This window comes from Eptesicus fuscus, chromosome 3 (assembly GCF_027574615.1).
Source record: "Eptesicus fuscus isolate TK198812 chromosome 3, DD_ASM_mEF_20220401, whole genome shotgun sequence".
In the NCBI taxonomy this organism is placed as follows: domain Eukaryota; kingdom Metazoa; phylum Chordata; class Mammalia; order Chiroptera; family Vespertilionidae; genus Eptesicus; species Eptesicus fuscus.
Window position 1 is genome coordinate 45,130,453 of NC_072475.1, and position 144,179 is coordinate 45,274,631.

Below are 144,179 nucleotides of genomic sequence, written 5' to 3' on the forward strand. Positions count from 1 at the left end.
AGGTTTGCTTACTTTGCTTTTTCAATAAAGGTGCATACTTTAATAAGTTAGTTTTTCACAATATAATCAAGGTCTCATATAAACTCATTTATATGAGAAGCCAATATTTTATGAATAATTGGATCTAGTAAAGTCCAAAGTAACATTTGCATACATATGCAAATAAGCACTAGCCAAAAGGAATGCTATTTGAAAGTAAATTTAAGCTTAATAAAAGGGAGAAATTTTAAAATCTCTTCCACTACTATTTACAAAGTAAACTAAAAATTATTATGCAAGCATTCAATCTAATCATTAATGAGACACCATTAAACATAAAAAGAAAGTTACTTTAACTTGAAATGTATGCATTGCAGTACTGCCAGCATGTCTCTCTCTTACATGTTTTTCTGATAGGCAACCAAATTGGTTGTTCTGTTTAAAAGAAAGTAAAAGTCTTTAATATAGTGATTTATGGTAAGCCCACAGGAAAAGCAGACTTTAAAGTGCTTATCCAATTAGAAAAGAAAATCCCTAAATGTGGCTTAGAGATTGCTCTGGGAGGAAATACAGAGGGCAATGCCCTTCAAATATCTAGGAACTGTAATTAAAATCCAATGTATTAGGCCTTAAAAGGAGAAATATGAAAGAATGGCATTAAAACCTGAAATGACTTTCAAAAATTATTAGAGAACATTAATTAAGACTTATCTAAAAATCTCTATAGGAAAAATGACAAATTTATTCAATATACTTAGGGGTGACTCTAGTCTTTCCTCACCCTAAACATTAACAGATGAATCTAGGAAGGAGTTACTAAGAATGGAGCAGGCAATCTCCTCTGCCCAAGTAGCATGGGTACAGCCTTAATTGCCTTTATTAGGACAGATTGATCCTACTGCAAATAGTCAGACTGGAGTCATCTTCCAAAATAAAAACTCTCCTACTATTATTGAGTGGGTCCACCTAGGGCATCAATCCTCTAAATCTGTGGTTACATATATAGAACTCATGGCTCAATTAATATCTCAACTCAGAAAGCGTTGCAGGCAACTTAGAGGAGAAGAACCCCACTGCATCTATCTTCCCCTCACAGGGAAGAAATTAGAAATGTTATTTCAGACTGACTTGAATAGGCAAATTGAAGTAAGTGAATATTCAGGGGAACTTGGTTGTCACATATTAAAAAACAAGTTACTACAATTTTTATATTACTCCCCTAATATTTATACTAAAAAAAAAAAAATACTAGGCAGGAACCTATTCCTGGATCATTAACTGTTTTTACTGATGGTTCATCTAATGGTAAAGCTGCTTATTATGCAATGAATTCAGACCAAGTCATTCAGACCAGTCATACTTCTGTGCAAAGAATTGAATTACAAGCTATCAAGGCTGCATTGCAGTATATCCAAGAGCCTATTAATATTATTTCTGATTCTGCCTATACTATTGGCCTGGCAAACAGAACTGAGACTGCTCAATTAAGATGGCTCATTGACCAAAGTCTTTTTATACTATTTAAACAGGTATAGCAAATTGTACAGCAAAAGCAATACCTCTTTCATATTACTCATATCAGGGCTCATACCACCCTGCCTGGTCTTTTAACAAAAGGAAATGCATATGCTGATCAATTGGTTGCTTTATTGAAACAGGCCACAGAACCTCATCAGCTTTTACATCAGCCTGTCAAAATGTTGTCTAAACAATTTTCAATCATTTGACAGCAAGCAAAACAGATTATCAAGGAATGTCCCACTTGCATGTTACATCTGCCTCAAGGGCCTAATACAGAAATTAACCCTCGAGGATTGATAAGGGACTCTATCTGGCAAATGGATGTAACACACTATACTCCTTTTGGATGCCTTGGGGCATTGCATGTCTCTGTAGACACTTTTTCAAAGGTCCTATGGGCCACTGCATCTACAGGGGAAATGGCAAAACAGGTCATTAATTATTGCCTAGCAGCTTTTGTCATCATGGGAATTCCAAAAATTATTAAAACTGATAATGGACCTGCATACACAAGCTGTCATTTCTAGCATATTAGTAAAAAGTGGAAAATTCAGCACAATACGGGAATACCATACAATTCCCAAGGACTGGCAATTATAGAACGCCAACATCAGTGGCTAAAATCCCAACTTGAAAAACAAAAAGGGGGAATAGTGGTGAAATCTCCTGTAAGTAGACTACACCAAGCCTTAATTACTTTAAAATTTTTTCACTTGTAACGCTGATGGCAAGACACCTATGGAATTACACTGGTGTCAGAATAAGCCAAAGGAAAATGGTCTGGTTAAATGGGAAGATCCTGAGTCTGGTTTATGGAAGGGTCCCTTTGTTAAACTTTGGTCGAGGATAAGCTTGTATATTTCCAGAAAACTCTTCCAAGCCCAAGTGGATTCCTGCAGGGAATATTAAACTTCAACATAGATCCCAGAGAGAAACTGACCAGACTAATGAGGACCTTGCACCTGGATACTCATCCTGTACCTGTGGCTGCAGACAATCGACTACTCCAGCCACAGATAGAAGTACCCCCAAGTAACACACTGAAGTTAAGGAATGGGAGGAGAATGAGACAGAGGAGAAACAGTCCAAAGATGACATGTGAGATGGTAAAGAAGCCTTGCCATGCTCGCAGTCATCAGTTGTGCGACAGTGCAGGTTGCCCTGGACAAAGCCAGAGAATTTCGGACCTGCACTGTCATTGCCCACCTTTTCTCCACCATTCAGGACTTGAATATAATTACTGTCAGGTCACAGGGGACAGTGATTGAGGAGGGGACCCATAAAGAACTAATGGTCCAGAAAGAAGCCTACTACAAACTAGTTCCTTAGATGCCTGGCAGCATTTTAAAAAGGACATAAAAGAACTCAATCCTTTTCATTGGATCTCCTTACATTTGCCTCTTAGCATAACCACTATTGTCTGTCTCATTTTTGTACTTATATGTTTATTTCTAGTCTGCAGATGTGTAATGAAGAGTCTTAAAGGACTCAAGCCCTACAGATGGCATACACTTTTCAAGATTTATTAAGAAAACCAAAAGAGGGAGGTGCCGAAAGCCACCGCTTTCCTAATACTGTCATAAGTGTGAACCAAGGAATGCGGAAGGCCGATGGACCTTGTGCATTAGCCTTGTTGAAATAGCGGCGGCTCAAATCAATTTCCTGACCTAATGGCCTCAAAGTTAATGTTTACTGGACCTTACAGACCTTTACTGATCTTTATTGACCTTAGACACAGTCTGTCTGCTACCTGTTTGCTGTGCTTTACTGAGGGCAAGATGTGTATCTAAAATTGAATAAAAATAGGACAAGGTCAGGTATCAGTGTGTTGCTCCAAGAGAGAAGTCTTGACCTGGCCCTCCATGACTTCTAAATTCGTATTTCTTGTATAGTATTTTCATTTGTGCATCGATCCCTTCTTCAGATCCTAAACTCCTGCCGTAAAAGGTTGTGGCAGTGAACATTCAGTTTACACAACAAAGACATGTAAAGATTGATTAATCAATAGTGTGTGTGTTTGTGTGTGTGTGTGTTTAAAAAGTCTGTATAAAATTCTCTGCTGTGGTATACCATAGCAAGGGATGGTTTTCCTGTTTGAACAAAATGAAGACATTCACTGCAGCTCTACTTTCCATCCTTTGGATAACACTTAGATATTCCTACGCTGTGAGTCCCATATTGCAATGCTACTGAGCCCCTGTCTGGGAAAGCTCTAGACCTGATCAATAAAGGACGTTCAAATGGCTACCTTTTCCAGTTGCTGAGGGTCGCTGATGCTCACTTGAACAAAGGGGTAAAGAATTGCGAATGGCAGAGCTAAGTTGGGAAACCATGCACCAGGGGCAAGTGTGACTCTAGCCACTAAGCCTACTGCTTTGCACAATGGAATGGCCATGGTCAGGGTTTTCTGTTTGGTTTCTGCTGCTGCTCTAGAATGTACTTTTTTTTTTTTTCAAACTAAATTCACTTATTAGTATTCCTTAACTATGAATCAATCTGTGAATACTTATAAGCACTGATGCTGAGTCCAATCAAATCTAAGTGCTATAGACAAAACTTAAGGAAGTAAGAATCAGCTAACACATTCACACACACACACACACACACACAGTGTAAGGTAGGATATATTTAAATGACTGAGTAAGTATTATAGATGCTGGACAATCTAATGAAAAGAGATCTATTACCATTGAATGAGAGGATGCTTCGTTTGGAAAATCGAAATGAAGCAGGATTTGAACAGGAAGTTGGGCTGGGTTAAAGGCACTTCAGGGAAATTCCAGGAATACTACCTCTCTGTGGGTAAGAAATGACACAGGAGAGTATTAGGGAGTAATTAGACACAAGAAGGGCAATTCCAGAAGTTCTATGTGTTTGGTACACCAAGCAGGGTGGAAAAAAAGAATGTAGGCTTATCTTGATGCAAAGCAAGCCTTCTATCTTCACTTTGATCAGTAATTTTTAACCGGTGTGCCACAGGAATTTTTAAAACATGCAATACTTGACTATTTAGTCAGGGGCACTTACCTCTTCTCCCTTAGATTTTCAAATGAAGAAAGGTCAACAGCCAACACACCCAAAGCCATTCAATGTGAATGAATCAAAATTATACTTTTTTTTGTCAGATCAGCAAAAAAATATATTTGTGTGTGTGCCACAGAATTTTAGTAATTAGTTTATATATGCCATGAGATGAAAATATTGAAAAGCACTGACATAGATTATATACTTATTTGGAATAGATTTGAGGGCTTGATAGAGATGAAGCAGGGAGACCTCTCTTCCCCACTCCCCAAAATAACGTACCCTTTGGAGGAACCACTAAATTCAGGGAGGTCAGACAGTAGAGCATCACAGAGGACAGCAGATAACTTGATGCTTGTCAAAGTATTAGATGTGGAGGCTCTACAGGTTGCAGAGAATGAGTGCAGGGACTTGGGATTCAACCATCAACTTAGTGACTACTAGTCCCAGTCCAAGATCTCTCCCACATTATAGGACACAGGATGAATTGGCCCCGGGCTACTTCTGAGTGGGGGCAGGGAGCACAGTTTACCTGGGGAGATGGATGCAGGTGGCAGGGGCTTGAACTAGAAAGCTATATTATGTGTTCAGGAATGAGGAAATGAAGACAGACCAAGGTGGTGGGATTTATGGCAATGAGAATGAAGAAAAGACATGAGACATTTCAAAGAAAGACCATTCAAGACCTGGTGATTGGATAGCAAAAACAAAGAAAGAAATCAAAGCTGATGTCACATTTTTTAAAGCCAAAGACTACGGCAAGAAATAATTAATAGTGTCATTGACAAAAGGCAAGATAAATTGAGAGAGGTAGCTAGTTTGTAAGAGAAGAGCTGATTTTGGGCAAGTTGAAATTAAGTCAAGAAGTCCAAGTTCAGGAAAGAGCTGGGTGAGAGGGCACAATTGTGCATACAGATTGGAGCTTGTGATGTGGCTGTCATCACTTCTAATTTCTAGGTTTATATCTTGAACATCTCCGCCCAAACAAATGGTGCAATTTAGTGATTGTTTTTTAAAGCTCATGAATAGAAGCAACGCTATGACCACTTAAAAAAAAAACATTTGGAAGTAACTTTTTCAAGCTATTTATTCAAATAAATAAATCAAATTACACAAAAGTAAACATCTGCAATGGTTTGGGAAGGAACAGAAATTCTTTTTAAGAAATCAAGAGATTGTTTCTAATGAAAACATACTGGGCTCCCACATGCTCCTCACCTGTTGTTTTCTTGAAATTTTTCAGGAATCCACAGATGTCTATTATTTAGTCTTAGATGTGAAAGAATCTGACTGTCCAGTCCAATCCAGGAAACACTGGGATGACTGTGAGCCAAATATTTCTAGATATCCATCTGATATAGTAAGTAAACATGGTACCATTCTTCTCTTTTTATTATTCTTGACTTCTGTCTACTCTGTTTTCCCAGGGTAGCTGTATGCCACAGCAAAAGAGGAAGACCAGTTTCTGTCTTTAGACTCATGAAGATTATGTTGACCTTGAGTAATATTCTCTTGAGAGCCATACCTAGGAACCCAGTTCAAAATATGTCAGTGGGGCTTGTTATAGCATGACCAGCTATAACCTTGTGCAAATTGCCTAATGTTGCTAGATTTCTGTCTCTTCAGCTGTAAAATAAGAGGAGGAGGTTGGAGTAGATAAACTCTAAGGTCCTATCTGGCTCTGACAGTCTTTGGGTGTAGAACTTATGAACTTGTAATTGTGTCCTATGAGGACTGGTTCCATGAGCAGGAGTGACCAAAGGGGATTAATTGCAATTATCATGAGGAATGGGATCTTGTGCTGCTTTGCACATGGGTAATCAGGTCCCAGGCTGTCTGCCACAGGAGAAGAACCCAAAGATGAAAAAGCACAAATCTAAGATTTTAGTTCCAGAAAATAAGACACTTACATACCTAGAAATTTTAGCATTTTTTTCTTCTTGAAAATGTTTGAGATATGGCCATGATCTGTTTAAACCATTTATTTGTGGTTCTTATGAGGGTTTTGGATGCCTATGACATCTAACTCACAGAAACAGATTAAGAAAATACAGGTTTGAAAGAGGATTTATTGAGAAACAACAAATAAATTTTAAAGGATAATAAGGTATGTAGCATCACTTTTTTTGTATCTTCATATTCAACCTGAAGAAAGCAGTACAAAATGATAAACTCTTCTTTCTTACAGGCGATTGGACAGTGTAAGGTAATAGCTACAATATGTTTGTGGAATTTCAGAATCTTAGAGTGAATGACTTCAACTGCACCACAAGCTGTGGTATGATAATCTGTTAAAATGCTACTTAATTCTAGATTGATATAGAATTCTATAATTCAGTGGTATTTAACATATAATACTGTGATGTACATATCAAAAATGGTCCCTACCTATGCTCATGGACTTGATTATTATTCTGTCTCCTGAAAAGAGTTTCAAAAAGGTTTCCCCCTGTTATTGATACACTTCTCATAAAATTAAATATATAAAAATAGAACGCTATATAAGGCAGTAGAGCATTATTATAGAGAACATGGGCTCTGTCTGGCATCAGATTTGCTTGAATTTGAATCCCAATCTCATAATTTACCAGTTGCATTGTCTTGAGGGAAAGTTACTTAATCTCTAAGGATTCCTCATGTGTAAAACAAAGCTAATAATAGTATTAGCTCTTTGCGTCTTTGTTAGAATTAAATAAGATGCTCTGTGTAGTACACTTCCAAAGTAGTTAGCAATATGTTTACTTCAACATCTAAAACTTATGTATTAATACTACAGTTTACACAGAAGTCTCATTTAATCTCATAACAAGACTATGAATATTATGAGACTTAAAGTTAAAAGAGGTTCAGGAAGAGAAACCAAGATGGTGGCATAGGTAAACACCTAAACTGCAGCCTTGCACAACAATTCCAAAAATACAACTAAGACAAAACGAACATCATCCAGAACCACAGGAAAGCTGACTGACTGGAATTTCTACAAATAGAAGGGAAGAGAAACCACAAGGAAAATCAGAGGAGCTGTAAAAGCCTGAGGTACGCAGACACGGGCGCAGGCGTGTGGAGAGGACGGAGCCGGAGAGGATGTGGCGGCTGAGTGCCTGGCTGGCGTTCTCTAGCAGGAAGGAGATAAAAGCTCCGGACTGCACTGAACCCCAGTTCCGACTGCACTGAACCTCAGTTCCGGGCCAGACCCAGGGGACGCAGGCTCATACTGTGGGAATCTGGGCTGTAAGGTGGAAACTCAGGGGAAAGGCAGAGCTCCGGAGGCGCGCACGTGAATGCGCGCAGAGGACGGATTGTTGACTGTGCTGCTGGATTGCCCTAGTGGGAAGGAGACAAAAGTTCCAGACTGTGCTGAACCCCAGTTCCGACTGCACTGAACCCCAGTTCTGGGCAAGAATCTGGGAATCCAGATTCATTGGGGGAGAGACTAGACTGTTTGGCAGTGGGCGAAACTCCAGGGCACCTTTCTCCTCTCAGAGGTGCTTGCAGCTAGTACTGAGGGACACTAAGACCCAGGAACCTCATAGGGCAGGGCTGACGGGAAGCCAAGGCTATAGGCTCCACCCTGAAACTCCGCCCCATCCAAGCTGAGCACAGAGGATTTTACAATTTTGCAAGTCTAGTCGAATAAGGCTGTCTCCCGGCATAGACACAGCTGATCCTCACAGCCAATTGGCCTGGAGGTCAACTCCTCCCACTGATACCAACAACAATCAAGACTTAACTACAACAAGGCTGAACACACAGTTCACAAAGGGGTGCACCAAGAGTGTCCACTTCAGGTAACTGCTGGGAGGCTGAGCCACTGGCCCATATAGAACAACTAGCACACAAAGCTACCCTACCAACTCAGGGAAGCAGCGAAAATGGGGAGACAAAGAAATAGATAAAAAACCAAAGAAATGGAGGAAAACAAACGACTGGAGATAGAGTTCAAAACCATGGTTATAAGGTTTTTCAAGAATTTCCTAGAAAAGGCCAATAAATTTAGCGAGACCCTTGAGGGTATGAGAGTGACCCTTGAGGATATGGAAAAGGACCAACTAGGAATTAAACATACACTGACTGAAATAAAAACTATTATACAGACACCCAACAGCAAACTAGAGGAATGCAAGAATCAAGACAAAGATTTGAAATACAAAGAAGCAAAAATCACTCAACTGGAAAAGCTAAAAGAAAAAAGAATCCAAAAATTTGAAGATAGTGTTAAGATGCCTCTGGGACAACTTCAAGTGTACCAACATCAGAATTATAGGGGTGCCAGAAGAAGAGATTGAGCAAGATACTGAAAACCTATTTGAAGAAATAATAACTGAAAACTGCCCCCACCTGGTGAAAGAAATAGACTTACAAGTCCAGGAAGCACACAGAACCCCAAACAAAAGGAATCCAAAGAGGACCACACCAAGACACATCATAATTAAAATGCCAAGAGCAAAAGACAAAGAGAGAATATTAAAAGCAGCAAGAGAAAAACAGTTCATTACCTACAAGGGAACACCCATATGATTGTCAGCTGATTTCTCAACAGAAACTATGCAGGCCAGACGGGAGTGGCAAGAAATAGCCAAAGTGATGAATAGCAAGAACCTACAACCAAGGGTACTCTGACCAGCCAAGCTGACATTCAGAATTGAAGGTCAGCTAAAGAGCTTCACAGATAAGAAAAAGCTAAAGGAGTTCATCAACACCAAACCAGTATTATATGAAATGCTGAAAGGTATTCTCTAAGAAGAGGAAGAAGAAGAAAAAGGTAAAGATAAAAATTATGAACAACAAATACATATCTATCAACAAGTGAATCTGAAAATCAAGTGAATTAAAAATTTGATGTACAGAATAAACTGGTGAATATAATAGAATCAGGGGCATAGAAAAGGAGTGAACTGACAACTCTCAGGGGTAAAGAGGTGTGGGGGGTGCGGGAAGAGACTGGACAAAACAATCGTTCACCTATGGATGAGGACAGTGCGGGGGAAGGAAGGGAAGAGGGTGGGATGGGAACCAGGTGGAGGGGAGCAATGGGGGGGAAAAAGAGGAACAACTGTAATAATCTGAACAATAAATATTTATTAAATTTAAATAAAAATAAAATACTTTTAAAAAATAAATAAATAAAGTTAAAAGAGGTTCATAGAGATTAAATTGCTTGGCCTCATAAAATAGCCAAAATGTGGTGAATCTTAACCTACCCCCTCAGTTGACTCTAAAGTCCATGTTCTTTTTATTTTTTTTTCAAGAGAATTATTACAGATTTCCTTTAAAAATAGCAAATTTCAGCATAATTCAATATACAAAAATTCAGCAGCCAAGCAACTCCTACAGGAGTTTGCCTTAAAGAAGACTGAGCTGTACCTTCTCTCTCTGGGCAAAACTTCATTTTAATAATGCTCTCCCTCCTTAGCAGAGATAGGGAGAGTTCCTTAAAATATTCACACTTTATAAATGATGGAGTTTGGGCATCTGAATAGGGTAACAACTGAGACTTGAGCATCAGAAGGATCTGGCTTTAAGTTTAGCTCTTCTGCTGATTAGCTGATTTGCTGGAACAAGTTTCTTAGCCTCTCCAACCCTCAATTCACACGTCTGTAATGCAGGAGCTATTGTTATTGTTTCCACCATGCCTAAATGTATTAAGTCACAGCATTGACAATGCTGTTTAGCCACAAATCTACCATCTTCTTTCTCCAGTCTTTTCTGCATTGGCCAATACTAAAGACAGCCCTGTTCTCTTGGATTTCTTTGAGGAGACTGAGATCTACAGAAAACAAGCAGAGAAAGTCCTTGGGATGTACGAAAAGGAGAATGGTGACTTTGCCTCTTTCAGAGTGGACCAAGTGGAGAGAGTTGGCAGAGGCGTGAGTTTCCACTAATGTCCAGCTGGAGTCTGAGGGCCCAGGCTCCAACCTCGCAGGCACAAATTAAGTTGCATTGACCCTCTCCCCACTGGCCTCCTTGGGCCAGATGATTTTTATTATTATAATTTTTAACTTATAGTTAACATTCAATATAATATTAGTTCCAAGTGTATACAAATTCAAAAAGAGACATGCATCCTTAAATTCATTGCAGCATTATTTACAGTAGACAACATATGGAAGCAACCTAATTGCCTGTCAATAGATGATTAGATAAAGAATATATATCATATATTTATAATAAAATATTATTAAGCATAAAAAAAATAAAATCTTACCATTTGTGACAATGTAGAGGGTATGATGCTAAGTAAAATAAGCCAGACAGGGAAAGACAAAAACCAGCTGCTTTGTTTTTTTTTAAATATATATTTTATTGATTTTTACAGAGAGGAAGGGAGAGGGGTAGAGAGTTAGAAACATCAATGAGAGAGCCTCTTGCACACCCACTACTGGGGATGTGCCCGCAACCAAGGTACATGCCCTTGACCGGAATCAAACCTGGGACCTTTCAGTCCGCAGGCCGACGCTCTATCCACTGAGCCAAACCAGTTAGGGCTGCTTTGTTTTTTTGTTTGTTTTAATACAATAGCAACTTTACTGAGGTGTGATTGACATTCAATAAACAGCACATATTTAGTGAGAATATACCATTTGATAATTCTAACATATGTATATACTAATGAATATACCACACTTAAGATAGTGAACATATCCATCACCCCCAATAATTTCTTAGAACACTTTGTTATGCTTCCTTCTTGATGAACCCATCTTGCCTCCTCCCCTAAGCTGCTGGTGCCAGCCACCAGCTGCTTTTTAAAAATATATATATATATTTTATTGATTTTCTACAGAGAAGAAGGGAGAGGTATCTGGGTATCTCTACAGAGGTATCTCTACAGAGAAGATAGAGAGTTAGAAACATCTATGAGAGAGAAACATCAATCAGCTGCCTCTTGCACACCCCCTACTGGGGATGTGCCCACAACCAAGGTACATGCTCTTGACTGGAATCGAACCTGGGACCCTTCAGTCTGCAGGCCAATGCTCTATCCACTGAGCCACCAGCTTTTTTTTAAGTTGAGATCCCTGTTGCAATTTCAAGAGACAGGCAGCAGATAACATAGAACTGCCCTCCTGCAATTTTTTTTTAAATATTTGGAGTTGTGGGGAGTTTGATATTAACAAAGAGGGTGGAAATCCAAACAAAAAAGAGCAAATTGATGAAAAGCATAGTAGCGTTATGAGTCATTAAAATAATCTAGAACTAACCTCCTTGTATTACGATGGAAAACTGAGGCTCAGAGCAACTACCTCACCACAACCAGTGGTATGGCTAGAGCCAGGCAGTCCTTCCCCATCCAGAGACTCAAGTGCCTCCCACCCATAGCAGTCTTATAGAACAGCTAGTTTATGTTGTCTTGTATTTTGAAAACACAAAGTGAAATAGATTATGGTGCATACAAGCAATGGGATAAATACAATGCAATTATGTACTAAAAAGAATGTTTTGGACCTATATGTTTTAGAAAGAGTTTCAAGATATATTGCCAAGGGAAAAAAGCAAGTTACAGAACAATACTTAGACTATGATCCCCTTTATATTAAACAAGTAGATATGTGTGTATATACACAACATATTTAGCAAAAGGTTAGAAGAAAAACACATCAAATGGATGATGGTGGTACCTCTGAGAGAAAGAGGCTGGGGTACAGGAAGAATGACTTTTCACACTAATGCTTGATTATGTCTGTATTATCTGTGCCTTTTCAATCAAATAATATTCATCTTATCACTTGATAAATTTTAAAAAGACACCAATAATAAGAATGTCACCTATTGGTGGATCCTGATAGTGCCTTTACAGTATATTGGATAGTAGGTATCTACTGGCTTTTTTGAAATGTTCCTGAAACTGCTTTGATCCAATTTGTTCTGGAGAGGAGGGAGAAGAACCAATTACTATATTGACTTCTCTGTGAGGAACTGCTCCAGTCACCATTTTCGCAGGCACCATAATGTGAGTATTATAGATAAGTGTGAAATACTAGTAACATTTGGAGAGTACTTACTATGTGCCAGATACCCTTGTAAGGACTTCACACATATATTAGCCTATTATCCCCACCACCACCCTATGAACTAGAGAACATTTTTATCCCAGATTTACCTATGGGGAAACGGAGTCATGGTGATAAAATTGAGAGTATCCTACCTAATAAAAGAGTAATATGCAAATTGTCCCTAACTCCGCTGCACCCACAAGCCATGCCCACCAGCCACGCCCACCAGCCAATCAGGAGCAAATATGCAAATAAACCCAACCAACATGGCTACAGCCACAGAGAGCAGGAGGGAGGCTTGGGTTTCCCTGGTAACAAAGGAAGCCAAGATTTCTGCCTGCCTTTGCTGGCCTAAGCCTCCACTCAAGGCTACAAAGTTTCAATTATAGAAGTAAACAAATCCAAACAGAAGTTACGGCAGCCACTGAGCTGGAAAGAGCAGGAGGCAAGGGTTGCCCCCGGCAATGGAGGAAGCAAAGCTTCTGCAGCCCTGGCTGGCCTAGGCCTCCACTCCAGGCTACAAAGTTTCAATTATAGAAGATACACAAACCCCAAAAGAAATGGCTGCTGGCCATGGAGCTAGCAGGAGACTTGGCTCCACTCCAGGCTACAAAGTTTCAATTGCAGAAGATACATAAATCCCAGATACCAGGGCCTCTGCTTGGGTCACCAGGGGGCGTGGCTGGCCTGCAAACCACCACAGGCCCTTCACCCAGGCCTCCCCACACCCCAAGGGAACACCCAACCTGATCCGGGATACCCTTCAGGGCAAACCAGCTGGCCCCCTCCCATGTACCAGGCCTCTATCCTATCTAATAAAAGAGTAATATGCAGATTGACCATCACTCCAACACACAAGATGGCTGCCCCTATGTGGTCAAAGTTCCTGCCCCCATGTGGACACAGATGGCCGGCACAAGATGGCCAGCAGGGGAGGGCAGCTGGGAGGGACCAGGCCTGCAAAGGAGGACAGTTGGGGGCAATCAAGCCTGCAAGGGAGGGTAGTTAGGGGTGACCAGGCCAGCACAGGAGGGAAGTTGGGGGTAACCGGGCCTGCAGGGAAGGGCAGTTGTGTGGGACCCAGGCCTGCAGGGGAGAGCAGAAGGGGGACACCAGGCCTGCAGGTGAGGGCAGTTAGGGGCAAAAATGCTTGCAGGGGAGCAGTTATGCATTAATCAGGCTGGCAACGGAGTGGTTAGGGGGTGATCAGGCTGGCAGACAGAAGCGGTTAGGGGCAATCAGGAAGGCAGGCAGGCGAGCAGTTGGGAACCGGCAGTCCTGGATTGTGAGAGGGCAGTCGGACATCCCTCGATGGGTCCCCGATTGAAGAGGGTGCAGGCTGGCCTGAGGGACACCCCCTCCCATGCATGAATTTCATGCACCGGGCCTCTAGTTATTTTATAAATGTACATGATATATACCTAAACTTAACACTGAGGTGTTGTTGTTTTTTTAACTCATTAGGATTAAAGATTAGCTAAAACTAATAACTAAAATGTATTAAGAACCTATACTCATGGGTACTTTCATTCACTTCATCTCATTCACTCCTCACAGTGATCATATTTGACAAATGGGAAGGTAATGGGCTCAGTAAAGTAAGGGTCTTGCCTAATGTTCACAACAAAGATGCCCAGTCACCTGGGATTTTCCCCCATTCATGTATATGCTGATACTCCTGTGCCTGCAGGAAGTGTTATGAATGATATGCAGCATTTGTATAGCAACCTATAGTCTACAAACCACTACCAAAATATTATTACTTTGTTGGATCCCCATGACCATCCCATTGACCCCAACAAACCCTTAACTATCTTGGTGTGGGGAATACAAACTCAGTGCAGAAACATGGAGGCTGGAGAAGAGGAGCTCAATGCTAAATGTTCTATAGCATTATCTCATTTAATTAAGCCCTTGCACAACCTGTACTCATTTTAGAAATTTCAGAAATTTTATGCAACTTACCTAAATCTCATAGCACTAGTACATGATGAAGCCAGGATTAACATGGGTCTGTCTGACTCCAAAACTGTACTCAAAATCTTTTCTTGTTGTTTTTTCTTAATCCTTGCCCAAGGATATTTTTCCTTTGATTTTTAGGGAAAATGGAAGAGAGAGGGAAAGACAGAGAGAGACATCAATGTGAGACAAACACATCAATTGGTTGCCTCCTGCACAAGCCCTGACCAGGGCACAAGGCCAGGGAGGAGTCTGCAACCAAGATAGCACTCTGGACCAGAATTGAACCTGGGACCCTTTGGTCTCCAGGTCGATTGAACCAAACTGGATAGGGCTGTACTCAAAATCTTACTGCTTAACAGTCTGCTCAAAAAATGAGTTTTCTACTTGTAACTTTGACAGCTGGGTTTAGGGATCTCTGGGGAAGAGGGGTGCCAGCCAGGTGTAGCCTCTGAATTTAGGGTAGGGCCACATGACAGTCTCTTTGACAGGGTCTGTGAAAACCCATTTTTATAATGGCTCCCTTCTTTCCAAAACTTTCCTCCAAGGTACTTGGTTAAAGTTGTACAAATCTCCCATCTACACCACTCTTCTTTTTCTCTAGGCACAGGCAACTCAGGACTTCAGTGCAGAAGAGTTGGTCTAGCATCAAGGCATCAGTGGCATAATATTCCCAACTACCACCCATGGGGAAGGCCAGTGCTAGTGACCAGTCATGGAAGAGAACCACAGCAGTAATGAAAATCTTTGGAACCTGAACTTTTCCCAAAGTGTTGACTAGGAAATATTGTTAAATAACTGGTGGAGATATTTGATGATATTAACTTGATTTTTCTAGAGCTCTCCTTCCTTACCAGAATGTCTGGAAGTTCACAACTCTAGCTGGGCATCTTCATACCACCTGCACACATACTCAAATACACATACACTAACAGGTTTCTTTCTTATTTATAGGTCTTTGGATTCTGCAAATCAATTTTGTCCTATAATGTAGGGGCCTCTGACATGGAAACATCAATAGAGATTGACATAAACTGTGAAGTCTTCGACCTTAAGGTGCGTTGCCTAAGCAACTTTTGTCATGAGCAGTGCCAGACTAAGTAATGTTTTCACACACATAGTGTATATTTTTCTTATTGCTGTGTGTGTGTGTGTGTGAGAGAGAGAGAGAGAGAGAGAGAGAGAGAGAGAGAGAGAGAGAGAGAAGAGCAGAGCGGAAGATCAGATCAGGAGGAGGGAGAGAAACAGAGAAAATAACCCCTGGACAATTCCTGGTAAGACACCAAAAGTGTGACACTTTTTCCAAGAATTGGGAAAATATAAGATTTGGCATAAAAGTAAAATCATAACCAATTTAACCAATCTTTAATGAATTTGAAAATGGTTCTTATAGCTAAGACTCCATTGCTGAATTAATAATCTAGTTTTATTATTAGGCACAGAATCTAAGGGGAATTAATTAGTGTCAAATTTATTATATAAAGATATGTAAAATAAAATACAAAACAGTATTTTACGAGAATATCAGTGTGTAGAAACTTTTGTTCTACACAAAATATTCTTCACAGTTATTTTTATATCAGAAAAAAATAATTCAAACATCCATGTGACAAACCAAAAGGAGGGGCAGGTTTTTCACCATGGGCATGGCTGCACAGATTTCTTTAAATATTAAAACATGAATAAGGATAGTGAAAAGGTGAAGTGCTCACCTTTTAGGAGTAAGAGATACTTATACTATAGAGTCCAGAACTCTGCTGAGAGCCTGAATTATAAGGCACTAGTTTTCCAAATGTTGGTCTACAGATGAGTATCATTCTATAATATAATTTTATCACTTTATATGGAAATGAGAAACATAAAGATAATAAGAATATTGTTTGTCAAGAGGAGAGGCGGGGAATTGAAAAGATGGCGACCGGCAGGAAGGTAGGGAGAGAGTGTGAGTGAGGAACCCATAGAGAAGAGTGTAGACGTGTGTGGTGTGTGTGTGTATAAGCTAGGGTCAGTTAGATTCTGCACGTCTTCCAAGGGGCTGCCTAACCAGGCAGTCCTAGACAGCGGAGCCCCGCGCACAAAGCGGACACATCTCCGTGGCTGTTGCGGACATGGAGACCACGCCATCTTGAGAAACAGAGCTGCCTGAGACTCGGATCCTGGCTTCTGACACAAACCAGGACCCTGCAGCCACTGGGGACAGAGAACTGCTATCACAGCTTCAGACCAACAAACAACAAGAATCCAGACGTCCCGGCAGAATTCCGTGAGTCAAAGAGCCTACCCCCTCCCCGCAGGCGCGCAGACAGCGCCATTTTAACTGATAGATCCGCCTCTCGCACAAGCCGCAGAGCTTTGCGCAGGGACCCGCTCCCCCTCAGGGAATTTGGCGCGCGCGCGCGAGCGCACAGGAGAGAATCAGCTCCCTGTTGGGGAAATCTGTCAGTGCGCGCAGAGGGCTCCCCTTCGGAGAATTTGGGGGAATTTGGCTTGCAGGTCACAGCTCTCCCTTCAGGGAATCTTAGTGCTTGCACAGAGGGGCTTTCCCTTTGGGGAATTTGGCACGCAGGACAGACTCCGCCCCCCTTCCGGGACTCCGGTAGAGTGCACAGAGCCAGCTCACCTTCAGGAAATCAAGAGTGTGCGCCCTAGCCGGTTTGGCTCAGTAGAGAGAGCACACACAGGTCGCAGCTCCACTTCAGGGAATTTGGCACGCCGGACACAGCTGCCTGGGATCCCTGACTCACAGCGCATTCACACTAAGAGCCAGCGACCCCAATTGTTGGTGCATGCACACATAGGGACCCTGAGTCTCAACGAGAAACCGCACAAGGCAACAGAGACTCTGACACTCTAGTCTTGGTGCAGACGCAGGGAAACTCTGACTCCTGGCACATGCTAAGGATCTCATTTTCGGCACATACCAACAGTGTGGTGCAGACAGGGCCCCTGAATCTAAGTGTGCACACGAGACCACACGGAACACTGGGGACACTGACCCTGGGCAAGTCTGGTTCCCACCAACCAAAGGCAGCCACACGTCCTAGTGTCAGAGCACTTCAGTGAAACTCGGGTGGAGTGAAGTCCCCACAGCACACGGCCCAGGTCCACGCAAACGGAAGCTTGAGCTTTCTGGTGATAGCCAGAATGGGGAAACGAAATAACTCACAGAGGAAAGAAAATGTGGAGTCGCCAAGAAAGGAAATCAGTGAAACTGAAGCTTGCAACATGACCGAAAAGGAGTTTAGAGTAATGGTCGTGGAATTTATACATCAGATGGATGAGAAAATAAACAACTTATGCAAGAATCAGGAAGAAATGAAAAGTGATATAGCTACAATCAAAAACACCATGGAAAGTTTCAACAGTAGACTACAAGAAGCAGAGGACCGAATTAGTGAGTTAGAAGATCAGGTACAGAAACAAGCTCAATCTCAACAGCAATTGGAGAAAAAAATTAAAAAGCAGGAGGAAAGCCTAAGGGAGCTTCGGGACAACATGAAACGAAGTAACATGCGTATAATAGGGCTGCCAGAAGGACAAGAAGAGCAGCAGGGATTAGAAAATCTATTTGAAGAAATAATGACAGAAAACTTCCCGGATATGGGAAAGATAAAAGTTACGCAAGTACAGAGAGTCCCAAGCAGGATCAACCCCAAAAGACCCACACCAAGACATGTCATAATTTCAATGGCAAATATAAATGATAAAGAGAGAATCTTAAAGGCGGCAAGAGAGAGACAGAGAGTTACCTACAAAGGAATACCCATCAGATTGTCAAATGATTACTCAACAGAAACACAACAAGCTAGAAGTGAATGGACGGAGGTATACAAAGTGTTGCAAAGCAAAGGACTGAATCCAAGATTACTATATCCAGCAAGACTATCAATCAAAATTGAAGGGGAAATCAGGAGCTTTGCAGATAAAAAAAGGCTTAAGGAGTTTATCACCACCAAACCAGCAATGCAAGAATTGCTAAAGGGAATACTGTAAAAAGAAGAAATAAACAGGTAAGAAGGAATATAGACACAAAAATAGATATGACCACAAACAAATACCTTTCAGTAATATCTTTAAATGTAAATGGACTAAATGCTCCAATCAAAAGATATCGAGTAGCTGAATGGATAAAAAAACACGACCCATATATATGCTGTCTACAAGAAACCCACCTTAGAACAAGAGACTCACACAGATTGAAAGTGAAGGGATGGAAAAATATCTTTCAGGCAAATGGAAATGAAAAAAAAGCTGGGGTAGCAATACTTATATCTGACAAAATAGACCTCAAAGTAAATGCCATAACCAGAGATAAAGAAGGCCACTTCATAATACTAAAGGGAGAAATCCAACAAGAAGAAATAATTCTGGTAAACATATACGCTCCCAATATAGGAGCACCCAAATACATAAAAAAACTCCTGGAAGATTTCAAGGGAGAGATTAATAGCAATACAATCATAGTAGGAGACTTTAATACCCCACTATCACCACTGGACAAATCCTCTAAACAAAAAATCAGCAAAGAAACAGCAATCCTAAATGAATCACTAGACCAGATGGAATTAATTGACATCTTTAGAACATTTCACCCCAAAGCCACAGAATATACATTCTTCTCAAGTGCACATGGGTCATTTTCAAAGATAGACCATATGCTGGGTCACAGGCAAAGTCTCTTCAAATTCAAGAAGATAGAAATTATATCAAGCGTCTTCTCAGATCACAGTGGCATAAAACTGGAAATCAACTACAATAAATACAATCCAAAGAAATCAAACACTTGGAGACTAAACAGCATGCTATTAAACCATGACTGGGTCACCAGAGAGATCAAGGAAGAAATAAAAAACATCATGGCAACAAATGACAATGAAAACACAACAATCCAAAATCTATGGGACACAGTGAAAGCAGTCTTGAGAGGGAAGTTCATAGCTCTACAAGCCTATTGCAAAAAACAAGAATCAATGGTAATAAATTACTTAACCCTACAACTCAAAGAGCTAGAAAAAGAGCAGCAAGAAAAGCCCAGTGTAACCAGAAGGAAGGAAATAACAAAGATCAGAGCGGAGATAAATGACATAGAGACCAAAGAAACAATACAAAAGATCAACAAAACCAAGAGCTGGTTCTTTGAAAGGATAAACAAGATTGATGGACCTCTAGCCAGGCTCACCAAGAAGCAAAGAGAGAGGACCCAAATAAACAAAATCAGAAATGAAAGAGGTGAAATAACAACAGACCCCGCTGAGATACAAAGGATTGTTACAAAATACTACGAACAACTCTATTCCAACAAACTGGACAACCTGGAGGAAATGGACATATTCCTAGAAAAATATAACCTTCCAAAAATCAATCAAGAAGAATCTAAAGAGCTCAATAGGCCAATAACTATGGACGAAATTGAAGCAGTCATCAAGAAGCTTCCGGCAAACAAAAGCCCGGGGCCTGATGGCTTCACAGGAGAGTTTTACCAAACATTCAAGGAAGAACTAAAACCTATCCTCCTCAGACTATTCCAAAAAATTCAAGAGGAAGGAACACTTCCAAGCTCCTTCTATGAAGCCAGCATCACCCTAATACCAAAACCAGATAAAAACAACACAATGAAAGAGAATTACAGACCAATATCCCTCATGAACATAGATGCCAAAATCCTCAACAAAATTCTAGCAAATCGGCTCCAGCAGTACATCAGAAAGATCATACACCATGACCAAGTAGGATTTATCCCAGGAATGCAAGGATGGTATAATATCCGCAAATCAATAAACGTGATACATCACATAAACAAATTGAGAGATAAAAATCACATAGTCATATCAATTGATGCAGAAAAAGCATTTGACAAAATCCAACACCCTTTCTTGATAAAAACTCTCAACAAGGTGGGAATAGAAGGCTCATACCTCAACATAATAAAAGCTATATATGATAAACCCACAGCAAACATCATACTCAATGGACAAAAACTAAAAACATTTCACCTAAGAACAGGAACAAGACAGGGATGCCCACTCTCACCACTCCTGTTTGACATAGTACTGGAAGTATTAGCCATTGCAATTAGACAAGAAGAAGAAATAAAAGGCATCCAAATTGGAAAAGAACAAGTAAAGCTGTCTTTATTTGCAGACGACATGATATTGTACATAAAAAATCCGAAAGACTCCGTCAAAAAACTAATAGACTTAATAAATGAATTCGGCAATGTAGCAGGATACAAAATTAACGCCAAGAAATCTATGGCCTTTCTATACACCAATAGTGAACTTACAGACAGAGAGACTAAAAAGGCAATTCCATTTACCATCGCACCAAAAAAATTAAGATACCTAGGAATAAACTTAACTAAGGAGGTAAAAGACCTATACACGGAAAACTACAGGACACTGAAAAAAGAGATAGAGGAAGACGTAAACAGATGGAAGAACATACCATGTTCATGGATTGGTAGAAACAACATCATTAAAATGTCCATACTACCCAAAGCAATCTATAGATTCAATGCACTCCCCATTAAAATACCAATGGCATATTTCACCGACCTTGAAAGAACTCTCCAAAAATTCATCTGGAATAAAAAAAGACCCCGAATAGCCACACCAATCCTGCGAAAGAAGAATAAAGTAGGAGGGATCTCAATACCAGATTTCAAGCTGTATTACAAAGCCACTGTTCTCAAAACAGCATGGTACTGGCACAAGAACAGACATATAGATCAGTGGAACAGAATAGAGAATCCAGATATTGACCCAAACCACTATGCTCAATTAATATTTGACAAAGGAGGCATGAACATACAATGGAGTCAAGACAGTCTCTTCAATAAATGGTGTTGGGAAAACTGGACAGATACATGCAAAAAAATGAAACTAGATCACCAACTTACACCATACACAAAAATAAACTCAAAATGGATACAGGACTTAAACATAAGATGGGAAACCATAAAAATACTAGAGGAATCCACAGGCAACAAAATCTCAGACATATGCCAAAAGAAATTCTTCACTGACACTGCCCCTAGGGCAATGGAAGCTAAAGAGAAAATTAACAAATGGGACTACATCAAAATAAAAAGCTTTTTCACAGCAAAAGAAACCATTAACAAAACAACAAGAAGGCCTACTGCATGGGAGAACATATTTGCAAATGGCATCACTGATAAAGGTTTGATCTCCAACATCTACATGCAGCTTATACAACTTAATAAAAGGAAGATAAATGATCCAATAAAGAAATGGGCAACAGACCTAAATAGAAGCTTTTCAAAAGAAGACAGAAGGAAGGCCAAGAGACACATGAAAACATGCTCAACGTCACTAATTATCCGAGAGATGCAAATCAAAACAACAATGCGGTACCATCTCACACCTGTCAGAATGGCTATCATCAACAAATCAACAAACGACAAGTGTTGGCGAGGATGCGGAGAAAAAGGAACCCTCGTGCACTGCTGGTGGGAATGCAGACTGGTGCAGCCACTGTGGAGAACAGTATGGAGTTTCCTCAAAAAACTGAAAATGGAACTCCCATTTGACCCAGTAATCCCACTCCTGGGAATATATCCGAAGAAACTAGAAACACCAATCAGAAAGGATATATGCACCCCTATGTTCATAGCAGCACAATTCACCATAGCTAAGATTTGGAAACAGCCTAGGTGCCCGTCAGCAGATGACTGGATCAGAAAACTGTGGTACATCTACACAATGGAATACTATGCTGCCATAAAAAAGAAGGAATTCTCATCATTTGCAGCAACCTGGATGGAATTGGAGAACATTATGTTAAGTGAAATAAGTCAGTCAATGAAAGAAAAATATCACATGATCTCACTCATTTATGGGTAATAAAGAACATTATAAACTTGAACAAAAAGATAGATACAGAGACAGTAAAGCATCAAACGGACTGTCAAATTACAGGGGGAAAGTTAGGGAGAGGTGGGGGAGATAAGAGATCAATCAAAGGACTTGTATGCATGCATATAAGCATAACCAATGGATGCAAAACTCTGGGGGGTGAGGGCATATATGGGAGTGGGGTGGGGGGTGGCAATGGTAAAATATGTACACATATAATACCTTAATAAAAAAATTGGAAAAAAAAAGAATATTGTTTGTGGTATAACTTATCCTATCTAATAATAGACAAATATGCAAATTGACCATACCTCCGACACACCACAAGCCACGCCCACAAGCCACACCCACCATCCATTCAGAGCGAGTATGCAAATTAACCCAAACCAAGATGGCTACAGCCACAGAGAGCAAGTTTTCCTAGGTAACAGAGGTAGCCAAGCTTTCTGCCAGCCGTTGCAGGCCTAAGCCTCCACTCAAGCTACAAAGTTTCAATTATAGAAGGTAAACAAATTCAAACAGATGGCGGCAGAATGGAGCTTGAGAGAGCAGGCCAGGGTTGCCAGCGGCAACAGGGGAAGCAAAGCTTTCCGGGCCCACCTGCTTAAGGCAACAAAGTTTCAATTATAACCCCAACACAAATGGCTTCGGGCCTTGGAGGGAGCCCCAAGCTTGGCTCTGCTCCAGGCTACAAAGTTTCAATTGTAGAAGGAAAATAAATTCCAGATACCAGGGCCTCCGCTTTCATTGCCAGGGGGTGTGGCCCACCTGCAAACCACCACAGGCCCCTCGCTCAAGCCACCCCACGCCCCAAGGGAACCCCACCCTGATCAGGGACACCCTTCAGGGCAAACCAGCTGGCCCCCACCCCTGTACCAGGCCTCTATCCTATCTAATAAAAGAGTACTATGCAGATTGATCACCACTGCAACACACAATATAGCTGCCCCCATGTGGTCAAAGATCCTGCCCCCATGTGGACACAAGATGGCCAGCAGGAGAGGGCAGTTGGCAGGCACCCAGCCTGCAAGGGAGGGCAGTTGAGAAGGACCAGGCCTGCAAGGGAGGGCAGTTGGAGGTGATCAACCCTGCAGGAGAGGGCAGTTAGGGGTAACCAGGCCAGCAGAGGAGGGAAGTTGGGGGCAAACAGGCTGGCAGCAGAGTGGTTAGGAGGTGATCAGGCTGGCAGGCAGAAGAGGTTAGGGGCAATCAGGAAGGCAGGCAGGCAAGCAGTTGGGAGCCAGCAGTCCTGGATTGTGAGAGGGATGTCCGACTGCCCGTTTAGGCCCGATCCCAGAGGGATGTCCGACTACCCGTTTAGGCCCGATCCCAGGGATCGGGCCTAAACGGGAAGTCGGACATCCCTTGAGGGGGTCCCAGATTGGAGAGGGTACAGGCTGGGCTGAGGGACAACCCCCCTCCGTGCACGAATTTCGTGCACCTGGCCTCTAGTTACATATAAAAGAACCATACTTTACTCTGGGATTATCTTTCTGACTGCTGTTATAAAATATTATTGCTATTGTGAAATGATGGTGGTAGATGATAATTTTGGTTTGTATTTTAAATGCCAACTCGCCTAGATATAAATTTGAGAATCCTTTTTTGATATCCTACTTTTAAAATTTATTTCCGAAATCCAAAAGTATGAATTTAGTTGAATTAAATCAAGTTAAACATCTAATTTCTTCTTTACATGATGATACTCACTTTTCTGTGTCCTTCACCAGGAACATAGGAACATCAGTAATTTACAACCCCAGTTGGACCATCCCCTCCACTCTGGAGGCCATGGGCATTCCTTTGCTGACAAGCCTCTATTTACACACTGTATATCCAGAGATAACCTCCATCATCACACATCACATAAATCTGGATGCCCACCTGCTCTACACGACAAAAATCAGACAGACCACCACTTCAAGCAGGAGCTCCTTCACGATTGTCCCCTTCAAGATGTCATCACCTCCATTTTGGCACCAATGGCACAAATGCATCCCCTCATAATCATTCAGTGAACACCATTCCAATAGACACCATCCAGTGAACACCATTCCAATAGACACCATCCCCATAGACATCATCCCCAAGGACACTACCCCCATGGACAGCATCCTGACCGCCCTGGTTTTCATGACCATGGACCCTGTGACCAATCACCCCATTGGCAAGGTCCCCAAGATCACCATCACCTGGGCCATGACCCACCTCCTATGCCCTCAGAAGAAAGAGGTCCAGGTACTTTCCCTTAACATGGAGACAAGTTGGATATATTTACCGACTCCCTCCATTAAAGAAATGTGGAGTTCTTCCTCTTCCTGAAGCCAATTTTCCCAGCTTCTCATTGCCAAACCACAACCATCCTCTAAAGCCAGAAATTCAGGCCTTCCCTCAATCAGCCTCTGAATTATGTCCAGGGATGTTCAAGAGTGAATTTTACAAGTTTCAAAGTTTTTTTTTTAAGGGACTTTAAAAAAAAAATCTGAGTTCCTTGAAAAATGAGTAATATTCTGAATTAGAATCATAAATAAAATGTAACCAATAATAAATGCAACATTACAAGTTATTATAATCTTAACTTCCATATTCAGAATAGGACAAAATGTGGGTAGGGGAGGAGATGATGTGAGAAGAACAACAAAAATGGAGAGGAGAGGAAAAAATCTGTGTCCCAAGTCAAAAGTTCATTCTCTCACTGGTTACTACACCACTCAAGACAAATCTCTGATCCTCAGAATTTCTTTACTTCCTGGGTTCAACTCCTTTAATTCTAGCATCATTCCTCTTTTAGTTCTTATGCTGTAGCTGAGCATGCCAAGAAGTATGTATTGTCATATAAAGGATTGTTCTTATAAAAGTGATCTAAATTCTCTCCTACTTTTTATTTCTAATTCTCTAAATTCCCTTTATTTTGAAGAAATAAGTTCTAAATTTAATTATAAAGCAGACAAAGTTCAGGATAAAATTTTCAGAGAAGTTCATAGGCATGAATCATGACCATAAATTCAAGTGCCCCAGAAATATCACTTTACTTTCAGAACATTAATTTATATTTCAAGTTGCCATCCTATTGGGATAACAGAAAACCTCAGTCCTTCTTCGAATTTCCCCACCCTGCTGCTTCCCACACAAAGTTATGCCACAGTTCAAGAGTCTCACATAGTCCCATGTGTTTGGGTAGTGGGCATGAGAAGAAGGTCTGATTCTTCCTCACTGGTTCACCAGGTCGCCCTGCTAAGGAATGCTTACTACCCTGGTCGCATCACTCTTTGGGTCTAGTGTATCTGCTTCTTCTGAATCAAAATGAGGTTGCAGGAGTCTCTCTACGACTACTGATGAACATGACTGCCAAGAATACCATATTCATCTCCCTCTGGGATCTTGCTGTCTTTCAGACTACATGTCCAGAAAGCACGGCAGAGTGTCCTTGCTTCCAGACCCCTAGACTCCTCTGTTCTTCTCATACCTTCTCCCATGTTAGAGGCTTTTCTAGTCTCAGAAAGTTTTCTTTATTCATTTTTGAGGCCAGGGGACTCTTTTTTCACATTTGAATTTTTTTTTTCCTGCTTCCCAAACTTGATTCAAGCATTTAGACCCAAGCTTTAGATTCTCTCTATCTTATTTATTGAAGCATTTCAGGTGTGTGGTGGTGGCAGCAGGTAGATTCTAATGAGCGAAGGGAGAGAAAGAAAAAAAAAAAAAACTAAGGGTAAAAGAGACTTGGGTAAGATATTGGGCTGGGAAGAAAGAGGGACCCACAAGATGCAGAAGCTGAGGGTGGGAGATGACTGATGTGCATGTCCCAGGAGGAGTGGAAAGGAGCCCAAGGCGATCACAGAGGGTGCTTCAAGTGAAGAGTCAGGAACAGGACTTGGGTGGGGGCATGCGTGGGGAGGGGTGTGGGATGGGAATGGGGGGATGAGGACAAATATGTGATACCTTAATCAATAAAGAAATTTAAAAAAAAAAAAAGAAAGAAAAAACAGGACTTGGAGGAAGGTGATCAAAAGATGCAAACTTCCAGTTTTAAGAGAAGTGAGGACTAAGGTGAAATTTTCAGAATGGTGACTATAGTTAACCCTGCTGTGTGATATATAGGAAAGATGCTCAGAGAGTAGATCCTAAGAGTTCTCATCACAAGAAGAAATCTTTTCTTTTTATTATATCTACATGAGACGATTAATGTTAACTAAACCTATTGTAATCATTTCAAAAGATATGTAAATCAGAACATCATGTGGAACACCTTAAACTTACAAAGGGATATATGTCAATTATCCTATATATAAAAAGCCTGTGGTGGTGATGCCCTCATGCCATAAGGACCAATCACCAGGAGGGTGCTTGCGCGACAGGCGGGTGGATGGGGCTATGTGCACTGCTAGGCGTGAAAGGTTGGGCAGGGACATGACACTGTGTCCTCGTGGGCACCAGCCAGATTCTGACAGGATGGAGAAGGGAGCCAGATACCCACACCCAGGACTTGACTCTGGGTATCGCAGCGCCAGCAGGGTCTTGATGTTGTGTCCCTGCTGGCACTGGCCCAGACTCTGACAGGATGGAGGAGGGAGCCGGATACCTGCACCCGAGACCCAGACAGCAGGCTGGAGGGAGCTCCATTTCTCAAGGAATCCACTGAATCAATGATGCTTTTATATCATGTGTTTGTTGTTGTTATATCATGTTGTTATTGTTTATTTATCTTAAAAAATTATATATTACTTTCATATACATTTTTCTAATTTTCTTTAATCTCTGACACTTCTATTATAGAGAAAGGGCAAATGGTGATATTAAAATATTTCTTCTAATTAAATCCCTTTCAATGTGCACAAATTCATGCACCAGGCCACTAGTTTATTAATAAAACTAGAACGTGGCAATGGATACAGGCAGTACAATAAATAGAAAAGCATGCAACTTTAAAGAAGGCCCATCTGGGTTCTAATCCCAGTCCTACAATTTATTGATTATAAGATCTTAAGAAAGTCATTAAACCTCCTTGGGCCCCATTTTCCTTTTGTAAAAAATGGTGATGGTGGCAGCCCATTTCTATTTTCTCCCTATAGTACAGCTAGATGTTACTTCATGAAACCACATGATGATACCCAAAATATTTAATAATATTCAATAACCAAAATGACATCAGCGCTGACCAACAGAGTAGATACAACAGCCAGTCAGAACTGTTGCCGACTATAAACAATCAGGGAGGCTCCAGCCAAATGTCTGCTCTGCAGAATCACATTCCTCCAGAGGCATGAACACAGGGATAGCTGCATAAATAAAGATTAAAGAAAGGTGAAATCCAAGAAGACCCAAAAAATGCATACCTCAATAACTCACAGGAGCATTTCAGTAGCATTTTCTAATTTATAAAGTACTTTCACAAATATTGTTTGAGTTATTGAAATTGGTATCTGGAAAACATGGGATTGAATGTTCTCAATTCATGTCCATTGAATGCATTTATAATGTGCAAACACAGTTGCTGCAGCTGAATAATGGGGTAAGAAACAATCCCTACTCTAGGGAGCTTACATTGTACTAGAGATTTCGACAAGATACCATTGATTGCTCCTTTTCCAGATTTATTACACAATAGCTAAAACGTGTTTCTTATAGTTAGTAAATTGGGCTTGAGATTAGAACCCAGATCAGCCTCCTCCAAAGTCACATGCTTTCCTGTTTATTATGCCGCCTGTATACACTGGCAAGTCCTGTTTCTGAATCTTCACTTGAAACACCCACCCTGATCAGCCCTGTGCTCCTTTCCAACTCCTCCTGGACCCTACACATTAGTCATCTTCTCCCTCTCCCAACCTCAGCTTCTCCATCTTTGTGGGTCTCTCTTTCAAGTCTAAGAACTTTCCCGAGTCTTTTTCATCCTTAGTTTCATTTCCTACATCTCCCACCACCCCCTGGCCCTGCCACACACACAATAGAATCTACCTTCTGCCATCATCACACACCTGAAACTGCTTCAGTAAGTCAGGGATACTTAACCAACTAGCCCTAATATTAGATATAATTTATATGAACTAATTACCAGGCTCTGCACATATATTATCTGATTTCTCCTCAGAAAACTTCATAACATATTATGATATTTAACTTTTCAGATGAGGAAATGGAAGCACAGAAAGGCTATGACCCTGATTTGCTCAGGATCACATAGCAGTTAAGCAGCAGAGCTGGATGGGAATCAAGGTTGGGCTTACTGCCAAGCTGATATTCCTGCCACTCTATTACAAGGCCATCATTCAGCTCCCATGGATCCCTCTTTTACAGAGGCTCTCAGGAAGATTGGTTTGCCAAGCTAGCCAATCACCAAAAAAGAAGCCAAACATCTTTGTGGGGGGAAGAGGGTAAGACTTGAAGGCAAACATCTATTAGCCCATATCTTTAAGCCGGGGTTCTTTTCCCAGCCTTACAAAGAAATCAGCATTCTGGAGAAAGGGGCTGATGTGTAGATGATTAAAGAGTCCAGAGATGAAAGATAATTTTGAAAGGCATTGGGGGGTCAGAGGATCTTCAGCTAAAGGAAGTTAAGGCTCACCTTGTCTAAGGACCCTGAGCTATTTATTTAACACAATTTGTCCTAAGGCAAAGTGGAGATAATACACCTCAAAGGGTAGGATTTCAAAGGGTACAGAAGCATTGTCAGTTTGGGGAATAGCCTATAGCTGTTCAGGTGTTTGGCCAACAGGAGGTAATAAAATGCCCTGAGCTGTCTGGCAGCAGACAATCCTATTCAGGTTTGGGGAAAATGCCATTTAGCCCAGGGGTCCTCAAACTACATTTAGGTGTTTTTGCCACCTCTGCCTGTCCTGCTTAGCAGCCGATTTAGCAGTGTGCATAGGAATTTGTTCATAGTTGTTTTTTTTTAAACTATAATCCGGTCCTCCAACAGTCTGAGGGACAGTGAACTGGCCCCCTGTTTAAAAAGTTTGAGGACCCCTGAAGCTGTTCCAACAGGTAAACTACATATGTGGCTCAGCCATTGTTGAGCCGCCCAAGCTTCACCAACCTTTTAGTGAAGCTCCTGTAATTACATGCTGGAATTGGTTCCCAGCATCTTTAACCTACCTTTAGACCTCCTCTCCCTGAATAATCTAACTTGATCTAAAAGGTTACTCGGGCTTGGTTAATGAAAGACCCCTATAAAGTCCACCAAACCAGAAACAAGAAGGAAGGACAGGGTAAGCAGGCTTCATTCAAACCATCTCTCCTTAAGTTTATCCCTTGTCTCCTCCACCCTGGGGAAAATTATCCTTTCTACAACAGATCCAGTTGAGTGGAGAGAGGCTGGCTTGGACAGAGAACAGATAGGATGCCCATTTTTTATTTCCAGTCATGCCAGTGTCTTGATGTGAGACTCCCTGCACTCACTATGTCCCTGTGCATGTCCTCTACAGGAGTGCAAAGAAATTTTATTGAAAGGTATCTGCTCATGGTTGCATTGTTGTCACATGTAGTGACTTCATAAATAGCTTTGGGAAAGTCATTTGGGAAACGGAATAACAGGTGGTTGATTTTTTTTTCTCCTCCTTTATTGGATTGTACTCTGAGTTGCTATACAAAGTTGTACACTTTCCCAGAAATGTGCTCATACATGCCTCCCAAATACAAACAAGCAGGTCAACGACCCAGTGTTGTAATGTACCAGACTGAGATCTGCTTGGATAACGCAGGAGAACCATTTGTCCTTTTGTAATAGGGCAAATAGTGGAGGGCAGCAGGAAGCCAAGCAGAATGCTAAAGTGCTAAGGCAGAGAGAGGAGATACAGAAGATATAAGAGGCTGAAGAGGGTTCACATCAGTTTCCAAGATAGCTTCCAATTCTTGGTGAAACTCCCAGAGGGAGACTGATAAATCATGAAGTTAATTGCCATTCTTTTCCTTTGTTCCAGGCTGCTAACAAGTTTCGCCCAAGAGGACCAACAGCAAGAAATTGATTGCAATAATGAGGATTTATTTAAGGCTGTGGATGCAGCTCTGAAGAAATACAATGATGGAAGCAAAAGTGGCAACCAGTTTGTATTGTACCGCATAACTGAAGTCATCAAGATGGTGAGTGAGTTGTGTTTAACCTTGAGGTCATTTGGGATTTGTGCTATCACTTGAATCCAGGACACACACACACACACACACACACACACACCACAAAAACTGATAATTAAAGGTAGAGGCTTACAGCTCTTAGAAAAGACCAACCCCATTCTCTGGGCTGGGACTTAGACAGGGTATGACTAGTCCTCAAGCCTCCAAGGTTGGTCTCCTGGGTCATCAGAGGACAGGTATCCTAGGCTGAAATTAAAGAAAGGTAGATGGAGTCATTTGAAAGGGACTATGTAGAGTGGGAAAATCCAGGAACTCAGGCCACAGCAAGAGCATTTACTGGGTGACTGGCCTTAAAGTAAAATATAAAGACCTCCAGACCTTGAAGAGGAGGAAATGTTTAAGGGGGTATGTCTAACACATACTGTATAATTTCACACATAAATGCAATCTAAAAAAGTCAAACTTAACAGAAGCAGAAAGTAGAATGGTGGTTGCCAAGGACTGTGGGAAGGGAGAGATGGGGAGGTGTTTGTCAAGGGTACAAACTTTCAGTTATAAGATGAGCCTGGTCACTTAGCTTAATGGTTGAGCATCAACCTATGAACCAGGAGGTAGTGATTCAATTCTCGGCCAGGGCACATGCCCGGGTTGCAGGCTTGATCCCCAGTGTGGGATGTGCAGGAGGTAGCCAATCAGTGATTCTCTCTCATCATTGATGTTTCTATTTCTCTCTCCTTTTCCCTTCCTCTTTAAAATCAATAAAAATATATTTTTTAAAAATAAGATGAGTAGGTCTTGGGGGTCTAATGTACAGCATGGTGAATAGAATTAATAATACTGTATTTGCCGGAAGCCAATTCCAGCGTGTCAGCAGGGCTGAATCATCTAGTATAGCTAAACAGCATTTCCCCAGAACCTGAATAGGATTGCTTGCTGCCAGACACCTCAGAGCATCTTAAATCTGCATGATATTGCCTCTTGTTGGCCAAACACCTGAACAGCTGTAGTCTATTCCCCAAACTGACAATGCTTCTGTAAACCCTACACTTTGAACTATTTTATCTCCACCTTGCCTTAGGACAAGTTGTGTTAATAAATAGCACGGGTCCTTAGACAAGGGGTAGTCTTTAGTTCCTTTAGCTGAAGCTCCTCTGACCCCCAATGCCTTTCAAAATTATCTTTTGTCTTTGGACTCCTTCTTAATCTATGCATCAGCTCCTTTCTCCAGTTTGCTAAACCCTTTGTAAGCCTGGGACAAGAACCCTAGCAGTATTGTATACTTGAAATCTGCTAAAGGGCTAGATTTTAAGAGTTCTCACCACACACACAAAACAGGTAATTATGTGAGGTGACAATGTGTTAATTAACTTATTTGTGGAAATCATTTCACAATGTATGCATATAGCAATCATCTTCTTGTATATCTTAAACATATGAAATTTATTTATACCTCAATAAATATAACTCAATAAATTATACCTCAATAAAATTAGGATAAATGAGGGACAGTGGGGTATGTCAAAAGGAGTCAGAAAAGAAGTTAATACAGTTCTACTATATTAGATAAAATACCTACCATGAAGTCTTGATGGCTGGATGCATCAAGGGTAACAGCAATGCTCTAGTTGATTTTGAATATTTTTTATCACTGATGGATACACTCAGGTTGAAGATAAATCCTGACAGGATGTGTGATTCCAAGAAATACAACTGTATGCATCAAAACTATTAGGTTGGGGAGGGAGCAGAAAGGAGGGTTTAGTTGTGATTATTTTTTTGTTGTTTATATGAAAGCATTCAGAATGATGCAACTGAAAGGGAAAAAAAATCAAAATCAAACAACCTTTAGCTTTATTTCTCTTTAAAGTCAATCATCATCTCTTAATAAAGGAAACATTAAGCAAACCAGGCTCAGCGGATCACTCTTCTCTCCAAGGACACCCCAGGAAGAGTTTGCCTGGGTGGCTTTGAAAACAAGCAAATCAGATACAACACAAGAATACTTAAAGAATGTATATGGTATCATGTAGCTCTGTGGTGTTTCTTTCCATAGGACGAATGCATATTTGACACATTGCCTTATTGCATAACTGACCTATTTATTATCAGATATAGATGTCTTAATACCGTTGAAGGAGTGACACCACAGGACATTATAAATACGTGGTCCCATGGATGCTCTTTTTTGCACTGTCCATGACATCCCAAGCCCAATAACCTTACTCGTATACCATGCCTCTCTCCACCAACTTTTTCCAACTCCTTTAATTCATTGAAGTCTGTGTTTTCCACCTTTTGTTGTTCCAGTTCAAACAATTAACTAGGACAGTGGTCGGCAAACTCATTAGTCAACAGAGCCAAATATCAACAGTACAACGATTGAAATTTATTTTGAGAGTCAAATTTTTTTAACTTAAACTTCTTCTAACACAACTTCTTCAAAATAGACTTGCCCAAGCCGTGGTATTTTGTGGAAGAGCCACACTCAAGGGGCCAAAGAGCCATACCTGGCTTGCGAGCCGCAGTTTGCCGACCACGGAACTAGGGGGACTAAATAACTACCCTGATTTTCTTTTTTGTGGTCTTTATCCTGAACATTGGGGCCCAGTCCAGATAATGATCTTGGACACTGTAGAAAAAGCATCAAATAGGATCATATGACTTGCTGTCTAGCCTTAGTCAATAAAACTGTGGGACTTTTAAATAAAAGTCTCATGTAAACATCCTGCATCCAGCATTGTTGAGCTGTCATCAACGTTCTTGTGTCTGTTTTACTGTTACAATATTAGATAAATATGGAAGCAAAGCCATTACACAGAGTCACTTTTAAAATCTGAATTCTGGTTCTGTTTTTTAAAGAAATGTAGAAATTCTTAATTTGTATCTATTTATAGTTTCAGCTTTCTTCAGCTACCAGTGTATTATCCATCTTTAGCATAAAAAACCTGGCATAAGAGATTTTTGTTTGTTCACATATGATACTCTTAGACCCCTTCATATTTAGAAAATTAACATCTTTCTTTGGGGGAAATTCTTGGTTATTCTGCCATAACAGAATATGTATTAACTTGTAGATTCAGTGGTTGGATACCTGTTTAATCACATGCTGATATTCCAGAAGGATTTCTTGCACTGGTGAAAATAAAGATGGGACACAGGGGGAATATTTTTATTTGAGATGTACCCTGTTTAGAAACTAGAAGTCTTGTATCATACAAAAGAAAACAAATTATTATTAAAGGGGAAAAAAAGCAAAGTTAAAAAAAATAAGCTTTCAATAGTTTGTTAAATGAATTTCACCATGTCTCTGTGATAGTTTACTTTGGTGGAAGAAAAATCCATCCATTTGACATGATGAGATTAAAGAAAAAAGCCCAATGGGCTTTTTTTTTTTTTTTTTTTTTTTTCTTGAACGTAACATTGAGCCATTCTGTTTTACAAACTAGTATAGTCATGTGAGTCCTGGTGCCCTCAGCAATATTATTGGTGTTGTCATCATAGACTGACTGACATCTGTGGCAAATGTTCTGTTGTTGTGTGTGTGTGTTTTCTAAAATGTCCACAGAATCACTATCACCTACCACTTTATCAAAATCTGAGACCTGAAACGAACCTCGGAACTGTCGTGTTTGACTCCATCATCTCCTAGATGCAAATACTCTTCGGAGTGCAGGCTCTGAGAGAGCACTGCCCCTGGACTCAGCAGACCCGGGTCTGGGTTGGCCTTGCCTTTCCAAGGTGGGAGGCTGCCTAAGCTCTGCCCTCTCTCCTTGGGCCTCCTTTCTCTCACCTGCAAAGTGAGGGACGAGGCAACATCACCTCTCAGGTCTCTTGCTGCTCCAACATGCCAGGATTTTGCATCTAAAAGCTCATCTAACTCAGAACCTTTGAGCTTTAAAGTTTTATTTATTATTTTATGACATGTTAGGAAAAAAAATACAAATAAGAATATTAAAATTACTCACAACTAATCTCATCATCCAGAGATACCTGTTAACATTTTTTTTCAAAAAATGAAAAAGAAAGTACTCTTGTTTGTTGGTTTGCTTTCTAATTGTAAAAATAATATATATTTGTTTTCAAAAAAATTCTCAGACAATTTAGGAATGTTTGTTTACAGAAGAGAGTAAAAGATAACCATACATCCACCATTGAGACACAACATGTTAAGAGCTTTGCTACATAACTTTTCAGGCTTTCAAAATCTTATATGTACATGTAATTGGTTTCTATAAAAATAGGCTAATACATTGTATACTACTTTGTTACTTAAAAACACATGTTTATAAATATATTATGAACATTCTTCCAAGTATTTATAACTTTCAATATTTTTAGTAAATGTTTTGCTCTTGTTGAATTAAATCAATATCAAATATTCATAACTGCAATGGATCCCTCTCCAATGGTCTGCTGTTATCAATTGAATGAGCCTTATGTATCTTTGATTGCTTTTTTTCCAGGAAGGCCAAGACACATTTTATTCTGTCAAGTACGAAATGAAGGAGGGCGACTGTCCTGTTCAAAGTGGCAAAACCTGGCAGGACTGTGACTACAAAGAACCTGGACAAGCTGTAAGTGTGATGGTCTGGAGCCTCCAGTTTTCTCAATTGAAACTGCCAAATTATTCTATTAGTGCTGGGGGTGATGAGTACTGTTGAGCCTGTTTCTGAGGGGTGAACATAAACCCTCAAATGTGTAGAAAAGTGAAATGGTTGATGTCTAAGTTCTTGCATAGACAGAAAGGGCATGAGGGGCCAGCCATGAGATGTGGAGAAAGCCCTCCCATGAAGAGGGGACTCCTATGACCAACTGGGTGCTTTATTTGTGCAGACCTGAGTTGGAATTCTACTCTGCCTCTAATTAGCTGACCACTTTTAACCCATGGGCTCCCTTGAAAAGGGGAGGTAAAATTGACCTAAATTGGAAGAAGAATGGAGATACAAATGAAAAGATCTTGTTTTAATAACAAGATACCTTAACCAAGTGCCTAACATCTGTTTGCTACACCACAGCTGGTTGTTTGGCCTTGCCTGATGGGGCTAACAGCCAGTATCTGCCAGGAAGCAAACCACTCTTTCCACAATCCATGGACTCACCTCTTCAATGTGTCAAAATATTATTGGTGGAAATGGGGTGTCCACTGGTGGGAAGTGGGGGATCCCTTTCTCCATGGGATGATGGCGGTCCAGTCCTCAGGATATCTTGCGAAAAAGAATTTTCTAAGACTCACAAAGAAAGATGAGAGATCTTTATTTGTGTGGAATTTCATATCTGCATTTCTAAAGCGCCATTTCCCTTAAACCAGTCGTAAAAGAGGTACAGCTAGGGATTCAGAGAGCCAAAAGCCAAACCAATGTCCCAAGTTTCCATTCCATGGTGGAGCTGGGTCCGGTACAGCATCAGGCTAGTTCCCGACTATTACTCCATTGTATGTGTGTGTATGTGGGGTCGGGAGAGTATACGGCTGTGGTCCATGTGGGTGCATGCAGGGGAGTGTGTCCCCTGCAACAAGAGAGCCAGGAGCCCAGTGTACAAGAGAGGCAAGTGAGAGAAGTCCTTCGTTTAGGAGTTTAATAACTGAAATCTTCCCGTGCTTGCAGTGGCCACACCAACTATGTTCCCAGGTGTGACTGACAGACAAGTACCTTCCGTATGTCACCCAGACTTTACTGGGCATGTGTCTATTTGGCCTTCCCTTTGCTCCTTTTCAGTTAATAACTGGTTATTACAATGGTATCAGAAACTCCGCATCCTCTGTGCAGTTGAACCCTGAAGTTGAACTGTAAGAGGAGAGTCTGGCAGGCTAGTTTTAGGGCACTGTGTTCACCTTGGTGAAAAAGAAATATTTCCTGTGCTCCAAACATAGCATTATTTTAAACCTCACTATCTTCACTGCCACTCCTCCTGACATCTCATGAATATCAATGACTTGTAAATAATAATTATTAGGCTATAAAAACATTCATTCTTGTGTCTCAAAACTCCGTTAGAAAAGAATATTAAGTTTTAAATAAGAGAAAAGCCATACTTAGCAACAGCACTAGGTGCACTTCTCCATCTGAAAGATTAAGATAAATGGTCTCCTTTTTCTTTCTTTCTAGGCCACAGGAGAATGCATGGCATCCATCGGGAAGAAATGGAATATGGAATTCTCCGTGGTTACCCAGACCTGCCACATTACTCCAGGTAGCTGATATATAGGGTGGCACTGCCCTGGGAGGAAATGACCCTTTTCCTTGTGGAGCCAGGAGCATAACCTGGACAAAGCCCCTTCCCAGAGGGCAGTGGGTGGCTGCACAAGGCCATTTGCAGCCTTGGGGCAGAGGGAGGGAGGAGCGGGGGGGAGAGGGGATGGAGGGGCGGGTTGTGTTGGCAGAGTCCTGAGGTGGGGCCAGGCTCCTGCCAATCATCCCCTGGACTCTCCCTGGACAGCAGAGCTGGATTAGGTGTGTGCTAAGGTCCTGGGAAAGGACTAGAAAACAATGCCACATGCTTCCATTGTGGGGTGTCCTAGAGCCAGAAAAGCACAGGCTTTGAGGTCAGATCCAGCCTGCAGTCCTTCAAAAGCTCTTCACCTTTTTGGTTTCCCTTTTCCTTAAAAGGGGATCATAGTAATGCTCACTGCAGAGGGTTATTGTAGACTGAAAGTAAATGGCAGGCTTGAAGTTACAAGCATAAGAATGCATTGATGATCATCAGAATAAAAGTAATCATAGCTGACATTTATTGAGCACTTATTACTAGCCACAGTGCTAATCCTCTTACATTGTTGATTTATTTAATCCTCACAACAAGTCTATGGGGGCAAGTGCTAATATTCTCATTTTACAAATGAGGAAACCAAGGCCCACCACAGTTTAATATCTTGCCCAGTATCCCATAGCTCGCAATTAGCAGAGTGGTATAGTAGACCTTGTAAGAATGGAGCAACTTATGCAGAAATATAACCACTATTAGCTCCTTCCCTGTGTTGGCACAGTGGCTGGGTGCAGAAGAATGGGCACATCTAGGGAATGTCAATCACAAAAGCCAACCCAGAACTGGCCTTTTGCAAGATACGGTTTTAGTATAGGAGGCTCCAGAACAGCATCCTCAGCCACACTCATGAACATCAGTGGAGGAGCAATTGTTCTATCTTGGCCTTAGTCATCAATAAGGGACCCACGAACACTATATTTCTTGAATTTCAGCTCTTGCAAGAAGTGGCATTCAAAGAAAAATAGTCCAAAATAGAAAAGAAACCACAATTATTTTTTTTGATTTTTGGAGTAGCTTTTTATTATTCATTTTAAGCACTTTAGCTCATAAGCAAATTTTCACATGATCCAGAACACAGCACTTATATACTAGGAGAGGAAAAGCTCTTTGCCACAATTACTACTAGGTCCACAATCCCTTATCTGAAACCTTTTTGGCCAAATATGTTTCAGAATTAAAAACCTTTTTTAAATATTTTAAAAATCTCCCTAGAAATGTTGGAGCAGGATGAAAAATCATTCCTTCGCCTGGAAAAACTGAATTTGCATCTTTCACCCTCAAAACACTGCTCCATCTCTCCTCTTACCCCAGTCAGAGCTGCGTTTGCCGTCAGCAAACCAGCCTCTGGTCTCTACTCCCTTTCCCCTCCCTCTTCTGTGTTCATCAATCTTTTGTTCTCCCATCAGTTCTCCTTTCCCTTGTAAGTCCCCTCCAGTTTGTTAACTTTGTCCACTGCCCTGATGCCACATACCTTCTGCAAGGGGAGAGCAGTGAGGAAAGCTATGAATAGTCACCCAGCAAATCTTTTTTCTGACACACAAGCTTATGGAGTGAGTGCCAAGAAACAGCTGCAAGGGCAGTTGTGTTGACCTACTCGCAACTGAGGGACACTGTTGTAGAGCAGTGGCTCCTGCTTCTGTTTGGGTCCTACACATTCGGACAGTGAGAGCCCAAGGCAAAGGGGCCCAGGATGCCTTCATGACTTCCCCTCTACAGCGTGTGCCTCTACTGACCCGCGGGTTAGGGCTATCTGTTATAAACATTACTTGGTAACTTAATACAAGCTCGCTCCAGTTTTAATATTTTACCTTATTTTATTAAAATCCCATCAGTGGCACCCAATCATTACTGCTGACCACTCCTAATTCACTTCAGTGGGTCTATGCACACCCTGAAATTATATGGAGGACGTTGTGAGTAGCAGCATTTTCCTGGAGAGGGCGCCATAGGTCTCATCAGGTTCACCAAGGAGCCCATGACTCTTGGAATATAGTTCATAACCCTTGGCCTCCGCAGAGTGGCCTGGGCTCCACAGCAGAGGACTCTCTCTACCAATTGTCCAGACCTTAATTGCCAGTCACTGCCTCCCGCTTTAAGTCCAGGTAAAAAGTATACACCACATCTCACACGCTGCCCTGACTCATCCTGTTTTCTTGAGAGCCATTCCTCCCTTTGTTCCTTCTTCTCAGGCTCACACTTTATGTTGCCCAGTTGACCTTGACCGCTTTACACCCTTCTTAGCTCAGACCTCTTCTCCTCAGGAAAGTCTTTCTTGAGCTCACTCTGGGCTCCTGCCTTTTAAGCTCTTGTCGAATTATTTTGAAATATCCATCTGCAGTTCTGTCTCTCCCACTCAATTTGGCCCAACACCTTCACCACTGCTAGGGCTGACCAGAAGACCCTGAATGAGGGATGAACAGATTACTCAGACACACTTTGACTGTGAAAGAGAGGGCTAAAGGGCTCCTGGCTCTAGAAGCCAGAGCAGCCTGGATTGCCTGCCTTGTTAGCCTTTTATTGCAGTTTTTATCTTTAGATACAATCAGTAGGGTGAGTAATCTTGGGAGGACACATGTGTTTACATTGTCCTCTAGGCAAGGGCATCCAGGGATTAAGCATAAGGATTCCAGTAAACACCTGGGGTCGGTATGTAATCAGACTTGTTTGGAAAGGTCAAGGAATAATTAGGGGCGCCGCCTTCGACACTCCCCTATGTCTTCCCTAAGTCGGAATTCTGATAAACAGGGCAGGCATCCTTCCACACACTACCCTTTTATCAGAATGTCCTCCTTACAACATTCCAACCAAGTCTCCTGTGCTCCCCAACACACCACAGGGACCATTACTAACAAGTTAACGTAAACACACAGTCTACCTCAGCTCCTGACATATTACAGCAGGAACAAAATATGTACATGTTTGTTCAAATGAATTGATACAAAACATTATATCCTGAATGAGACTTCAAGGAGCTTTAATTAACACTGAAAAATAAATAATACTATATCTGTAGTGTTTTACTTTTTTATAAGAGGATAAATTAATGTATTATTTATATAATTTACAATGATTTTTAAATAAATTTAAAATAATTATGCACAATAGTATGCACATAAGATGTTCTAAGTCAATGGTAGGGTTTTTTTCCCTCTGAGAAAAAAGCAGTCTTGTGTTCTCTATTTCTAATACATACTAGAATTTACTAGAAAGTTTGTTTTCCAGGGTCTTGGAAATTATCTTACTTATTTAGGACAATGTATCTGAATGTGGGTTTTGCTCATTAACGTTGCCCTTTTGCCTACTCTTTCTTTGTCAAGCTGAGGGCCCTGTGGTGACCTCCCAGTATGAATGCTATGGCTGCATGCACTCCATATCGACTGCCCCCCCTGACTTGGACCCTGTTCTGAGACATGCTATTCAACATTTTAACAACCACACTGATCATTCCCACCTCTTTGCTCTTAAAGAAGTAAAAAGGGCACAGAGACAGGTTTGTGCTTTAGTTTTCATTTCTCACAGTATTGTTAAAATTAGTTGGATCTTTATGTTTAGGGTTTCATTGCCTAAAACAAACCATTGGTCAATAGAAAACCTATGATTCCATGACTGGTGGTGAGGGAGCTCTTTTATGTCCTCATCTGACTGGCATAGGAGGTAAAGAGCTTGCTCTTGAGTCAAAGTGATTCGGATACTGCAATATATAAAGGGCAAAATGTGGCTAATCAAATCCCTGGCTCTGAGGTTGGTTTTAATGAATGGATAGTCAGAAATACATGTTTTTCTGAGAGATGGTGAGATGAAAAGATCATTCTAGCCTTAAGGTTTTAAGAAAATTACATTATCACTTAGCTATCATGAGTCAAACGTGGCTCCAAAATATTAAATGGTACCCAAACAGTTGGCACAACTTTCTGAGCACTCGCTAAATCAGGGGTCCTCAAATTTTTTAAACAGGGGCCCAGTTCACTGTCCCTCAGACCGTTGGAGGGCCGGACTATAGTTTAAAAAAAACAAAACTCTGAGCAAATTCCTATGCATACTGCACATATTTTATTTTGAAGTAAAAAAACAAAACGGCAAAAACACCTGCATGTGGCCTGCGGGCCATTGTTTGAGGACGCCTGCTCTAAATTATAGTTTTCATATCATTAAAGGAAAGTAAATACTTGAAAATCTGGCCTTTTCAATGACCCAGTTCACTAAGTCTTTACAGACAGTTGACTGGGTCCCTTCTATTTCAGTGTCTAATTATGAGGGATCTACTTTAGTCAGTAACAGTCCCTGCTTTAAATAGACCATCCAACTTCCCTTCATGCAAGAGCTTGTTCTACTCAATTATGTTCATAGCCAGCTATTGGGGTGGGACTAGTTCAAGATAAAGTAGCACAAAACTTACTATCTGGGAACCTGAGAACTTATCAGTAAAGGCCATTCTAGCTCCAAAGTGGTTTTAACCATGTAGAAGAGTATTATTACTATTTCACAAAATTCAAAAGGACATTATTTTTCTATTCCCTGGCAGAGGAAATATTGCTAGTTTTTTCTTAAGAAAATACAGAAATTCCACCTATATATTGCTTTTTTTTTTTAGGTGTGTAGGAGTGTGTGTGTGTGTGTGTGTGTGTGTGTGTGTGTGTTGAGGAGAGTGAGAGTCATAAAGTGCTCAATATTTATTCAGCCAAGAGTTTTGCCTAGTAATAAGAGTTTATATTTTTGAGTGCTTGCAATATGCCAGGCAGTGTTCTAAGTTCCTCATAACATAGTGAATATAATGTTTAAACTGCCCTTTAACTATTCAATTCAACATTATTTCAGGTGGTGTCTGGATGGGACTATGAAGTTACTTACTTAATTCAGCAAACTAATTGTTCCAAGGAGAATTTTAAAGTCTTAACCCTAGACTGCAAGGTCCTTCCCAATGGTGTAAGTAGGCAAAAATCGAATAATAACGTTATTAGCATTTGGTGTCCAGTATTTACAGGTGTGGGAATACTCAGCTACATTGGAAGACTCAGTCACTAAGATTTTAGATGACATGCATGAATTCACAGCCACATTCTCCATGTCACTAGTGAAGCTGCCTTACCTACCTGGTCAAAAGATCTGTACATCTGGCAATAAGCATTTACAGATATAACCAGGGCCTGAGATAAAATGATGCTGTGTCATGTTTGTCTGTCCATGTCTTCACACTTTCCTGTCTCCCTTTCCTCCCCACCTGCTTAAGATCCTTCCCGGTGCTCCTGAGCTCTGCGCAGGACACTCCTCAACTTCAAACTTGCCTTTGCTTATTTTCTCCCCTCCCCGACCCTCCCCTTCCTTTATTTTTAATAACACATCCTGAGCCTCCACCACTTTATCAGAACCAAAATTGTGTTACAAGAGAGGATCACAAGAGAGGATCAAAAATTAGTGCATGTGCAGATGCCTAAGGCCCAATGACCATCCCAGGATTTTAGCAGAAAATTGCTTTAAACAAGGGATTGCTTCAAGCCCTTTAGTCTGTTATTCTACTTTTACAATTCCATTATGTGGGAAGAAAATGAGAAACCCAGACAGTAAGATGTTAATTTCAGCATTATTATTACCAGAAAAACATTGAAAATGTTTTCAACATTAAGGAATGTTTAAATAACTTCCAGTATATCCACACAGTAGAATATATGCAGCCATTAAAAGTATGTTTACAGATTTTTTAGTGACTTAGTAAAATGGTTATAATATGATAAGTTAAAAAATATATAAAATTATAAATACATATTTATTTAAATATATAAAGTAAATGTAAATATCAAAAGTGATGGAGGGGCCCTGTCTGGTTTGTTCAGTGGATAGAGCATCGGACTGTGGACCAAAAGGACCCAGGTTCAATTCTGGCCAAAGGCATGTTACTCGGTTACAAGCTCCTCCCAGGACCCTGCAGGCCCACGTTCAGGGTGCATGCAGGAGGCAACCAATTGATGTGTTTCTCTCACATCAATGTTTCTCTCTGTCTTTCCCTCCCCCTTCCACTCTCTCTAAAATCATTGGAAAAATATCTTCAGGTGAGGATTAACAACAACAAAAAAAGTGGTCAAGGGGAGCATTTGAGATCTTGCTCCCTGTCATATGTTGTTAGTTTGCCTCAAATAAACTCATAAAAAAATTTTAAGTAATGAAAAAAATATGCAAAACTATAAAACATTGTTAACTTTCAGTTCCACACATATCTATGTTTCACTCCTAATTTTATTGGGAAAGCCTCTAGAATTTTGTTATTTATAGTATTTGCTATGGATTCCAGGTAGGCATTCTTGTCATATTAAAGAAGCATCCTTGCATTCCTGCTTTTGAAGAAGTTTGTTTTATTTTTAAATAAGAAATTGGTATTATCAGACTCATAGATACAGAGAACAGACTGACAGCTGTCAGAGGGGAGACAAGTTGTGGGGTTAGGTGAGAAGGATGAAAGAATTAAGCAAAAAACAAAAAAACAAAAAAAAACAAACCCCAAAACTCACAGACACAGATTACCAGAGGGAAAGGAGGTGGGGGAAAGTAGAAGATAAATGGGGGATAAGTGATGACAGAAGGAGACTTGACTTTGGGTAGTAAACACTCAATACAATATACAAATGATGTATTATACAATTGTACACTTGAAACCTTTATAATTAACCAATGTCACCTCAACAATTTTTTTAATTTAAGAAAAAAAAGGAATTTGTGTTAGAATTTAGCCAATGCTTTAAATATGTATTGAAATATCATGTTATGTATTTCTAATTTAATCTTTCATGTTGTTTTTACAACTTTCCTAATAGTAACCTCTAGATTCATAAACTCTACTTGCTTAGAGTTAATTATTCTTTAAATATGCATTTGGCTTTTATTTTTAGTTTAAGAAGTCTACATCTTTATTTATAAGTGAAAGTGGTTTGACAGTTTTCTGTGTGTGGTTGTGTGTGCATTCTATTTTTTCAGGTTTTGGTATCCAGATTATAGTTTTCTAGAATGAATTGGGTATGTTACGTGCAGTTGAGTCAGCTCTGACTCCTGGTTACCCTATGAATGAGTGATGGCCACACTGTCTTGACTTCAACAGCTCTGTTGAGCACCTATATACTCCTTTCCCTGGCTTCTTTTATGGAGTCAGTCCATGTCATATTTGGTCTTCCTCTTTTCCTGCTTCCTTCCATTTTTTAGTTAGGTAGTTAGGCACTATTTTTTGACTTGGGTAGTGTGCCACTATTTTCTATATTCAGAAACAGTTTACATAGCAAGGAACTAAATGTTTCTTTAATTTTAAAAATTATATATCTATAAAACATCTATGTTGTTTGGAGGTGAGAAAAGGAATGGAAGTTGAGAGTAATGATAGCATTCTTTGTTCTTCAGTTACTGGTCCATTCAAATTTGTTCTTGTGTTTAAGTCAGCATTGGTTATTAATAGTTTTCCAGAATAGTATCTATTTCTTTGGGATTTAAAGTAACATACACTTGTTCATAATTATTCTCTTATATTTTTAACTTCTTTGTACCTTTGCTATGATGCCTTTTTTTTTTTTTTTTTTTTTTTGCATTTGATTTTTTTCCTTATCCCAAGAATGAGCATTTGGATTTACTTTTGGATTATTTTAATAATACTAGTGCTTTCTGTTTTCTAGTTCATCCATTTTGCTTTATTGTTTCCTCCTTTTTTGTTTTGCTTAAGGCTATTTAGTATTCTTTTTCTTTTTCTAACTTCTTGATGTAAACACTTCAGTTTGAGGTTGTTTTATTTGTTTCTTGCCTCTCTCTTTTTAAATTAAGAAAGCATATAAAGCCCAAACCGGTATGGCTCAGTGGATAAAGCGTCAGCCTGTGGACTCAATGGTCCCAGGTTCAATTCCAGTCAAGGGCATGTACCTTGGTTGCAGGCACATCCCCAGTATGGAGTGTGCAGGAGGCAGCTGATCGATGTTTCTCTCTCGTCAATGTTTCTAACTCTCTATCCCTCTCACTTCCTCTCTGTAAAAAAAAAAAAAAAAAAAAAAAATCAATAAAAGATATATTTGAAAAAAAATAAAAGAAAGCATATAAAGACATGAGTTTAATTCCAAATGCTGCTCTGTCAACATTATATAAAATTCTCAGTTTTCTTATTTTGTTTTTTATATTTTTCCTTACCCAAAGAAGACCCTGACTATTTAGGCGAATGTGTTTAGATTTCCAAGTAGTTAGTTTCTTATTTATTTGTTTAAATGTATTTTTAGGAATTTTTTTCTTTTGGTACTGAGGTCAAAGGACATGGTCTGTATTGTTTCAATTTGGAAATTTATTGAGCCTTTCTTGTAACCTAACGTAAAAGCAATTGAAAATATCTGTATCATACTTATAAAAATATCATTTAAGCCTATGGATCAAATAAAAATACCACCTAAATACATTTTTATTTTTTTATTCATTTTCTATTATTTTATTTACTTTTATCCATTTGGTCTATCTTAAATTTATAGTTGTATATAAAATTTCTCTACCACCATTATTTTAATTTCTTTCTACACATATATATCTAATTTCTGCTTTATGTATTTTAACTCCATGCTTCTAGAACAGTGGTTCTCAACCTTTCTAATGCCGCGACCCTTTAATACAGTTCCTCACATTGTAGTGACCCCCAACCATAAAATTATTTTCATTGCTACTTCATAGCTGTAATTTTGCTACTGTTATGAATCATAATGTAAATATCTGTGTTTTCTGATGGTCGTAGGTGACCCCTGTGAAAGGGTCGTTCAACCCCCAAAGGGGTCGTGACCCACAGGTTGAGAACCGCTATTCTAGAGTATCCTATATAATCCTATATAATAAAAGCCTAATATGCAAATCAATCGAATGGCTGAAAGACCGGTCGCTATGATGCACACTGATCACCAGGGGGCAGAGGCTCAACAAAGGAGTTGCCTCCAGCCCACAGGACCCAACTGTTAGCAGCTGGGGAGCAGCCCCACAGATGGGCCCTGATCACTGGCTAGGCCTGGGGACCCTACCCATGAACAAATTCTGTGCACCGGGCCTCTAGTATCTTTATAAAAATAAAATTATCTTCTTTACTACCATCATGAGTTTTTTGTTACCTTGAATTTTACTTTGTCCAATATTAATAATGCTCTAGATTATTTTTCTGTTTATTTTGCTTCATATAGTTTTGATCATCCATTATGTGTAATCTACCTTTATCTTTTTTATTACAAGATATTATTCTCCAAAATGTAATATATTAAATTTCTCTTTAACTTAATATGGAAGTCTTTGCCTCTCTCTTTTAAAAAATATTTTTATTGATTTTTAGAAAGAAAGGATGGGAGAGTGATAGAGAGATAGAAATATCAATGAGAGAAGATCGTCATCTATCAGCTGCCTCCTGCACACTCCACTCTGGGGATCCAGCCCACAACTCGGGCATGTGCCCTGATCAGGAATCTAAACGTGACCTCTTGGTTCCTGGGTTGATGCTCAACCACTGAGCCACACGAGATGGTCTGGAATTCTTTGTCTTTCTAAAAGAATTTTACCCATTCAAATATATTATTTTTTAATACATTTTTATTGATTTCAGAGAGGAAGGGAAAGGGTGAAAGAGATAGAAACATCAATGAGTGAGAGAACCATTGATCAGCTGCCTCCTGCACACCATACACTAGGGATCAAGCCTGCAACCTGGGCATAGGCCCTGACCAGAAATCGAACCATGACCTCCTGGTTCATAGGTTGACACTCAACCACTGAGCCATGCTGGCTGGCTCATATGGTTATTATTTCTATACTAGGTATTCTTGTCATCTTATTTCATGTGTTTGTGTAAATACATTTATTGTTGTTGATGTTAATACCTAATTGTTTTTTATTCTCTCTTTTGCAATGGGATTAGGTTTTGTTTTGTTTTGTTTTCTATGTAAAGTCAAACATCCTATATTTAATGTTACCAGTTGTTTACTTTAAAAGTTCTTAAAAACATTTTTAACTTATTTACTTTTGAAAAACTAGGATACCGGTGAATGTACAGATCTTGCATACATGGATCCTCAGCTAAGAATTGCCTCCTTCTCACAGAAGTGTGAGATTTTACCAGGTATGCGATAATACATGTTTGTGCTCTAGTAGTACACGTTGATCCCAGACAACTGGTGAGGTCTTTTTATAGGAATTGTGCTTTAGGACCCATGATATAATCAACAACCCTTACAGCTGTACCCCATTTCTGCACAGCTGTGCTGTAGCTGATGCAGTTGGGACTGCTCTGCCAGTGGCCAGAGGGAATATGGTGACAGAAGGAAATATTGATGTTCTTTGGGCAAAGCTGACCTCCAGATGCAATGGCAGCTGGTCTTTCTTGTGTATCAGATGTCACTACATCAGGTGTTATAAATTGGGGAAGCTGAATCTCCTATTTAATCACTCAGAATAAAATCCTTTCAATTAAATACTTCTTTTATCCTGCATGTTATAATGGGGCGGGGGGGGGAGGGGAGTGAGATAGTGCAAGTTTATGGTCAAGCCAGTGTTTCTTATACCAAGAGTTGGCTTTTCTCATACTTGGAAGATGTTTGCATACATTCCACAGTGAGAAGCATCATTGAAGCTCCCTGCTCACCAGAATCAGAGGACTTAAAATTTTCCCACTAGAAAATCATTCCTTTAAATTAAGCGTTGCTTTTTACACTTTGTTTCAAAAATGCAAAAACGTAGGAACAGTGCAGCACATTGATATTGAAGGTGTAACTAATACCTTCTGATGGAAGGTTTCACTAAATACCCTTGACTATGAGGAGAGGAAAAGAGGACAGGCAGTAAGGTGAAGGTCATACAGACAACTTCTACCCACTCACTAATGGCCTTTTGGCTGCACATGGCCCTCTATAAATGAGTGCTGGACAATGTGCAGGAGAGGTACTAGGCTAGACTGTTCCTTCAGTGCACACACTGACTTAAAACCTGATTCTTCTTTCAGAGGAAGATTTTCTATCACCACGTAACTTACCTTGCCGTGGCTGCCCCTCAGAGATACCTGTTGACAGCCCCAATCTGAAGGAGGCTCTGACTCATTCCATTACAAAGCTTAATGCAGAGAATAATGCAACTTTCTATTTCAAGATCGACGTTGTGCACAGAGCAACATCACAGGTCTGTAAATTAAGCTACAAAAATTATGATATTATAGTCTATGTGCAAACTTCTTCCTAATATTGTATCTGATCTTGGGTTGGGAAATATTATACCTGGTAAAAGGAAATAAATGTCAAGTCTCAACCTCACTCCATGCTTGCTATGTGATCTTGGACAAGTCATTTAGAACTTTCCATTTTCTGTCTGTAAAGGACTGGGTTGAGACTCAAATAAGATAATATATCTCAAGCCTTGGCCGGGTAGCTCAGTTGGTTAGACCAGTGATGGCGAACCTATGACACGCATGTCAGCACTGACACGCATAGCCATTTCTGATGACACGCGGCCGCTGAGGTGGCCGCATGCCAAGGATGAAACATTTGCTGCTCCTGAGGATGAAACATTTGCGAAATAATGTTTTTTCCTCAAAGTGACACACTACCCGAGTTATGCTCAGTTTTTTGGCGAAGTTTGACACACCAAGCTCAAAAGATTGCCCATAACTGGGTTAGCGCATTGTCCCGATATGCCAAGGTTGCAGGTTTGATCCCCGGTCAGGGCACATACAAGAAGCACCCAGTGAATGCATAAATAAGTGGAACACAAAAAGAGAAATAATATATATCAGTACATTATCTTCTCGAACTTTAAAGTGTTATGTAAATTCTACCAACCATTATATAATTAATAAAATGTAGGGCAAGGAAAAGCTACTCTTATTCTCTGCCTTTCTAGAGTCGTTTCTTGTTGTCGCATCACTTAGTGCCTTGGGATCAGCCACATGTCAGCCTATCATCACCCAGACTCTCTTCACACTCTCACCTCCATGTCACTTCCCCCCTGCCTAAGTGTCCTTCCAGCCCACAAATGTGCCCTCGAGGGCTTCATCTTTCCTCCCATGCCCTGTCAATAGATAAGGAGTGACCTAGTCTGGGGGTCAGGAGACCCAGTTCTACCATTTTCCCAGCCCTCATGTCCTGGGTAACCCCCAGCTGTCATTCAGACTCACTCAGTCTTTGTGGCCCCATCTGTAAAATGAGTGGCTGGGTGAGAGGAGCCCAAATTTCTTCCAAGTCTAACAGCATTTGAGTAATCTATTCGTGGACAGATTGCTATTATAAACCTCAAAACTGGCCTACCTAAAAGTAAACAAAATAGAACCAACGAAAGTAATCAAAATAGAACCGAACTGTTTCAGCAAACCAACATAATCTGATTGGGGGGAGGGGCGGACTTCACTTATAACAATTCATACTTTTGGCTCAGTAATTGAATTTCTAGAAAATTAAAATTGAGTCTTTAGAGACAATGATACTCATTGCAGCTTTAACTATAGAAGACAACATGGTAAACTGTCAAAATGATCAATAATATAGAAATGATCAAATAATATCCGGCATATCCTTAAAATAGAGTATCAAGGACCAATTTTAAAGCATTCTTGTGAGGAGTTCTTGATGTGGGAAATGCCTTGTGTTAAAATATGCAGTGGGAAAATAAGAGGCCATAAAATTGACTATATATTCTGTTGTCAGGTGTGTTATAAAAAGTACAGAAAACAATACTGAAAGTAAACAAATGCCTCCAACTATTCACAGTGGTGGCTTTAGGTGATGGCACAATGGGCTGTTTATTTTCATCTTCTAAATCTTGTATTAGTTTCACTACTCAAGGAAAACCCAACCAAATGGTATTAAAATAAGTCAAAACTGACACTTTGCTCTCTCTTCTACTCAGTCACTTATTCCTGCTCCTGACACCATAATCTTTCTCCCCCATTTCATGGGCACATGACCCATGTTACTGGTGTACTCACATGGTACACCAATCCATGCTATTCTTTTTTAATTTAAATTCTTTATTTTCTAAAGTATTACATTTGTCTCCTTTTCCTCCCATTAACCTCTCCCCGGCTGTTCCCACCCCCAGCACATGCCCTCACCCCCCTACTGTCTATGTCCATTGGTTATGCTTATATGCAAGCATACAAGTCCTATGATTGATCTCTTACCCTCTAATCCCCTGCCTTCCTTCTGAGGTTAGACGGTCTGTTCAATGCTTCTGTGTCTCTGGATCTATTTTTGTTCATCAGTTTATGTTGTTCATTATATTCCACAAATGAGTGAGATCATGTGATACTTATCTTTCTCTGACTGGCTTATTTGGCTTAGCATAAGATTCTCCAGGTCCATCCATGCTGTTGCAAATGGTAAGAATTCCTTCTTTTTTACAGCAGCATAGTATTCCATTGTGTAGATATACCACAGTTTTTTAATCCACTCATCTTCTCATTGGCACTTAGGCCAGTGATGGCGAACCTATGACAAGTGTGTCCGCACTGACACGCGTAGTCATTTTTGATGACACGCGGCCGCTGAGGCGGCCGCATGCTGAGGATAAAACATTTGCTGCTCCTGAGGATGAAACATTTGCAAAATAATGTTTTTTCATCAAAGTGACACACTACCCGAGTTATGCTCAGTTTTTTGGCGAAGTTTGACACACCAAGCTCAAAAGGTTGCCCATCACTGACTTAGGCTGTTTCTAAATCTTCGTTTTTATAAATTGTTCTGCTATGAACATAGGGGTGTATGTATCCTTTTTTTAATTTATTTTTTATTTTTTAAAGTATTACATATGTCTCCTTTTCCCTCCATTGATCTCTTCCCAGCCGTTCCCATCCCCCAGCACATGTCCTCACCCCGCTAGTGTCTGTGACCATGGGTTATGTTTATAAGCATGCATACAAGTCCTTTGGTTGCTCTTACCCATCCACACCCCCCAATACTATTCTTGTATTTGTCAGCTTTTCTTCTCACTTCATATTTCTGCTTTCTTGTGAAACTCCCTTATTGTTGATGCAGGAATACCCTCTACTCCACCATATATTTCATATCAGAGGTTTGCTGTCAGGAGAGAACCATTCATTTATATATGACTAGCTAGTCTTCAGAGTACTTGCAGTTTTCTGTAAATTAACGAATCAACATCCTAGCATTGTGTGTATTTGTGTATGCCAAGGATGCCAGGGGAACCACAGGTAATGCTGTTAGTTGAAGAGAACTGATATTCCTTCACTTGCCAAGTCAATTTGAAATATGGTGAGAATCTCAGACTTACTTACAAAAGATGAATCTTTACTGGATTTTACATTTAAAGAGAACAATTTGGCCGAAACGGGTTTGGCTCAGTGGATAGAGCATCAGCCTGCGGACTGAAAGGTCCCAGGTTCGATTCCGGTCAAGGGCATGTACCTTGGTTGTGGGCACATCCCCAGTAGGGGTTATGCAAGAGGCAGCTGATCGATGTTTCTCTATCATCGATGTTTCTAACTCTCTATCCCTCTCTCTTCCTCTCTGTGAAAAATCAATAACATATATATATTTAAAAAAAACCCACAAAAAATAAAAAATAAAAAAAATAAAGAGAACAATTTGGCTGTTCTGACATGATTATTCAAGGAGGCCTTGCTGGAAGCAGCCGAGTTACTGGAAATCCATTTACCATTTGATGAATTTGCCAAATGACTGATTTTTGCCAAAGATTTATTTTACAAATTAGGTCTTGCCTTGGCTTTGCATATTTAGTCCTATTTGGATGTATGTCCATTTCCAGCTGGTTTCAGATGCCAAATATTTCTTAAATTCTCTGTTTGCACATGTGAATGATGTGATTTCTGTCATAGGCCATTTCTTTTGCCCTGCCTCTGCCACCGCTGTCCCCACTGTTGTCCATGTTCCTCCCTGTCTTTGCTCAGATGAATATACTTTAAGGATCTGTATGTGCACATTCAGGAATTTTTCCTTTAACAAAGTACTAGAAATGTCAAGGCGTATGTATATGTCTAAGACTTCTGATGCCAATTGGCCAATTGCCAAACTATTTGCAATTATGCGAATTTACATTCATACTACCTGACTATAGGACCTTGATCATCTTGCTTTGAGTTCTATTCCTACCAACAGTGACTGAGGCTGCATGCTTCCCACACGTGGCCAATACCAGGAATCACCACTGTTTTTTATCTTTGCCAACATATGGAAGATTAAAGATGCTGTTGTATTGTTGTTGTTGTTGTTGTTGTTTTTAATCTTTTGTTATTAATGAAGGTAGTAGTTTGTTTCTGGCTTAATGAGCATTTTTACTTCTTTTCTGAAATACTTGTTCATGTCTTTTGTTCATTTTTTTCATGTTGGGCTTTACATGTGTAAGAATATTAATCTTATACCATATTTTCCCTAGCTTTTATTTTTTTTACTTTGTTTGCTGTGATTTTTTGAGAATCAGTTGTCCTTTCCGTCTGAACAAATTTAGACATTTTTTTTTCCATTTAGGTTTTCTTCCTCTGCTTTTCACCTAAGAAAGGCCTTCTTCATCCTGAGACCTCATGGATACATATTTATATCTTTTGAGTTTATTTCTTTAATTTAAATTGTTAATACATTTGGAATTTATTTTGCTATGTAGTTGTCTCTACTTTAAAAACAATGGTTGAGCAGGATGGGTTTGAGCAGGGAAGACTTTTGATAAAAATGACACCTGATAATAATGGCAATATAGATGTGATCTTGAAGCCCTCATATGGGAGATTTACATCTATTTAATTCCTTCTTTTTGACCCTGAATAGAGTAGAGCTATCAGTTGTAGTTTGTGTCACATATTATCAAGTTTCTTAGACAACTTTACTGTGATCAACTTTATTGTTACAGAATATTGAATTAAGATATATTCTGAAATGAGCAAGAAAACTTACGATCACCAAAATATAGACGCTAAAACCCTTTTAGAACCTTCTTCCCCATTTATACCTATACCTGGAGTCTTAAAAGTATCAATTTTTTTAAAAAAATTTAACCATGTTTACCCAGCAGAACAATGCCAGGAAAAGTAGAGGGATAGGCCCTGACCAGTTTGGCTCCGTAGATGAAGTGTCAGCCCGCGGACTGAAGGGTCCCGGGTTCTATTCCAGTCAAGGGCATGTACCTTGGTTTCGGGCAAATACCCAGTGGGGTATGTGCAGGAGGCAACTGATCAATGTTTCTTTCTCACTGATGTTTCTAACTCTCTATCCCTCTCCCTTCCTCTCTGTAAAAAAAATCAGTAAAATATATATATTTTTAAAAAGTAGAGGGGGAGCTTAGTTCTTCCTATGACTCTGTTCTCCTGCTCTCTTCCTCCCGCCACACATTTTCCATGCTTTTATAAAACACAGGGATAGGGAAGACTGTTGAGGTTTGCTTTTTAAACGAGATTCTACTATCACCCTGTAACTTCATTTATTTTATTTCTTAATAGGCTTTTATTGATTTTAGAGAGAGAAGAAGGGAGAAAGAAAGAGAACCACCAATCCGCTGTCTCATGCATGACCCCCCACCTGGGGATTAAACCCACAACTCGGGCATGTGCCTGTCTGAGAATCAAACTCAGGACCCTTTGGTGCATGGGATGACATTCAACAAATTGAGCCACACCAACCAGGGCTGTAACTTCATTTTTAAAAATAATAGTCATCTCTCCAGGTCAACTGATATATTCATGTATTCTTTTACACACACACACATACATACACACACACACACACACACACACACATTTAGATCCTAGAATTGAGTACTGAATAACTTGAAAAAAAATAAGTACTGAATAACTTGGATTAGAAATTTGTCCATATCAACTAACTTTTTAACATACAATTTAAAGTCATTTTTATCAAGTATATTTTTAAGTGTAAGAGATGTAAGATATGGCATTTTGAAATGACATTTAAAAAGCCATATGTGCAATTTTTTTGAAGTTGGTGCATTTTAAAAAGCATGAGTTTAATTTTTAAAATAAATAGCGTGTGCCTGTTTTATATAAAAATAAATAAATAAATTGTGCCATAAAATATTAATTGTGGACACAGCATTGTATAAAGATTAAAACTGGTGCCAGAGTACTGGCCTGTGTGACTCAGTTGGTTAAACATTATCCTGAGCACCGAAAGGTTGTGTATTCAATCCCCAGTAAGGGCACATGCCCAGGTTGTAGGCTTGATCCAAAGTAAGGGGTGTGCAGAAGGCAGCCGATCGATTTTTCTCTCTCTCCCTCTTCCTTCCTCTCCCTCTACAAATCCATTTTAAAAAACTTTGGTAGAGATTAAAAAGGTTTTTTAATATAAAATAATTAAGAGAGGCAAATTAAAAAATCCAAAGAATTTTCTTAGTCACAGAATTTAACCCACAATTTCTGTAGTGACACTAACTCGGTATATCTCTGATTCAAGACTTGGCATGACAATAAGGCATACTTAAAGAAAATATTTAAGTTTTTCTTCCTACTCTTCTTAGATTCTATTACAACTTGAGTGCTTGAATGTTGTGGAATAATAAAACTCAGAAAAGTTTAAAAATAAAAATTGTAGCCTTGTTTCCTTTTATAGAAAAGGAAACAAGACCAACCAACAGCCAAATATTTTACACATGCATACAAACTAAAAGTTTATCTGTCAAACATTTGTACTTTTATATGAATACCTTTCATTTGAGCAGTGAGTTAAAATTTTAATATTCTCCCCTAAGATACCCTAGGGTAAAAACATATCATTTATTATATAATATTAATTAAGGTTCTACCTTGTACTAATTAATTTTCCAGGTTGTGGCTGGAGCAAGATATTTTATTGAGTTCACAGCCAAGGAAACCACATGTTCCAAGGAAAGTAATAAAGAGTTGACCGAAAGTTGCGAGACCAATAAACTTGGAGTGAGTACTCATGCAACTCTACTTATTCCCTAGAAATCTACTTGATATTTTATACTTGTTTAAGTATTTCATGAATAACACTGTTCTCTCTTTTGGCTTTTGTTTTCATGGATAGGAAATGTTAAGATGCACTGCTGATGTAATTGTGGTTTCCTGGGAGAATAGAATTGACTCCACTGTCAAATGTCAATCACCAGGAAAGGTATGATTGTAATTAGTGAGCTTGGGTAAATTTTGCTCATTCTGCAAAGTCCTATTTGGGGTTTAAAAATGAACCACTATTTAAATGAATTGGGGGACTATCTTTTTAGAATGGAGAGAACTCTCACATTTCTGTGCTGACCTCTCTTTTTTATGTCTAGAAAGGAAAACAACAGTCAGTCCCCTTAATCATTTCTCACCCATTGTCAGTGTCCCATCCTTCAGGAGCTTCTCTCTCTTTTTTTTTTCATTCATTTTTACTTATTTATTTTTTTATTGTTTAAAGTAGTACATATATCTCCTTATCATTTTCCCCATTGACCTTCCCCCAGACTCCCCTAACCCCTATCACATGCCCTCATCCCACCCGCCCAGTGTCTTGTGTCCATTGGTTGTGCTTATATGCATGCATACAAGTCCTTGGTTGATTTCTTCCCCCCCTCCCCAAAACTCCACAGCCTTCCCACTGTAGTTTGACAGTCTGTTCGGTGCTTTACTGCCACTGTAGCTATCTTTTTGTTCATCAGGTTATAATGTTCTTTATTTTCCATAAATGAGTGAGATCATGTGGTATTTTTCTTTCATTGCCTGGCTTATTTCACTTAACATAATGTTCTCCACGTCCATCCATGCTGCTGCAAATGGTAAGAATTCCTTCTTTTTTATAGCAGCATAGTATTCCATTGTGTAGATGTACCATAGTTTTTTAATCCACTCATCCGCTGATGGGCATTTAGGCTGTTTCCAAATCTTAGCTATGGTGACTTGTGCTGCTGTGAACATAGGGGTGCATATATCCTTTCTGATTCGTGTTTCTATTTTCTTCAGGTATATTCCTAGAAGTGGGATTACTGGGTCAAATGGGAGTTCCATTTTTAGTTTTTTGAGGAAACTCCATACTGTTCTCCACAGTGGCTGCACCAGTCTGCATTCCCACCAGCAGTGCACGAGGGTTCCTTTTTCTCCCCATCCTCGCCAACACTTGTCGTTTGTTGATTTGTTGATGATAGCCATCCTGACAGGTGTGAGATGGTACTGCATTGTCGTTTTGGTTTACATCTCTCAGATAATGAGTGACTTTGAGCATGTTTTCATATGTCTCTTGGCCTTCCTTCTGTCTTCTTTCGAAAAGATTCTATTTGAGTCCACTGCCCATTTTTTTATTGGATCATTTATCTTCCTTTTATTAAGTTGTATAAGTTCCCTGTAGATGCTGGGGATTAAACCTTCATCAGTGATAACATTTGCAAATTTGTTCTCCCATACAGTGGGCTTTCTCATTGTTTTGTTGATGGTTTCCTTTCCTGTACAAAAGCTTTTTATTTTTATGTAGTCCCATTTGTTTATTTTCTCTTTAGTTTCCATTGCCTTAGGAGTGGTATTGGTGAAGAAATTGCTTCGGCATATGTCCGAGATTTCTCTGCCTGTGGATTCCTCTAGTATTTTTATGGTTTCCCATCTTATGTTTAAGTCCTTTATTCATTTTTAGTTTATTTTTGTGTATGGTGTAAGTTGGTGGTCTAGTTTCATTTTATTTTATTTTTATTTTTTTGCATGTATCTGTCCAACTTTCCCAACAGCATTTATTGAAGAGACTGTCCTGACTCCATTGTATGTTCATGCCTCCTTTGTCAAATATTAATTGCACATAGTGGATTGGGTAGATTTGTGGGTTCTCTATTCTATTCCATTGATCTATAAGTCTGTTCTTGTGCCAGTACCAGGCTGTTTTGAGAACAGTGGCTTTGTAATATAGCTTGAAATATGGTATTGAGAACCCACCTACTTTGTTCTTCTTTCTCATGATTGCTGTGGCTATTCGGGGTCTTTCTTTATTCCAGATAAATTTTTGGAGAGTTCTTTCTAGGTCTGTGAAATATGCTGTTAGTATTTTAATGGGGAGTGCATTGAATCTACAGATTGATTTGGGTAATATGGACATTTTAATGATGTTGATTCTACCAATCCATGAACATGGTATGTTCTTCTATCTGTTTACGTCTTCCTCTATCTCTTTTTTCAGTGTATTGTAGTTTTCCGCTTATAGGTCTTTTACCTCCTTAGTTAAGTTTATTCCTAGGTATCTTAATTTTTTTGGTGTGTGGTAAATGGGATTGTTTTCTTAGTCTCTCTTTCTGTAAGTTCACTATTGGTGTATAGAAATGCCATAAATTTTTTGGCATTGATTTTGTATCCTGCTACATTGCTGAATTCATTTATTAAGTCTAATAGTTTTTTGATGGAGTCTTTCAGGTTTTCATGTCATCTGCAAATAAGGACAGCTTTACTTCTTTTCCAGTTTGGAGCCATTTATTTCTTCTTGTCTAATTGCAATGGCTAATACTTCCAGTACTATGTTGAACAGGAGTGGTGAGAGTGGGCATCCGTGTCTTGTTTCTGTTCTTAGGGGAAATGGTTTTAGTTTTTGCCCATTGAGTATGATGTTTGCTGTGGGTTTATCATATATCGCTTTTATTATGTTGAGGTATGAGCCTTCTATTGCCACCTTGCTGAGAGTTTTTATCAAGAAAGGGTGTTGTATTTTGTCAAATGCTTTTTCTGTATCAATTGATATGACTATGTGAGTTTTATCTCTCACTTTGTTTATGTGATGTGTCACATTTATTGATTTGTGGATATTGTACCATCCTTGCATTCCTGGGATAAATCCTACTTGGTCATGGTATATGATCTTTCTGATGTACTGCTGGAGACGATTTGCTAGAATTTTGTTGAGGATTTTGGCATCTATGTTCATGAGGGATATTGGCCTATAATTCTCTTTCATTGTGTTATCTTTATCTGGTTTTGGTATTATGGTGATGCTGGCTTCATAGAAGGAGCTTGGAAGTGTTCCTTCCTTTTGAATTTTTTGGAATAGTCTGAGAAGGATAGGTTTTAGTTCTTTCTAGAATGTTTGGTAAAACTCTCCTGTGAAGCCGTCTGGCCCTGGGCGTTTGTTTGTCGGAAGCATTTTGATGATTGTTCCAATATCTTCCATAGTTACTGGCCTATTGAGCTGTTTAGATTCTTCCTGATTGAGTTTTGGAAGGTTATATTTTTCTAGGAATATGTCCATTTCCTCCAGGTTGTCCAGTTTGTTGGAATAGAGTTGTTCATAGTATTTTTTGACAATCCTTTGTATTTCATCAGGGTCTGTTGTTATTTCACCTCTTTCATTTCTGATTTTGTTTATTTGGGTCCTCTCTCTTTGCTTCTTGGTGAGCCTGGCTAGAGGTTCATCACTCTTATTTATCCTTTCATAGAACCAGCTCTTGGTTTTGTTGATCTTTTGTATTGTTTCTTTGGTCTCTGGGTCGTTTATTTCTGCTCTGATCTTTATGATTTCCTTCCTTCTGCTTACACTGGGCTTTTCTTGCTGTTCTCCTTCTAACTCTTTGAGTTGTAGGGTTAGGTAATTTATTACCATTGTTTCTTGTTTTTTGCAGTAGGCTTGTAGAGCTATGAACTTCCCTCTCAAGACTGCTTTTGCTGTGTCCCATAGATTTTGGATTGTTGTAAAAATGGGTTGCTTTTTATAGATCTCTTCTGTTAGCAGCTCACACCCCTTCCACATTCATGGATCACGCCAGCCCCAACAGCCACGGACTTTTCTAGGCACAGATTTCCCCAGACGGTCCTCCAGCTCCTGCAGCACGCGCATTTCTCTCTCCCGCTGGGACCAGAGACCTCACCTTATCCCCAGCCAAATCTGACCTTTCAGTGGTGGAGTGAAGAGCTCCTTTGAATCTGAATGTTTGTGCCAATTGGGAACAGGTGTTCTGGGGATCCAAGCTGTTTGGTGGTTGCTGCAGTTGTGGATTTTCAGGCTTCTGATAAGATCCACTTTCCTTTCAAGATGGCGTGGTTTCCCCCTCCGAGCCTATAGCTCCAGGAGGGGACCCAGTCATAGTGGGTGCTGACTGGTCAGTGGTACCCTGTCCAGCAGTCCCCCACCTTCTCCTGGAGTTTAGCTGTCCCTTAGCTTGCCAACAAACACTCCCTGTGCAACCCTCAGCTGCTCCTTCTTCCTGCTCTGGGACAAGGCTCGGAACACATCTGTCTATTCTGTAGCCATTTTCTCCTCCCCTGTTATTCCTATTTTAGAGATAAGAAAAGTGAAGCTAGTGGTGCGTGGATACAAGTGTAGGTCAAATCAGAGTCATCCGTGTTCACATGATGCTAATAACTAGGGTCTGGCTTATTTGACTCCAAAGACTGTACTCTCTGCACCACTGAACACTGCCACCAGCATCCTGTTCTCACCAGTAGTGAAATGTAGGTAGGAATCATCCACATCTTCAATGAGAGTTGCCTCTTGTCTTTTTTTTTTTCTGATTTAGTTTTTTCCCTGTATATGCATATATGTAGTGTAACACAGACATTATACAAAGGCTGCATTTCAAGCTTATGAATATGTCCTAATGTGTTTCAGCCCAACAAAGTAATTGTGGGCATATGCTGCATACATATTCAGTCCATAAAGCCATTTCGGGTCTTTTGATATAAAAACTGTAATTGTGCTAATAGAAATAATAGCAATTAATAAATAATGTGCCATGGTATTATGTAGTTCAACCTCCCAATTTTCCAGATGAAGAAAAACCTCTGCAGTTTAGAGGACTATTATTAAGAAATATCCACGCATTATAAAATCAATCAAAAGAAGAAAAGTTATTCATTCTCATTCTTTCTGAAGTATTAACATAGCATTTAAAACCTGGCTAAAGACTTACTCTGTTTTGAACCAAGGTCTCAGTCCCTTCTTCCTTCATTGATAATGTGGCTTCCACAGTAATGAATTCATCTTTCCTGATTAGATCACATTGTGGAAAAGACCTCCAGGTTTTTTACCGTTCCGATCAGTATAAGTGGCGGTAACAAAAGAAGGAACAACTGTAAGTCCACCACACAGTTTCATGGCACCTGTACAAGATGAAGAGCAGGATTCAGAAAAAGAACAAGGACCCACTCATGATCATGGCTGGGGCCATGAAAAGCAAATAAAACACGGCCTTGGCCATGGCCATAAACATGAGCATGACCAAGGCCTTGGGCACCAAAAGGGACATGGCCTTGGTTATGGACATCAATGGGAACATGGCCAAGGCCGTAGACATAAACATGAGAATGATCATGCCATGAAAAACATAAAAATAAAGAAAAACAGAATGGAAATCACAATGTTTGGAGAACAAGTTCTTCTGAAGATAGTACTACATCTGCATAGATACCAGAGAAGACAAAGAACCAACATCCCTCCCCTCCCTAGCCCAGTCAGGTGTAGCAGTTGCCTTTCCTGAATTTTGGGACTTAGATCTCATTGCAGCTATCATGATTAATGTACCACCAATTCCCACAGAGAATGATGATTCTTGGATCCCTGAAATCCAGATAGAGCCAAATAGCCTTTCATTTAACCTGATATCTGATTTCCCAGAAACAACTTCCCCCAAGTGTCCTGGTCACCCCTAGAAGCCAGTTAATGGAATGAATCCAACTGTGGAAACAAAAGAATTTCATGATTTCAATCTCTCTGATGTTATTTTTTAATGTATGCAGTCATGGGTGTTTCTTTAATACTTCCTCATCCCCTCTCACCATTATCCACAAACCCTGGCATAATGCACCAAAAACCGTGAAGCTTCAAAACAGCCTAGAGAGAAATGGTGAGGCTCCCAATGGGGACACCGTCAATTTCTATGGACAACACAAAACTGTGTGCAGGATTCTAAATCCTTTCTGAATCTTCCTCACGAGTTTTCCTAAGTATCACAGAAAATAGACAAACAAATGTGCCTTGTGGCCTACTGCAATTTGCTTTTCTATTAACAACTATGTACCTTAGAATGGATGTCATCGACTTTCATACAAAGATTCTTGCCATTCTGAATAAACTGTGGCATCTGGTCCCTGAACACATGTGAAAATAAGGAAAGTCAAGAGACTGAATGCTGAACATATTAATAGGGCAAATATAATAATAAAAGCCACCAGAGGTCAAAGAGGGACAACAAAAAAGATAGACTGGCCAAAGGGAGGACAGGGGGAAATAAACTAATTGACTTTCTGTTTCCAAAATGGGCTAGTTATATCAAATAGTTACTCCCACTTCACAAAGCTATTCTGGTAATTCTCTTTCTGAGTCAGAGTGTTTCTCAGAAGTCAGTAATTTCTGTTAACTCAATAACTACTCTTTGCAACAAGGCTTGGAAATAGGAGTTTTCTATTTGTCTATTTATTGCTGAGGCTAGAATGATCAATCCTTAGTTTTCAGCAGCTCTGAGTTTAATGATAACGGAAAGCAGAAGTAGAGACATAGAAGGAAATCCTTTTTTATAATTGACAAGGGAATATCATAAGATGTGATGCAAAATTTATTCAGAAATTTTATGAGGAAATGCCTCTCTAGCCATACTTTATCATCGAATCATCTTTTTGCTGTGATATTGAGAGCACTGATTTTTACCAAAAAAGGACAATGTGATTGTTAGTTGCTTCTAATCTCAGGGAATCACGCATTTCATAATCCTTGCTGTGTTCTGCCTAGGGAAACAGGACAGGGCTTTAAACACCTACAGTCACTTGTGGATGCATGTGACACTGCTACTTCAAGTTATTGGATGCATTTGAGCCTCTGAGTTTTTATTCCATTTCAAATATTACCTGTACTTTTCAATAAAGAACCAATGATGTCAGGAAAAAGAATCTCATATTATAAACTGGTTGCTTCACTCTTTTCTTATTGAATGATAGCATAATGTTAACAGTATTTTACTATACTTACAGAAGCAACTAAGGCCCTGCGTGTACAAGGGCCGACCTCAGGAGGCAGGGACAGAGCCAACATCTGTGAGTGAGGCCTCTTGACCAGTGGGCATAATCTCCACGCCTGGCACCATAGCCCCAGCAACCTGTCAGCAGCCCTGAATGGAAGGACAAGAAGATGGGATAGAATGTCAATAGAGAAGAATGCCATTTTATCATTCTGGTAAAGGGTGCAATAAAGTCTGATCTTAATGCTCTCACTCCTGGTTTATTCACAGTAGTCTGCTTTCAGCCACTCCCATCCTGCAGCAAAGTCCAATTGATCAGAGAGCATGCTCTACCATGGAGACTCACAGTGCAACTCTGGACTGGCGGGGATCCCTAAAATGGGCTTTCCTACCATCAGGACCTCATCATAGGCTCTAAATCAAGGGTTTGTGGATGATGTTTCCATCAGCAATCTAAGGAATCTCTCTACCTGCCCTTCTTCCACTCCCCCTTTTTTTTTCCCCTCTGTCTCTCCTGATTTCCAGCTCAAAGAGTGATTTGTCTTGCTTTGTTATTTTGTTTAAGATCTAGTTAATTACCAAAAAAGAAAACAAAAAATAGTCTTTGTTAATAGGATGCCTACCAACTTTTCACTAGCAAAAAATACCAAACCTCGAAAAAGAAAATTTAAAATTATCTTTCTGGTTCAAGGAATGGTAATAATTAGAAATATAATAGAATAAAAAGTTATAAGAGATTTTTAATATTTTGTAATAGGTATTTACTGAATGCCTATTGGAGCCATTTACCATGCTAGACAGTTTCTGTTTGGTGTGTGACTTAGTCCTCACAACAACTCTGATGGTCCCCATGACCACCTTTCATTTACAATGAGGAAACTAGCTCCCACTGCCCTGCTCAAGGTCACACAATTACTACATGACAGAGCTGGCGTTCAGACTCACACCTTTTGAACTTCATTACACCAAGTTACCATGAGGTGTTATTATCAATGTCGGCATTACAAAAAACACATTTCTGAATCTGAGAAGGTCATTATCTCAATACAAAAACCCTTATTAAGTATCTTATTGTGTCTGATGCTGTTCTGAGTACTGCTCAGGGTAAACTATGATGGAGTCAGCACTTGCATTGGCTATTTACTGTTTGCTTAGCAGTAGGTACTGAAAAGAAGAGAAACAAGTGAAAGAATTTACAATTACATAGAGAAGTTAGGACTAAAGCCTGTGAAACTGACATTTAATCCATGCCATGATCATTTGTGAAGCAATAAGCAGACCTGTTGAATGGGATAGGAAGATACGGAAGAGGTGGAAAGATAAAATTAAGTCCAACTGATAGTTTGGATTTGAAGTAGGCAGTAGAGAGCCTCTGACAGTTCTTGAGCTGAGACCTGCTGAAAGAGTGTATAAAATACATGGTTCTGAAGACTCTGGAAGGCATTGATTAGAATGAGAGGAGACTGGACTCAAGGCATAGATCAGGTATTTTCACAGAAGTATGACCACTCGGGCTGGTATAAAAACCATACGGGTCTACCTCTGCAACATGAGGTATTTCTACTTTAGACCTTTGTTAGATAAAATAATCATGAGTTTCCTGTGACCCAGAACCTACCTTTCACTCTTTAAATATTTGCACCCTCCTCCCACTTCCAAGCCCAAACCACACCCATGTTTCTGACCTTGGCTCTGAAACCACACAGCTTCCTCCTTTTATACTCCTCTTCAGGACAGGAATTTCCTCTTGTTCAGCCCAACCCACTTTCCTGACATTGCCCAGGCCGAGCACCTCAAGCAGGATGCCCTTACCAGTTTTCTACCCCCTTTTACCATTTCCTGCTAAGCCTCATCCCAATCTGTCCTGTACTCCTGCTTTACCTCACCTCCCCCCAGGCCCCTGCTGGTGCTCTGTGGAAGAAGCCAGACCACCCCAAGGCTCCTATGAGAACACTTAAAAGAATCCAGGAGATATGAGAACAACACACTCTTCCAGAAATCACAGTGTCTCTACCTGTAAATTAGATGATCAGCAGCAAAATATTATCTAAACTAGAAGCCCGGTGCATGAAATTTGTGCATTCGAAGAGGGTTCCTCAGCCTGGCCTGTGCCTTCTTGCACTCTGGGAGCCCTCAGGGATGTCTGACTGATGGCTTAGGCCCATTCCCCAGGGAAAGCGGGCCTAAGCCAGCATTTGGACATCCTTTGTGCTGCGGTGGAACAGGAGCGGCTCCTGCCACTGCTGCTGCACTTGCCAGCAGTGAGTCTGGCTTCTGGCTGAGTAGTGCTCCTGCTGTGGGAGAGCACTGACCACCAGGGGGCACCTCCTGCGTTGAAAATCAGCCCCCTGGTGGTCAGTGCACTTCATAGCAACTAGTCATTCTACCATTCAGTTGATTTGAATATTTGCCTTTTATTACTTATCTAAATACCTAGCTAAAATTGCTCTTGTTAAATTATTTACCTTCAGCCTTTATTTTACAAGAATCTCCATTTGGCCACCACATTCGGTGTCTTGCAAAAGTTTAACTGGAGGTATTGCTCAGAATTCACGTTAGAGGCAGTGCAGTAAAATGGTTAAGAACCAGGGTTCTGCAGTTAGACAGCCTGAATCCAAAAGCTGGAAACTTATCCTACCTAATAATATATCCTACATAGTAATCCTACCTAATAATAGAGTAATATGCAAATTGACCGTACCTTTGCTATGCCCACGATTGGACAGGAGGCTGGGGGGGGGGTGGGACTCTGGGTGGCCGGGGTGGCCGATTGGGCCGGCAGGACGCTGAGCTTGTGTCGCCAGCGGTGGAGCGAGCTCAGCGTCTGCGCCATGGCTGTGCTGCGGCACAGAAGGGGCCTCTGGGGCAGCGAGCCCACATCCCGCTGCAGACCATCAAAAGCAGGGAGCTGGGTGTCTGCTCCGGCACCAGGGGACAGACACCCAGCTCCCCCGCCATCGAAAGCGAAAGTGGGGGAGCTGGGTGTCTGTCCGCTCTGGCACCAGGCCAAAAGCCTCCACCAGAGGCTTTTGAAAGGCCTGGTTCACCAGCGGACAGACACCCAGCTCCCCTGCGATCAAAAGCAGGGAGCTGTGTGTCCGCTCCAGCACCAGCGGACCCCCTGCCATCCAAAGCGGGGAGCAGGCTGCCAGCAGTTTCCGTGGAGCGTGCTAGGCTTTGTGGGGCAGTGGATATGGCCTGGATGGCAGGTTAGGCCTAGGGGACCCTACACATGCATGATTTAATCATGCACTGGGCCTCTAGTTTAAGTTATAAACATCCCAGTTTCCTCATCTGAAATATTAGGTTAATAATATGCTCACATCATAGGTGTCTGGTGAGACTTAAAAGAGGTAATTCCTTGAACTGGCATAATGCTTAGCACATGGCAATCATTCAGTAAAGGGTAGCTATTGTTGCATTACTGAGACATAACTATGTTAACTTTAGAATTTAAACTGGGGGAAAATATTTGTCAGACAATGAGATGTGTTTAACAGAGCACATATCTCTTTTTGCCTTTGCAGCCATACACATGTTTCAAAGGTTGTATTCAGCTCATATCAAGGGTCTGGTAATATCTACTTGCTCATTTTCAATTCCACTGTTCTCAACCTGCCTACACATTAGAATAACCAAGGGAGCTCTAGACCATAGGAGGCCAAATCTCTGTGAGTTGTTCTGAACATTAGTATTTTTCAAAAGTTCTGCATTGATTCTAAAGCATCTAAAGGTGAGAACAATTGATTAAGGCCTACTCTGTTTCTTTTACTGTGTACCACTTTATTGCCTTTCAAATCTTTTTTTAAAATAGGAAGGTTATGAGATTCACAAGGCATGGATGGGTGGATGGATGGATGGATGGATGGATGGATGGATGGATGGACGGACAGACAGATAACTAAGCATTATATTCACTATGTTTGTTGCAATAAAAATGAAGAGTACAAGATGGGCCTTTCAAAGACTTATAAATAAATTATTTACTGAGTATGAGAAGTGACGGACAAGAATAAGTCAAAGATGACAAAAAGTTTTCTAGTCTAGTTGCATAATGGAATAGTAATGCCATTAACACAAACAAGGAAACTGGGAGCTGATCTGTGCTTCCTAGTAACTAAAAACCAGACTGGCCCCAAATGCACATAATTTAAAATATTTCAACAACTGAATAAGCATATGAAATCATTATGCAAATGCATATAAAACACTACTAGGACCCACCTCAAATTATTTCATTTACTGCAATATCTGTGGCACCTGCCATAATAACAGGGAAGTACCATTAGATACTCATGGACCAAGCTTGTGAAAAACATGTGAGAAAACTACAATTACAGGACTCCTCCTACCAAAAAGAAAAGAAAGGAGAGAACTTTTTTTCTGAAAGTAATCTTAACTTCTATTAGACTGATGAATTAGAAACCTGAAACTAGCAAAAGATCTTTATTATGATAGTTTTTCTGTCTCCTCTCTTCTCTATATGGCGTGTCTGAGTGTGTGGAAACACGACTATTATTAAAAACTGATAAAATAGTAGCTCTTGGAAAAAATAAAAGTACCAGCTTTTTTACATAAGCAATATTAACCAACTTGGTGCTTTGGTCAACTTGGCTAAAGAGGAATTATCTCCAAGAAACCCCTTTTCTGTATGGTTCTGAGTTAGATTTGTTCAATGGAGATATTGGTGTGTAAATAAGAGAATGGAAAAAAGCAGAGCCAGGACTCTTGGAAAGTCACAGAATGAGATGCAATGAGTGAGGACTCAGAGACAAGAACTCAGGCCTGGCCTCATCCTTTCTTATTTGGCACTTAGCTCTCTCCCCCACCGCTGGCCATGTTGACCTACAGCCACAGGAGGCGCTCTAGGGCACCAGCCTTCTGAGGGTTTCTTCACCAGCTCCTCTCACAGTTCCTCTGGCAGCTGGACATGCTTGTCCAGATTTCCTTAAAATCTCCAAGTTGTCCTACAGCACCAATGCCTGGGGAAGGCTGATTAGTAACTTTGATCCTCCAACTTCTTTACCCTGGATCTTACTTCCCTAGCTCCTCCCACAACAGTGTAAGGTCTAATTTCTAAGATAAATCTCTTATACCCTAAGACTCACAGTGTTGTTCTGTTTCCTTTATCAAACCTTGACTGACACACCAGACTCCCAGCCCTCATCATTTTACATTAGGAAACACAGTCCATTGCTTTTGAATACAGTCCAGCAATGCAAGTGCATTAGAGCATCTCCTAAGAAAATGAGTAAAGGCTGTTAAGTTGAGTGGGGGACACAGACACATAAGAACGTATATAAATGTTATAACTGGAGGTAGAGGTGTGCTTATGGGATGGTGAGAGCAGAAGAAAGAATCAGGTCTGGGATGGAGTAAGCAAGCTGAGAGGGCAAGGACTTGTGGGGCCCAGGCACAGTGCCTTCACAGAAAATTGAACTTAATTGAAGTAAACTGAATTTGCATATGGCACAGTGGTAAGTCTAGGAATAGGGCACTGAACAAGACAAACACAACTAGTTCATGCCTCCACTTAGCTAACCATCTAGTGCAGTGGTTCACAAACTTGAGCGTGCATCAAAATCTCCTGCAAGGCTTGCTAAAACCTGGATTGCAGGGGCCACTCCCAGAACTTCTCATTCCCTATGACTGAGGTGGAGCTGGAATTTGAGCTTCTAACAAGTTCCCAGGAGATGCTGGTTCTGCTGCTCTAAGGCATATGGTAGACCTGCTGGTGTAACAGTTCTCAATCACTGGGGCAACTTAAAAAAAATACCTTGCTAGGAGCATCACTGTTAAGTCATGTTTTAAAGGTTCTGCAGGTGATTTTAATGTGCAGGTCAGGGTCAAAACCACCGACATGACTAATAGTAGCAGTTACCGTGTATTGTTACTTGCTGTGTGCCAAACACCATATGAAGATCTCATACACATTATCACATTGGGATACCCCATTTTATAGGTAAGAAAACTGAGGCTCAGAGAAGTGAGATCCGCTGGCTAAGATCACATACCAGGTATCATTAGAAGAGGAAGGATGGAACCCAGGTCTCTGACTAGAGTCCACTCATGTAACCACAGATGCCTATGCCACAGGGGTCTGATTTAAAACAGCACGCCTGATTTAAATATTGAGGAGAAGTTCCCTTAGGTCAGCGGTTCTCAACCTGTGGGTCATGGCCCCTTTGGAGGTCGAATGACCCTTTCACAGGGGTCGCCTAAGACCATCAGAAAACATAGATATTTACATTATGGTTCATAACAGTAGTAAAATTACAGTTATGAAGTAGCAACGAAAATAATTTTATGGTTGAGGGTCACCACAACATAAAGAACTGTATTAAAGGGTCGTGGCATTAGAAAGGTTGAGAACCACTGCCTTAGGTAGACAAAGAGGAGAACGCTTTTCAGGAAAAAGTACAGGCACACTTTGTTTTATTGTACTTGGCTTTATTGCACTTCACAGATGTTGCATGTTATATAAATTGAAGACAAAACCCTCCCCCACTGGAAAGATTGCAATACACGCTCTATTGCTGTAGTCTGGAACCAAACCTGCAACGTCTCTGTGGTTGGCCAAACTGAGCTCCGCATCTCTGGAGGTGCCCAAGTAGAGGCTGGGAGTCAAAGGTATTCTGGGACAGATTGTTGGGTAGCAGGGCAGGACAATGTGACAGCTGTGGCTCACTCTCCTCCCAGAGTCTAGAATTTATAATGAGGGGATGGAGACCAAGAGGAGAAGGAGGTGGACCAAGAGAAGGAGAAAGATACTTGGACCAAGAGAAGGAGAAAGGCAGTGACTTGCTCAGAGTTTAATGAGCAGATACATCTATCCTGTGTCTAGTCTCTGTGGTTTGAACATCCACTAATGCTTGGTTCTGACATCTTATCCACCCCCAAACAACTTTCTACTAATCACATGTGCCAGATAAATATCTATAATAATAAAAGCATAATATGCAAATCGACCCAATGGCTGAACAGTGGAACGACCATCCAGATGACCTTCCAAATGAAGCCAGGGCTGGGAGGGCTGAGGCAGCTGGGGCTGTGAAGGCCTACTCCTGCATGAATTTCATGCTTTGGGCCTCTAGTTAATCAATAAAAGCCAGAACATAGGACAGGCAAATGTAGGACTAATATTGAGGCAATTCACATTTAAATATTCACTTAAATGTTGAAATTCACTATTAATTGTTCTATTGTATAGTACATACGTAAGTGTACAATGTGGAAAAGTGAGAAAATACAGAAGGATGTAAAGCAGAAAATAAAAATTATCAAAATTTCACCAGCCAAAGAAAACTACTGTTGAAATTTTGGTTATAACTTTCCAGAATGTTTTTCTTTTTTCAAATGTCTGTAGGTATGTGTATTCCAAAAGAAAAAAGAATCCTGCTATAAATATAATATTTAATCTCTATTTTTCCCACAACATATATCATGACCATAATGTCAGATTTCACTCCCATAAATCTTTCATAATTATAATAAACTAGAGGCCCGGTGCACAAAATTCATGCACAGGGATATGTGTCCCTCAGCCCAACCTGCACTCTTTCCAATCTGGGTCCCCTCGGGGGATGTCTCACTGCCGGGCCTAAACAGGCAGTCAGACATCCCTTTCACAAGCTGGGACTGCAGGCTCCCAACTGCAGGCCTGCCTGCCTGATTGCCCCTAACCGCTTCTGCCTGCCAGCATGATCACCCCCTAACCACTCCCCTGCCGGTCTAACTGCTCCCCTGTCGGCCTGATCGTCCCCAACTGCCCTCCCCTGACAGTCCGGTCACCCCCAAATGCCCTCCCCTGCATATTCCCTCTTTATTAGATAGGGTTTTTCTTTAACATATTGGACAGCCCTAACTGGTTTGGCTCAGTGGATGGAGCGATGGCCTGCAGACTCAAGGGTCCCAGGTTTGATTCCGGTCAAGGCCATGTACCTTGGTTGGAGGCACATACCCAGTGGGAGGTGTGCAGAAGGCAGCTCATCGATGTTTCTCTCTCATAGATGTTTCTAACTCTCTATCTCTTTCCCTTCCTCTCTGTAAAAAATCAATAAAATACATATATAGAAAAGAAACATTTAAGATTCCTCCATATCTGCCTGGCTGGTGTGACTCAGTGGCTGAGACCCCAGGCTGGGGCTGGGATGAGATCACTCCATGGGGAGTGAATTTGTTTTTGTTTTTTATAAATGGTCAGGAGGGCCTCTGGGCAGCATTCTGCCAGGCCGCTTACTCTGCTGGGACTCCAGTGGGGTTTAGAGGACTGGGAGCCACCATCTTTTGTCACGGAGTGATGGTTAATTTGCATATTACTCTTTTATTACATAGGCTATGTATATTAACACCTTTTAATAATGATATGCTGCTGAAAAAACACAGTGGGTAAGAAAATTCAGTAAATATGGCATTTGTTGTTGCTATTACTGCGGCTGATATAGCAAAAGGTGGGTCTACAAATAGGTGGAGACCCATATTTGAGTGGTTGACTCACAGGACAGCCAACAGTCCTTACTTTCTGAATGTGTTTCTGTAGTTGAGAGGTGACTCAGTCTAAATATTTAATCTTATTCAGGCATGGGAGGCTTCGTTGTGAGATTCCAGTGAGAAGCAAGTTTTCCCTTATTGCTAGTAAAATGAGAAATGGAAGGAGTGACTGCAAAGAGGCAAACTCCTTTCCCAAGGTTCTCTCCTCCTTTACAGGGAGATACTGCCCCCCGGAGGCAAAGGTCTGCACAGGTAACAAGGCCCCTGAGGGAAAATGAGTTCCCTCCTTTATGAATACCTGTCCATCTTTCTTTTCCCTGTCTGACCTACTGTCTAATTACTAATTCCTTTTGTTAATGAGCTGTGATTCTTTTTCTACGTGAAATTCCATATACTCAGGAGGATGTAGGACCCAAAAGGGACTCTAGCCTCTCTGAAGCCTTTAGCAGGAAAAGCTTTCTGTTCCTGGGGGCCTGGTGTAGAATGACAGATGACAGGGGCCTCTCTTCGAGGACCTTCGAATTATATAGGATAACTCACCCATGAAGAAAATTAGAAAATAAAGTCAAACTAAGTATCTCAGATTTAATAGGGCTCCTATAATTGGTTTCAAAAGACCACTAAGACTTTGTATTAATCTAAGAGAAAGAATCATGAAGCTTCTCAAGAAAAGTGTGACATTAGGGCTGAAGAAAAATCCTCCAGGCTGGGAGGCAAGGTCAGTGCTCTGCTGTCACCCTGAGGGTAAGGGCTCAGGAACAAAACTATATTCCCTGGGCTTATACAAATGCATTAAGTAGCTTAAAGTTAGTCTTCAGAAAACTGAAACATAAAAGGGGTTTTTTTCTAGGAAAAGGTGACTTCCAGGTTAAAAAAAAAAAAAAGTTTAAGTACTTTAGATGACAGTTAAAACTATATTTGTCCAAAACAAAATAGTATGTCTATTGTTTTTAATTACCTAGTATCCATCTTAATTATAAAGTTAAGATCGGCAGCTCAGCTAGCGTGGCTCAGTGGTTGAGCGTCAACCTATGGATCAGGAGGTCACAGATTCAAGTACCGGTCAGGGCACATGCCTGGGTTGCAGGTTTGATGCCCAGTGTGAGCCATGCAGGAGGCAGCCAGTCAATGATTCTCTTTCATCACTGATGTTTCTATCTCTCTCTCCCTCTCCCTTCTTCTCTGAAATTAATAAAAATGTATATTAAAAAATAAGTAAAATATAAGCAGTTTATTTAATACTACTCAAATACTTGATATAATTATTTAATATATTCTGGATGTAAAATATAGTTATATATCTCCTGGTTTTGCCATGTGAGAAATAAAAATGCAATCCTAACATTTTGTTTCATGTGAGAAATTTAGCATTTTTCAAAATGCTAAATTAAAGTTCTAAAATTTAAAATACTTGTCTTATAAATTATTATTGCTTGCACCAATATTTTAAAGTATGAAAACATAAGTACAGGCATACCACTGGATTGAGTTTTTATTTAAACAACTGTTGTCATTAGGAACTAGTTTCAAAAACTTCAGACAGTATTACAATTTATGAGAAACTATAGAGTTCCTCCATTACCTTTTATACGTAAATTTATAAGATGTGATCTCTCTTTGGTAAAAGTTTTATAACAGTATTATATTGAACTTTAATGCTCACTTAGTATATTTTTCTAAAATCCCAATTTTCTTTGGAATTTTGGGAAATTGATTATTGAGATACTTAGTTAATAACCAATATTTAACTGGGACTTTTTAAAGTCTTTAAATTGTGCCAAGCACTGTGAAAAATCAAAGATTTTAGTCTAATTTCTAACAAGTTAGTCTTCCACAGTTTCATGGACGCTGACAGAAGACACACGACTCCTGGGTCAGAGACAATAATACTCCCAGCAACCCCAGCATTTTACAATATGCAAGTCCCAATGCCCACTAGGTGAGCCAAAGTAAGTCAGATGATATCTTCATGGTACACACAGGGGATTGCATTACAGGAGAGGAATCCCGAGTTTAAATAACACTAATCTATATATACAATATAGAAATATGCTAATTAATTGGGACACGATAATGAGTTGACCGGACAGGAGGAAGTTTCCGGGCAGCATTGGGGGCAGGGCAGCAGGGGCCTTGGCGCACCTGCGCTGGGGGAGGGCCCAATCGGCAGCGGCTGCTTCAAGGGCTAGAGAGGGAGGCAGGGCCAGACCAGCAGCGGCCTCTGCTGCTGCAGGGCCCAGGGAGCGGGCAGGGCCGGACCTGCGACTCAAGGGTGGCCAGTGCTGCGTGATTTTGAATCACGCACTGGGCCTCTACTATATTATAATGAGCAGTTAGACAGCATGAGGCTTGTGCTGGAAGTAGACATTATTATAAAGGACAATAAGTCAAATTTCCCTTTGTTCTGGAGGGAGTCACAATCTCTATCTCCTGGTACTGTTCTTTGTACAAACAGCTTTGAAAGATAGCCCAGAGCAAAGTTAGTCATTGCCTCTGCTCTTAAGACATGGAGAATAATGCAGAAATTCATGAAGAATTGTCTTCCAATACAGAGAAAAATAAAAAAATAAAATGCACAGTTCCTGCACAACATCTATGCATGTTTTTATGTATGTATCTTTATGCATGAACACTTTTTCCTTCAGAAAACTTAAATTAAGATGAAAAACATAAACATACAATTATGATATATAGGGTGGGGCAAAAAGTAGATTTACACTTGTTTGTATGGAAAGTAAAACAATAATTAATAAATAGTAATACACAAGTAAACTCTATTTCATATACTCACAATTGTAAACCTACTTTTGCCCTCCTCTGGACTTGATAAAGTTATTTTAAAGCTAGCGTTTTTTTGTGTGTGTGTGTATGTTTTTTCTTTTTATTGATTGCAGAGAGGTAGGGAGAGGCAGAGAGAGAGATAGAAACATCAATGATGAGAGAGAATCATAGATTGACTGCCTCCTGCATGCCCTTCAATGGGGATTGAGCCCAACACCCAGGCATGTGCCCTGATTGGGAATCGAACCATGACCTCCTGGTTCATAGGTCGATGCTTAACCATTGAGCCATACTCACCAGGCTAAATCTAGTGTTTTAATGTTTTAAGTATTATTATTCAAACTAATACGACTATCTAAGTACATATGTAATGTAAATATATTTCTCTTTTTTCCACGTCCAGCCCGGCTAGAGAGCGGGTCCAGTTCCTGAGTAGAGGAGCTGGGGATTGAGAAATAAAAGAAAGAAAGAGACAAGACACAAAATGGAAGGAAAAAGCTGGGGACCAGGTGGGACTGCTGCCCTCTTCTGCTGGAGAGACAGTGACCCAAAGCCAATACAGCATGTTCATTTTATACCCCCAAATACCAGGAAGTTTCACCAAAAGTTAAGACACCTGGGCTGAAATGAAGGTCAAGCTGATAACACCCTTGCCTTTTTGGCAAAGCACGTTCCCAGGGCATGGCTTTGCCTGTTGCCTTGGGTTCAGCTGACAATAATTAAAGAATGCCCATGTGCCTTCCCAGGAGCTCTCTACACACATTTACATATCAAAGCTATATTAAGAATAATAACACTTCTTAATTACATATAATAAAGGAGAGATGACTTGTAGTTTCAGAAAAGAAACAGGGTATGTCTCCTGGTATGTCATCTGTTGTCAACATGAAGCAGATAAAAGTTCTTTGCCTAAATTATGTACTGACATGGTAGCAAAATTTTTGTCACCCTTCTGGGTGTGTGCTCTCACTTTTCACAAGTGTGCCATGTTTATACGAATCCTCATGATGCTTTTGAGTACTTCATGATTGAACATGAGTGTAAAAATAATGCAGTTTGCAACTGCTGAATGATAATTTCTAGTGTTACCTCTGTGTAGCCAGTATAAAATATCTATTTGTCATTTTTAGCCACCTTTGCTACTATTGTTTATCAACTGTCCAGTCTCTTAGGTGTACTTTTTCATGTTATTCATATCTACAAAATGACTGCAAATTCAGAAGCTTTGGACATTTACAGGTTGTTATTTTCACTCCAACGGTATTTGCTGCTCCCTCACCTTGTCCAGCTCAGCACTCACCAACTAGGAGGGGAGGTCAGGAAAACAGGTATGACTTGGATGCTGCAGTATTTTCCCAGAATTGCTCTCCTGTCCTGTAAAAGCTGCCCTTTCCTGTGAGCCCCTCAATGTTGAAAACAATGTTAAGACTAAGAGGAGCACTCCTTCCTGCCTGGGGAACCTAGTGAAGAGTGGCTCCTATGAGCACACTCACGATTATGAGCACCTGTTAGAATGGGTGGGCACAATGGCTTTCCACAGAAGACTTCTAAACAACAATGTACTTCCAGGTTTTGAATACCCTTGTCTGTTAACAATGTTGGGATACACTTTACAGGGCAGATAGTAAAAGCATTTTGTTTTAAGGCCCTGCATAAATGAAATGTCAGAGCAAAAATCTTAAAGAAGAAAAAGGAGAAGGAGAAAGAGAAAAGGAGTAGAAGAACAAGGCAGGGGAGGAAAAACCAACCCAGTAGCCAAGAATTTTTTAAAAATTGGATAAAAGTGGCTGGAAATAGTCCTCATAGCAAAGAAGCAAGTAGCAGTGGTTACCTGTGGGGAGAGGAGCCGGAAGGAAGGGGCTATGAGGAAGACTTCTTTTGCATCATTGACCCTTATGCTCTGTTGCATTTTATACAAGGTGTACTATTGTTTATCAGAAAGTGAGTATGATAAAACAACGCTCTTCCAAATTGCAAAGCTGTTCATAGAGTGATGTGTGTAGTAGCAAAAGATGGAAAGTATCTAAATGTCCATTGAAGGGGATCAGTGAAATGAACTGTGTACATCCATGCAATGGAATACTGTGCAGCCCTAAGAAAGGATCAGGAAGCTTATTATGCAGATATGGAAATGATGCCTCCAAAATATATTAAGTTAAAGAAAGAGAAAAGAAGAATGAGTGATGTTGAAAAATAAAGCATGCTTTTATTTTCAGTAAAATAGACACCATTTCCTTGCTTGTGCCTTAACAAATACAGAAGGATACAGAAGAATTTAATATCACTGGTGGAATCTGGACAGAACAATTATGTGTCAGTTAGACAATAGTAAGAGGATGACTCTCCACTGTAAGTACTTTTATACCTTTTTAGACTTTAACCTTGTAGATATATTATCTGTGTGAAAAATGAAATTTTTCGGAAGAGGAAGATAATAGTGAAATGTTACCAATTTCAAAAAACTTCATCTGCATGCAGTTTGAACACCTCTACCAAAGTTCAGTTGGTTTCCCAGTAAAACTCATTTAAATCATCTCTGAAAACAACCTGAGACTGTGAAGTAGAAAGAACATGGCAACTGAACTAACCTGTGGAAATAAACAATGAAACCCAGGTAGTTTTTCATAGGTGAAAACTTTCTTTGATGCACAAGTATAGATATACCAGAGTGCTATTCTTCCTATGAGTTTTTTAAACTTCTTAAATTGTGACAAAATTTTAGACTTAAGAAGAGTTGCAAAGATAATACAGATAATTCTTGTATACCACCTTTTACCCAGCTTCCCGCAATGTAAATATAATATACATAGTACAATTATCAAAATTAAGAAATTAAAATTGATACAATACTATAAGCTATACTTCATACTTTATTTTGATTTCCTGTGAGCTTTTAAATTATCTTCAAAACCTACTTGACTCAAAAAGCAAGCCATTAGTAGGAACATAAACACATTATTTCTTTCTGCTATACAGTAAAAATTTTGTATTTTTTTAATCCTTGGATTTTAACTTTTGTCACAAAGACTTTGCAAATGTTCAAAATAGCTATTGTGAAAATTTTAAAATTTGTGTATATAGGGTGACCCAAAAAATGTATACACATTTGAACAGCTGATAGCTCAATTTTGAAAATGAAATGTATTTTAATAAACACTAACATTATAATTATTCAAAGTGTGTGTGTACATTTTTGGGACACCCTATATGTATGTGTACAGACTGAATTTATACTGCAAACAATGGTATGCTGTAGAATTGTGGAACTGGCTTAAGATACTACTTGAAGGAGATATTGTTTCATCACTTAATCACAAAGTTTTGATAGTCAAAATGTACAAATTCTCTACTTAAATAAAAATATTACAATTCCATTCCTGGGCTTACCACCCAAAGCAGTGATTTTCAAGGATGGTCCTCAGTCAAGCAGCATCAACTTTATCTGGGCAATTGTTAGAAATGCACATTTCCAGCAATCTGTGCATTAGAGAGCCCTGGTTGATCCTGAAGGCTAAACCTTAAGGATCTCTGATTAAAAGAATTGTTTTGATGACTAGCAGGAGGGGTCTGAGGAGTTGAGGGACTAATAGAGAAAGGGAAATTCCCAATGGGACATTCAAATTGACTGTTTGTTCAGGGAAAGGTCTTGTTTCAAATGACTTGTTTGTTTCTCCTGAGTATGGACTTACTTTTCCATATATCAAAACTTGGCTTAGGCCACGTTTGACCTGAGTGGATTGGTTCCAAAGACCACCAAATGATTAACATAGAGCTTCCGTGTTGGTAACTTCTCTGCTAGAAACCAATCAGGAAATGAGCATAGGTGATCCTGGCTTTGCAGTTCTGAGGTGCCTAAATTTCAGTCTAGTTAAATTAAGACCAGTCTCTCAGCAACAATGCGCAAATTGTAGTTACCATAGTATATTACCTGTGAGTAATTACATTGTACCAACTTCACTGTCTTCAAAGCACTAGAAAAATAACAGATGTGCATCATGATCAGTGGCCAGTCACATGAATTCTTTCAGAGTCTCTGTGCATGTTATTCAGTTTTCACAGTCTAGCAAAGTATGTAGTTGCTTCGTTGTCTCCCAGTGGATAAACTCACATGACATTTTACAAAAATGGATGATTGAAAGAGGGAATTGTCCAATGAAACTGAAATTGCCAAGAAAGATAAAGTGATATTGCTAGGAGTGAAATTGGATGTGATGGAATGTTGATAAAGCTGCAATTCTGGAGACTCTAGGTATGCAGCCAGAGAAGTTTTGTGAAGGTGAACTGACAACATAAATGAAGAAAGTAGCTTTAACACAAAAAGAGAAAAAATTGTCCCAGGTGAAGTGATGCCTGGAAAACCCTTCACATTAAAGGATCCCTCAGAGATATTTCATAACATTAAATCACAAAGGATAAAATCTTGCATGCAAAAATAAGTTGGCAAATTGTATTCTGGGAAGCTGGGACCTATTATATGAGTGGACTGTTAGGCTTTCAGGGAATTAGGACCTGAAAAATTGTATAAGTTCAAAATGTTAGTTCAGAGATTGTAGTTGTCTTGCTTTAAAGTTAGCTTTATCCTCTAAAGTTTACTATTTTGCTGGTAGTAATGCTTAGTAAGTTACTGGTCTGGTAATAATATTTAATTTCTTCTTGTTGTTGTTAATCCTCACCCGAGGATATTTTTCCATTGATTTTTTTTTTTTTTGGGGTGGGGGAGTGGAAGAGAGAGAGAAAGACAGAGAGAAACATCAATGTGAGAGAAGCACATTGATTGTTTGCCTCTTGCACATGCCCAACGAGAGCCCAGGCCAGGGAGGAGCCTGCAACTGAGGTATGTGGGATTGACTGGAATTGAACCCGGGACCCTTTGGTCCACAGGCCTAAGCTCTATCCACTGAGCCAAACTGGCTAGGGCTGCTAATACTATTTAAATTATTGTCTCTTTTTCTGCAAGATATAATACTTGTGTATTTTCTTTATTAAGCTGGAAAAGGATTTTTGGCTTTTCTCCCAGGTTTATCAGGGTTATAAGGAAGGAAAGAGAAGAGGACAGGAGAAGGGAGAGAGGGGGACAAAGAGCAAAGACTGGAGAAGAAGAGGTGGAGCTCTGCTCCTCCCATCCATCCCCCCTCATTATTGTTCTATATAATATCTTTCTTTCCTTAGGGTTTTAATTCTTCTCTGTCTTTGTCATTTTACAGGTTCTTATGTCATGTTGTCTTTCAGACAGTCTTTCTATTATCTGAAGCTCATGGCCACTGAATCCTGCTGCTTGTTGTAAGTACTGACCCTCATGCATGGCGAAATTTTCCCATGTGTGTTTTGATTATTAGCTCATCTCTAGCAGGACCTGCTTTTTCCTGAGAGGACCCATTGTGCCCTGGGTGGAAAAGAGTCCTCCTGGTAGATCCATTCTCTCTTGACTTCTGCCAAGATTCTTGGGGTGTTACTGCTCTTTGACACATTTCTATGTTAAGTTTTCAGCTTGGGGTTGACTCATAATTCTACACTCACTCCTTAGGAGATACTACCCAATTCATTGATTTTAAATGTCTACATATGTCAATGACTATCAAACTGAGATCTTATTATCTGGTTTCTTCCATCCCCTCCCCAAGACTTCAGGCTCATATATTCAACTGCCTACTCATCAGCTCTACTTGAATGTCAAACTTAATATAATCCAAACAGAACTCTACATTTGGAGCCAATAGTAACAAAATAGATTGTTCAGTATATGCCTGTGGTAGGCCTTAGCCAGGCCTGGTGATGTAGCAGCAAATAAAACAGAAAAGTAAATCACTATAGCATAGCAAAATCTTCTTTATGGAGGAGTAAGCAGACCTTTGAGTATGAAGGTAGGCCTTCCCCAAGTCTAATAGTATGAGATGTTAAAACCATAGTTCTCTACATTGACCACCAAAATTTAAGTATAACTTCATGAGGGATCTCAAATCAGAGACTTACTATTTCACTATCTTTGTAGAAAAATCTCTAGACTAGCCAGATTAAATGAGGAAATCATGCCTAACTACATGGAGAAGGGCAGGAATTCCTGAAGTCTGCTCTTTCTTTTTTCTAGGTTAATTTCACATTTATTCTCATTACATTGAAATGAGTCATTAGTGTATAGAATTGGGCTATTCTATTGTCTTTCAGATTTGAGATCCAGATTCTAGTTTTCTTTAATTTGAGTATCTGAATCAGAATCAGAGGAGGTCAACTGCTGCTCAGAGCTGGAGAAAGACAGTAAACAGAAATGTACTTGACCTTAGAAGGCTCATATCCAGGACTCCATGCAGGTAACTGAGGTTCCTCCATGTAGATCACCTGTGTGTGGCAGGGGAAGGGCACAGCAGCTCCTCAAAGGGAATGTGATTGTCACAGGCCTGCGCTGGTATTTAGGAGGTGGGAGGTTAATCGCATGTGCACAGGGAGGACTTCAGAAGACACTGTCCGCTCATCTATATACGAGGATCCTGTGAAGGGCCTCTCCATAAGGACAGGGCCAGGGTTTGCTCTTTGGCCTCTGGTTGGCCTCTTTAATAGTAGCGTGTTCACCCAAAAATGTATGAGCATTTGTGGACATTGTTTTCCACTTTTCTTTGTTTTTCTGTGCTTAAGACCCTGGGCAATTTCTTTTGACCATACATGATTCTGAGACTAGTTAGTAAAAAGCTCAGAATATTCTTTGACAAATGGAGTGAGGAAACTGAGACAGAGAGTTACATGGCTGAGCAATTTACAGCCAGATGATAAATCACAAGGTCTTATCTTCCCTAACCAAAAACACGTAAGAACAAGTGGTTTACACATTCCAGACCATGCGTTTGCTCCTCTCTGCTCTGGCAAATTCAAATAGTTTTTTTCAAAAATTTTCTACAAGTGTTCCTGTTTTATTCTTACATGCCCGTGTCCAAAGGAACATGATGGTACTAATTCCTGAATCTTTGGTTCTACAATATGAATGAGGTCATTTATCAGCTTTTCCCACTGCCAATTTAGGACTAAGCTTTCTCCTATCTGCTAATTTCATCATCATTTCCCCCATTTGCTACCCAATTTAAGCAGCTTTGTCAGCTGTTTCCTATTTACAATTTTCCCCAGTGTGTAAGTCTTATAAACAAGACTTTTAGCCTGCTCAGTGTGGCTCAGTGGTTGAGCATTGACCCATGAACCAAGAGGTCACAGTTTGATTACCAGTCAGGGCACATGCTTGGGTTGTAGACTTGATCCACAGTAGGGGGTGTGCAGAGGCAGCCAATCAATGATTCTCTCACATCATTGATGTTTCTATTGCTCTCTCCCCACCTCTCCTTTCTTCTCTCTGAAGTCAATTTAAAAAAAAGAAATAAAAATCCTATCTAATAAAAGAACAATATGCAAATTAACCATAACTCTGCTGTACCCACAAGCCACGCCCACCAGCCAATCAAGAGTGAGTATGCAAATCAACCCAACCAAGATGGCTGTGGCCACGGAGCGATCAGGAGGTTTGGGTTTCCCTGGCAATGGAGGAAGCCAAGCTTTCCGCATACCCTGGCCCACCCAGGCCTCCACTCAAGGCTACAAAGTTTCAATTATAGAAGATAAATAAATCCCAACAAAAATGACTGGGGCCACGGAGCAAGCAAGAGGCTTGACTCCACTCAAGGCTACAAAGTTTCAATTATTGAAGATAAATAAATCGCAGATACCAGGCCTCCGCTTGGGTCGCGGGGTAGGGGGAGTGACCGGCCTGCAAACCACAACAGGCCCCTCACCCAGGCCGCCCCATGCCCCAAGGGAACCCCCACCCTGATCTGGGATACCTTTCATGGCAAACCAGCTGACCCCCACCTGTGCACCAGGCCTCTATCCTATATAATAAAAGAATAATATGCAAATAGACCATCACTCCAACACACAAGATGGCTGCCCCCATGTGGACACAAGATGGCTACCACAAGATGGCCAGCAAGGTAGGGCAGTTGGGAGGGATCAGGCCTGCAGGGCAGGGCAGTTGTGAGTGATCAGGTGCCCCGGCCAGCGGGGTCTTCTAACGGGGGTACCGAGGCGGCGCACCTAAGAGAATGAGACAGACAAGGGACGCAAAGAATGGAGGCAAGACAAAGGGGATTCTGATCAAGCCTCAAAATTTTATTTTTTACAGCGTTCTTTATATGTGATTTCTAGAAGGGTGGATGCCTAGGAGGGGTGGGGGCTGACCTAGATAATCGGCTAAAGTCATAACTATAGATAAAGGGTGTGGCAGTTGAAGGGCGGCTACAGAAGAAATGCTTTGTCCTCAGGCAAGAGGAAGTGGGCCTAGTTTCAGTAACTTACTGAAGGTCAGAGTTAATCCTTTGACCGACTCTTTGCTCCTGACAATCAGGCCAGCAGGGGAGGGCAGATGAGAAGGACCAGGCCTGCAGGGGAGGGCAGTTGTGGGCGATCAGGACAGCAGGGGAGCCAGCAGTTGGGAGCCAGCAGTCCTGGATTGTGAGAGGGATGTCCAACTGCCCGTTTAGGCCCAATCCTACCAGGCACGGGCCTAAACGGGAAGTCAGACATCACTCGAGGGGTCCCAGATTCGAGAGGGTGCAGGCTGGATTGAGGGACACACACCCCTGTGAATGAATTTCATGCACCGGGGCTCTAGTGTATATATATATAAAAGGAAGGAAGGAAGGAAGGAAGGAAGGAAGGAAGGAAGGAAGGAAGGAAGGAAGAAAGGAAGAAAGGAAGGAAGGAAGGGAGAGAGAGAGAAAGAAAAAGAGAAAGAAAGCAAGAAAACAAAACTTTTACCATTATTTTAGTGAGCTTTCAAGAGAGGGCAGAGGTTAAATATCAATCTTTTAACTTAAAAAAAAAATCAAGAATTTAATATACCGGGGCAAAAAAAATCCCCATTTGAAGGGAGTGGGCAGGTTGAAGCAAAGGTGGTCATTGATGCCCCCAGGAGCCTAAAGAGTCCACTTAGAGCCACAAACCATTCAGAGTTCCCTGGGAAGCTGTGAAACCTGATTCCCACAAGTTAGCCTCAGGGATAGCCCAGGCGGGTCTCATCCCTGTGGGCTCAAGCAAAGCATTCAAAAGCAAGGACTTTTGCATAATACTCTCCAGATTAGAAAGATAAGTATCATGTGATCTCAGTCATGTACAAGCTGATGAACAAAATAAACTGATGAACAAAATAGATCCAGAGACATAGAACCAAGGAACAGACTGACAAACTTCAGAGGGAAGGCAGGGGTGGGAGGTAGGGGTAGGAGAGATTAACTGGGGAATTAACATGTGTATATGCATAGCCCAGGGACACAGACAATAGTGTGGTGAAGACTTGGCATGAAGGGAGTCAATGGGGAGAAAAAACAATGAAACAAACAGAAAACAACAAAGGGCACATTTGTAATACTTTCAACAATAAAGATAATTTTAAACAAGAACAAACAAAACAAAAGGAAGCATTTTGCAATAAATCATTTAATCTCTGTGCAATCCAATTCCCTCCCTGTGTTTTTATCTTTAGGAACCCGAGTCAGTGCAAAGGAGGAGGGCAACCAAAGTTAGAAAATACATGTCCCAAATAAAAATTTAGTAATTATGCCTCAATTCATATACCCTGGTGCTGTCTATTTCTCAGTGATTTCCCACTGTTCACAAGTATACTTACCTCTATCTTATCAATTAATACAGAAATGAGTATATTGATTCTACTTTTTAAATCTAGGAACCTCATTTAGTTCATGTGACATATTTTTTTTGGTCATTATTTACTTTGAAGTGTCTAATAGATTCAGCAGCTAATCCCAGGTTAGAGATAGGCAGGAAAAGACAGGAAGCTTCCCATAGGAGACTTTGCCTTTCACTTCTTTTGGCATGCCAGGAGCTCAGTCCAGAGCATCGGGCGGGACTTTGACAACTGAGTTTACCATAGCACCATCTTGTTCAAGAACAAGGTTTTGAAGTGTATTTAGCATTAAATCTATTAGAATAATGTTTCATTTTAGCTGGCAAAAAGATAGCTAGACACAGGGTCTGGGGTTTTCTTTTAATCCACTAATAGAGAGACATCAGATTATATAGAAAGGTAAATCACATCAGGAATAAAGAGATCAGACTGGTTCAACTACAATTTAAGCAAACAAATTCCATTTTCTACTATAACCATATTCTGTAATTGAAGAAACACTGCAAAATTGTATTTGCTTTGCAATAGGAGGGAGATTAGTAAACATGTAAGAAGTATTGAACATCTCAGGGCCCTGGCCAGGTAGCTCAGTTGGTTAGAGCATCATTCCAATATGCCAAGGTTGAGGTTCCATCCTTGGTCAGGGCACATACAAGAATCAAACTATGAATGCATAAATAAGTAGAGCAACAAATCTCTCTCTCACTCTCTCTCTCAAATCAATCAATCCGATATAATAAAGGGCTAATATGCTAATTAGACCAGATGGCAGAACGACCTTCCAGAACAACCTTCCAGAACGACCTTCTGGAATGACCAGTGGGCAGGGCCGCGGGGCCTTGGGGCGGCGAGGCAGCCGGGGCTGTGAGGGCCGAGCCCCTTGCATGATATTCATGCATCGGGTCTATAGTAAATAAATACAATAAAATAAAACATCGCAGGAAAATTTTTGGTGTTTCTAAACAGAGACAGAGCCTCATCCTGTATAATAAAAGGCTAATATGCAAATAGACCGAACGGCAGAATAACTGAACAACCAGTCGCTATGATGTGCGCAGACCACCAGGAGGTGCGCACAGAACATGGTAGGCATCAGCTATGGTGGGATGGTGGAGCAGGTGAGCGGGGGCACCAGACCAAGGCAGGGCATCGGTTGCTGTCATCTGGACGAGCCTCTGTTGGTTACTGAAAATTCTTTGCTCCCATGCACCTCAGTCCTGCTGGGTGCTCGCACCTGCTGCAGGCACCAGCTCTGCTCACACCCATAGCCGGTGCCAGAGCCACCGCTTGCACCCACTGCCGGCACCTGGCGCCAGTCCCGATCGCTTGGCTCTGTGAGCGGGTGCGAGTGGTGGCTGCTGGCTCTGATCACTCCTGGGGATTCTCCACTTCCCCCTGCTCCTGAGAAGCGATTGAGGCAGCAGCCACCACTCGCACTGGCTGACGGCGCCTGGCCCCACTTACATCCACTCCTGGCACCAGCCCCAATCACTACGTGCTGTCAGTGGGTGCAAGTGGCGGCAGCAGGAGTGGAACTGCTGGCAGACAGGGGACCAGGGCCCGTGGCGGGAGGGGCCAGGCGGGGGTGCAGGGGATGGGCCGAGACCCGCCCCTGTGCCCACCGCAGCCTTGTGGCCCACAGTGCCTTTCAAGGTACACGAATTCGTGCACTGGGCCCCTAGTAAGTTATAATTAAATAAGACCTTTTCTCCACCAGTCTGATCTCCTTATTCCTGATATCACCAGATTGTCCTTAACCTACTGTGGAGGACAATGACCTGCCTAGGACTTTGAAATTTTCCAAGTATTGACATATTGGTTTCTTGCCCTCAAAACCTATCAAATAACATTGTAACATATATAATTTATTTTATTTAGATCAAATGTAAGTGTAAAAATTTAAAAAAATTACTTTTCAAAGGGATCTTAAATGAAAAGAAAAACAAAAACCTTCATCAAAGAGACACTACCCCATGATTATCTTCTCCCTTCAGGGAAGACTCAAAGGCCTTCCCAGAGACCTCAGAAAGCACCAAAATCTTATTGATATAATTAGAAATAATTTTCATCAGGAGCAACTGACAGTACTTATCTGGTTAATCACAGACCTGTGGCCTATCATTCAGAATTTGAAACTGAAAACAAGATCTAATTTACCTCTGCTATGGTTTGGCTAATGACTACAGATTTTGGTAGGCCTAAAACAGTGTATCCCAAACTGTCAGAAATTTCAGGTGGAATATATTGACACACAGTATTTATATTAATAGTTATGTAATTGTTCTCATCAGTATTGGAAAAATACAACAAATTAAACCTGATTTCACTCAAGGGAAGTAAATTCAAACTGACTTTTTAAAAATTCAGAAAATAATTCAGATGATACTCAAATGTGGCAAAAAATGATAGAGCATGGATAATTGAAGAACAGCTGGATTTATACCGAGGAAGTAAGGTCTGTAATTTGCTGCTTTACTTCTATCTACTGCACCCCAGTTTCAGGTGTACAAACTGAATTTAAAGACCCCTCCATCCAGCCCATGCTCCAGGCCTTGCTTCAAATTTGGGCAAATTCACCATACAAAATTCACAAATAACATCAGCAGAAGTAACAACACTATAGCAACTAATGGGGCAGTGAACAGGAGGAAATGCCCTGCCTCACTGAACTTTGTTTCTTAATGTAGTAGGGTTAAGAGAAATTATAGATATTTTATTTTTTAAATGTTCCCTATCATTTTCAAAGCATTGCTTATACAATAAAAGAATAAGATTAAAGTTTACAAGTAATTGTAATTTGTCTTATAGTCCAGATAGTTTAAAACAGCTCCTTGTTAAAAGCATATAACTCATCACCACTTCAGTAATTAAATGAAGGCTCATAAGTCTAGGGAATAAAAATGGTCATATAAGCTGTAGGGAACATTAAGATGTGTCCTTTCCTACTATGAATAGCAAGGAGAAATAGACTTTTTAAAAGAAATTAAAATAGCCCTAACTGCTTTGGTTTAGTGGATAGAGTGTCAGCCTGAGGACTGAAGGGTCCTGGGTTTGATTACAGTCAGGGGCACATGCCTGGGTTGCGGGCTCAATCCCCAGTGTGGGGTGTGCAGGAGGTAGCTGATCAATCATCATTGATGTTTCTATCTCTCTCTCCCTCTCCTTTCCTTTCTGAAGTCAATAAAAATAACAAGAAGAAAAAAGAAATTAAAACAGAGTATCATCATTATAAATCACTATAGGAAATATATAATATCCATCCTTCTAGTTATTCACTAATTTATTAAAACATATTTGAGTGCTTATTATATGTTCAATGGAAATTTTTTGCCACAGTCTTTTCGCAGCAAGGGTTCAGGAGTCTGGAGAAGGGTCTGAAGCATAAATGGATAGAGACTAGACAAGAAATATAAATTTTGAAGGCATGGGGAACCAGGTGGAAACCAGCTCTCTAGTGGAGTGGCTCCCCAAATCCCTGGACCCACAGCTTTTTATTTACTGGAAAACACAATGACACTTTAGGAATGCAAACAGGCATATCAAAGGTAAAGTTTGGTAAACAGGAAAAGATTATCAGGTTAGGGGAAATGCCTACAGCTGTTCAGCAGCAGGTAATAATGTGCAGATTTTCAGCCCTGCTGAAAATGTCTATCAGCCTTCTGATGAACTTCTCACATTTATTATGCTAACTACTCTTCTTAGCCTCCAGCATATCCCCATTTTTTGATTTAATAAATTTAACAAGAATGTATGCCATTTGCAGAGCTTTTAATATTTTTAAATTCAATGGAAAGGATTGAGTTCTTTCATGTCCTTTTAAATTGCTGCCAGACATCAAAGGAATCAGTCTGTAGTCAGCTCCTTTCTGGGCCAACAGTTCTTTGAGTCCCCTTCCCAATCACTGTTCCCTGTGACATGACAGCAAAGATATTCCAGTTCTGGATGGTGAACAAACGGTGAGGAATGGCCATCCAGGTCCGACCTTCTTTGGCTTGGTCCAGGGCAACCTGCAGGATGCACGGCTGATGACTGCTATCATGGCAAGTCATCTTTACCATCCCCCATCTCTGGACTGTTTTTCCTCTGTCTCCTCAGCATGTTGCTTGGGACCACCACCATCCATGGCTGGAGTAGTCTGGTTGGTTCCTCTTCGGAACCATTGTTGCAGAAATCCACACGGGCTTGGAGGAGTTTTCTGGAAATACACAAACATATTCTCAACCAAAGGTTAATAAAGGGACCTTTCTATAAACTAGACTCTCGGGATCTTTTCATTTTGCCAAACCATTTTCCTTTGGCTTATTCTGACACCATGGGTGTCTTGCCATCAGCATTACAAGTGAAAAAAAAATTAAAGTGAAAAAATTTAAGTAATTAAGGTTTGATGTAATTTACTTACAGGAGATTACTCTACTACCCCCCCACCTTTTTTTGTTTTAATAAACATTAAGAGGCTTTTGGAAATCCTGAAATACAGACTTGATAGCTTTTAATTCAATTCTTATTACAGAAGTATGACTGCTCTGAATTCATTGCATGATAAGCAGCTTTTACTATGAGATGAACCATCAGTAAAATATAGTTAATGCCAGGAATAGGTTCCTGCCTAGTACAACTAAGTTCCCCTAAATATTCACTTCTTTCAATTTGCCAATTTAAATCAGTCTGAAATAAGGCTTATTTTCTAACTTCATTTGTCCTTGGCTGTGGACAGTAAATGACACTAATTAAATTTCTGCTATCAGTCTTTGAGTATATTTACATAAGCTTTAAGGAAGCAAAATGCAAATTGTGTACTTTTCTTTTTGAGGCCTAATACATTGAATTTAACTACAGTTCTCCAGATAGTTGAAGGGAATTTCCCTTTAATTTCCTCCCAGAGTAACTTCTAGGCCACATTTAGAGACTTTCTTTTATAACTTTTTTCTTTCTTTCTTTCTTTCTTTCTTTCTTTCTTTCTTTCATTTATTTATTTATTTATTATTTATTTTTTTATTTCTTTATTGATTAAGGTATCACATATTTGTCCTCATCCCCCATTCCCATCCCACACCACTCCCCACAGATACCCCCACCCCCCTGTTGTCCTTAATCACTGGTTAGGCTCATATGCTTGCACACAAGTCCTTTGGTTGATCTCTCCCCTTTACCCCCTCTCTCCCCTACCCTCCCTCTGAGGCCCAACAGTCTGATCCATGCCTCCTTGTTTCTGGGTCTGCAAATAATCCTTTCCACTAATATTTACAGGGTAAAATAAGATTGTTGTCAGAGTAATAAATTTGACAGTAAAATAGTAGTCAAGTTTTCAGGCAAATTTAAATTGGCTAGTTGAAACAAGCGAATATTCTAGAAAAATTAATTGTACTGGTCAAAAAGGTGTTCCTAAAGTGTTAACTAAAGTTTTTATTGGTAGTTCATCTCATGATAAAAATGCGTACCATGTAATGAACCTAAAACAGTAATATTATAGTGCTAAAAATTAAAATTTAAAAGCCATCAAGACTACATTATAAAATTTTCAAAAGCATCCTAATATTTAAATCAAAAAGGCTGGGGGGGGGGAGGGTAGTAGAAGAATATCATGTAAGGAAAAATATCCTGTAAGTAATTACATCTAGAAAATTAATACTTTAGAAAATTAATTGTAAGGCTAAAAGCAAGACACCCATGAAAAACACACAAGGTGTCAAAACAAGCCAGAGGAAAATCATTTGGGCAAAAAATGAAATAGGATCCCAAGTCAAATTTATAGAAAATATTCCTTTATTAACTTTTGGTCGAGAATATGTTTGTATATTTTCAGAAAACAACTCTGAGACCATGTGGATTCCAGCAGCAGAGAGGAATCGACAGGACTACTCCAGCCATCAAGACAGAAGAGAAGCAGTCCAGAGATGGAAGACGCTGATGTGGCCTTCCCATACTAGCAGTTAGCAGCTGTATATCACTGCAGGTTGCCCAGGACCAAACCAGAGAGAGTCGGACCTGCATTACCACCATTTGTCCACCATCTAGAACTGTAATGTCAGTGCTGACATGTACACATAAGGAACTGTTGGACATTGAAATTGGGTCTCAAAAGAACTGTTGGCCCAGAAAGAAACTCACTACACACTGATTCATTTGCCTGTCACCATAACCATTATTGCTTGTCTCACATTCGGTTCTTATAAGTGTATTTCTAATAGCACATGATCTCACTCATCTAGGGGAAATAATGAACAACATAGATTGATGAATAAGAACAGACCCAGAAACAAGGAGGCATGGATCAGACTGTCGGGCCTCAGAGGGAGGGTAGGGAAGGGTGGGGATAAAGGGGAGAGATCAACCAAAGGACTTGTGTGCAAGCATATGAGCCTAACCAGTGATTAAGGACAACAGGGGGGTGGGGGTATCTGTGGGGAGTGGTGTGGGATGGGAATGGGGGGATGAGGACAAATATGTGATACCTTAATCAATAATAAAAAAAAAAAAAAGATCTTGCTGGGAAGTATTAACCCACCAGCTGTATTCACCAGACCTTGATCCTTCAGATTACCACTTGTTCTAATCAATGGCACACGCACTTTCTGAGCAGCACTTCAAAATGTACGAAGAAGTAGAAAATTTGGTCTCTGAATGGTTTGCCTCAAAACAAGAAATGTTCTATTGGGACAGTGTCCACAAATTACCTGAAAGATGGGGGACATGTGTAGCTAGTGATGGACATTACTTTGAATAAAGCACTTTTGATGTTTCTTTTGCAATTATCATGTTTTCTTTGATTACAAAATCTGCATTATAACCTTGGTATGCCAATGGTACAAAATAAATTGAACAAAAGTATGTCAAGTAAAATTTAAAAGTTTCCTTCTCTCACATTTATGCACTCTGGAAAAAATGTGTCCTTCTAGGAATCTATACTAATAAAAGGGTAATATGCTAATTAGAATGGGAGACCTTCCGGACAAAGCCATGGCTGAGGCAGAGGTGGTTAGGGACAATCAGGCCAGGAGGGGAAGGCAGTTGGGGGTGATCAGGCTGGTGGGGGGGGTAGTTGGGTGTGAGCAAGCCGGCAAGGGGGGGCAGTTGGGGTGAGCAGGCTGGTGGGGGGGCAGTTGGGGGTGAGCATGCTGGCAGGCGGGGGGGGGGCAGTTGGGGGTGAGTAGGCCAGCGGGTGGGGGCAGTTGGGGGCGAGAAGGCCAGCAAGGGGGGGGGGCATTGGGGCAAGCAAGCCAGCAGGCAGAGTGGTTAGGGGTGATCAGGCAGGCAGGCAGGTGAGCAGTTAGGAGCCAGCGGTCCCGGATTGCAAGAGGGATGTCCAACTGCTCCCAAGGGATCCCAGATTGGAAAGAGTGCAGGCTGGGCTGAGGGACACCACCCCCCCCTCCCCGCACGAATTTTGTGCACCTGGCCACTAGTGTTTGAAATAATTATAGATAAGTTTCCTCCCTTCCTTCCCCAGACCTCTCTCTCTCTCTCCACTCAAACACACTAATGTGTTTGGAAAGGCCATGTGAGGACACACTGAGAAGGTTCCTATCTGCCACCCAAGGAGAGAGCTCTCACTAGACATAGACCATGCTATTCATTTTTAATACAAATAGGATATTACTAAACAACATGATGTTCTTCAATGAGCTTGTTCCATTTGCAATATATCCTGAATATCTTTCCATATTGGTTCAAACAGATCTAGTAACCTCATCATTCTATTGTATCAGGATCCAATCAGAATACCAGGTTACCTTTAGCAATTATTGTTTTTTATTAAACTTTTCATTTTTATTTTGAGATAATTGTAGATTCACATGCAATTGTGAGATCATACATGTACTCTTTCCCCAATGTCTCTCAATGGTAAGTAACATCTTGAAAAACTACAGTACATCACAACCTGGATACTGACAAGCATACAGTCAAGATATGAACACTTCCATCACCACAGGATCTCTCGTGTGCTCCTTTTATAGCCATGCACTTCTCTCCTGTCCCTACCCCCTCCTTAATCTCTGGCAATCACTAACATGTTCTCCATTTCTATAATTTTGTCTTTCCAAGAATGCTATGTAAATGGAATCATGGAGATTTTTTTTCATTCAACATGATAGTCTAGTGATTCATCTAGGCTGTATTTATATTAATAAACAGATACTTCCTGTTTATTATTGAGTAGTATTCTGTGCTATAAATGTAGTGCAGCTTAACCATTCACCCACTGAAAGACATCTGAATTGTTGCCAGCTTTCAGCTATTGTAAGAAAAGCTGCTATGGCCATTCATGCACAAGTCTTTGTGTGAGCATTTCTCAGATAAATGCCCAGGAGTAAAATTGCTGCAGTATAGGGTAGTTGCACTTAAAAAAATAACAAAAAAACTGCCAAACTGTTTTCTGGAGTGGCTTTACCATTTTATATTCCCACCAGCAATGTATGAGTGATGTAGTTCTTCCCATCCTTGACAGGATTTGGTATTGTCACAACTTTTTATTTTAGCCATTCTAATAGATGTATAGTGATATCTCATGGTGGTTTTTATTTGTATTTAATTATGTTAAATATCTTTTCAAGTGCTTATTGCCAACTGTATACCCTCTTCAGCAAAATGTCTTTCTTCCATGTATTCTGTTCATGTTCTAATAGGATTGTTTGGTTTTATGGAAGAATATCTTTGTTTTTAGGAGGTAGCGCTAAACCATTAGGAGTGAAGTGACACTGTTTACCTCTGTGACTTTCAAAAACTTCAGAAAAAAGTCATAGGTAAGTATGAGAGAGAACAAATATAGTAAATTGTTATGAGTTGGTAAGTGTGGCAAACATTTAGTGTTCATTGCTTTATTCTTGCAAATTTTCTTTAAGTTTAGAATTTAAAAAAATAAAAAGCTGACCCCACCCTTTATTTTGAAAAGGTGGGAGGGCAGAGTCCACATGTATATGCATTTCAACTAGATCTCCCCCTAGATTTTTATACATACCAGTTGTGGATGTACTGAAGTACAATAAAGCATTTTTATTTTAGTCTTTATAAGGGTAGAGCTAGAAAAACTGCCATATTGTGGTTATACAATAGAGTTTGATAACCTTGGATTAATGGGTTTAAACCCAGTCCTTATATAGCTCAGTAAACCCTTCCATGGCCCTCCTCAATTTTCTCCATTTTCTTCAACTCTATTTATATCTTTACCTGTCTTCATGTAAATGGCTTTAAAATGGCAAGATCTTTACAATAACTTTTAAAATGGCTTTAAAAGTTATTGTAAAGATTGTGGCAGTGAGTGCCATCTTCCAAAGTGCTTCAGTGGATGCTGCCTATATTCAAGCACAATCTAACCTCTAATTTCCTCCCACAGTTGACTAATAAAGAGGTGAATAGCACTACTGTTTCTATCCAGCTCAAGGCAATTCTTTTTAAACACTTAAATTATAGATGGAGGGACAGCATGTATCATAGTGTGTATTTACTAAATAATAAATATTAATGAGTAATAAATGAGTTAAAGATCTGAAACACATACCTTAACATACTTTTGCATATCAATAGCTTATAAAGATACTGCTTTATTATTACTATTATTATTTAATCCTCACCCAAGGATGTGTTTTCTGTTGATTTTTAGAGAGAGGGAGATAGAGAAACATCAATCTGTAAGAGAAATTTTGATCAATTGCCTACTATACTCACCCCATATTGACCACACATAGAACCCTCAACCTGAGCATTTGCTCTGACAAGGAATTGAACCTGCTACCCTTCCTTGTATGGGATGATGTTCCAAACAACTAAGCCACACGGGTCAGGGCAAGACAGTGCTTTAAATGTATAGGTATCACAAAATGAAATGATGAACTTAAAATAATGTGAGAATCTTAAGGTGGCATACAATATTCCCTGAATGATGAGAATACATGATACTTCCTATAGGATGATGTCACTACCAACATAAAGCATATTCTTTTAAGGTTTTGTTACTGTCTTTCCATGTCATACTGACAAATTTGTACTACCTAATTCCTTGATTCCTCTCCTCTGGTGAATATTGGCTTACAATTGCTAGATGGGTTTAGAATTGTCAGCTGAGGCTACTAAAGAGCAAAACTAAACTAGGTGGCTCACATGGGGAAATAATCTGATTTTTAGCATCATTTGCAGTATAAATGACCTCACGAACTCCAGGTGAGCAAAGAAGCATTTACGGTTGACTTTGTGAAGGCTATCTAATTTTAGATCTTAAGTAAGTAGAAAAATTTTTCTCAACCACAAAAGAGTGTGCTTGTACACTGATATGCAAAACTTGTGTGTTTAGACCTTTAACTCATTTATTTATTAATGCTATTGAGTAAGCATAAGCAAATGTAGTGAGCACAGCATTCATTAGAAATACATTGTAGGGTTGCAGGCAATGGGGTTCTGGATTTTGACTGTGGATTTTCACTGAATTTTGGATTATAGAGCTTTCTTACCTTAAAATCGCTTCAACAATTGTGACCTAAACCAGAGTTTAGCCCTTGATTATTTCCTCTTAAAACACTGGAAATCCTGCACAGCATTTAACAGAGTGCTAAACCTAAAGAAAACACTCAACAATTAGGCATTAATCGTTGATTGATTTCACCCTATGAGTGACTGACTCACTTGAGTCTTTCACCCTAAAGACTCAAGATAGACTAAATGATTGGTTGGTTACTTTTCTGATCAGTCTTTTCATTGGTTTCTTAGTTCTCAGGAGATTTTTAGTAAGTTTTAGATGAGACAATGGGATCTCTCATTTTCATTCTCAGAAAATGTCCAGCTTTGAACATTACAGGTAGATGGATAGGAACCACATCACTAGACTGAGGTCCACCTTTTTATTGTATTTGTTTTTGTCAGTTCCTGGCACAATAATTTTGAAATAAATAAAAAGTTAAAAATACATGTATCATATCAAATATGATACACAAATATAGAAAATTAAGAATCAGTATTTCCAGTCTCAGACTTTAGGTTGGACTTCTGAATTAATGAGAAAATGTTTTCCTGAATATTCGTGATATCTTGCAGCACCAGAAGGATTGTATTTAAAAGTTACATGAGTAGATACGTTGTTTTTACCAACGGGCCTGGGTAAAGACTGCAGTTGAAAACCTCTAGACCTTAAAGAATCATGCAGTTTATTTGAACAGCAAGTGTTGTATTGATCTCACTTTCAGTAAATTAACGTTCGTTACGAATAAGCAATTAAAGCTTAGTCTTTAAAAACAGACCTATATAGACCAGAATCAAAACCTATCGTCCCAAAACAGCATGGAGTTGTGTATGTCAGAAGCATCCACTTAAATGTCTTCATTGTAAGGAAAAATGACTCCTCCTTAGCTATTATCCATTTACAAAAGTTTAAAATGATTTTATCAGGCATTCCTCACAACTGTGAAAATTAAGGGCGTTATTTGAAAGAGAGCTAGAGAAGACCGGAGACAACAGGGGAGGAATAGAGTCGGCTACTCTAGAGACGTCTGCAGATGCCACCACCCGTTCTCGCTCGCCCTGCTCAGTGCGGTGACCCGGACTTTCTGGGACGTGCTGGGTGGCCGACTTCCCTAGCGACTTTCACGCTTTTGCTATCTGAATGGGTATTAAGTGCTCGGGCTAAAGGCCAGGCAGCCCTTCATTGTCACATTAAATACCCTTTTCCCATCGCTATTTAATCGGGCGGAATCACCCGATGCGCCCTCCGATGCAGTGTGGGGGGTGCCTGCCTCTCCGGCACCGGGCGCCGCGGAGGGACGAGCTCGGCGCAAGGACTCCCGGGGAGGTCGGGCCACCAGCACGCGGCGCGCCTCCGGCTTCCGTCTCCCGGTCCGGCCCGGCGCCTCCGCTTCAGGGACGCGGAAACCCCGTAGGAGCAGGGTGGGAGGGGAACGCGGTCGGTCACCGCTTGCTGCAATATTCTTCCGCCTCCAAGCAAAGAGTGCCAACCTTCCCCCGGGGTCCTGCGATTTCCAGCGACCCGGTAGTATCTTGAAACAGTCAACTTGGGTTTTCCCACAGACTCGCCTAGGGTATTTTCGGAGGTAAGGCTCACAGGACCACAATTTTGTGGCTAACCGAAGAGCGACAGGAAAATTCCTCCGCAGAAAACGGGTTCCGGCCGCGAGCCTATAAAAAACGGGTGGCGCGGCCCCGCTGTCTTTTCAGTCGGGCGCTGAGTGGCTCTTCGGAACATGTCTGGTGGCTCTGCGGACTATAACAGGTACGGCGCTTTGCCGCGGTGCCCGCTTGTGAAGGTCATGTGGCGCCATGGGGAGTGGTAGAGGCTGGTGTGGAGGCAGGGAACTCGGGCTCATAGGTGTTTTTTGCCTGGGGTACGGCACCCCTGTGTCCTTCGAGAAGCTTCCATGATGGGCAGGGCCACGGACTGCAGGGAAACGGGTACGGAGATGGAGTGGTGCGGTGGCTTTTCCCGAAGACCCTTTGAATTTCTGGCGCCTCCCGCGCCCGCACGGAGCTGACGTTTGGTGAAATCCGTGGCGCAGTCCGCGTTCCGTGCAGTGTAACCGGGCCTGAAGCTTTATGTGCGGCCACGGGCGCGGGTGCAGTGAGGTGGGGGAGGGAGGCCGCGGCACCCACTGGACACGACCAGGAGGTGCACCGGGGCCGGGCCGGCGAACCGTTGGCTTAGCCCTGGCCAGGATCTGCCCGCGTCAATCACCTGGCTTGCGCATTGTAAGGGGCGGAGCTCGGCGTGTGGAGCTCTCGCGAGACGGCCCGCCACCGAGACGGGAGCGCGGGGCTTGGGGGAAGGGCCGGCCGCTGGGAGCTTTTCCGGCCGTCCCCGCTCTCAGCCTTCCCGGCGGGCACACGGTAGATAAATTGTGTGCCCTGCCCCGGGGCCAGCTTCCTTTGCTCTTTCAGTAGGAAATGACCTTTTGGAGGGGAGGGTGGGTATCCGGACGGGAGAGGTAGTAAAAGGCTGCCCCTCCTCCCTGATGTGCAGATGGGGGGCTTGGAAAAGATGTTCTCTAACTGCAGTCTTTTTGTCTGCAGAGAACATGGCGGCCCAGAGGGAATGGAACCCGATGGTGTCATCGAGGTAAGAAATGGGTGTGGATTTTGAAACGATGGCAAGGTGAGGTTGGTCATCCTATTTATTCCGTTTTAAATTTTTATTTTTTATAGAGCAACTGGAATGAGATTGTTGATAACTTTGACGATATGAATTTAAAGGAGTCTCTTCTCCGGGGCATCTATGCTTATGGTTTTGAGAAGCCTTCAGCTATTCAGCAGAGAGCTATTATTCCTTGTATTAAAGGTAAAAGAATTCGTTGGCACTTATTAACAGTGAAGCATTGTTTTACATAGACCTGGATTATAAAAGGGAAAATATTCTGGGGGACTAGTACCTACTTGTATTCCTAAAGTGAAATGATGGCAATCATCTTTCGGGACTGACCTGAAATGAAGAGAATACTCATTGCTGATCACTTGATTATTTGGGCATATTTCATGTTCCAAATGGAATACATAGTGTAAACTAGAAGTGACGGTTTGATGTGGGATCGGTAAATATGTATCCTACTTTTTTTAGGGTATGATGTGATTGCTCAAGCTCAGTCAGGTACTGGCAAGACAGCCACATTTGCTATTTCCATCCTGCAACAGTTGGAGATTGAGTTCAAGGAGACCCAAGCACTAGTATTGGCCCCCACCAGAGAACTGGCACAACAGGTATTGATAGTGTAGTTAAAAAAAAAAAAACTGCTTGCGTGTTGCATAGGTTTCAGGTTTCACAACTGAAGATTCAAAACTGTATAAATTGGTCCTATCAGAAACCTAACTGTACATGCATGCAGGGAGTTTTTGTTAAAAGTTAAATAGGAACTGGGTGTGCAAGTATGGTTTACAGGGTTATATAACGGAGAAACTAAAGCTTTCTGTTCAGGGTGGACTAGATCTGGTCTCATTTTTAAGTTTGAATGCAGTTGTGCAACATGAAAACTGCAGTAACATGTTATCATTAGTTTGTGATGCATCTTTTTGCATGATATGTTTTCAAGACTCGCTGCTAATACAGGCTTTGAAGTACACATTGCTAATAAAACTAGGCTTTATTGAGGTCAATGTCACTGCCCTGTGGGAAAAATGAAAGTAGCAATGATTTGTTGTAGCTGTAATTGCAGAGCGTGGTCCACTATTTATGGCTCCCTACACAATGAAGAATAAAAGACATGTTTTTAGTTCTTAATCTAGCAGGTACCTGGGACAATAGGATCCCATGTTTGACAAGGCACAAAACATTGCAAGGGAATTTTACCTCGAAGCAGTTGGATCAGTCTTCATTTTGAGCTTTGAAGTAGTTAAGTGCTATGCATGCATTAAAGCTGTGTGTAGACCAGATATTTGCCATTATGCTTTGGAAGTTTAGTCACAATCTGTAATTCTGTTGGATAAAATTAAGGCTTTTGCCTTTTAGATCCAAAAGGTAATTCTGGCACTTGGAGACTACATGGGAGCAACTTGTCATGCCTGCATAGGTGGAACCAATGTTCGAAATGAAATGCAAAAACTGCAGGCCGAAGCACCACATATTGTTGTTGGTACACCAGGGAGAGTGTTTGATATGCTAAACAGAAGATATCTTTGTAAGTATTGCTGTCAATTGAGCAAAGATTTTTTTACTATAATCATTTGAGAATTTAGGGATGATAGTATGATTTTATTTTTAACAGCTCCAAAATGGATCAAAATGTTTGTTTTGGATGAAGCAGATGAAATGTTGAGTCGGGGATTTAAGGATCAAATCTATGAGATTTTCCAAAAATTAAATACAAGTATTCAGGTGAGCTTTATTTCACCCCCTCCTATAGCTGGAGGTCAGGTTTTAATGCAGGAACTGTTACAATACAACTGAAGTGTTTTATTGTCGTTCCCCCTGCTTAAAGCAATTGATGCATAACTATCTCTGTCTAGCACAATTCCATAGCTAGACAGAGACGCTTGGCCTCAAACATGTTTTTTTGAGTATTGTAAAAGTTCAGCTAACTACTTGTGTGATAACATAGTTTATTATTTTTTTAAGGTTGTGTTGCTTTCTGCCACAATGCCAACTGATGTGTTGGAGGTGACCAAAAAATTTATGAGAGATCCAATTCGAATTCTGGTGAAAAAGGAAGAATTGACCCTTGAAGGAATCAAACAGTTTTATATCAATGTTGAAAGAGAGGTAACTTGTCTAATTACTAAACATAAAATAGTAGCCAGATATTTGACCTTCTTGTATAAGCACTGTGCTAAAATTGCATAAACTAGGATCACATCTTGGTTTTTGTAATAATGCTAGCAGAGTACACACAAGAAGAAAAGTAACTGCACTAGATGATAAAGACTGGGGTGGACCTCTTTCTTAATGTCCAGTGTCCTTTGTCTTAAAATTTGGTGCAACATGTCTTCTGATCAGCCTAACAGCGAATTTTTAGTTATTGTAAGTTGGAAACAAGATTTTAATGACTTAACTTTTTCTTTGAAATATTGTAGGAATGGAAGTTGGACACACTTTGTGACTTGTATGAGACGCTGACGATCACACAGGCCGTTATTTTTCTCAATACAAGGCGCAAAGTGGACTGGCTCACTGAGAAAATGCATGCCAGGGACTTCACAGTTTCTGCTCTGGTAAGAGGTGTTCTGCTCTAGTAGTGGTAATTACAATGTCTTCTCTTATTAAGCAGGATTCAGACTACAATATAGCTGTTAAGTGCTGTGTTGTCGTTCCCCCTGCTCAAAATAAAGTTGTTTCTTAACTATACCTGTCTGCTAGACTCCTGTAGCAGCCAGGGACGCTTGGTCTCATACATAATTGTTAAAATTAAATATTGATTGACTGGTGATTCTTGAATGGAGGTTTGTTAATTTGCAGCATGGTGACATGGACCAGAAGGAAAGAGATGTTATCATGAGAGAATTCCGATCAGGGTCAAGCCGGGTTCTGATCACTACTGACTTGTTGGTAAGTAAATCAACTGCTCTTTTTGATCTACCAAAAGTTTTATTTTGGGTGAAGGTTTTTTAATAACCTTTACCAACTTAGGCTTTTTGGGAGAATAAAGACCACACTCCACAGTGGGCTATATCACTAAACATATAGCCCATTACTATTTTGTGGCCTACATTACATAAGTCTCTAATTTTAATCAAATTAGAATTTTAATACCATACCATTGTATTTCAGGCTCGTGGGATTGATGTGCAACAAGTGTCATTGGTTATAAACTATGATCTACCTACCAATCGTGAAAACTATATTCACAGGTGAGTAGATGGCACCTTGTTACTGTATTGGTAAAATGAGCTCATGTATTTTGTGCTGATGAAGTTACCTTCCAGATAAATCAAAGTCAGGGAATTGATTCAGTAGACAGTGTCAAATTGGGAAGATGAAATTAAAAATGGTACTTGGGAACATTGGTCATGCAGTGGGAAAACAATTGGCAAACATTGCCCAAATTGTGGACTTTCATACCTATGGATTGGATTGTTTTAGTTTACATCTGTTGGTCTTAGCTTATTTTTGAGCTTTATTTTTTTGTGATGCTCTTGTGTGTCCATGTGCTTTCTTGGTGATTATAGTTGGGACTTTCTTGGTGTCGTCTGGTAGCTATTTGAGCGGTCCCTGGTTTAGTTATAGTGGCTTTATCCCTAAATAAATTGAATTGTACTTTGTTATATGATGTAAAAAAAGACTTTTTAAAAAATACAGGAGTCGATAGCAGCAGTTGATGACGAGATGGCACTCAGAAACGGCGTTGACGTAATTTAGGACGTGGAATCATAAGCGAAACAGCACACTGTTTGAATAAAGAGCGAGTCGGTATTTATATTTGTTTTTCTTTTGTCAATGATTTATTTTATATTTTAAGCTGCTCCAGCCAAGGCATTTTTGTATATTAGCCAATTAGGAGGTTTTATATTGTCTGGTTTCTATCAGGAAGGTAGAGAGTTGCTTTGGAGGTAAACACGTTTGAGTAACTTGAGTTATAACGTGTGAAACTGAGCAAAAAGCAGTGATGAGTTTGGGTTGCCATACCAAATACTTGTTTTCCCACTGGAAAAAGTTGTTAAGTTTAGACAATAGTTAACCGTGCAGCATTTGTATTTACAGTTTACAGTTCCAGAAGTGCGCCGATTGGATTATATAACTGTTCTTTCTGCTTCATCCCGGTGTGTTTACATCTGTCCCAGGCTGACTTCTGCTCTTGGCTGGCCCACTTTGGTATGGGCTTTTTTTTTTTAATTTCACTACCCCAAACACAATACTGTCATCTGCTTTAAAAATAATAATGCTCAAGGCACCTGATAAAATCTCATTTTGCAGCCAGACAAGCTTTGAATCCTTTTGGCACTAACTGCAAAGGAAGATTTTTTTTTCCTCTAGATATTGATTAGCAGATAGTGCTCCAATTAGAAGCACGAACTATAACCTTGATAAGTAAACACAGCAGCTGATGGTTAACAAGTGGATCATCATGTTCAGTAACTCATGCATTCTGTTAGAAGTAACATTCTAATTGCTGTTTTTTTTTCTTACACAGAATTGGCAGAGGGGGTCGATTTGGGAGGAAAGGTGTGGCTATAAACTTTGTTACTGAAGAAGACAAGAGGATTCTTCGTGACATTGAGACTTTCTACAATACTACAGTGGAGGAAATGCCAATGAATGTGGCTGACCTTATTTAATTCCCGGGATGAGATAGTTTTGAATGCAGTGCTCGCTGTTGCTGACTAGGCGATCACAACGTGCATTGTGCTTCTTTCTTTGGGAATATTTGAATCTTGTCTCAATGCTCATAACGGATCAGAAATACAGATTTTGATAGCAAATCGACTTTAGTCGTGAGCTCTTGTGAGGAGAGTCATTGGCTTTATCCTCTAGAGTTAGACTGTTGGGGTGGGTACAAAAGATGGGGTCTGTAAAATCTTTTTTTCTTAGAAACTTATTTCCTAGTTATGTAGAAATGGTTGTATTAGATGTTCTCTATCATTTAATAATATACTTGTGGACTAAAAGATATAAGTGCTGTATAAAATCAGCCAATTATGTTAAACTAGCTTATCTGCCTTTATTGTGTTTGTCATTAGCCTGAATAGAAGGCCTTTAAAATTGATTTTATTTTTTTTTAGGAAGCATTTGAATGCATTTTGTTTGGTATTGTATTTATTCAATAAAGTATTTAATTAGTGCTAAGTGTGAACTGGACCCTATTGCTAAGCCCCAGCAAGCAATCATATCCTAGGTAGGGTTAAACCCCCAGTAAAATTGCCATATTGCACATGTCTTAATGAAGTTTGAATGTTAAATAAATTGTATATTCACTTTAAAGGTGCTTTCATTATTTTATTGTAAAATGGTATGAATTGAATGTGGTTTTAACAATTCTGGGTTAACTGTTGCATCACAGTAGCACAGAGGCTAATCAACTGCAGATGTTCATCAGCACCATCTGCTAAGCACTTGTCTACATCCTGCAAGAAAAAGAAAAGGTTAGATAATTGTCCCTTTTAGGTATAAGTATTTTGCTGAAATGTGCAAAGGTGCCTACTTACAGCAAGTTTTTCTGTAATGATGGACTTTTGTTTATCAGAAAGAGCATCATTTTCTACAACTACATCATGAAGTTGATTCACAAGCTGAGTTGCTGCATGACCTTCATCTATTAAGTCCTGTAACAAAAAAGTTACATGGTGTCAACATTTAATTTTCTCTTCCCCAAAGTTAGTAAAGTAACTTAAACTTTTACCTTTACCACAGCTTCTAGCTTGTCAAAAGAGCCACTCTGACATGCAGCAAATATTCCATCAACTGTCTTGACTGGTATTACCTAAAAAGATGTAGGAAGGTGGTTTGGACATTACTCTGCCAAGCCTGTGCCCTCTCTTCCATTCCATGCTTGGTTCACCTAACAAACGACATAAAGCTGACAGCTGCTATTCTGATAACAGTCAATCCAGAGTTGAGAAGGCAAAGAAGTGGAAAAGGGTCTTCTCCAAGCCTTATACTCAATTCTGAGCTCCTGAGAGGTAATACAGAAAAAGATATTTGACCTGAAATTTAAAAATGTTCTCAAGGTGGCTATGCCAATACATTAGTACAGTCACTACAATGAAATTAGGGTGGAACATTATCTTTTAAAATCCATTGAAAACATTCTCAAGTTTGGACTTACTGTAGTGGCTGATATCCTAGTGGCAAGTGCCTTTTCTCTAAAGACGCCTCTTAAAGAGATTGGTTTAAATAATCCCTAATACCCAGAAAAAAGGGACTAATGCTGTTTAATTATGGTATGGAAATGCAATAAAGCCTGAAAGGAGTATTTGAAGACTGGTGTGGCCCTCTATTTTCTTCAACAAAAGATTTCTCTTAAAGTTGAAAATGCATGTGCCTTGTTATATGAACCTTTGTCAAAATAGACTACATTTATAAGAAAAGACATCAGAGGGGGGATGCTGGAGGTATGGGACATCTGTACTAGTTTCAATCAAGATCCCTGAAGCATTCTGATACTCCCAGGTTATTCACTTAAATTAGTAGTTCTTAGCACAGTACTTGGCACATGCTATAGACTAAATGTAACACCCTCCCCAATTCATGTTAAAAAAATCCTTGAAGTATTTGGAGGTAGGCCTTTGGAAAGTGATGGGGTCATGAGGGTGGAGCTCTCATAATTGGGATTAGTCCTTATAAAAGGGTCCAGAGAGCTCCCTTCTGCCATAGGAAGATGCAGGCCATCTATGAATTCGGAGTCCAAGAATTAGAAAGTGGCTCCTCACCACACTGAATCTGGGCACCTTGACCTTGGACTTCCCAGACTCCAGAGCTATTAAATGAATTTCTGTAGTTTGTAAGCCACTCATTCTGGAATTTTGTTACAGCAGCCTGAGTGGATTAAGCACATACAAAGCATTCTATATATACTTGGGTGAAATTTTTCTAAAAGCCGCCTAAAAGAATTTCAGAATAACTAATACTCTTACCCCAGCAATGTCTGTGATCACTTTATCTGTGACCTCCTTCCCACCTGTTAATCTAGTAGCACTTTGAAGAAATGTAATGGCTTTTCTTAAGTCTCCTTCTGATACTTTAACAAGACAAGACAGTCCCTGAAAAAAAAAAAAAAGGGGTTTTTTTTTTGGTGTGTTCTTACCTATGATGACCAATTAAGGTGTTTTGATCTTAATAAAGTGAAAAGCACTATATTTTAGCCAAGAGTTACTGAGGAGAAATGAAATTTATTTCCGTTTTTGAGGGAATATTATTAGTCTTATAGTGGCAGAATTCATGGAGACAGCCTCAGTCCAATGGAAGGATAGAAATCTCTAGCCTTTGAAAGTTGCAGAGATGTTCCATACTTCTCATCCTACTTTCTTGATTACATAAAGAAAATTCAAATTATGGTTAAATTCTGTTATAATGAATAAAAGACCTATATATTCTATCACTGTACCAGAATTTCATACCAAATAAGTTTTTGAAGTGGAGTTATTAACTAGGAGACTAAAATCTTATCATTATAGAGATTTGTTGCTACAGAATTTACATTATATGTATGAAATCTGCCCCATTTTGGGGTCTCTAATATACTGATCCTATCTAATAAAAGAGTAATATGCAAATTGACCATCACTCCAACACAAAGATGGCTGCCCCCATGTGGACACAAGATGGCTGGCAGGGGAGAGCAGTTGTGGGCGATCAGGCCAGCAGAGGAGGGCACTTGGGAGGGACCAGGCCTGCAAGGGAGGGCAGTTGGGGGCGATCAGACCTGCAGGGGAGGACAGTTAGGGGCGACCAGGCCTGCAGGGGAGGGCAGTTAGGGGCAATCGGGCCAGCAGGGGAGTGGTTACGGGGTGATCAGGCTGGCAGGCAGAAGTGGTTAGGGGCAATCAGGCAGGCAGGCAGGTGACTGGTTGGGAGCCAGCAGTCCTGGATTGTGAGAGGGATCCCAGATTGGAGAGGGTGCAGGCTGGGCTGAGGGACACCCCCCCGCCCCCACACGAATTTCATATACCGGGCCTCTAGTAGATAATAAACTGCTAATAGTAACAGAAAGACTAAATCTGTAATTCCTAGACATTCCAATTGTTGTTCATTTAGCTTAACTTTGCCTGAAGAATTGGCATCAGAAATTGAAGCAACACACATGACTCCTTTCAGGGCCTTTTCATATGTATTCATCAATGTAATTAGTAATTATAAGAACTAATAATTAGTACTTACCTCATTGCTAATTTTGACATGTTCTTTATCAGCAATGTCTAGTAATCGCTGTTGTTGAATTTTATCTGACAGAGGTTTGAAGCGGAATTTAGAACATCTAGAGGTCAGAGGTTCAATTATTCTGTAAAATATTGGAAAAAACAAGTCTGTCCAAAGAACTCATTTTTATCAAGATTTGATGGAGATATTAATGTAGCCTTGAAACATTGAAAAAAATTTTTTTTCTCTCCTTAACTGAGGGTTAGCAAAATAAGGCTGCCTAGCATCTATCTTCAAGGCAATATACATACCGACTGACATAGTTACAGATGAGACAGAATCGGGTGGTTTTAGATTCTTTCTCCATGGTACGTCTTAACGCTGCCTGAGCAGCTGAGGTCATAGAATCTGCTTCATCCAGAATCACAATCTTAAAAGGAGGACATGGCTTCCCACTGATTCAGAGAAACACATAAGGAGTGATAATTCACCTATCATCATTACAATCTAATTTTATATAACATACTCATCCTCCCAAAGAAAAGCCTCATGCCCAAGAGGAGTTACACCTCTTCTCTCCCAACTCTCTCAGCCACAGGCAATCATGATCTCTACTTTCTGTCTCCAAATTTGCCTATTCTGGACATGTATCTATATAAAAGCCTAAGTGACTGTCTGACTGGTAGCTTTGACCTGCAATGATCACCAGGGGGAAGGCGCTCAATGTAGGAGCTGCTGAGCTGCGGTGACTTGGCAGCTATGGTTCTCGGGTGATGCACCTGGAACCAGAGAGGAGGGAGACCGATTCCTGGGTGCCTCACCCAAGAACCGTGCTCTTGCAATCCAGGAGCCCTCAGGGGATCTCAGAGAGCCGGTTTCAGCCCGATCCCCGCAGGCCAGGCCGAGGGACCCCACCTGTGCTCGAATCCGTGCACCGGGCCTCTAGTTTCACATAAATGGAATCATATGATGTCAATCTAACATGTCTTTTATGATTGACTTTTTTCACTTAGCATAATATTTTCAAGGTTCATCCCTATTGCAGTGCTATTACTTCATTCCTTTTAAATAACATGGCAAATGGGTATACTGCATTTTATTTGTCCATTCATTTGTTGATGGGTATTTGGGTCGTTTTCATGTTTTGACCATTATGAATAAAGCTGTTATGAACATCTGTGTACATATTTTGAATAGACATGTTTTCATTTCTTATAGGCATATATCTAGGAGAATTACTGGGTCATGTGGTAAATCTATGTTTAACTTTTAGCCAAACTTTTCAAAGTGGCTGAATTTTTTACATTACAACCAGCAATGTATAAGGATGCCAATTTCTCCACATCCTTGCCAATACTTACTATGTTCTGTATTTTTTATTATAGCCATCCTAGTGAGTGTAAAGTGGAATCTCATCATGGTTTTGAATGGCATTTCTCTAATGGCTAATGATGTGGATGATGTTTTCATGTGTTTATTAGCCATTTGTGTATCTTCTTTGGAGTAGTATCAATTCACATACCTTGCCCATTTTAAAATTAGGTTGTCTTTTTATTATTGAGTTGTAGGAGTTCTTCATATATTCTTGATATAAGTGCCTTATCAGATATGATCTATATCCATTGTCAGTTCAAGGTAGATATCAAAAATTAGTCATTCACTTCCTATAAATTCTTATGTGTTCTCTGATATAAATTTAAATATATGCCAGGTGAGTGAGGAGGGATAATGAGAGGATAAGAACACATATGTAATACCTTAATAAATAAAGAAATTTAAAAAAAATAAATATATGCCAGGAACCAAAAATTTAATCTTGAAACTTTGTCACCTGAGTATAAGTAGTTGGCTAAACATCCCTGTTTAATTTAGGGCAGTCCTATTTAATTATTAATAATACCTCCTCTTTCATTCTAAAAGCATCACAGTTTGGATGAAAAATTATATGGTCACCCTACTATGAAATATACACTGAAGCTTAAAACAGTTGACTTTTTTAAAATAACACAATAGCAAAAGTCAGGATTTTTGTTATGCATGCACCACCCACCTATCACATTTGATTAATAAATACTTCTTAGACAAAATATCAGTGGAAAACCCTTGACAGCTAAACAAAACTAATTATAATGGAAAGTTTATTTCTGACTTTAAATAATTTAGATAAAAATATGATCTAACATGAAAAAAGTTGTAAATTTGGCAGAAATATGTATTTTAAACAAATACAATGACATGGTATGGAGAAGAGAAACTTACTCTGAACGACTTCCTGATACAGTTAATTGAGCAAAATTCTTCACTTTCTCTCTAACTACTTGTATTCCACGTTCATCAGATGCATTTAACTCAAGAACTCTTAATCGAAAAAGTTCATGCCTATTTAAAAATGAAGCAAATATGAAATGTCATAGAGCATATAAGTAACTGAGGTTTAACCACATTTTAACATTTGCACATCTTGCAGTAGTTTAAAATCCACCTACTAAACAATATGGATAGAAGGTACACAATTGCTTCTGTATTTTCTCTTTTGCAGAGACATGCAGTTAACATTTTGGCTTTCTTCCATGCTTTTTAAAAAATATAGGTAAATGATATCACATATATAAAATTTTAAATCAATTTTCCACTTTGTATTATATCATAATCATCTTGCCATCTTGCAACCAATCAAAATACCATTTTTATAGCTATGTGAAGCTCCCGAAATGCCATTTTAGTAGCTATCTATGTGACGTTTCATCCTACAACTGTACCACCATTTACTTATTTAGCATTCTTCTATTGTTAGACGGTTAGATAATTTTAAGTATGTTGCAATTTTAAATAATGCTGCAATACAGTATATTTTGAATTATTTCCATCGGATAGCTTGCTATAAGGAAAATTACTAGATTAAAACATGAATAGTTATTTTAAAGTGAGTTTTTTTATTTATTATATTTTTATTGATATCAGAGAGTTAGGGGGAGAGAGATAGAAACATTAATGATGAGAGAGAAATATGGATTGGCTGCCTCCTGCATGCCCCCACTGGGGACTGAGCCCCCAACCCAGGCATGTGCCCTGGGATCGAACCCAGGACCCTTCAGTCTGCAGGCTGATACTCTATCCAATGAGCCAAACCGGTTAGGGCTTAAAGTGAGTTTTTAGAAATTAAAAGTAGTTCACTGTAGGGAAATCTGAGAAATCAAAAGATAATTAAAGCAACTGGCACACCCAAAGCACTATTTTGAAAGGTTCCTTCTAGTAATTTTTCTACATATTTAAACATATTTTTAATTAAAAAACTAGATTTAAATTTGTTTTATTTTTCCTAAATATTTTTCCAAAAAGGTATCTTTGCTATATTGGAGCATGTTGCATGGGTATCAGACCCAGGCTAATATCTTTTCTAGGTAGAGGGCTCCTAAACAATGGTTGGCTAAGCCAAGACAGAATCTAAGAAGAGGACTCTAGGAAGGTAGCTCACAGAGATTTTCTTCTATACCTAGAATCATACTGTATCGGCGACCATACACTCTGCTTACACTCAGGATACCTGAGGGTAAGGATCTGGCCCAGCCACTCCAGAGGCAGGGCCTAGGAAAGCCAGTGCAAGAAGGAACTCAAGAGGTGGTGTGGGTCAGTAGCATCGGACACAATAGATTTGATCATATGAAACATGTTAATGCAATAATTAAGAGAGTGTGATGAAATTATCGATGTGACTGGAGACAGGCTGGGTTTTCTGGGCCCAAAATCATAATAAATAGTGATAAGCCCTTGCCGGTTTGGCTCAGTGGATGGAGCGTTGGACTTCGGGCTGAAGGATCCCGGGTTTGATTCTGGTCAGGGGCACATGCCCAGGTTGCGGGCTCAATCCCCAGTGGGGGGAGTGCAGGAGACAGCAGATCGATGATTTTCTCTCATTATTGATGTTTCTCTCCCTCTCCCTTCCTCTCTGAAATTATATATATTGGGATATGCTCTTACCCAATATATATGGGATGGCGCAATACACACACACACACACACACACGTATATAAAAAATCATGCCGTGGCTGGGTATCTCAGTTGGTAAGAGCACCATCCCATTCACCAAAAGGCTGTGGGTTCAATACCTAGGTTGCAAGTTCGATCCCTGGTCAGAGAGCATAAGGGAGGCAAGTGATCTATGTTTCTCTCATCCGTTTCTCTCTCTCTCTCTCTCTCTCTCTCTCTCTCTTCTTCTCTCTAAAAATCAATGAAATCATATTCTCAGATAAGGATTAAAAATATATATATGTCATGGGGCTCCCTGTGTGTAATATATTCAAACACTGAATAAGGTTCAGAATGAAGGTCACAAAAGATGTAGGCAAGCTAGTTTACTGGAGGGGAGGAACTGGAAATGGGCCCACTGGATTAATAAAAAATTCAGAAACGAAAACAAACCCAATTTCACAGAAAAACCAAAGTCAAGTTTTTAGAGAAAGAAAAGCAGTACCAGAGATTTTCAGTGTCAAGTCTTAAAAAAGAAAGATATTTCAACTTACCCAAAGAGTTCCCTCGCTGCTGCCAAAATAGTAGATGTTTTTCCAGTTCCAGGTGGCCCATAAAACAGGAGATTGGGGAGCTGTAGAAATTAATTTTTTTTTTTAATTTTACTCTGGCACAAATAAAGGAGGACTGAAAATGTCTGGAACACTGCAATAATTTCCCCAATAGAGAAGGTACATATCCTATATAATAAGGAGCTAATATGCTAATTAGACTGAATAGCCGGAGGAAGCCAGAGCTGTGAGGGCCGGCAGAGGCTGCAAGGGCTGAGCCCCTTGGATGAATTTTGTGCATCGGGTCTCTAGTATCTTAATAAACAGGTTTCTTAATATAACTGGTATCATAGTATTCACAGTTCTAAATCCTGCTTTTCCATATAATACTACTAGCGGCCCAGTGCACAGATTCGTGCACATCGAAAGGAAATTAATTAGAAGGTGGCCAGTGGGGCAGGACTGGAAGAGACAGGCCGACACGCCCTGGAGCCAATCTCCCTCGGTCCCTCCCCGGTGTCTGTGGAGTGAGCTGGGTCCCTCTGGCATGTGGGGTCGCTCAGCCTGGTGTGTGGGGATCGGGCAGAAACCAGCTCTCCGACATCCCCTGAGGGGCCCTGTAGTGTGAGAGGGCACTCTGCAAAGTTGCTGTTATACAGGGTATGGAATGCAAACGCAAGTGGCAAGTGTGCAGTAAACCAGATTAGGGGCCAACAGTGTCCCAGCAACAACATAACCCATGGCCGAAAGTGGAATTGCTTGGCCCTGGAGGAATTGGGCTCCCTCCTCTCTGGTTTTGGGGTGTGTCACCCGAGAACTGCTGCTGCCAAGTCACTGCAGCTCAGCAGCTCCTGCATTGAGTGTCTGCCCCCCTGGTGGTCAGTGCGCATCATAGTGACCAGTCAGAAGGTAGAAGGGACACTTAGCATAGTAGCCTTTTATATATAGAGAAGATAGATGACTTCTTCCCCAATATGTTTTTCTAATATCTTAAATTGAATCATATTTATGATTGCTCTATTCCTAAATTACTTAGGTGGAATTTTCAAAGCTGAAATTAGAAACATTTTATTTCAGAATCCCAGGCTTTTGCCAGGTCCCTATCCCACCCCTTTGCTCAGTATCAGGCAAGATTTTATACTTTATAAAGATGTCAGTTATTTCAAAGTGGAAATAGAACGAAGGAGTAATTGGATTTGGCCAATACTGAGGAAAAAGGAGTAAAAAAACTATTAGGGGTTTGAATGAGCTGAGGTTGCAAAAACAGAAACATTAAAAGAATTAAGCATCTATTAAGTGCCAGGCAGTACTCCACATCATGATCATGTACTCTGTAGGATGCCTGCATATATCAGGGAGAATTCACTAGAGAAAGAAGGATAAGGTTAAATAACTGGTTATCTTCTTTTATACCTTAAGTATAGCTAGCTTGGCTCCTTATAAAACAGACAATTGATCTGTGGTATAGATTAATAAATGTAAAAAATTCTAATGAGCTCTCTTACAAAACTGTACATTCTTCAGTATGTCCTTTCATGTAGGGAAATAATAGCACATAGGGAACTAGGCAGTAGTTTATTTGCTTCTACTCTTTTTTTTTTTTTTTTGTATTTTATTGATTTTTTACAGAGAGGAAGGGAGAGGGATAGAGAGTTAGAAACATCAATGAGAGAGAAACATCGATCAGCTGCCTCTTGCACACTCCCTACTGGGGATGTGCCCGCAACCAAAGTACATGCCCTTGACCGGAATCGAACCTTGAGTCCGCAGGCTGATGCTCTATCCACTGAGCCAAACTGGTTAGGGCTATTTGCTTCTACTCTTGCCTAACCCCCAACCTTCACCCTTTTCCATCCATTCATTCTTCACACAAATCAATGTTGCTCTGCTTGTTACTTAAAATTATTCACTGGCTTCATACTCGCATGTAGGAAAACAGAAGCAGACAAACAAATCAACTGGTTTACCATAACCTTTAAGGACATCATGATCTGCTCACCACTTCTCCTACCTTCTAGGCTCCAATTTACAATGACTTCCAATAACTAAGCACATTATGGCCTGCACATATGCTGTCCCCCACAAGGTAGGGTCTGACTCCTTTATTCTGTTTGGCCAACTCCTACAGCATTACAAGTCAGAAGCCTTCCCTGACCACCCAATCTAAAGTGGGTCTCCTCCATTAATCACTCATTAGTCTTTGTTGCACTGGATGCAATTACTACTAGCATTTATTTATTATTTAACTGTTGGGTTTAATTGTAAAATACCCATCTATCTTACTAGATTGTAAGCTTAAGAAGGTCAAGACCATATTTGTTCTTTTCACATCTGTATGCTCAGCATCTCGTGCAGTACTCAATATACACCAAGTAAGTAAATCAACATATAAATATATCAATTAGAAGACTATTACTGTTACATTGGTAACAAATAGCTTAAGATACAAACTATGAGATCCACTACAAAACAAAATTTAAAAAAAAAACAAAACCCTAGGCTCCTTTATTTTTAAGGTTATAACTATTATTTTGATGCATGCATACTTCAATATTTAGAATGCTTCATATATATATTGTGCATTTAAGAACTGTATGTGGATCACTAAGTTATTACGGAAATACAAATCAAAACACAATGAGATTATCACCTTACACCTGTCAGGATGGCTATTATCAAAAAGACAAGAAATAACATGTGTTGGGGAGAATTGGGAGAAAAGGAAACCCTCGTACACTACTGGTAGAAATGTGAATTAGGGCAGCCATTATGGAAAACAGTATGGAGATTACTTAAAAAACTAAGAATAGAGCTACCATATGATCCAGTAAATCTTCTGGGTATTTACCCCCAAAATATAAAAATACTAATTTGTAAAGATACATGTATCCTATATTAATTGCAGCATTATTTACAACTAGAGGCTCAGTGCACAACATTTGTACACTGGGGGTGGTGGGTGGGGGTTCCTTACTCCAGCCCCTGCCCTCTCGCAGTCTGGGACCCCTTGGGGGATGTCCAACTGCCGGCGGGGAGTGGGCCTAAGATGGCAGTCGGACATCCCCCGAGGGGTCCCTAGCATTGCCACAGCAGTGGGAGAGGCTCCCACCACTGCCGCTGCACTTGCCAGCCATGAGCCCGGCTTCTGGCTGAGTGGTGCTCCCCCTGTGGGAGCACACTGACCATCAGGAGGCAGCTCATGCATTGAATGTCTGCCCCCTGGTGGTCAGTGCACATCACAGCAACCAGTAGTTCCACCATTTGGTCGACTTGCATATTAGCCTTTTATTATATAGGATAGCCAAGACATGAAAACAACCTACATGCCCATCAATGGACACTGGATAAAGATGTGGTATATATGTAGAATGGAATACTTCAGCCATAAAAAAAATATATTGCCACTTGCGACAACATGGATGAATCTTGAGAGTATAAGTGAAATAAGTCAGATGGAAAAGGACAAAAACAGTATGATTTCACTCATGTGGAGTATAAAACAAAAAGTAACAAACTAACAAAACAAACTCACAGATACAGACAATAGGTAACTACCGTTACCAGTGTCAGGGGAATGACAAATTGGATCAAAAGGGTCAAATATATGATAATGGAAGGAAACTAGATTGGGTGGTAGGCATGCAATAGAGTACAAACATTGAAGGGTGTACACCTGGAATTTATAGCATATTATTAATCAATGTTACCTCAATAAATTTAATTAACATACACACACAATGGAATTTTATTCAGCCATAAAATACTAGGAAATCCTGCCATTTGTAACAACAAAGATGGGACCGTGAGGGCATCATGCTAAATGAAATAAGTCAAAGAAAGACAAATACTGTATGATTTCATATGTGGAATAAAAAATACTAATAAAAAGAGAGGCCGAGGATTGGTGGAGGGGAAACTGGAGGAAGGCAGTCAAAAGTTACAAACTTCCAGTTATAAAATAAGTAATGAACAACATGATCATTGCTGTATGATATATATGAAAGTTCCTAAGAGTTCTCATCACAAGGAGGAAATTATTTTTTTTTTCTGTATCTACATAAGGTGATGGATGTTATCCAAACTTATTGCAATGATCATTTCACAATATATGTAAGTCAAATTATTATGCTGTACACCTTAAATTTATACAGTGATGTATGTCAATTATATCTCAATAAACCTGGGAGGAAAAAAGAATTCTATGTCAAATCAGTTCTTAAAATTGATTTCTGAAAAAAACAACAACAAAAAATCAACTCCTAATTCTACCTTAAAACCTTTTAAAGTAAATGAAGGAATTAATTATTTTCCTATATTCTTTAGAATTAAAAAAAAAAAATTACTTCATCTTTAAGTTTTACCAAATTTAGTCTGAAAAGAAACACAAGTGGTTAAAGTTCTTAATTCAGCCTCATAAATTAGATAGTATAAAGTCAAGAACTGAACCATAATCCCACTAGATTTGCTTACTAGCAATTAAAATATACTTTGTCCTAAAATCTGTGTAAATATTACTAAGCAGTTATAGTTGTATACTATTATATAATTAAAAGGTAAATATTTGGATCATATCAAAACAAATCCTGGTAAAGAAAAATATTTTATGTATTTTTATTATTGTTGTTAATCCTCACCCAAGGATATTTTTTCCATTGATTTTTAGAGAGAGTGGGACAGGGGTGGGAGTGGGGGTGAGGGGAGACAGAGAGAAACATTAATGTGAGAGAGACATATTGATCATTGCCTCCCACACGCTGCTCCCTGACTGGGGCTGGGATCAAACCTGTAACCCAGGTACCTGCCCTTGACCAAGAATCAAATCCATGACCCTTCGGTGCGTTGGCTGCTGCTCTAACCTCTGAACAACACTGGTTATGGCAAGAAAAATATTTTGAAGAGTTTTATAAATATAACTTCTTTCAAAATATGCACTGTTGTACTGTAATTCCAGGAAGAGAACAATGGAAGCAAAAACCAAAAGAACCTCTACTTCAAAGCAGCCACATTAAGAGGAAGAAAGCCAATCTTGGGAATAAAGCAAAAACTAAATACCACTTTCATCTGTAACTTTTTCTCTTCCTTCACTGAGTTCTTAAAGCACTTTATCATATGAAATTTTAAACTGCTAATTTTTAAAAATTAAATATTTATTATTGAAAGTATTATGTATGTCCCTAAACTGCTAATTCTTTATATGGGTTTAGTTTGTCTCTGAATAATCTAAAGCAGCGGTAACCAACCTTTTGGACCTCACGGACCACCAGTGGTCCATGGACCACCGGTTGGCGACCGCTGATCTAAAATACAAGTCACTCAAGGACATTTTATCCCACTCATCACAGTAGGAGACACAATGCTATAAGCAGAATTAAATGCTCAATTTTTTTGTATTGTAGTTCAAACCGAATCTTAAAATTAGGTGAAAAATTATACTTTCTTTTTCTTTTTCAGTTATAGTTAACGTTCAACATTATTTTATATTAGTTTCAGGTATACAGCATCATGGTTAGACATGTATATAATTTAAGAAGTGATCCCTCCCCCATAAGTTTAGTACCCATCTGGCACCATACAAAATTACTGACTATATTCCTTATGCTGTACAAAATTGCCCTGTGACAATTTTATAACTACCAGAGAAATTATACTTCAAAAGAATCTCTTGACTCTTCTTTACAGCACATATCGTTATCTAGAATTCTCTTACTTATTTGGCTTCTATATTTACTCTGTTGTTCCCCACCAAAATAAAAGTCCACGAGCAAAGAGACCCAGTCTGTCTTGCTCAATGGTCTATACTTGAGTACTATATACAATGCCATAGGATAGAATTGGAGATGCTCAATAAATACTTGTTGAACTAATCATCCATTGTACAAATAGTCATCATGGGCCCACTATATACATACCATAGTATTTAAAGGGGGTGGGGATTATAAAGGAAGAGGGTGAATCTCCCAATGACATTAAACATCATCTGCTACTCACATCAGCTCCTTCTAAAGACTTTTTCAGCACTGCAACCACTTCTTCCTGGAAAGCAACTTCATCCACACATTTTGGACGACTGTAAAAAAACAACAAAGGTTATTTTGTATATTATAGTAGCCACAGAGAAGTTTTCAAGTGTTCTTTTTGCTAAAATACTGATGATAATTCTCATATTGGTAATGAGAAACTTTCATAATTGGAAGTAGGTGGAAACCCCATTTGTGCCTTAAACAAATACATACTAAAGGACTGAAGTAATTTTTCACTATTCAGACACATAATTTACATGTTATGCTTACAAAAATTAAGTAAAAGGATTTTATTACACCACAAATGCCAAGTGCTTAAAAATTTAAAGTGAACACTTGCTTAGAAAGTAATATGACATATATATATTTATCCTCACCCAAGGATATGCTTTATATTGATTTTTCTAGAGATAGGAAGGGAGCGAGGGAGAGAGAGAGGGGGAGAAGAGGAAAGAAAGAGAGAGAGGGAAACATCAATGTGAGAGAGAAACATTGGTTGCCTCCTATATGCATTCCGACCAGAGACTGAACCCACAACCTAGGTATGTGCCCTGAATGGGAATCAAACCTATAACCTTTTGGCACTTGGGATAATGCTCCAGCCAACTGAGCCAGGGCCGAAAGTATTATATTTTGACAAGATCATGCATTTCAGGTGAAAAGAGAGAACTATTTAGTAACCTCATGATAGGCAACTATTTTGGTTAATACAGTTACATAAATATAGTTATTACATTGTTAATTGGTTAATATTTTTTTCTACTACTCAACTGCACACAAAAAATGCATATCTATTCACTTCACTAAGGGCTAACAAAGGAAGTTTAATCAATATGAAGTATAACATATAATTTTCTTCTTAAATCATTAACTAGTGATTTTAAGAGCTCACACAGTTATATTTCCAACCCTAAGATTAGGCTTTGTGCTTAGTTTACTAATCAGAAACTTTCTAAGTCATATTTTTCTAAGTACTCGGGTCAGTGCCAGGCAGGAATTTCATGTTAGATAATGTTTTCTAGAAAAAAAACAGTGTATGTTATAAACCAGTTTTTTATTCAAATACATGCAGAGGCCAGGTAGACAACAAGAGTAAAGAAAGCAGAGTATAAGGCAAGAGAAAATAGGGACCATGATTAATTGAGGAACACATAACCTTTCCAAAATGAGAAGCAGTATCCAAGTCCATCTAACTGTTGTCAGGTGAGAATTTGCATCTATTGGCTGCCTAATCTCCTGAGGAGTTGAAAATCTAGATTTCTTTCTCCCCTTGCATAATATATTTTTTAATTAAAAAAAAATCTAGATTTTTATGTGAAACTTGCATTTTTAAAAGAATTGTCAGTGCCAAATAAAACATGAAGGCCTTTTTGGCCTATAAGTAATCTGCAAACCCTTGGTAATAACTGAGGCTACACTTGGAGTTACAACTACTATTTGTTATACTACTACTTAGCTGATTGAAATTTAAGTGGGACTTCAAGTGTTGTTTTTGCCAAAAACGTATAAAAAACAAACACTCAACAATTTCCACCTATCAGTAATGAAAGGGGAACAGATTACTTGGACTTAGTAGAACTCCTGATCAAAAGCCAGCTTATAAAAAAAATTGTTTTCTTCAATGCTGTATGTAACCTGGCCCCTAAAACCATAGACCTGAGTTATACAGAAGACCTTAGTTCAGAAATAAGGGAATTAAATTAGATCATTCTAAGGTACCTTTCAGTACCAAGGTTCTATGACTTACATCCTTGGGTGATTTTTAAGGACAACATCTAAACCAAGCAAATCATCCCACATTAAGAAAGAAAAAAAAAGGGGGGGGAGGGATTATAACTGGTTAGAGATGTAATTTATTAACAATTTCAACAAAAACACAAGAGTTCTTACTATTTTTCCACCCATGGAACAGGTTTGGCTTTCTTGTTCTCTCCACTACTTCCGGCAGTGGCAGCTACTCCTCGATCCTTGGTCAATGGTGGTTTAGTACTGATAGATGTGCCTTTTAAAAATGCCTGCATGGTTACTTCACCCTGACCAGGTGCAAGACAGAAAAAGAAAAGCTCTTTTGAAACCATTATGAAGAAGTACCACTTGAAAGGGCACTTAACCTTGTGCAAAGATATTCAATAATTACTTATTTAATAAAGAACATCACCCCATGAACTAGCGGCCTCTGAATGCATTGTGCTGAAGGCTGCAGGGACATAAAAGAGGAGAAAGTGCTTAGGGAAATCAGAATATATTTACAGTGAGGAAGTTACAGAATAAAGACAAATCTTACGTGAGAAAAATTTGAGTTCCAAACTTTTTGATAAAGATGATATCATTAATGGCCAAACTGTACATGGACCTCTAAAGCCTCTTCCCTTTCAATCATGGGCCTAGTTCTAATTCAGACTCTGGAATGGGTTCAGCAATTAGGAGTGCTGGGACCACAAATAAGAACCTCCACTTTGGGGCGGGGGGGGGGGAGTTAGAGTTCCACTTAAGGGTCTGTTTTACTGGCTTCAGATTTTTTTAAACATTCATTTCATAGAGGAAGGGAGAGGGAGAGAGATAGAAACATCAATGATGAAAGAGAATCATTGATTGGCTGCTTCCTGCACGCCCGCCCCCACTGGGGATAGAGCCTGCAACCAGGGTATGTGCCCTTGACTGGAATCGAACCCGGGACCCTTCAGTCCACAGGCCAACGCTCTATCCACTGAGTCAAACCAGCTAGGACTCAGAGGCTTTTTTTTTTTTTTCTGGGGAAAGTCCTACCACCCCGGAGTCTGTGGTTAACATGGAAGTAGCTGTTTTTGCTCATTTGAAGACATTGCAGGAAAGCCAGAGTTTAAAAAATTCATACAATATCTCACCCTAAAGATAACCACTATTAACATTCAAGTAAACAGAAGTACGTTTTTTAGGGATTGAAAGGCACCATTAGCTTGCCTGAAAATTCCCCGCGTTAGTGGCAATTTTATATTTTTCACTGCTATATCCCCAAGGCTTAGTGCACTGACTGGTACATGACCCATGCTCCATAATATCTGATGACTGAATTACCATTTGAGACACGGGTTCCCCTCCTGTAAAGGGAGCTAAGGCCTATTCCATAACGGAGTTAAAGCCAAGAACTGTGCAAACACATAGTTCTGTGCTTGGCATGCGGATATATACTCAAACAAAATACAATGTAAATATCTGTGAACAGCTAAGGTTTTTAATGTGTCGAATTCCTCCATCCCTGCCACAGGCTGCTTAAACAGCAATACATCCCAGAGCAGGACCCTGAAAGATGCTGTACTGTGCCTCCATGTCCCGAAGGGGTGGGAGGTAGCCAGGCCGGATCGCGGTCCAGCCCCGTGCGCGCGCTACTCCGTGGGTGGAAGGCCGCCCCGGGGCATCACAGGCGCAGGAGTGGAGGGAGGAGAAGGCAGCCTTCGCCATCTCTTCAGCTGGTCACCTGTTATCCCCCGCTCTCCGCGCGGGTTCCCGGGCACCGCCTGGGCCTTCCAGCCGCCCGACTCCGGAGCGAGGACGCTGCCGGCTCGTTCCTGGGGTTCCCGGACGGTGAAAGGGCGAGGCGGTGTCGCAGTCTTAGCTCCGTCCCCCAATCTGAAAATATGAGGCTCGGGGAGCCCCGAGCGGCCTGACACGGCGACTGATCGGCCACGGTCGGCACAGCCGCCTCCGTTCCCGCCACGGAGGGGCGCGCGCAGGGCAGGGCGGGAATTCGCAGGGACCGTCACTTCCGGTCCGCCACGCTCCCGCCCCAGGTTAAAGGAGCCGTTTCCTTCCGAGGGGAACACACGGGCTTTTAGGGATGCGTAGATTGGGGCGCGAGTGACTGAAGAGGTGGAAATACAGTCCCACCCTGTCCCCGCGCACTCCTCCCACTGGGGACGGAGGCCTCGGGTCTCCGACCGCGACCGACCGGAGGAGACCTGGCGCCGGAGCCCGCCTGCTCTGCGCGCCGGGGGTGGGGGAAGGGGAGGGGGAGGCGTTGGCCGCCGCTCGGCAACCTCCGGCGGTTGGAGAGGGGGTGCGGGCCTCGGGAATCCCGCGATCCACCCAAGGTCTCCAGAGGCCCACTCCATTTTGGGGGTTGGAACCTGCATGGCCTGTACGTCACTGGGAACTTAATGTCAATGGAGCGTCTCGCTGGCATTTCCGAGAGGACACAATTCTGCTTTCAACCTGCTTCTCCCCGAGGACGGCGACTGGGGAGGGTGGAGTCAGAAGACGGTACCCTGAGGCTCTCTATTCCCCACTTTGGCCCCCCTTTGGCTTCGTCATCGCGGAGTAAACCGAGTGTGTTTTAAGAGCAGAAACGTTTGAAGAAAATTCCTTTCCTCACTCCCTACCCCATATTTTTAAAAAATGTTTTTATTGATTTTACTTTTTTAAATCCTCACCCAAGGATATGTTTCCACTGATTTTTAGAGAAAGTGGAAGAGAGAGGGAAAGACTGAGAGAAATATCCTCACATCAATTGGTTGCCTCCTGCACGCCCCTGACCAGGGGCCATCGGGAGAGGAGCCTGCAACCAAGGTACATGCCCTTGATTGGAATCGAACCCAAGACATTTTAGTCCAAAGGCTGGTTAGGGCTGATTTTATTTAAAAAAAATATATATATATAAATATATATATATATATATATATATATATCCATCCGAAACCGGTTTGGCTCAGTGGATAGAGCGTCGGTCTTCGGACTGAAAGGTCCCAGGTTCAATTCCGGTCAAGGGCATGTACATTGGTTGCGGGCACATCCCCGGTGGGGGGGTGTGCAGGAGGCAGCTGGTCGATGTTTCTCTCATCGATGTTTCTAGCTCCCTCTCCCTTCCTCTCTGTAAAAAATCAATAAGATATAAAAATATATATATATGTATATATAATATAATATATATATTTTATATATATTTCAGGGAGGAAGGGAAAGAGAGAAATCAATGAGAGAACCATTGCTGGGCTGCATCTTGCGCATCCCCTAGTAGGGATGTAGCTGAAAACCAGGCATGTGCCCTGACTGGGAATCTAATTGTGACTTCCTGGTTCATAGGTCAATGCGCAACCACGGAGCCACACCAGCTGGGCTGTTTTTTACTGATTTTAGAGAGGGAGAGAGGAACATCCATCCGCTGCCTCCTGCACCCTGACCAGATGGAGCCCACAACTTGGGTCATGTGCCCTGACCAGGACTCCAACAGGCGATCTTTTGGCAACGCCCAACCAACCGAGGCCCATTGGCCAGGGCTCCTACCCCTTTTGAGTGCATATGGCTTATACTTTTATTAGTGTCTGCTCCTTGGTGAGAGGGAGGACCTTGCCATGTAGCTATGGTCATCTAGTCCTGGAGCCCTGCCCAATCTGTTTCCTAAGGAATTCAACCAATGAGGGTTGGTACAAAAAGTCCTGGAAAAAGACTCTAAGATGAAAGTTTGAAGTTGGGTCACCTGTCAGCCTGTTGGTAATGAGAACCCTGGTGGCAGTGGAGCACTGATAGCCCCTGGAATGCTATGGCAATTGTTAAACTTCCACCAGTGGCAAACTAGAATGGGGTGCCTGCAGAAGGGAGTGCACCAATAGATGCAGTATTTCAGGGCCTTTAGGAAATAGTAATTGTAAGAATTTTGGAACTGAATGGCCATTTGTGTGTGTGTTTGGGAGGAGAGCTCATTAATTCAGAATGAAAGAAACATTATTAAAGATAATGAAAAAACAGGGTGATTAATTGCCAGTATCAGACCAAGTGTGGAAGCCAGAGGGTCTTTTTTGGCAGCATATAAAATGATTTACATATCCTGTAGCCAAAGGGCAAACAAAATCTTTGGGCCAAAAACTAAATTATATGATTAGCAGAGTTCCAGAAGAGTTAAATTCTCAACTCCACCATGTCTGCTATACCAAGGTCAAGGCCCTGATTGGTGGGGTATGGTTGGGGAGGATGTTGAGACTTAAAATGGGTCATCTGGGTCAATGCATTTGAAAATCTTACATTCCCTGAACCCTGTTGACCTATAAGAGTAACCCATTCTTTTCTGCTAACGGCTGATGGTCCTCTCTTAGGGATGTATGTATAAGCTTGATGATGTAGAGGTTTTTCCCTTCCAAGACAATACATATCTCCCCTTATTCCCCAATCTCCACTCCCAACCACCACCAGCCAGAGCGATAGCCAGGATTAAGTCAGTGCAGCCCCACTGGAGAAGTGCTGGGCCGGCTAAAGGTAGAAAAGGACTATGCATTGAAGGAACTGCAGGACTGGGCAATATAAGCTGGCAAAGCAGGAGAGCATGTACAGGACTATGCTGGATGAAAGGGGACAGAACATAAAATTGGAAAAGGGAAAAATAGACCTATGACACTGGATTTAATACCTTGGCAAAGACCCCAGGTGATAGTATTTGGTTGGCCCTTGGAAGCTTGGAAAAAGAAATGATCCTCATTAAGCAAAGTGGAAATGACAGAACTATGGTGGCAAACACTGGAGGGAGATATAAAAAGACCCAGAGAAGTGGGATATACCATGTAAAGTAAAAAAAAAACCCAAAACAACCATTAGCCCACTATTGGGATCTATTCTTAGGATACAGGATTCTAGTCCAATGTGATAAGCAATGTGCTGATGAGCGGTCTCCAGCATTGTTAAGAAACTCAGTGTTGGATTGTTCTCTGTAGAACAAGGCTGTGGTAGAAGCTGGGACAGAGCAGGGCAGGGCTCCTAGCACGGTGCCTGGCTCACATGCTTTCATTCATGTAAGCACCATGGTACTCTCCAGTGTTCCTCTAAAGGAAGAGGAGACAGCTCCAGGCTCAGGCCCTCAGTGAACGAGAGGTTCTTTAAGGCAGTTACAGCTACCCACTCAAAATGACCCTATTAATATATTAAAAATTGCTCTAAAGCCCTGACTGTTTTGGCTCAGTGGGTAGAATGTCAGCCTGTGGGTTGAAGGGTCCTGGGTTCGATTCCAGTCGAGGGCACATACCCTGGTTGCAGGCTTGATCCCCAGTAGGGGGTGTGCAGGAGGCAGCCAATCAATGATTCTCTCTCATCATTGATGTTTCTATCTCTCCCTCTTCCTTCCTCTCTGAAATCAATAAAAATATATTTCAAAAATTGCCCTAAAATTTGCATATAGAACATTTACCTTCCTTTTCCATTAGGTGAGAGGAAAATCTGGAAGGAACCAAAACAAAAATATAGTTTGACCATTTAAAATCTGTATAGTAAGAGCTGCCTCTGAACTAGCAGGATCTAGAGTGGTTCCATTCTACCATCTAGTGGACAAGAAGGGAAGAGAGAAATTTAGAGCAAAATAGTTGATCTTAGATTTTGTTGTCAACATCTGTAACTTACCAAACACATGTTTTCTGATGAGTACTAGGGGCCCAGTGCATGAATTCTTGCACGGTTGAGGTCTGGCCCGCCTGCCCCGATGGGGGCCCATCAGGCCAGGCCGGCAGGGGGAAGGGGACATGGGAGGTTGGCTGGCCGGCCCCACCCCGGATAGGGGTGGTGGGGGTCAACTGGGGGCGGGGCCGGCTGGGGGAGGGGCGGGGGCAGTTGGCTGGCTAGTCCCCATATTGGGCAGGTTGGCTAAGTAGCCCAGGGACCACTGGAAAAGACAGTCCGAGAGCACACACAGAGTGGGATGTGGTTATTATAGAGCAAAGGCTCTTGAAGAGACATCATGACAGGCCTCTTTGTGACTTCCCACCACTGCCTCACCTTCTTTCTCTGTTTTTCCTTTCCCATATTACCCCCATTCCCCTTCTGATTTTCTTTCTTATCTTCCCCGCCTCTATCCTTGCCTAGAACAGTGTTTTTAAATAACACAATGCAAACTATAAAAGGGCATCACTCATAGCGAGCGTTATATAGTGTAAAACCTGTTTTAATGTGCATCTGCATGTGTGTATACACTGAGTCATTATGTATTTTAAGACATTAGGAAAACCCTTCACCCTTACCTATGGCACTATGAGCCAAGGAGGCCATGTGCACTGTCAGTCCCTAGCAGGGAGGTGGCATCTGAGTCTTGGCAGTGCTGGGAGAATCCTTCCTCTTTCCAAGTTCAGAAAAACCCTCACCTGGAGGTGGGGAGTGACTCAGGTGACCCTGAAATAATGCAGTCAGTTGGCTAAGTGTGTGAGAGCCCCTCTAAACTTGCCCTTCTAGAGTTCTTCAGCTCATTTATGGCTTTCTCATTGGTCCAGCTACTCCTTCCCATGTACCCTTGAAGGTGAGTCCCACCTTCCTCCACCTTTTGTTAGTTTCTTAAACATTTGTAGGAAAGGAGGGGCATTGAGACCAGCCAACTGTGACTTGAGGTGAGGTCAGATGTGACTCACAGGTGAGGTCAGCTACAGAGGAGGCACAGAAGAGCCACTGCAGTGTCTCAGGGAGGTTCTGCAGAGCAACTTCGTTAGGCTCCTGCATAAGCAGCCCTGACCTCCTCTGCCTGCACTCAGCAACCATTGAAGGGTTGTGGGAATGTCCTTCCCAAAGGTGGGAACCTGCTTTAGACCCAACCCAGCTTGTGAATCCACAGACTGGGCTTTTTAAAAATAATTCCTTATTGTTGAAAGTATTACATATGTCCCCCTTTTCCCCCACTTAGCCCCTCCAGCCCTACCCCCCCCCCCCCCCCCCCCCCGCCCCGGCCTTCAGCATCCTATTGTCACCGATTGGGATTTTTTTAAAGCACACAGAGCCTTTTGCTGCAGGAACAGCACTGGACATGTCTACCAAGTCACAAGAGAGTATAATCTATGCTGGCATGTTTTCACACTTCTTATAGTGTGTGGAGAAGCACGAGAATTGTTTGGAAAGTCTGTAAGGAGGAATCTCTGAAAGGTTAGAACTAGAACCTCCAGGGGGGCGGGGGGGGGGGGGACGGGGGACTGGCCAAACAAGTCTGAGGTATTTTACTGGAATCTTTATGTTTAGTCTTTAGACATCCTTGTTTAAAGGACACTACAGACGCATGTGTCTTCTCAAGGATGATTACCCTACTAATAGTATCTAATAGTTAAAGCCTAAGAAGGCAGGCGAATGGGGCTGTTTGGTTTCTCAAGCCAAGCAGTCCCTTAGCCCTCTCTCACAGAAATGTGTGTCAGAGTAATCATTTATCCATCACTCAGGGTCTGCCAGTCAGCCCCGGAAAGTGGTTTCCTGTGTGAGGAAAAAGGAATACAATGAGACGCGGTGGAAACCTCAAAAATGAAGAGTAAGAAAACCAAAGTTACTGCACAGTAAATCATTGGAGCCCACTTGGGATTTCCAAGGCAAGGGGATTGTTTCTCAGCTAAGGTTTCACAATGGGACCACAGCTGTCCACAGAACAACAGCAATATATCACAGTGCTTAAATAGTTATCAAAAAGCAGTTGGTGCCTCTGTTACAGAAGAACAACTAAAGAGCCTGTTACAGACTGTTATAATTTATAATCCTTGGTTCTCTAATGCTGGAATGCTAGACCTTAATCTCTGGGAACAAATGGGCAGAAATTTAACCCTTTGCACTTGCTTGCTTTTTTCTCGATTCCTTTATTCTTCTTGGGATTTAATTTTTTAAATACCCCAGATTTTACAAAGCGCAGAAGTAGAATGAAAAACTGGAGTTTCTTTTCATACAAACTTATTTATTTGGATTTTTTTATATTTCAAATTATTGATACATTCAAAGAGTATAAAAAGAGCTGCTACCAATGCTAACTGTGTGGAGTCACACTCGACATCCGAGTGCAAAAGGTTAAAGAGAAATCAGTTCCAGGGAAAACAAGTGCCCTTGTCATCATTAACTATGTGGTCTCTTATTCAAGCTATACTACGTCCATTTCATATAGAGGATCAAACCCTACAGAGTGACAGGAGGATTTACTACCACCCCCTCCTCCTGAAGCAGAGCCTGTAGAGCCTGTAATACCTAAGACTCTGCCGTCAGAGGAACCCTTTCCTGATCCTCCTCCTCTGGTGTGGGAAGGCTCATCAACAAAATCCCCAATTATAGGATCACTAGTGACCCGGTGCACGAAATTTGTGCACATTAAAAGGGGATTAATTAGAGGAAATAATTTAATATTGCTATTTGCCCTTTCTCTATAATAGAAGTATCAGAGATGAAAGAAAATTAGTAAAATGTATATGAAAACCTTCCTCCTGTCAGAGTCTGGGGCTCACCACAGGACCCAGAGTCAAGATCCGCCCACCCACATGCATCTTAAAATCACGTGAGACCCAGACCCGGCCAGCCCCCCTCATTGGGCTAGATCCAGACACGGCCAATCCCAACCTTGTCAAGCCCTGCCAGGTGGGGGGCACAGCCTGAGGTTCCCTGTCAAGCGCCATGGGGGCGGGGGAGGACGTAGCCTCAGGTCCCTGCTGATTGCTCATTAAGGCTCCTTATGGGAACTTGGCCTCATCTTTGTGATGGAGTGATGGTCAATTAGCATATTCCCTCTTTATTAGATAGGATGTGTCAGGAAAGCTATGTTAGAAGGAGAGCTCTTGCCTTGCCCACTTATGCAAGATCGGCAAGGTAATCGTATATATGAACCACTCTCCTTTAATACTTTCAAGGAAATAAGGAAGAGCATTAGGAAAAATGGGGCTAACAGTCTGTTTACAGAGGGACTTCTTAGTGCCTTGTCTGAAAATCATCATATGATCATATGACTCCTTGGGACTGGCAGATTTTAGCCAAAACCACTCTAGACGCCAGTATATTATGTATATATATTATGGAGAGGAGAATATGATGAGACCTGTAAACAACAGGCTGTTTGTAGGTGTTCACTGGTGACCCCACCTAGGAGTCCTCTGGGCTGGATTCTGATTGTAAGTCCTGGGCACTATAAGACATCTTCTGAAAAATTCATAGAAATTATTAAATTATTATCTAATTTATTAAGTCTTATCTGTGGGTTGTTTGTGCCTATAAATACTGTACATAGAGTGTCTCTGTTTTGTGTCTTTGTTGTTTGGTTTAATTTGTTTAAAAATGAGGCATATTTCACTTTGCTAGTGGCCCCAGCTACTTGTGGCAGGCTGAACATGTGGCAAGGATTGCAAGAACTTCCCAGCAACTGCCAAGAATTCTTAATCTTGGGGACCCTTCTTGCTCTCCCTTTCAAGGCGTCAGCCACTGGAAATGCTTAGCTAGTGGAAGTTCTTATCTGTCTGTAATGTAATTTGGTTACTGATTTATATTCTTTACTTGTTTTCTTATCTTTGGGGGACTTAGTTTGCACTTCACCATTTTATAAACATAGGGAACCCTTCCTCTCTGCTGTTTGGGCTTTGTGCCACTCAGAACCCATTTGCCATGCTGGGTTAGTGTGAGATAAGATTCTAAGGCTAATGTCCCAGTCCACCCTTTTGTGAGTACTCATTCATTTGCTGTACAGGTTTTTTTGTTTCTGTTTTTAATATCTCTTCATATATACAAGATTTCATATTATTAGTCTATTCAAAAAGAGAAAAATATGGGAAACAATTATTTAAACTTCCCAAGTATTTATCCTAGAGGACTGGAGCTACAGAAGTACCCTTGAATAGGCTGCAGAAGCAGCAGCAGCAGGGTCCAGGGGCACTCTCCTTGTAAAGGAAAAAAAAAATAGTAGTACTTTTACACGAAAGCTGTTAGAAGCCCAGGAGTTACTGCGGTTCTGGAAACAAACCCCAGGACCTGCTATCTCAACACATACACATCCAACCTTTTTCCAGCCTCCTGAGAGTTATCAAGGTTATGTTATTTCTGTTATACTTCTTAAGAATGTATTTTCTATTGGAAAAATAAGCCTATTTCTGAAAGTTAAAAATAAAAGTTTTTCCGGTATTTGCCTAGGAAGCAAAAGCTTCATATATATACTAGAGGCCTGGTACATTAAATTCTTCCACTGGGGGGTAGGGGAGTGGGTGGGTTCCTCAGCCTGGCCTGCGCCCTCTTGCAGTCCAGGAGCCCTTGGGGGATGTCCAGTTGCTGGCTTAGGCCCGCTGAAGCCTAAGCCGGCAGTCAGGCATCCTTAGCACTGCTGCCACTGCCGCTGCACTCACCAGCTGTGAGCCTGGCTCAGGGCTTCTGGCTGAGCGGTGCTCCCCCTGTGGGAGCACATTGACCACCAGGTGGCAGCTCCTGCATTGAGCGTCTGCCTCCTGGTGGTCAGTGCACGTCATAGCATCCAGTCATTCCGCTGTTTGGTCGATTTGCATATTAGCCTTTTATTATATAGGATTATTAAAATTATGTTATGTTAATCAGGAATTTGATTACTTTGAATGAAAAGATTATTTAATACTGTTTGATAATAATAATAATAATAATATATAGTCTTTTAATCTAATGTATTTGACTACCTTTCCAGTATTTGAATTTTTTTCCCAGAAAAATTTAACAAGTTTATTTATATTGTTATAAAGTTGAACTGCTGAAACTTGTTCACTGAAATATTTGACTTGCATTAATGCTTTATGTCCCTGCATTTATATTAAAAAAATTCACACACAAATGAAAATGGAAAAACTGCCAATACCTGATTTCTGTCCCCTATTTTCAACTTGTAATCATATACTTAGGTACCTTTTGACCCCATGGAGAAAAAAACCTAATGTTCAGAACTACCAATAACAGGAAGAAGAGAAAATTTTTTAAAAGAATGAAATATTTTCCATCATAGTGGATTCTTAAGCACGTTCTCCACGTATGCTGCGTGCTGGCTAAATGTCTTTTGGCATAATCATTACACGTTTAGCATGGATAGCGCACAGGTTGGTGTCTTCAAAAAGGCCAACAAGATAGGCCTCACTTGCCTCCTGCAAAGCACCAATTGCTGCACTTTCGAAACGCAAGTCTGTTTTGAAGTCCTGAGCAATTTCTTGCACCCAACGTTGGAAGGGAAATTTGCGAATCAGAAGTTCAGTGGACTTCTGATAACATCTAATTTCACGAAGTGCCAGGGTACCAGGTCTGTAACGATGAGGTTTTTTCACCCCTCCAGTGGAGGGCGCACTCTTCCGAGCAGCTTTGGCAGCCAGTTGCTTCCTCAGTGCTTTACCCACGTCGATTTGTGGGCAGTCTGCTTTGTACAAGCCACGGTATAGAGACCTCTTTACTTACCCCCCTTCTTCGGCTGGAGCTCGGCGAGCTAGAGGCGGCGCAGGTGTTGGAGAGCGACTGCGGCTGCGAACACCCAGGATTTGAATTTTAAGAAACTTTTCCTTGACCTAGAATTGGCTTTAGATAATTCCAATAGGCTCTGGAATGCCTCAAGTGTTTGTTTTCTCTCTCATAAAGTTTTCTGTTTAAGATACATGGAAAGCTTTGTCAAATAATAATAACTATATTATGCTTTCATTTATAGCTCTAATTGTTATTCTGGAAAACTGTTTTGTAGAAAGGACAAGATTCCATGTCATTTGCATTGCTCTATAATGTATTTGGATTTATAGAAGTACTAGCAGGAAAAATCAGGAAAAACAAAAATTTTATTATAGGGCTGAATGAATAATTACATAGTTTTTGTAACTTTTGTTAAAAGTATTGCTAATTCTTAAACATTTTGTTTTTCAGATATAAGGAAGCATTTTTAAAGCAATTTAGTATATATTTCTCTCCCTGTCCCTCCCAATACCTCTTTTCATTCCAATTTACTACCCTTATGTGTTACCTCCCCCAAATCCCCTCTGTACTGCATGAGAGCTCACAATCAGATTTGGTTACATATCATTCCTAAACTGATCAAATTAAAGCCTAGCTAACCTTTCTCTCAGCAGGCAGTCTGGCCTGTGGCAATCTGACTAATGCTACTGTACCTCCCACCCCTCCATATAAGCAAAATAAGTGGTGGGACCCCTCTGCTGAAGCATTCCATTGGGAAGTTTGTCGAGGAAATTATGCCCATTTGACGGTCCTAGGGGACCAACAGATTATAAGATAATTATATATAATTACATATCTTTTTTTTAAAATATATTTTATTGACTTTTTACAGAGAGGAAGAGAGAGGGATAGAGAGTTAGAAACATCGATGAGAGAGAAACATCGATCAGCTGCCTCTTGCACACCCCCTACTGGGTATGTGCCCGCAACTAAGGTACATGCCCTTGACCGGAATCGAACCTGGGACCCTTGAGTCCGCAGGCCGATGCTCTATCCACTGAGCCAAACCGGTTTCGGCTATAATTACATATCTTATATGTAACCAAATGGAGCCCACATGGTCATTTGCAAGCCAACCACACTGACATTTTGGTACATTGTGCATCTAATACTAGTTACATCGGTTGTGCAGGCATGCCTGTGGTTTGGACTGAGGGAGGGATGAGTTCCCAAAGACCTTGAGTACTAGGCTTGCCAGTTCAGGAAACTTTATGGAGGTTAAGCCATATTTTCAGCCCTTTGAAATTGTGGCACGGTGACTACCAGAACTCCCCCGGCTACTATAGTATGACTTTTACTGATAATCATACTGACAATAGCCTGATTTGCACCACTCACCCCTATGTCTTTGTTATGGGCCCCAATCTACTAATAAACCATAGTTCATCTTTTCTAATACAGGTTGGAGAAGGAGCTTATTTTGTATCCTGTATTACCACCCAGTACTATTGAACTATTGAACATCAGCACTATTATAGTACTTAGGAGATAAGCAGAAATCCTAATACGTTAATCTCACCAGGAAATGGCAAGGCTCAGAAGCTATCAAAATCTTAGAAAGAGCATTGAGCCAATTACAGCCCAAAAGATTTTTGGGAATGCTCATTGCAGCCATCATCTCAGCTGTTGTTATTCTTACTATCGCCAGTGTCGCTGTGGTGGTCCTTTCTGAGTCTGTGCTGACGGCCACATTTGTAGACAATATGGCCTATAATGTAACTAGGGAATTCACTATACAAACAGCACATAGATAAAAAAAAAAATATTAGCTAGACTACAGGTAATAGAGACAGCCATTGAATATTTTTGGGAAAGACAGGACACTATAGTATACAAGCAAGTGCTCAATTGCGATTGGGAGCATAAGCATACATGTGTCACCCACCTTAAAATAGAGCAGTAGTCACCATCAGTGGAGTGATGTCAAAAAGCATCTATGGGGAATCTTTCACGATAACCTTACTGAAGAAGTAAACATGTTACAAAGGCAAATTAAAGAGTCCTTACTTGCTACCAATGAACATGAAAAAACAGACTTCTGCTTAGAATGCGATAAAGGAGCATATAGACCCCACCACATGGTTTCCTAGAATCAATTGATACCTGATCGGACTAACCATTGCTGTCATTGTAATTCTCTTTGTTTATCTTATAGTCTACAAAATCGGAACTTGAGCAGTGAATGTGCTTCACGGACCCTAACATTCCAAAGCAGAAAGTTCGCCACCTCCCTCTGTCTCCTGCAGCCAGAAAAACAAAAAAGGGGAGATGTGGGTAAGCACAGGACTTGGTTGGAAAGTTTGTAAGGAGGAATCTCCAAAAGATCGGAACCTCCGGGGGGTGAGGGGTTGGCCAAAGGCGGCTGCCCCGGCCTTGACTTTTCCAAACAAGTCTGAGCCCCCAGGTGTTTTACTGGAATCTTTGTTTAGTCTTTAGACGTCCTTGCTTAAAGGACACTACAGATGCATGTGTCCTCTCAAGGATGATTACCCTACTAATAGTATCTAATAGTTAATTTTAGTTCAAGCTGTTGTTACAATAAAAGCCCAAGGAGGCAGGCGAATGGGGCTGTTTGGTTTCTCAAGCCAAGCAGTCCCTTAGCCCTCTCTTCCACAGGAATGTGTCAGAGTAATCATTCATCCGTTGCTCAGGGTCTGCCTGTCAGCCCCAGCAATAGTGCATATTCATACAGGCAGTCTTGATGCAGGTTTCTCAACAGACTTCTCTGCTTTGGCCTCTCCCATTATCAATCACAAGATATGCGTTTCTCAATGAGGATCTGTAAAACTAGAGCTGGACAGAAGAATCCTCAGGGTTCTGACTATTAGGAAACACATCACTTGGATCCTCTGAAACACCTTTTCCACCGATTAGCCAGCCACTGATTACAGAAACACAGCTCAAAGCTTTTTCCATCCTTTGGACCATTGTTGTTTTCTGAATCTTTGAAATTGGCCATACTTGATGGTGCTGGCTGAGTGCAAAGTGCCCAAACCCCCTGGCCCCTCAGGAAGACCCTCTCCACAAACCTCACATCCCAGATGGGTGGCCAGAGGAGCCAATGCGATACCAGGCCACATGGCTTTTGTTCCCAGATGTCTCCCTTAAGTGCTCTGGGTGGTCTTCTCTGGCCTTCCATTTGACCTAGTGGACCCTGTATCTTTTCAGGGGCCTCATGTACAGTTGCCACACAGGAAATGTTGCTGGGTGAATTCTGGTTGCAGTACATTTTTAAAGCCCTTTGAAAAGAAATAAATAAGAAATGACTCTGCTGTGGGTAAAACTTTTGTCATCTTTCCATTTGTTTGATGAGAAAGAATACAGAACAATGAGATCAAAATCTAAAGCTTTTGGAAGAATTATTCACATTCTTTATGGTTTAAAAATATTGCCTGTCGTCCCCTAGAAATGACATGTTCTGGCTGAAGTGGTTGGAGTAAAGCCAGCATTGATTCTCTAAAATTTGGTGGTATTCTGAATGCATACTAAACACTAGCCATGCATTATGCAATATTTAGAGAAAATATAAATCATCTAAATCAGTATGTTCCAGATGTGCCTTTCAGAACCAGTAAGAATTTTTTCCCTCAATTTGCAATATGGGGGAAAAAGAAACATTTATTCTAGCTCAAATAATTTTTATAGGAAGAAAACTTGCATACTTTATTAACCCTGTCATTTCTCAAACTCTTTGACTACAGAACTCTTTTCTTTGTGGAATGTCACATGCCATATGTATTAGTCAGCTGCTGTAACAAAGAGGTCCAACAATATAATGACTTAAGTTTATTCCTATTTCATGTAACAGTCAAGGGCAGGTAGGAAGACTGCTCTACTCCATCGATTTAGTCAGAATTCCCAGTTCTATCTGGGTTTTCCACCACCCCTAGAACATCATCTTTGTCTGTATAGTCAAAATTGGGTCACAGGCCTATAGCTAATAACATGTATTATATACTTGAAAGTTGCTGAGAGTAGATTGTATTCTCACCACACACACACACACACACACACACACACACACACACACTCACACATACACAAAGAGAGAGGGTTAACTATGTTAGGTGATAGAGATGTTATTTATCGTGATCTTGGTAATCATTTCACTTTACACTTTATATTAAATCATTGCATTTTATACTTTAAATATATACAATTATATTTGTCAATTATTCCTCAATAAACTTGGAAAAAAATGTAGCTCTCAAAACACACAAAACAGAAAACCTCCCTCCCTCCCAAAGAACTGGGTCACAGGTATATCTGCATTCCAGTTCATAGGTAGAGAAGAATCTGAAGGATCATATGTGCAATATTTTAAGACTGTTTGGAAGTAGCACACATCATCTTCTGTCAAATTCTAGTGTTGAAAACGTTGTCATATGGCAACTCCTAGATTCAAGAAAGGGGCAGAAATTATAGACCCCAATAATGGAGGCAATATCTCAGCTATCAGTCCATTAATATGTATCATAGTCACCAAACGAGGAAAACCCAGATGACCCTACCCATCCAGAAAAGCTGACACTTAGGTACCAGCAGATAGTAGACCAATCAAAGACCGCCAAATGTACTTGAAAGCCAATTAGAAAGCTTCCCTCACTTTCAAAATTTCCACCCTACTAGAATTAGAAAATCCCACCCTGAAGGAATACTCACCAAAGACTGTCATAAGACTGCCTCTTTCCAGCCTATAAAATCCGCTCTCCTTTTAATCCCCTTCCAGTCTCTACTGGAATAAAAGTGATGGCAGTGACCCCCTTTCAACAGTGAGATTTGAATAAATACCCTTTGATTAACTCTATAGGGTGGTCTTTGTCCTTTTGACAAAATAATTACAGGTTGGTCAAATAATGAATTGAAAGAATAGGAAATCATGAACATTCTAGAAGAAAAGTTATTTTAAAGAATAACTTTGGAATGGGAGGGATCTTTCAGGCAAAACACAAAATCCAGAAGCCAAAATGAAAATGGTAAAAAATTAGGATAATCAGGAAGCACATTTTTTTGTATAAAATATTTTTAAAGTTAAAAGATAAAATTTCCAAGCACATAACAAAGGATTATTTTCCTTGACATAGAAACACTTTAAAAAATTAATGAAAATAATTCAAGAAAAATGGATAAAGGAAATAAACACAATTTATAGGAAAATAAATACAAACAACTAATAAATATATAAAAAGGAGCTTAGCCTAACACATAATCAAAGAGTTACAAATTAAAATAAGGTACTTAATGATTTTTTTTAAAGTTAGGGAAAGTAGAGAGCACAAATTTTTCAGGATCAAAAACCCACTGAGAATACTAAATTTGGGGACAACATAATGAAAATGGACCACTGATTATTTGCCAGTGGGAATGAAAAATTTTCCAGACATTCTGGAAAATAGTTTGGCAGTTTCTTTAAAAAGTAAACAGCAGTCACACTCCTAAGTGGGCATTTATTTCCCCCAAAAATGAAAACTAAGTCCAAACAAAAACCTACACATAATCTGAATATGCCTCTTCATATATATCTTTGCTCATAAAATAAATTCCTAAAAGTAGAATTGCAAGATCAAGGCATATACACATCTTAAATTTTGATTGTTGCAAATTGACTTTTAAAAATTCATACTGTTTTATCCTGTTCTCAACATGGTATGAGAGTACCTGTTATCTTATACTCTTAACAATATTGCATACCATTAAATATTTTTAAATTTGACATTCTAATAGATTTTTAAGTACCTTGTTGGTATCACTGGGGGGAATTGACCTCCAGGCCAATTGGCTATGAGAATCAGCTGTATCTACGCTGTGAGAACTTCTGTGCTGGAGACACCCTTATGAGACAAAGACTTGCAAAAGCCTCTGTGCTCAGCTTGGATGGGGCAGAGTCTTGGGCTGGAGCAGACAGCATTGGTTTCCTGTAAGCCCTGCCCTAAAAGGCCCCTATGTCTCAGTGTCCTGTGGTAATCGCTGCAAGCACCTCTGAGACAAAGCCACCCTTGAGTTCTGCCCGCTGCCAGACAGTCCAGTTTCTCCCAGAATGAGTCTGGGTCCCCAGAGTCTCACCCAAAACTGGAGTTCAGTACAGTCGGGAGCTTTTGTCTCCCTCCTGCTTGAGAAAGCCAGACGCGTACTCAGTTGCCCACCATCTCCACGTGCACGCCTCGGTACCTCTGCCTTCCGCAGTTCCTCTGAGTCTCAGTGTGCTTTTCTCTTTCCTTCTAGTTGTAGAATTTCCACTCAGCCAGCCTTCCTGTGGTTCTGGATGATGTCCGTTTTGTCTTTTAGTTGTAGTTTTGTAATGGTTGTGCGAGGCAGCAGTTTAGGTGTTTACCTATGCCGCCATCTTGGTTTCTTCCTATCGGGTGTAAATTCTTTTATTTGTTGAAGTTGTGGCCTATGCCAGATCATGTCTGTTGCTACTTAGCCCTATATCCACTTTGCTATAATCCCCTTTGTATTCCTGAAGCTGGGTATCTGAAATGACACGTCCTGGACTCCCTTGCCAGGTGAGTGCTAGTTAGATTCAGCAAATGAAGGACAGTCACACAAGTTTGAAGGGGGGAAGAAGGGAAAAGTATTGTGTTTCAGACAGTGCCCGTGGCAGTGGCCCCTGCTACTGTTCAGGCAGTGAGTGCAGGCTTATGGGCTACAGCTCAGGGACTGTAGCTACTTCCTGATGTCTGGGCAACACCATCTCCCTCCCTTTGCTTCTCCAGCCTTTCCAAAATTATGGTAGCAACTTCCTTGATGGATACAGTATTTTGTTATTGGAAGCAGTCCAAGGGGATAGGCTCTCATAGATATAAATGCAAGGTTGTTATCTGAACTGGCCTCCTTGCCAGTAGAAGTGGGTTATTATTAGTCTAAAGCAGGAGGGACAAAAGAGATACTTAAGTTAGTATCCAGGGTTGCCTTGAATGGAGTGCAATTGTAGACAAATCTTTGGAAGAGATAAAGGAATATTTTCCGTTCTTTACATTTCTAAGGATTCGGGAATGGAATGGAAGGCTGCAGGGTATGCTTACTCTGTCGTCCTGCTCCAATCTTCTGTATTATTTTTCGAAATGGTGATTATGCTTATTGCTCAATTAAGATTATGTTTTAAAAATCACTACAAGGAAAACTATATGGCAATATTTAACCATATTTCATGGACAATTGGCCTGCTATTTCAATATCCCAATTCACATGCTGAAAGGGTTTGAACAGTAGCCATGATACCCTGGAGGAAATGATCACATTTTTTGATTATTTCATTCTAGTAACAGTTCTGATCTGGGAAAAAGATTAGCCTCCAGGCATTTCTGACTGTTTTTCAGTTACAGTCTCTAAACCAGTATGCAGCAGCATTGTTTCTTTCCACATGGTGGCCTTTATAGTAGCTGGCAGATTTCCCTGGGGCCTCAGAATGGCAGACTTTCGCAATGTCACTGGCTGACAGTTCGATCCAGCACAGGCTTGGTGGGATTTTAGGGCTAAAGTCATTGCACCTTGTGCAATAGTTAAAGCCTGCAATAACCAGCTGCACTCCCTAAGGCTGGGAAAAAATACTTTTTATGCCAATCTCAAAACTACCCTAAAACACATGCACAAAACTTAGGGTCTCAGAGTCCACCTGAGGGGTGAAGAACATGAGGTATTACAAAGCCTAAGGATTTTGTAGTCTGATGGATCTGGGTTCAAATCTTGAATCTGTGCCTTGGACAAGTCACTTAACCTCATTGAACTCCAGATGCTTTATTTGTAAAATGGGAAACAATCATAGTTATCTCCAAGGGAAGATTATAACAATTCACTTATTCATTGATTCAACATTTATTATTGCCTACCTTGTACTTGATCTTATTCTAGGGCCAAGGGGACACAATATTGAACAGGCAATGTGCCTGGTTTCATGAAGTTTACATTCTAGTAAGTAGAGAAAGATGGTAACACAGCCCAAAATAAATAAGAAAATGCCACAATAAAAATGAAACAGTGATGAAACAGAGAGTTGCTGCAATTTCTCTGTGTTTTCTCCTTGGTTCAAACTACCTAGTAAACTATATAGAACCTAATTTTCACAGGCCCCTTATCTAAGCCAGTAGGCCATTGGAGAGGGTCTCATGATTAATTTTAATGGTCCAATGGTGATGGAAGGAGACTTGACTTGAGGTGGTTAACACGCAATGCATTATACAGATGATGTATTGTAGAGCTGTATACCTGAAACCTACATAAGTTTATTAACTGATGTCACTCCAATAAATTCAATAATTTTTAAAAAAGTGTTAATGGCTCAATGTGACTTCTCTGGAAACATTTGCATACAGCATGTCCTAAAATAACATCGTTTCATTCAATGTTTTATTATAACATTGATGAGATGCTGTAGGAACTTAACTTCTGTTTATATCAATTAGACTACGGTAAAATTGGTCTTGTTTTATGTTGCTTCATAAAACAGAACCTATGGATGACATTAAGTGAGGACCTACTATATTAGCAGAAGGTCAAGGCCTTGGGTCATACTTTTATTTTACTTTGTTGGTGGACTTTTAGGCTCTGTGTGGCCAGTGGAGGTGGTATTTGGGGGTAGGCAGACACTTTCTTGCCCATCCTCTGCCTGAAAACAATCTGTTTCTGAATGTCTTATAGAATTTGTTACTGGGATCTTAAGCCCTGCTGGGATCATTTAATGCATCAGAAGTTGTGGCTTGCAAGAACCAACTTTGATCCTGCCCTTCAAAAATATAACATGGGTCTGCCAAGAAAAAGTCCAAGGTGATGAATGTTGCTATTTCAAGCCTAAGCCTTCTAGGAACATCAATGTGGATGGCAATGTCTGGTCCTCCAGGCTGCTCCATCCCAGAGCTAGGTTCCTTAATAGGTGGATTAGGCACATGGTTAAGGCACTCACACACACCTGAACAGTTAGCTCTCAAAGCCTTATCTAGAATTTTGGAACCAGAAATATCTTGGAAGATGGTATTCTAATATCACATTTTATGTAAGTTTTCTGTTATATTGAATATGAGTTACATAGGGGTGGGGGATCCATAATCTTTTGGAATTCAGGGCCTCTAAAGGTCATAATCTAACCATGTCCCACACCACCCAGAAACTTACCCTCACCTCAGTTCTCAGAATTAATACACATAGTCTCTCAAAAATCTGGGGTTCAGGCTAGGGAGTGGAGGATGTATTCTATTTCTTACTCTATTGCAGCCCCCTCTGCCTGTTCCCCTTTCTGTAGTGCCAACACAGTTTCACACTTCATCATATGCAGTGACCAGGAGTGTGACAGTGGTAATTTGCCTCTGACTTTTAGGGCAAATCTATGGACCATTGGATGATTCCCTTTTACATGAGAAAATTTTTCACGTGATGCAGAAATATATTGTTTCCTGCTTCTGGTCTTGAACCTTACCCCATCTTCTTTTGCTGTTATAAGAAACAAAAATAAGGGCCAAGGCCTGGGAACATGAGGGTTTGACTGAGTCTCCAGTTGGCTTCTTCAGACCAAGCTGGGCTGCCCCAGATCCCCAGAGTAGAGACTTGAGCAGCTGCCAGGGCCAAGGTGCTGGCCCATTGGTCTCTGGCCCTCACAGGGTTGGCCAATGGGAAGGGAAAGCTGTGAGGTGGGGACTGCCTGCCCCCATGAGTAGCAGGCTGCTGAGGCCGAGCAATCTTCTCCTCTCTTCCATCCTTACTGCAGTCTGTGGATCCCACACCTGGAGGTAAGAGCAATGTGATTAAAGTTCGAAGCTGGGGATGGGGATTGCTGCTCTGCCTTGGGGCCTCTGGCTCAGGTGCCCCCACACTCTTCTGTTGCAGCAGCATGGCGAATGATATAGCAAAGCTCAGCCAAGGTAGCTTTCTTGATTCTCTCACAGCTCCAAGAAAAAAGGGACTGTTCCTCTGGTCAAAATGCCTGGGACCATCTTGAATTTTGACCAGTTCACTCTGTGGCAAGATGCCTCCCCAGAGAAAAAGTTAGGGTCAGTGAGGGGGAGGAATGGTCCAGTGCCAGAGTCCAATTAGATAAGAGGAAAAAGTGATCAAATGATTCTCACAGAAAAAAGCACAGGAAGAGGCAGTTTCGGAAATGCCTGAGCCCCGACCTCAGACTGAGTTTGAGGTCTACCACATGATTCTACTCAGCAAATGTTATTGAGCAGATTTTACGGGTTCACAAGACACAAAGATGAATGAGACATTGTTGCCTATAGATTTGGGAGTATCTGTGGATATGGCGATATCTAGAGATGTGGGGCCATCTCACAGGGTGTTCAAGAGGTTCAAATGAAACAAAGTGAGCAAAGGGCCTGGCATATACTGGAGGGGCTTATGAAAAATCTTATTTTTAGAAGACAATTTCTGATAGAAACAGCTGGATCTGCCTGGCCTGTGCCAAACTCAATTCTGCTCTCCCCAGTGAGCAGTGTCTGAGGCATCCTGGTTGTTTCCAGCTGTCAACGTAGAGGCCAGAGTGGGAGGCATTTTAGATGTCAGGCCAGTCCTTGTGTGTCAGAGGACATGGGTCCCTCGTCGGGAAGGTTCTGGTTTTCAGATCAAGCCTTGCACGGGGTGTAGCCGCCTCTGTCCTGGTGAATTTTTCCTAGGGGCAAGGTTGGCTCCTCATAACAAGTTTGGGGAGCAGGGGTGCCCTTTATGCTGGCAGAATATGCCCAGAGGAGCATGAGGGTATCCATTTTGTTCTTGAAGCAAAACAGTGGAAAGCCAGCTCTGCGGCTTAATTGTCAGTCCTTGTGGCCACCCTCCCAGAATTCTTGAGGAGTTGTACAGAGAGGCACAGGACTTGGTTCTTGTCCTTTCTAAGGTGGCTGCAGGGCCAAACTTTCCATCTACTCCTTGTCAAGCCAGGAGACCAGCGGCCTCAGACAGACACTTGGCAGAGGTCAGGAGGTAGAAGCTCTGGAGACAAGAAACTTTCAGTCAGGAATTCCTTCATGTGCAGAGAGACCGATGCTAAAAATGTGGTGGAGGGATGCTCTGCTTTACTAGTTCTTTGAGAACATGAGTGTATGAGTGTATGCGTGTGTGTGTGTGTGTGTGTGTGTGTGTGTGTGTGTGACAGACAGAGAGATTTGGGCATGGAGATGTTGACAGTTTTCCCAGGGATGAGTGAAAGCTTTCAGTTAACGCTCCTGGGAGCTGAGCTAATGCTTGCTTCTGCCATTTAGCATTAGTTCTCACCATGTGAAATTGCCAGTATTCTACCATTTTTTGACCTTTAAAAATGGCAAGTTCATATAATTCAAACTAAGAGTTGTATGATAGAGACAGAGAAGCATCAATCAGACTGTCAAACCTCAGAGGGAAGGTAGGGGAGGGCGGGGATAAGGGGGATAGATCAACCAAAGGACTTGTATGCATGCATATAAGCCTAACCAATTGACACAGACACCAGGGGGTGAGGGCATGAGTGAGGGAGTGGGGGGCAATGGGGGTATAAGGACACATATGTAATACCTTAATCAATAGAGAAAAAAAAATAAAATAAATAGTTGTATGATTTTTAAACCAGCATCTTGGTCTCTTCATTCTTCTATATAGGGGAGTCAAAAGCTGGGCTACAGGGAGGATTAAATGAAATCAGATTTAAAAGTGCCTCTTGCAATTTATGCTCCAAAGCATTCTTGCTAATTTCAAAGTGTTCTCATGGCCCTCATCTTACATGATCTCATTTAGCAGATTAAGAAACAGTCTGGGAAGCCTTTTGGGAAGCAATGTAATGTGATGGAAAGCTCACTGGTTTGGAAGCCAGACGGGAATCTCACAGGAATCGTCTTAATCTCTGTTTCCCCATCCCAAAAGTTGGGGTTATTTTCCTTGCTTCATGAAATTCTTACAAAGATTAAAATACTAGCAAGTAATAAATAAAATGAATAATGTGTAAAAGCTCCTGGTGTGGGAGTTAGTTTCTAGGTTAATCTAATAAATGCATCTCTTTCCTTGCCCTTAGTCCCCCATTTGTAAAAGCAGGGAAAGGGTGAGATGGTTTCTGAGGCCCCTCTTGTCTCCCAGGGGCTGTGTGAACTGTGCTTTACTGCCCTTTCCTGCTGGAAAAGTTAGCGCCCGGCATGGTAACTTCTTCCCCCAATACTGTTCTGTCCCCTGTCAGCCCCAAAGAAGACCTCATCCTTGTATTTCACAAGATTCTGCTCTTGTTACTGAAATTCCAGCTGGTCAAAGTGGAATTTCTCATACATTTTAACACTAGAGGCCTGGTCCATGAATTCGTGCACCAGTGGGGTCCCTTCAGCCTGGCCTGCGGGATCGGGCTGAAACTGGCTCTCCAACATCCCCTGAGGGGTCCTGGATTGCAAGAGGGTGCAGGCCAGGCTGAGCAACCCCACAGGTGCATGATCAGGGCCGGGGAGGAACATGGTAGGTTGGCCAGCTGGGGAGGGACCACAGGAGGGCTCCAGGGCATGTCCCGCCCATCTTGCTCAGTCCAGATCGGCCAGACCCCAGCAGCAAGCTAACCTACTGGTTGGAGTGTCTGCCCCCTGGTGGTCAGTGTACATCATAGCGACTGGTTGACTGGTTGACTGGTCGACTGTCTGCCCCCTGGTGGTCAGTGCACATCATAGCGAGCAGTTGAGCGGCCTTAGCATATCATTAGTATATTATGCTTTGATTGGTTGAATGGACGACCAGATGACCGGACACTTAGTATATTAGGCTTTTATTATATAGGATATGAAAATGAGAGATCATAACATGGCCTTTGAGGACTCAAAGAACATCATGATCATCCCCTTGTGATTTTTTATTTATTTTATTTTTTTCTTTATTGATTAAGGTATTACATGTGTTCTTATCCCCGCATTGCCCTTCTCACTCGTGCCCTCACCCCCTTAGTGTCTGTGTCCATTGGTTCTGCTTATATGCATGCATACAAGCCCTTGCAATTTTAAAAGCAAACAGCTCCTATGCATGGGGCCATGAAAGCCAGTGCAGTAGAGAGGAGCCAGCCTTCCATTCCAAATGGCACCTCTGCATGCTTCCACTTGTTATACTGGGGCAGAGGTTATCACACCTCTCTGGTTCTCAGATTTCTCTTGTGGGCATTGAGTCCTACTTTCTGGAGTTGTGGGAATGAAATGAGATTAAAGGGGTGGTCCACAAAGCTACCCCATAAATATTTGTTTGCTTTCATTCTCTTCACTTACATGTGTGGAACACTTCATCCTACCTAATAATGGAGTAATATGTAAATTGACTGTACCTTCGCTACACCCACAAGCCATGCCCACCAGGAAACCATGGATCACAGGCAACTGGGGGTCGGCTCCTGCGATCCGGGGCAGGCAGGCTGGAGTTCAGCCAAGCCCAAGGCTGGGAAAGCCTCCGGTGGAGGCTTTCCCGGCCTTGGGCACCAGCGGGGAGCCTGCAACGGATCTCAGGCAACCGGGGGTCGGCTCCTGCAATCCGTGGCAGGGAAGCTGGGGTGCGGCCTTGGGCACCAGCGGGGAGCCTGCAACGGATCTCAGGCAACCGGGGGTCGGCTCCTGCGATCCGTGGCAGGGAAGCTGGGGTGCGGCCTTGGGCACCAGCGGGGAGCCTGCAACGGATCTCAGGCAACCGGGGGTCGGCTCCTGCGATCCGTGGCAGGGAAGCTGGGGTGCGGCCTTGGGCACCAGCGGGGAGCCTGCAACGGATCTCAGGCAACCGGGGGTCGGCTCCTGCGATCCGTGGCAGGGAAGCTGGGGTGCGGCCTTGGGCACCAGCGGGGAGCCTGCAACGGATCTCAGGCAACCGGGGGTCGGCTCCTGCGATCCGTGGCAGGGAAGCTGGGGTGCGGCCTTGGGCACCAGCGGGGAGCCTGCAACGGATCTCAGGCAACCAGGGGTCGGCTCCTGCGATCCGTGGCAGGGAAGCTGGGGTGCGGCCTTGGGCACCAGCGGGGAGCCTGCAACGGATCTCAGGCAACCGGGGGTCGGCTCCTGTGATCTGTGGCAGGGATGCTGGGGTGCGGCCGAGCCCAAGGCCGGGAAAGCCTCCGCTGGAGGCTTTCCCGGCCTTGGGCACCAGCGGGGAGCCTGTGATGAATCGCAGGCAACTGGGGGTCCACTCCTGCAAGGGGTTCTGCTCCTGTGGTGGATTGCAGGGAGCTGGGGTCCCCTGCCCAATGGGTGGTGTCTGCAATCACAGGGAGCTGGAGGTCCCCTTCCCAGGCCTAAAGCTTTGGCCAGAGGCTTTAGGCCTGGGCAGGGCACAGCCGATGATTGGTGTGAACTATAGAGGAAACACCTTTTCTGACTGCCCATTGGCTAAGCTTCCTGTATGCCACTGGTAATATTCTTAGTAACTTGGGTAATAAGAATCCAAAAAGGTGATCTAGGGTTTTTCCACCACACTTCTGGAGAAAAAAACGAAGGTCCGCTGCTGGAGGGCTAAGAAATGTCATATCCTGCCCTAGCCGGTTTGACTCAGTGGATAGAGCCTCAGCCTGCCGACAGCAGGGTCTGGGTTGATTCTGATCAAGGGCATGTACCTAGGTTGCAGGCTTCTCCCTGGCCCGGGGCCCAGATCAGGGCTCATGCAGGAGGCAACTAATCAAAGTGTTCCTCTCACTTTGATGTTTCTCTCTGTCTTTTCCTTTCTCTTCCACATTCTCTAAAAGTCAATGGAAACATATCCTTAGGTGAGGAAAGAAAGAAAGAAAGAAAGAAAGAAAGAAAGAAAGAAAGAAAGAAAGAAAGAAAGAAAGGCATATCCTATGAAAGACACATCTTGAAAACGCCTAAAGAAAGTTGTCATTTTTTCTTGGTGAAGGGACTGGAGTCGTGTTGATGAAAACACCTTGGTGGCTGTGGTGACTAGCAGTGGCTGCAGCAGCAGGGTGATGGGGCTGGTGCCTTCCCCTGACCAGCCCGGTTGCCTCCCACAAAGGGAGGCCAGACTGCAGCTTAGGCCCGCTTCCCATGGGGATTGGGCCTAAGCCATCAGTAGGATATCCCCTGAGGGCTCCCAGTATGTGAGAGGGGGGCAGGTTGGGCTGAGGGACGCCCACCCCCAGTGCATGAATTTCATGCACCGGGCCCCTAGTATATTTATAAAATACTTTTTATACTTTTAGTCAATTGATTTGTACAATAATAATGTGAAATAAATGAGATAAGGATTAATAATCACATTTTCAGGCAAAGAGCATGGTGTCCAAAAGGGAGTAGGGGCAGATAAGTCACCCAGCAAGTTAATGGTGGAGCTTAGATTAGGAGCCAGGTCACTTGCATCATGATCTGGAGGTCTGTTCAGGCTATTGGATGTCTCCATCCTATGCATGGAATAGCAAAAGACAGATGTGTGACCCTGATGCTGTTTTCCTCCTCTGGGCTATGCCTGAGAGTTCATTATTGGGCTTTGGAAGGCCAGAGTTTGATTTTCAGCTCCTCTATGTGTAGTTCGGAGATGTTGGCCAAGTCACTTAACCTCCTTGAAGAGCACTTTCCTCATCTCTAAAATGGATACAATCAGAGCTAACATTTAAAGATATATATTTTTATTGATTTCAGAGAGGAAGGGAAAGGGAGAGAGAAACATCAATGATGAGAGAGGATCGTTGATTGGCTGCCTCCTGTATGCCCCACATTGTGGACCAAGCCCACAACCGGGCATGTGCCCCAACTGGGAATTGAACTGAGATCTCCTGGTTCATAGGTCAATGCTCAACCACTGAACACACTGGCTGGGCCAGAACTAACATTTATTGAACACTGACATGTGCCAGGCACTGTTCTAAGTACATTATATGGATTATGCCACATAATCCTCCAACTAATATGTGACTGAAACACGTTACAGCTAAGAACAAATTATTTTCACCTGGGCACCAAGATCATGAAGCATGTGCTCCCTATTTCTGCCTCATACTGTCTCTCAAAATGGCTGTGAGAATGAAATATCAAGTGAGGTAGGACTTTCTACACAATGAAGAATTAGAAGTGGAACTTGGCACTGATCTTCATGATCCATGTGAAAGGTTTCTTTATATGCACAATTGAGTCTTAGATCACACAGTTTCATTTAATAATTTTAATAAAGAAGTCTTTCAAAATCAAAGTGAAACTATTATTATATCCAAACAAAGCACAAAAGATTTTGGAATAATTTTTTGAAACGTAGGCACCTCTGCACCGACTATCAGTTGTTATCAATTACAAAATTATCCACCCAGAATTAGACTGGAAGACAATTTTTGTCTTCAATCAGAATTTGTTCCTCACTTCAGGAACTTTCTAGGATCGTGTACCCATCTTCCCCCACGCTCCTTTCAATACCTCTACCCCATGCCACTGTCATGGAACCCCGCTGACCCTGTTAGTGGAAAAAATAGATCACACTGAAGTGTTGAAACAGAATGCCGTCCCTTGAGCTGGGAGAATGCATTCCCAACAGCTTTGGAGTCAGCCCTCCATTGCTATAATCTCTGGGGCCCTCCATAGCTACCTCTTCCAGTTCTCACATTCTGGATCCTCTCCTCCTGTCTCTCTGTGGGAAAAGAAAACACAGTCTCATTGATTCCACCCTTCTAATTTCTGAAGAAACAAGCACAGAGCCTCTCATAAGTCTTCTCAGGAGTTTTAGTGATAACCCTATAAGGAAAAAGAATGGAGGTGACAAACATTGGGAAAGTTTAAAGACATGAAATTTTAAAAGTCTCAGAACAAGTATTCTTCCTAATTGCAAAAGGGCCTTGGTTGGTCTCTCTTCCTTGGCTTCTCATTTAACTCAGCTCTTTCTTATCTCCCTCCCCCCACTTTCTTATCTTGACAAGAGCTAAACCTAAGCCAT

The 144,179-nt window shown here is 40.9% G+C and overlaps 4 protein-coding genes, 5 non-coding genes and 2 pseudogenes across 17 annotated transcripts in view; 9 read left to right on the forward strand and 2 right to left on the reverse strand.

The window, feature by feature from the left end:
• Nucleotides 1-3,603: 3,603 nt before the first annotated feature.
• Nucleotides 3,604-24,824, forward strand: LOC103295194 (histidine-rich glycoprotein-like; annotated as a pseudogene).
• A 5,405-nt stretch (nt 24,825-30,229) lies between these two features.
• Nucleotides 30,230-61,619, forward strand: LOC103295196 (kininogen-1-like). Its single transcript, XM_054713144.1, is given in 11 exon segments — nt 30,230-30,424; nt 34,879-34,989; nt 36,520-36,604; nt 39,994-40,166; nt 41,492-41,599; nt 46,685-46,769; nt 47,649-47,821; nt 54,441-54,548; nt 54,664-54,750; nt 59,570-59,647; nt 61,539-61,619. Coding segments are annotated over 11 exon segments (1,284 nt in total).
• Nucleotides 61,620-94,609: 32,990 nt separating this feature from the next.
• EIF4A2 (eukaryotic translation initiation factor 4A2) lies at nt 94,610-100,806 on the forward strand. 5 transcript variants are annotated; one of them, XR_008555547.1, is made up of 13 exons: nt 94,610-94,683; nt 95,478-95,523; nt 95,610-95,742; nt 96,019-96,158; nt 96,904-97,072; nt 97,160-97,269; nt 97,510-97,653; nt 97,965-98,102; nt 98,347-98,436; nt 98,659-98,738; nt 99,187-99,297; nt 99,589-99,699; nt 100,019-100,083. XR_008555547.1 is itself a non-coding variant. In XM_008151569.3 (11 exons), the coding sequence occupies exons 1-11, from the start codon at nt 94,655-94,657 to the stop codon at nt 100,161-100,163; spliced, it is 1,224 nt and encodes a 407-aa protein (XP_008149791.1). In that variant the 5' UTR covers nt 94,610-94,654; the 3' UTR covers nt 100,164-100,806. The 5 variants fall into 5 exon arrangements, 1 of the variants encoding a protein (XP_008149791.1); XR_008555549.1 differs by having other exon boundaries at nt 99,187-99,293; XR_003621331.2 differs by lacking the exon at nt 99,589-99,699 and having other exon boundaries at nt 100,019-100,085.
• On the forward strand, nt 95,849-95,917 carry LOC114235193 (small nucleolar RNA SNORD2). Its single transcript, XR_003621373.1, has one exon. It is a non-coding gene; the product is annotated as a small nucleolar RNA SNORD2 (small nucleolar RNA).
• On the forward strand, nt 97,315-97,441 carry LOC114235184 (small nucleolar RNA SNORA63). The gene has a single exon (XR_003621369.1). It is a non-coding gene; the product is annotated as a small nucleolar RNA SNORA63 (small nucleolar RNA).
• Nucleotides 97,699-97,876, forward strand: LOC114235192 (small nucleolar RNA SNORA81). The gene has a single exon (XR_003621372.1). It is a non-coding gene; the product is annotated as a small nucleolar RNA SNORA81 (small nucleolar RNA).
• LOC114235197 (small nucleolar RNA SNORA63) lies at nt 98,153-98,284 on the forward strand. The gene has a single exon (XR_003621376.1). It is a non-coding gene; the product is annotated as a small nucleolar RNA SNORA63 (small nucleolar RNA).
• LOC114235186 (small nucleolar RNA SNORA4) lies at nt 98,464-98,600 on the forward strand. The gene has a single exon (XR_003621370.2). It is a non-coding gene; the product is annotated as a small nucleolar RNA SNORA4 (small nucleolar RNA).
• On the reverse strand, nt 100,807-117,925 carry RFC4 (replication factor C subunit 4). 4 transcript variants are annotated; one of them, XM_054713819.1, is made up of 12 exons: nt 117,673-117,925; nt 116,356-116,415; nt 116,109-116,283; nt 114,187-114,265; nt 108,202-108,281; nt 105,940-106,059; nt 103,992-104,135; nt 103,702-103,822; nt 102,459-102,584; nt 101,225-101,305; nt 101,031-101,147; nt 100,807-100,949 (listed from the first exon to the last, which is right to left on the reverse strand). In XM_054713819.1, the coding sequence occupies exons 3-12, from the start codon at nt 116,237-116,239 to the stop codon at nt 100,854-100,856; spliced, it is 1,095 nt and encodes a 364-aa protein (XP_054569794.1). In that variant the 5' UTR covers nt 116,240-116,283; nt 116,356-116,415; nt 117,673-117,925; the 3' UTR covers nt 100,807-100,853. The 4 variants fall into 4 exon arrangements, with proteins under 4 accessions (XP_054569794.1, XP_054569793.1, XP_028016474.1 ...); XM_054713818.1 differs by lacking the exon at nt 116,356-116,415 and having other exon boundaries at nt 116,109-116,251; XM_028160673.2 differs by lacking the exons at nt 105,940-106,059; nt 116,356-116,415 and having other exon boundaries at nt 116,109-116,251.
• Nucleotides 117,926-126,931: 9,006 nt separating this feature from the next.
• Nucleotides 126,932-130,332, reverse strand: LOC103295197 (histone H3.3A-like; annotated as a pseudogene).
• A 6,727-nt stretch (nt 130,333-137,059) lies between these two features.
• ADIPOQ (adiponectin, C1Q and collagen domain containing) overlaps nt 137,060-144,179 on the forward strand; it is a 13,752-nt gene continuing 6,632 nt past the window's right edge. For both annotated transcript variants that reach the window (XM_054711504.1, XM_054711508.1), the window contains exon 1: nt 137,060-137,092. The gene's annotated coding sequence lies outside the window, so the exon portion shown is untranslated. The remainder of the gene's footprint in view (nt 137,093-144,179) is intronic.

What these genes read in the sequence shown, in the direction of transcription:
- EIF4A2 (XM_008151569.3), top strand. Translation starts at nt 94,655, where the DNA reads ATGTCTGGTGGCTCTGCGGACTATAACAG. An exon ending in ATATCAATGTTGAAAGAGAG is followed by an intron (nt 97,654 to 97,964) that starts GTAACTTGTCTA and finishes GAAATATTGTAG; the next exon opens with GAATGGAAGTTGGACACACT. An exon ending in TGATCACTACTGACTTGTTG is followed by an intron (nt 98,437 to 98,658) that starts GTAAGTAAATCA and finishes ATTGTATTTCAG; the next exon opens with GCTCGTGGGATTGATGTGCA.
- RFC4 (XM_054713818.1), bottom strand. Translation starts at nt 116,239, where the DNA reads ATGCAGGCATTTTTAAAAGGCACATCTATCAGTACTAAACCACCATTG. An exon ending in GCAGCGAGGGAACTCTTTGG is followed by an intron (nt 106,060 to 108,201) that starts GTAAGTTGAAAT and finishes ATTTTTAAATAG; the next exon opens with GCATGAACTTTTTCGATTAA. An exon ending in TCATTACAGAAAAACTTGCT is followed by an intron (nt 100,950 to 101,030) that starts GTAAGTAGGCAC and finishes TTTTTCTTGCAG; the next exon opens with GATGTAGACAAGTGCTTAGC.